The sequence below is a fragment of the Peromyscus eremicus genome, chromosome 23, assembly GCF_949786415.1.
Source record: "Peromyscus eremicus chromosome 23, PerEre_H2_v1, whole genome shotgun sequence".
Lineage (NCBI taxonomy): Eukaryota > Metazoa > Chordata > Mammalia > Rodentia > Cricetidae > Peromyscus > Peromyscus eremicus.
The window spans coordinates 43,119,136-43,263,314 of NC_081438.1; the positions used below are offsets into that span (position 1 = coordinate 43,119,136).

General features: G+C 42.6%; 1 protein-coding gene and 2 long non-coding RNA genes across 4 annotated transcripts; 2 read left to right on the forward strand and 1 right to left on the reverse strand.

Annotated features, from left to right (window-relative positions):
• Positions 1-8,911: 8,911 nt before the first annotated feature.
• On the forward strand, positions 8,912-18,340 carry LOC131898469 (uncharacterized). Its single transcript, XR_009375936.1, has 3 exons — positions 8,912-9,279; positions 9,530-9,673; positions 15,732-18,340. It is a non-coding gene; the product is annotated as an uncharacterized LOC131898469 (long non-coding RNA).
• An 8,805-nt stretch (positions 18,341-27,145) lies between these two features.
• On the forward strand, positions 27,146-59,504 carry Cers4 (ceramide synthase 4). Of its 2 annotated transcripts, none has more exons than XM_059249712.1 (11): positions 27,146-27,290; positions 49,379-49,552; positions 51,838-51,955; positions 53,428-53,546; positions 53,757-53,814; positions 54,656-54,706; positions 55,733-55,825; positions 56,053-56,181; positions 56,625-56,731; positions 58,793-58,949; positions 59,043-59,504. In XM_059249712.1, the coding sequence occupies exons 2-11, from the start codon at positions 49,380-49,382 to the stop codon at positions 59,217-59,219; spliced, it is 1,182 nt and encodes a 393-aa protein (XP_059105695.1). In that variant the 5' UTR covers positions 27,146-27,290; position 49,379; the 3' UTR covers positions 59,220-59,504. The 2 variants fall into 2 exon arrangements, with proteins under 2 accessions (XP_059105695.1, XP_059105696.1); XM_059249713.1 differs by lacking the exon at positions 27,146-27,290 and adding an exon at positions 36,426-36,543.
• Positions 59,505-77,623: 18,119 nt separating this feature from the next.
• Positions 77,624-97,183, reverse strand: LOC131898465 (uncharacterized). Its single transcript, XR_009375934.1, has 4 exons — positions 97,000-97,183; positions 92,211-92,288; positions 91,330-92,127; positions 77,624-77,744 (listed from the first exon to the last, which is right to left on the reverse strand). It is a non-coding gene; the product is annotated as an uncharacterized LOC131898465 (long non-coding RNA).
• Positions 97,184-144,179: the final 46,996 nt, after the last annotated feature.

Genomic DNA, 144,179 nt, shown 5'->3' on the forward strand with positions numbered 1-144,179 from the left:
TCCAGACTGGAGAGGCAGACAGGGCTAGTGACAGAGTGCTGTCTTTACTCCCCTCCTTTATTTTACACATGTCTAGGCACATGTGTGTGTGCTTGCACATGGACATCTATGGTTAACACCATGAATCAGCCTTCCAACATCAAGGCCAGGTCTGTCAATCAAATGCAGAGTGCTACAATAAGGATCATTCTCCTGGCTAGACTCACTGGCCAGCTTGCTCTGGGAGTCTCTTCTTCAGCTTCGGGGGAGTTACAAGTGGGTTTCCACTCTCACTCTGAGTTGACACAGGTTCTAGGCATCTGAACTCAGATCCTTATGCTTGTTCAGAAAGTTCCTTAACCGTTGAGCCATCTCCCCAGGCCCAGAGTCCTGACTTTAAAGAAAAGCTAGCTGAACAAGGGGCTGAGACAGAGAACAGGTGTAGAGGTGCAGAGAGACAGGTGAGCAGATTTACAAGGGAGAAGAGGTCTGTGTATCATGGTGTGTGTGTGTGTGTGTGTGTGTGTGTGTGTGTGTGTGTGTGTGTGTAGGGTGCATTTGGTGTCTTCCTCAGTCACTCTCTACCTTATTTTTTGAGACAAGTTCTCTCACTGAAGCTGGAGCTCATTAATTCAGCTAAGACTGAGTGGTTTAGCTGCCATGGAGATTACAGGCCTATGCCAAGGAGCCCAGATTTTTCATAGATTTGGGGAGATTGAACTCAGGGCTTCATTTTTGCACCATAAACATTTTACTGACTGGGCACCCTCAACATCATCTATCTATCTATCTATCTATCTGTCTGTCTGTCTGTCTGTCTGTCTGTCTGTCTATCTGAGACAGGGTCTCACTATGTGGTACAGGCCAGGCTTGAATCCATTATGTGGTCAAAGATGATCTTGAACTTTGGATCTGTTTCTACTTCCTGAGTGCTGGAAAGATAGTTATGCACTGCTCTGCCCAGCTTATGTGATGCTGCCGCTCAAACCTGGGATTTCATGACAGACAGCACTCTCACATTAGTCCCAACCTCATTGTATCTTCTGATACTTTTTGTCTGCAGCCCTGGGAATTTCATCTATTAGGTAAACAACTGCCTTTGAGCTCTGCCCACAGCCCTTTCGCCTTGCCATCTGGAGCATCCGCCAGGATTAGCTAATATCCAGAACCCATAACTAACAGGTTTACCCAGTAGTAAATCTTTCATGTATATACCAACCAGTACAAAGCTCACACTCAATAGCTGCCTCACACCTCTAGCTGATACTTCTCTGCTCTAGTTTCCTCAGGATCAGGTACCAGGCTAAGAGGAACAATTCTGATGACCTGGAATCCACTGAAAAGATCTGTTGACTTTGCCTTTTCTGTGAAAATTGCTATAAAGGCCCTTGGACTTCATTTGCCTTTGTTCTCTCTGTCTTTTGATTGTCCCCAGTTCCCTATGTGGCCCCGTATGAAGTCACATGCCTCCTGTTTCAGTGAACTGCTGTCATGGGGAAAACTGTAGCAGCATCTTGGTGGCTGTCCCCCAAAGGGCAGAATGTCCTTTTGTGGCTCAAACACCCTTCAAGCAGCTATTAAATTGCTTTCACTACATCAGAAACTTTTGAAGGCACCAGGGTGTTTTCCTATATACGTGCACTAACAAAGGGATGCTATCCTTAAGAGTAACAAGATTACTTTCATTGGGGTTTTGGACATTCTTCCCTTTTGTAGGCTTTTCAAGAGGATTGGGGGAAGAAGAAATACTCCAAAGAGAGAGCCAGTCCAGCATAATTTGGGCAAAGCCTTCATGACCCCCAAAGGCCTGATACCTCAAATACTGTTTGTGATGGTTAGCTTTAATTGTCAGTCTGACACATCTAGAATCACCTAGAAAAAGAGTCTGAAGGAGGGAGTGCCTATATTGGGATGGCTTGTGAGCATACTGTCTTGATTGTTAGTTAATGTGGGAAAGCACAGCCCACTGCAGGTGGCATCATCCCTTAGGCAAGAGTCCTAAACTGTGTAAGAATGAAGAAACTGAGGTGAGCACAAGCAAACAAATAAGTGAGCACACACACATTCTCTTTTCTTTCTGTGAGCACACACACATTCTCTTTTCTTTCTGTTTTTTTGTTTTTGTTTTTGTTTTGTTTTTTTTTTTTTTGCTCTTGACTGTGGGTGTAATGTGTCTTAAATTCCTATCTTGACTTCCCCACAACAAACTGTAACCTGGAATTAATAAGCTGAAATAAACCCCTTTCTTCTCTACATTGCTCTTTGTGAGGATATTTTATCACAGTAATTGACTTGAAACCAGGAAACCATTGGCATATAATTTTAAGGATTAAGTTTCCAACACATAACATTTGAAGATACTCATTCAAACCATAATCCCTTAGCTTATTCAAACAAAAACCCTTACACATTTTAAAACAGGAAATTTTCTAACAGATGGTTACCAGGCATAGTGATTATAATCTTAGCACTCAAGAGGCAGGAAGATTGCTACTTCCAGGTCAGCTTGTGATAAATACCTAGAGTTTGTTTCAAAAAAAAAAATCAAAAAGAGCGTGAGGATGTGGCTCAGGTAGTAAAGTGTTTGCCTTGTCTTGCAGAGTCCTATTTATAGCACCACACAAACCAGGCATGGTAGTACATGACTGTTATCCCAGAACTCGGGAGATAGAGGCAGGAGGATCAGCAGCTCAAGGCCACTCTCAGTTGCACAATGAGTTCAAGACCAGCCTATGATAAACTCTATCTCAAAACAAAACAAAACAATAACAACAACAACAAAAACATAAACAACAACAACAGCAAAAAAGACCCCATGGTGACATTTTGTGTATGCTCTAATAAATAAAGCTTGCCTGAAGATCAGAGGGCAAACCCAGTTACTAGTTAGCCATAGAGGTCAAGCAGTGGTGGCACACACCTTTCATCCCAACACTTGGGATCCCATGCCTTTGCTCCCAGTACTTGGGAGGTACATATGCCTTTCATCCCAGCATTAGGGCAGTTGAGACAGGAAGTGATATGGCTGGGTGGAGAGAAGAATATAAGGCAGGAGGAGACAGGAGCTCAGCTCCCTTTCAGGCTGAGGATTCAGTAGGGGTAAGAAGTCTTTCTAGTGGCTGGCTGCTTTGCTTCTCTGATTTTTCAGCATTTACCCTGATATCTGACTTCAGGTTTTTATTACTGAGACTGATTAGGATTCATGCTACAGACCCACTCAGTAAAAGGGAAATCATACTGGAAACCTGGCCAAATATCAGGCCTAATGAGCTTATGAATCTTGGAGGAGAAACTACAACCACCAATGCACTAAACCGGTATAGTCCTTAAATTTTTATTCTAAAAATTTGTCTTTCCACACACAGATAAGTGTAGTCCTGACACTTCATCAAGTAAACTTCTCCTTGCAATTGAGGGGGACCACTAAAGAAAACCACAACCAATCAAAATGTAGAGTTTTGGAGTCCAGTCCTAGTGAATACATTTATCAGACAACTCCCACACCTAAGGCTCAGGGAACATTGTGAAAAGGGGGTAAGAAAAAGTTTAAGAGCCAGAGCATCAAGAGGTTATATTTAGAAAAGTATAAGTATATTATGTATATATATATATACACACACATATGCATATAATAACAATTAGTAAAAAAAAAGATCATGAATTTGAAAGAGAGTGGGATGGGGCATATGGGAGGTTTGGAGGGAAGAAAGTGAAGGAAGAAATGTTGTAATTATGTTATAATCTCAAAAATAAAAGAAAGAAGCAGACCCTAGCAGCTGGCCATCAGATGAAAGACCTGCAGGCAGGCTGAATTGTAACTTCTGTCACCCACTGGACTCTGTCCCCACAAGACCTACTCTGCCACCCATCCTCACCTACCCCAGCATCCTCCCCTTGGCCAGCCATCCCCTGCAACATCAGCAGACCCTATAGGCACAAGCACCACCTACACCAGTTGGAAGAACAGATGGGTAAATGCCTGTGTAAGAATACATTCAACAACATAAAGGGCAATATGGCACCATCAAAACCCAGGGGTTCTATAACAGCAAGACCTGAACATCTCAATATAAATGAAGCAGAAAAAAGACCTTAAAAATAACTTTATGAAGAGTTATGGAGGCCCTTAAAGAGGAAATTAAAAGTTCTGTTAAAGAAATCAAGGAAAGACAAACAAAAAATTAGAAGAAATCAATAAATTCCTTAAAGAAAGCCAAGAAAAAACAAACAACAGGTGAAGGAAACAGTTCAAGACTTGGAAATTGAAATAGAGCCAAAAAGAAAACACAAACTGGGGGAATTCTGGAAATGGAAAACCTGGGTAAGTGAAAAGCAACTACAGATGCAAGCATCACCAACAGAACACAAGAATAGAAGAGAGAATCTCAGGCATTAAAGATAAGATGACATGATAGTATTCATAAGTGACCCCAAAAATTCTACCAGGTAACTCTTACAACTGATAAACACCTTCAGTAATGTGGCAGGATACAAGATTAACTCAAAAAAAAAATCAGTAACCCTCTTATATACAAATAATAAATGGGCCAAGAAAGAAATAAAAAAAATCACCCTTTACAATAATCACAAATAATATAAAATATCTTGGGGTAACTCTAACCAAACAAGTGAAAGACCTGTATGATAAGAACTTTAAATCTTTGAAGAAAGAAATCAAAGAAGATATCAGAAAATGGAATGATCTCCCATGCTCATTGATAGATAAGATTAACATAGTAAAAACAGCAATCTTACCAAAAGCAATCTAAAGATTCAATGCAATCCCCATCAAAATCCCAACACAGTTCTTCACAGATATGAAAAGAACAATACTCAACTTCATATGGAAAAACCAAAATCTCAGGATAGCTAAAATAATCCTGTACAATAAGGGAACTTCTGGAGGTATCACCATCCCTGACTTCAAGATCTACTATAGAGCTAGAGTAATAAAAACAGCTTGGTTCTGTCATAAAAACAGACAGGTGGATCAATGGAATGGAATCAACGACCCTGACATAAATCCACACACCTACGCACACCTGATTCTTGATAAAGAAGCCAAAATTATACAATGGAAAAAAGAAAGGATCTTCAACAAATGGTGCTGGCATAACTGTATGTCAACATGTAGAAGAATGCAAATAGATCCATATCTATCACCATGCACAAAATTCAAATCCAAGTAGATCAAAGACCTCAACATAAATCCAGTTACACTGAACCTGATAGAAGAGAAAGTGGGACTTGGACTCATTGGCATAGGAGACCACTTCCTGAATATAACACCAGTAGCACAGACACTGAGGGCAACGATTAATAAATGGGACCTCCTGAAACTGAAAAGCTTCTGCAAGGCAAAAGACACTGTCAATAAAACAAAATGGTAGCCTACAGAATTGGAAAAGATCTTCACCAACCCCACATCTGACAGAGGACTGATCTCCAAAATATATAAAGAACTCAAGAAATTAGACATCAAACTACCAAATAATCCAATTAAAAAATAGGATACATAGCTAAACAGAGAATTCTTAACAGAAGAAACTCAAATGGCTGAAAGACATTTAAGGAATTGCTCACCATCCTTAGTCATCAAGGAAATGCAAATCAAAACAACTGAGATACCAGAGCCAGGCGGATCTCTGTGAGTTCGAGGCCAGCCTGGTCTCCAAAGCGAGTTCCAGGAAAGGAGCAAAACTACACAGAGAAATTCTGTCCAAAAAACCCAAAAACAAACAAACAAACAAACAAACAAAAAAACAACTCAGATATCATCTTACACCTGTCAGTATGGTTAAGATAAAAAACACTGCTGACAGCTTATGATGGAGAGGATGTAGAGTAAGGGGAACATTCCTCTACTGCTGGTGGGAGTGCAAACTTGTACAGTCATTTTGGAAATCAATATGGTGGTTTGTCAGAAAAATGCAAATCAATCTACTTCAAGACCAAGCTATACCCATCTTGGGCATATACCCAATCATACCATAAGGATACTCTCTCAACTATGTTCACAGAAGCATTATTCATAATAGCCAGAACCTGGAAACAAACTAAATGCTCCTCAAATGGAGAATGAATAAGGAAAATGTGGTACATTTACACAATGGAGTATTACTCAGCTGTAAAAAACAATGACCTCAGGAAATTTGCAGGCAAATGGATGGAACTAGAAAAAAAATCATTCTGATTGAGGTAACCCAGACCCAGAAAGACAAACATGGTACATTCTCACTCATAGTTGATATTAGGAGTAAAGTACAGGCTAACCAATCAACAGTCCATAGCCCCAGAGAGGCTATATAACATGGAGGGTCCAAAGAAGGATGTATGGATTTTCCTGGGAAGGGGAAATAGAAGAGATCCCCTAGGTAAACTGGGGGCAGGGATAGGGGACATGGGGGAATCAGAACTTGAGGGAGTAGGGTTCGGTGGGCTGGGTGCAGGAGGTGGGTTGGGGGCAGGACAGAGTGGGAGAGAAAGGAAAGAGAAAACTTGATGGAGGGGCATTTCAGGGTTAGGGGGAAACCTGGTGCCAGGGTAACTCCCAGAAATCCACAATAATGACCCCACAAGAAGACTCCTAGCAATAGTGGAGAGGGTGCCTGAATTGACCATCTACTGTAATCAAATTGGTGACTACCCTAATTGTCATCAGAGAGCCTTTATCCAGTAACTAATGGAAGCAGATGTAGAGATCCACAGCCAAGCACTGGGCTGAGCTCCAGGAGTGCTCCTGAAGAAAGGGAGGAGGGATTGTAGGAGCTAGGGGGGTCAAGGTCATGATGGAGGAACCCACAGAGACAGTTGACCCGAACTCGTGGGAGCACATGGACTCTGGACCAACAGTTAGGGAGCCTGCATGGGACTGACCTAGGCCCTCTGCATGTGTGTGTGACAGTTGTGTAGCTGGGTCTACGGTGGTATTTTATTTGTACTGAAATGTGATTTTAATTGTATGTTAATAAATAAAGTTGCCCAGGGGTCAGAGCTATTAGAGCCATAGCAAGAGCATGGCGGTGGTAGCGCACGCCTTTAATCCCAGCACTTGGTAGGCAGAGCTAGGTAGATCTCTGTGTGTTCAGGGATACAGCCAGCATTGGAGACACATACCTTTAATCTCAATACCAACCATAGAAGACCTGGAAGTCTCTATAGACAGGCAGTGACGAGGCAGTCATGTCTTTGGGTTTACCACCAATGAGAAGGCAGAGCAGAAAGACTATATAAAGACAAACACACAGGAAGTAGGTCTCTTTCGGAGAGGTCTCTTGGCTGAAGAGGCTAGCTGCAGCAGGAGGGTAAGGCTCTTAGCTCTGATCTCTTGGCTTTCGTCTTTGCATTGGCTCTGTGTTTCTTATTTAATAAGATGTTTGGTTACATCTACATGAGTCTATTCATAAGACTCCTAGCAGTGGGATCAAGACCTGTCTCTGGCGCTTAGCTTGCTTTTGGGAACCTGTTCCCCATGCTGGATTATCTAGCCCAGCCTTGATGCAGGGGAGGAGCTTAGCTGTACCTCAGCTTGATGCGCCATGCTTTGTTCAAGCCCATGGGAGTCCTGCCCCTTTCTGAAAGGAGACAGAGTAGTAGATAGGGAGGGGGGTAGAAGGGAGTGGGGGGAGACAGAACAGGAGGAGAGAAGGGAGGGGAAACTGTGGTCAGTATGTAAAATAAATGAAAAATGTTAATTAAATAAAATAAAAATTTTTTAAAAAAGAAAGAAAAAGGAATGGAGGTAAGGAGTCAAGACAGAGAAACTTTGCCAGGTGGTGGTCATGATGACAATAACATGTATTACTGTTTTAGGTTTGCCCCTTAAATACTTGTATTAACAACAAAAAAGCACCCTACATTATATTGTGGGGAAAAAGAGGACAAAAACAAAAATCAAAAAGTTAAAAAAACAGGTGTACATGATTAACAATGCCAGACGAGTCAAGACGTCAAGGTGGCTAGAATTGGTCACTGACTGTAAAGACCCCCACTTTGGGTTTCACTTAAGATAAGAGCAGGCTCTGGGGACTCTACTCTGGGCACACAGCTGTGGTGACAAATCCACTAAGCATGGGATGTTCTCTCACAATGCTTCTTTTGTATTAATCACATAAGCACCCCTTGGTGACCCTGACACCCACCCTCTCTTAATGAATCCTCTAGTAGAGTTCTATGTCTGTGTTGTGTGGCTCCTTTCGTGTTAGGCTCTGAGGTTGGGTTTTAGACCTGCATTCCATGAGTGAGTTTTGTGGCTCAATTTTATGGTTGGGTTTTGTGCTGTGTTTTGTAGTTGAGTTCTGTGACTTGGTTTCATAGCTGCATTTCATGACTGGGTTCTGTATCTTGGTTCTATGGTGTGGTTTCATGTTGGCTTCTGCTACTGGGTTTTATGGCTGTGTTCTATAGTTGGGTTTGTGGCTTTGCTCTGAGGCTGAGTTTCATGGTAGAGTTTGTATCTTGATTCTGCAGCTGAGTTTTGTGTTGGATTCTGTGGCTGGAGCTTATGGCTGAGTTAGCTCTGTGGCTGGGTTTTGTGTTGGGGTCTATGCCTGGGGCTTGTGACTGGGTTTGTGGCTTGGCTCTGTGGCACTGGTTGTGCCTCATTGTGATCAGATGGCTGACTGAGGCTGCAGCTCACTGTACTTGTCCAGCACAGGAAGATCATATCTCATATTGGTAACCCATAAAAAGATGAAAGTTCAGAGTCCACTTTCTCCTTGAATGCATATCGCTTTCACACCATCATAAAGTTGAAGATAGTTTTGTGAAACCATTGTAAGCATGTAGTTAATCATTTAAGAATAAAATATGGATCCTTGCTTCACAGCATATCAGAAAAGTTTTGGGATTACATTTTTTTATGTATGACCAAAATTAAAAAAAAAAAAGAAAAAGAAAAGAAGCAACCAGCAAAATCTGACTAATAGAATGGAAAGAAAACAGGGCTGGAAGGGCACATTTTGTTTTTTCTCACATAACAGATGAGTCCAGTTATGATACAGAGGATGCATGAAGCCAGCTGTGACCTCCTACTGTCTTGTTGCCTTATCCTCCTTAGTATCTGGGGTTTGTCCTTAGGGTCTCAAGACAGCTGCTGCACTTCCACACAGCAAGAAAAGAGAATGTGTGATTTGGATGGTCTGGAGAGACGGCTCAGTGGTTAAGTGTATACACTGTTTCCGGGAGGACCTGGTTCTGTTGCCTCTGGATCCGATACTTGTACTCATGAGCACACACTTACAGACAAAGCCATATAACTTTCAGAATTTTAAAGGAAAGCGCAGAGATTAGCAGATGAAAGTAAGTATATTTGCCAGTTTTCATGGTTGTGATTAAATATTGGGAGAACTGCTCTGGAGTGGAGACTTACGTGGCTCGTGGTTTCAAATGGCCCGGTCTTGGGTTGTCTCCATGATTCTTCAAGTGAGATGTGGCTAAACATCATGGTGGGGGCATGTGTAGAGGTGGAGGCTGATCACATGGCAGGGAAGAGGAAGCAGATTGGGGAGGGAACCAGAGACCACATGTAACCTTCTGGCTGTGTTTCCAGGGACGTGCTTCCTCCAGCTTCACCTCAAGGGCTCTAGTTGGACCTGGTCTTCTGGACTGTTGGATAGGAGCAAAGTTTCTGCCATGAAAGGATACTCCAGCAGTCCTGTGGAGAGGCCTCCCATCAACAGCTGGTGCCAACTGGGTAAGCCAGGAAACGTGCTACCTTCAAAGTGAATCCTCCAGTCCTGACCAAGGATTCAGAGGCAGCATCCTGTGTGGCATCCGACTCCATTGATGAGTGACCTCCTTGCTAGGTCCTCTCACCCAAACTGGCCCTGAATTGTTTTAAAGATTTATTTTATTTTTGATTATGTGTATTGGGCTGGGAATATAATACAATGGTGGGGTATTTTCCTACCACAAGTTAGGGTGGGCACCAAAAAATTAAGTGTCTCTGTGTATGTTTATGTATGTGATTGTAGGTGCTCATGGAACCTAGAGTTGTGAGACCCTCCTAGACTTGGAGTTAGAGATGGTTGTGAGCTGTCTGGTGTAGGTGCTGAGACAAGAGCAGGATGAACTCCTAACTTAGAGTGAGTGTGTACAGGCCTAGGATATAGCTCATTAGAATAGCACTTGTTTAGTTTGTAGAAAGCCCTGGTTTGATTCTGATGCCTGACACCAAAGGCAGCCAGATCTCTATGAGTTCAAGGCCAGCTTGATCTACACAGAGTTTCAGAAAGCCAAAGCTACATAGTGAGACACTGTTTCAAAATAAACAAACAACCAAACACAGGACAACCAGATAAAATGAGCAACTCAATTGACTCAATACAACAGTGAAAAGAATTCAACCTTATGGTCACTCAAAGACGCTAATTGTTAACTAAAAAAGACAGCATTTATGTGTTTTAACAGCATCTGCTCATTACAGAATCCTGTTTCAGCTTGCTCTTCCCAGTGTACATTACAATGTTGTATTGAGTCATTGAGTTGCTCATTTTATCTGTTTGTCCTGTGTTTGGTTGTTTGTTTACTTGAAACAGTGTCTCACTATGTAGCTTTGAGCCAGCACTTAGCTCCATGTAGTAGGAATGGTAGCAGGCTTGCTTTTTTCAGGCCAGTCTTTCTACTTCTGAAACTCCAAACGGGAGAAATATGAGAAACAGACAAATATTTACAGATAATGAGCCTTGCTAGAGTGTTACTATTTTGCTGTCACATGTATCTAGTGAAAACAGGACAGTAGCAGACAGAATAGGTGATACGCCACCTAATATGATTTTAGATCTTTCAAAAGAGCTACGTAACTTTCCTTGTGGGAGTCCATTCTCTTCTTCCACATGGGGGTTCCAAAGATCAAACTCTGGTGGTCAGGCTTGGTGTGAGCACTTTAGCTTTCTGAGCCACCTGGATGGGCCATCTTTAGATCTTTTAAACAATATAGATAGTGTTTCGATGTAATAGTTTATTTAAAATTTATTTAATATTGTATTCTATTTATCTAGTAGACTGCAGGAAGAATCCTTATCCAGCCCACCCCCCTGAGATAGGGATTTTATGTAGCCCAAGCTGGCCTTCAATTCACAAGGTTGACCTTGAACTCTGGATCCCCTTGTGTCGATCTTCTGAGTGCTGGGGTTACAGGTGTGGATCACCATGCCTAGTTTACATGGTGTCAGGGATGGAACCAAAGGCTTCGTGTGTGCTAGGTAAGCACTTCACCAGCAGTTATATACTCAGCCTCCCTTTTCTCTTTTGAGAAAGGGTCTCACTGTAGCTCAGGCTACTCTCAAACCTAGTCCCCTATTCCCAAATGCTGTGACTACAAGCACCATGCACAGCAGGATTCCAGTTTTGTTTTTAGGCCTTTCTTGTGATTGAAAATCCTGCTAGGGTGCTGAGATGGCTCAGTTAATACAGTGCTTGCCAAGAAAACGTGAGGACCTGAGTTCAGATCCCTAGCATCCATGTCAAAGCCAGATGTTGTAGTGTGCGCATATAATCCCAGCGCTAGAAAGTCGGAGACAGGATCCTGAGGTCCAGGTGTTTCTTCTGTTTTGCTTCTCGTGTGTATGTGAACATGTTGGGGGGCACTTGAGTGAGTCCTTGAAAGGCAGGAAAAACCTCAAACAGGTGCTCCCTGATTGATTCTTAACAAACCTCCTTCTGCCTGCAGGGTCTTGACTCCTAGGGGTTGTCTTTGTCACTTACCTGAGAAGTTATTTGTTGTCCTAACAAAGTACCTGACAACACCACCTTAAGGAAGGTTTATTTTGGTTCACAGATTTGCTTTTGTTTGAACATGGCTCTTCTTACCTTCAGAACCTTGTCTCCTGTTCCCATCCAGTCCCCCCCCCCCCAACTCCCGTCTCCACCACATTATCTGCATACAGCACATCTCATCTCACCATGTGTCTTGTCCTTGTTCACTACGAACAAATACCCGCCAGTCTGCTCTGGATCTCCCTCTCTTTCTCCCTTCACTTCTTCCTGTCTCTTTCTTATCCCCATTTCCTCCCTTCCCATCTTCTCTTTCTCTTTTCTTCCTATATACCTATATGTGTACACAAGTGCAAATATGTGCACATCGTGTGAAGACCAGAGGACAACTTCAAATATTACTCAAGTGATGTCCACCTTAATTTTTAAAAAATTTTATTATTATTATTATTTTATTTATGTGCATTGGTGTTTTGTCTGCATGAGGATGTTGGATACCCTGGAACTGGAGTTACAAATAACTGTGAGCTGCCATGTGGGTGCTGGGAATTGAACCCGGGTCCTCTGGAAGAGCAGCCAGTGCTCTTAACCACTGAGCCATCTCTCCAGCCCCCTCTTTAAATTTTTTAAGGTTTATTATTTTTATTTTATGTGTGTGGACATTTTTCCTGCAGGTAAGTCTGTGCATCATATATGTGCAGTGATTGTAGGGGCCAGAAGAGGGAGTCAGATCCCTTGGAACTGGAATTATAAAAGGTTGTTAGGCACTATGAATGTGCTGGGAATCAAACCTGGATCCTTTGGAAGAGAGTCAATGCCTTTAACTGCTGAGTAATCTCTCCCACCTTGTTTTTTGAGACAGCATCTCTCACTGCTCCTGAACTGCTGATTTGGCTAGGCTGGCTAGCCAACAAGCTCCAGGGATCCATCTCTCTCTACCTTTCTTGTGCTGGCTTAAAAGCATATGCCATCATATGACTGGTTTGATGTGTGTGTGTGTGTGTGTGTGTGTGTGTGTGTGTGTGGTATATACTTGTTCATGTTCATGTGGGTGCATGCACACAGGCCAGAGATGTACTTCAGGTATCCTTTTCAATCACTATCCACATTATTTATTTACTTATTCTATTAATTTTTATTTTTAAAAGTTATAATATAATTATATCATTTCTTGCTTCATTTTCCTCATTCCAACCCCTCCCATGTACACTCTCGCTCTTTCTCAAATTTATGGCCTCTATTCATTTAGTGGTTGTTACACACACACACACACACACACACACACACACACACACACACACGTACAACTTACTCAGTCCATATAATGTTACCTTATGTACATGGTCTCTCACTGGATGAGCCTGGAGCTCATCCATTCAGCTAGGCTGGCTGACCAATGAGCGTCAGGGATCTGCCTGTTTCTAGATCCTCTTCACCCACCCACCTGGTGCTGTCATTACAGGTACACAACATTGCACCTAGCTTTACATGTGATTTCTGGGGATCCAAACTCAGATCTTCGTGATTGTGCCATAAGCATTTACCCATTGAGACATCTACCAAGCCCTTCACAGCTGGCATTTTTTATGTGAGTTCTTGACTGAACTCATATCCTTATGCTTGCAAGGCAAGCATTTTTACCCACTAAGACATTTCCCCATGCCCTGCCCTGGATTGTCTAAAGTAGACTCTACTGAGCTTTGGCTCGCTGGTCTTAGAAAAAAAAGGCCCCTTCTGATTAAAACATGCCCCAAAAACCCAGAACAGGGAACAAAAACATTGGCAGGAAGAAACAGTGAATTTCAAAAAATACAAGTTAGAACAATGAACCCATTCTCTGTTATAGTTAATGAGATGCAGTTATAATTGAAAGGATAATTCTCAAAATGAAAGGTATTAGCCAATTCACAATGCACACGCATGCACGCACTGTGCATGGGGAGACCAGAAGTCCATGTTGGGTGTCTTCATCAATTGCTCTCCACTTACTTTTAAAGACAGGGTTACTCCATGTTTACAGAGCTCCTCATGCCTCTCCCTCTGGGGTGCTGGGATGAAAGGCTTGCCCCACCACCCTAGTTTATACAATGTTACTTGTATGCAAATGTTTTTAGGGCTGACCATTTAATACTGGATAATCAGTTGGTGTGCTCTTCCCAAGGGCAGACTATTTCTCCTGTGCTCAGCATTCCTTAGCTGCTGTAGTTATTTGTGTAGGGTTGAGGCCTCTTGGGCTTCTGCAATGTTTGTGTCATCCTTGTTCAGCTCATGTGTATGCAGTCACGTTGGTGAAACTTTGTGGGTGTAACTCGAACATTACTAGGAAATATAATCTCACAGTAAACTCCCTGCTTGTCTGGCTTTTACAATGTTTCTGCAATGTTCCCTGAGCCTTTGATGTGGGAGTTGTATTGTAGATGTATTCAATGGGGCTGGGCTCCACAACTCTGCATTTTGATTGGTTATGGTTTTCTGTCTGTTTCAAAGAGAAGTTTCCTGGATAAAGGGTGAAGACTACACTTATCTATGAGTATAAAGATAATTTTTAGTAGTCCAGAATTATGTTGGTTTAGTAAAGTGGTATACTCTCCTCCATGGGCCATGACTTCCCTAGCTCTGGGTATTTGGCTAGGTTTCCAGTCCCAGACATGGACTCCCTCTTTTTGAGTGGGTCTTAAATCCAATTACGGAGCTGTTGGTTACTGCTAAGGTATTCTTCCCACTACTGCATTGTTAGGTTTTTTAAATTAAAATTTATTTTTGACAATTTCATAGTTATATACAATACATTCTTACCACATGCAGTTCCAGTCTCTTATCCCCTCCTCCACCCTTGTTGAGCTACTTTTCCTCTAAGGCCCCTTCCCACTTTGATATTTTTTTTCTTTTTGTTTTGTGACTCACTGAATTTAATCAGGGACCCACTTTTACATGAACACATCCAAGAGAGCAGAGTCCTCCTGGCACAAACGTCTTTTAAAGAGTCTCGTCTTTGATCTTTATTTGCTACTGATGGGTGTGTAAACTGATATGGCCATTATGGAATTCAATATTAGGGATACTACAGAAGCCAGGAATGGAACTAACCATATGATCCGGCTATACTATTCATGGGCGTGTACCCAAAGGACTTGATATCTTGACGCAGAGATATTTCACACCCATGTTCACTGCTGTTCTGTTCACGATACAGAATCATCTTAGGTGTCCATCAATAGGCGGACATGCACACAATAAAATTTTATTCAGCAACGGAGTTGCAATAATCCATCCATGAGGGCAGAGTCCTTCTGGAAATCATCTCTTAGAGTCCCTCTTCTCAATCCTGTCACAATGACAATTAGTATTGTACTGCGAGTCCAGTGTGGGGCACAACCTGTTGTTCCAGCTGTTCTCGGGAGCTCAAGACCAGCCTGGGCGTAGAGAAGACCCCATCTGAAAAAGGAAAAGAAAAAGAAGGGGGTGTAGAAGAGGAGGGGAGGGAAGGGAAGGAAGAGATGAGAAGTGAAGCCATGAGAAAAAGAAAATAAAAAATAAATTCAGCATGAATTTGGGAGGGGACTTGTGAGTCATAATAGATCCCTGCCTCAAACTTTACCACAATAACAATTCCTGAGGAACCAAAGTTTCACAGATGAAACATAGAATCATAAAAATGTCAAGGGTAATAAACTACAGTTGGATGTTTTCCTCACATAATAATTTGAAAGTGGGAAATACATTTCTAGAGGAATAAAAATGAAAGTCATGAAAAGTATAACTAAACTCAACTTCATAAAAACATAAATAGATTCATAAACAGAAACATCGTAAATGAAGTAAGGATACACAAATGGGGTGAGGGGCAGGAGCAATGTGACCCATATCATAGAATACAGGGTCAATTCTTTGGGCTGCAGAGACAGCTCAGTGGTCAACAGCTTAGACTGCTCTTGCAGAAGACTTGGGTTTGATTCTCAGCATCCACATCCAGAGACTCACATCTAATCTGTGACTCCAGCTCAAGGGCATCTAATACCTTCTTCTGGCCTTTGCAGGCACTATACTCATGAAGATGTCCTCTTGCTCCCAGAGACACAAGTAATTAAACAACAGCAACAAAACCTCCAAAACAACAACAACAGACCCAAACAAACAGGGCTGAAATGGTGGTTAAAAGCAATTGGCTGCTCTTCCAGAGGACCTGGGTTTGACTTCCATTCACAGCTATCTGTAACTCCAGTTCCAGGGAATCTGATGGCCTCCTCTAGCTTCTGAAAGCACCAGGTAGGTACATACATGGTATACAGACATACATACAAGCAAAACAAACAAAACACAAAACAAAACCCCCCTCAAAACCCATACACATAAAGTAATAAAATAATTTAAAAAGTAAGAAACAAATCTCTAATTTTACATTGAAAAAGAATCCCATTTCTTTTAATTTTTGTTGTTGTTGTTACTTTTTTTTTGAGACAGGGTTTCTCTATGTAGTTTTGGTGCCTGTCCTGGATCTCACTCTGTAGATCAGGCTGGCCTTGAACTCACAGAGGTCCACCTGGCTCTGCCTCCCAGTGCTGTGATTAAAGGCGTGCGCCACTGCCGCCCAACTATCTCATTTCTTAATATTAAAAAGAACTTTAGTTGAGGCGATAGCTCAGTAAACACCTTTCCATGCAAGCATAAGGGCTGAATGTGATCCCCAAAAGGATAGGTGTTGCTCTGTAACTCCAGAGTGGGGGAGAAGCAGAAACAGACAGATCTCCTGCTTGTGGGGCCAGCTAGTTTAACTTAACTGATGAGTACCAGGCCAGTGAGAGGATCTGTCTCAAAAAAGCAAGGCTGGGGACCAGTAAGATGGCAGAGCAGGTAAAGCGATTTGCTACTAAGCCTGACAACCTGTGCTTGATCCCTGGACTCAGCAGGGTGGGTGGAGAGAACTGATCCCTGCAAGTTGTCCTCTGGCCTCCAACTGCATGGCATAAGCACACGTGTACACAAATGAATTAAATAAACAAATAGTATAATAACAGTTAAATAAACACACACATACACACCAAGATTGGCAGCTCTTAAGGAATGACACACTCTGGCCCCTACCCAACATGCTTATACATGAATACACACATACAACTTGTGCTGAGGATGTAGGCAGGCAATTAACTAGCACAGCAGAGGCCTTGGGCTCTGAGCTCAGCATGGGGCTGGAAAGCTCCCTTGTGTGTGTGTGTGTGTGGGATGGGGTGGGTGATCCTTGCATAAATATGGAAAAAGATAAAAACCAAAAGACACAAAAAGCCTGGGGGGCGGGGAACGGAGATTACAGATTGGCTTTTTAAGCACAGAGGTGACAAAAGTATAAATTAGAACAAGTTAATAAAGCCTCTGATATTAGAGATGTTTGAGAATGGAGGTGACAGTGTGTGGGAAACCCTTGGCATGCTTGTCAGAGTCATGCCTCCTCAGGCCTCTGGTAACTTCACTTGTAAACATTTAATCCAAGAGACATCCTCACTGGTTTGGAAACTTCTATGATAGATTATCCATTTGCTGGCACTTGGGTTAGAAACAACGTTGGGTTCATTAAGTGCAGCTCCTCTCAAGTGTGATATTATGCAGCCGTGAGAAAGGACAAGCAAGGCAGGAGGCTAGGGAGATGGCTCACTTGGTAAAAAGCTTGCTTGAAAAAGTGAGGACCTGAGTTTGGTACCCAGAACCTATGTTTTCAAAGCCAAGCATGAGGATGCGTTTGTCATCCTAGCACTGTAATACTGGGGACTGGGAGACAGGCACAGCCCTGGGGCTTCTGGGCTAGTCAGCCTGGCTTAATGAGCAACTATATCTTAAAATAACAAAACCAAACCAAACCCCAATTAGATGGCACCTGAGGAAGCACAGCTGAAGTTGACCTCTGATTTCCACAAACATGCACACACTCACACACTCATGATCCCCCCTTTCCACACACATACAAGATGGCCAGGTGCAGTGGTATCTGCTTGCATCCCCAGTAGTAGGGAGTCTGATGCAGGAAGATAGTGAGTCCAAGGTCATCCTGGCCTCCATAGCAAGACTGTCTTAGACAAGCAAACCAAAGGAAGGTGGTAAGAAGTGCCAGCCTGTGACTATCATAAAAATCCTGGGAGCTGGGCATTTTCAATAGTTACCTTAATGGCTACAAGGAAGAAAGAGAGAAAGAAAGAGAAATAACAACAACAACAACAAACCAACCTAAAACACTTAGAAATGTTTACTTCCAAGACTCCAAGTGTCACTGGAAATTTAGGGGGTTCTGGTGGAGTCACCACACATTACTGGGGAAATTGAGGTTCTTTCTTGGGCTTCTAGTCTTGTTAATAAAAGAATTTGAAAAGGACTCAGAAGAAAGCTCAATGACAATTTTATTAAAGCTTAAAATAAAATGCAGATCTTGTTTTGCCATGTTTGGTTGATATCCCTGGAGGCCTGCTCTTTTCTGAAGGGAAACAGAGGAACATTGGATGAGGGATGGAATGCTGGCCAAGTCAAGGAAGAGCAAGAGAGAAACCAATGTCAGCATGGAGGTCAGCCACACTGCAGATAAGCACCTCATGTCAGGGAGGGGGTGCTACAGAAAGAGTAAAGCCCAAAGTTTTAGGGAAAGCCTGCTAAGAAAAAAGATATGAAGAAAACGTTTTTTAGTAATTCAGGAAAGCAGGCCAGCTCAGGAGGCTGCAGGACCAGCTGTGTAGGAGACAGCAGAGTGCAGGGTTCTGGGCTGGACAAGCACATCATCTCACTGAGGGGATAACTAGTCCTTCTGTCTCTTTCGTGGCGCTTAAGATGGATCTACCTTGTTTAGGGGTGTCCCTTAGCCAGGTGGCTGACCACCTGGAATGCTGGGTCTCCACCCAGGCCAGAGATTCTATTCTCTGGTCCAGAAGGAAATGGTTTTCCCTGGTGGGCCTTTAATACTATTCCAACACTGGGGAAGGCCTGTGTAGATCGCTCATTCAACAAAGTCCTTGTGCAAGCAAGACCTGAGTTTGAATCCCACAGTGGTGCTCATCTATAATTCCAGTGCTAGGAGTGGGGTTAAGGTCTTGGGGACTCTCTGACCAATCAGTGGGGTCCAGGTGTAGTGAGAAACTCAAGAAAGTGGAGAGCAATAGAGGAAGATGACCAATGTTAACATCCAGCATCCATATACTGATACACACACACACACACACACACACGCACACACATGCACACACATGCATACACATGCACACACACATACACACACAAACATATACACATATACACATGAACATACACATACATATACACACATATATACACACATACAAACATGTACACACATACATATACACATACACACATACAAACATATACACACATACACACACAGACATACATACAAACACATACAAACATATACACACATACACACACATACAAATGCACATGAGTTCCTATAAACAGTAAGCTAAAATAGGCTCAGGGTTCTGAAAGAGTGAAAAATAGAATTATCGTGTGTTAATAATTTTGATATGATAATAATTTGAATGATTCTCAAGAGCTCACTTGTTTCGTGAGGTAACGGCATAAGCCCAGTACAGCAGGAGATGTGTTATGAGGGTTCTCATGGGTTAGTAGCTTAATGCACTACTGGATAGGTGAAAATCTTAGAAGGGTCAGAGTCCCTCTCTCTCTCCCTCTCTCCTTTCCTCTGAACTCAGCTACAAAATGGGGATTTTTAAGGACCCTTGCTGTGGGACATGACCTGGCCATAGCCCTTCTGGTCTTGGGTTGTGACCCTACCTAACCACTGAAGCAGGTGTGGGTCCTGGGCTGGCGGGAGGCCTTGCCATTATGAACCGGTTATCCAGTCCTGTGGTGCCATGTGCCTGCTGCCTCTGGGAAAACTGGACAGGTTTTCCCAGGAAGGATGAAGAGAGGTGGATTCCTCAGCTTTTGCACTGGGGAATGAGTAGGCTGAGGCGCAGTGGGGAAGAGGCAAGAAGTAAGACATGGAAGCAGGTTACAGGATCGCTAAAGTGGGGGGAAGGCAAGATTCTAAACCACCTGCCACAGAGGCGGAGATCCGAGTCAAACGTCTATTCTCAGAGGTCCCCAGATGGTCAAACAAACACATACACGCACAGATGCACAGAAATACACACTGATGGGAACACACATACACAAAAATGCATACACAGATACATAGGTACACACCTACAAACACACACTCACAGAAACACACAGATACATAGAAACAGAGACAGAGACATATATAAACAGGAACAGAAATATATAGAAATACAGCAGACACACAAAAATAGAGATACAGAGAAACACACATACCAACTCAAACACACTTACAGAAATACACAGTCAGGCACACAGATAGGAACACACATACACATGCCCAGAGATAGACACATATGCACCCAGAAACATTGAGACACAACAGAGAAACACACAGTCACTTACCCAGTCCTGCAGACAGATGTCCCAGGGACAGACACACCCTCACAATCACACACAGCACGCAAGATCAGGTAGCATGCACACAACCAGGAGTTCATGCTCTTCTGGTGGTTCCCACCGCTGTCCCAACCTGCAGCAGCTTTCTGTGCACAAAGCCCTGTTCCAGGCTGCTTTGGTGCTGGGATGGATGGGGTTGGGAGTGGGCACTCTCTAGGGAAGCCAAAGATGTAGGAAAAGAGAACCAGGAAAGAGAAGACTGTTGGAGGAGGGGACAGGCAAGATGGATCTTTGACTGAAGTGGGTGAAAGGATTGAGAAAGGGAGGCAGAAGAACCTTCTAGGCAGAGGCAACAGTCAGGGCATAATCCTTTCGATCTCCATTCTTCCTGTGCCAACCCCTACTCAGGCCAAGTGGGGACAGTGGTCCATCCCCTCTATGTATCTGCAGCCCTGTACTTCAAGAACAGCATGGTTATTTTCCTTTTCAAAGATGGGAATATTGGGTCCAGAGAGGCTGTGTCAGCATTCAAAGTCACACAGCATAAAAGATAACCAGTTGATCTTCAACAGAAATCCCTCTCGGGACAGAGAACCTCCCAGTTCCAGTAGAGAATAGGATGCTTGGCAAAGGTCATGCCAGGGAGGACAGGTATGGGAAAAGCTGGGCAATCAGCCTTTAGGCCCACTGGCAGCTAAGCCGGGCTTTAGCCATACCCTTGTACTCCCATCCATACAGAGCAGGGCCCTAGAGAAAGGCAGAAAGAGTGGGTGATGGAGCACATCAAGGCCAGGGAAGGGCCTGATGCAAAGGGTTAATCCTGCAAGCACATCTTTGGCCAGAAGGCTCTAGTTTATAGGATTTTCCCAGTTGTTACCAGAACAGATTCTCAGAAAGCGGTGTGATGGTACATGTTTGCAATCTCAGCTTTTCCCAGACATGCATGTGGGTGGGGTAGGAGAATCACAAGTTGAAAATGATTTATTCTTTTATTATATTTATTTACTTATTATGTGTGCCATGATATGCATGTGTGTGTGTGGGGGGGTGTTAGAGGACAACTTGTATGAGTCCATTCTCTTTCTCTCATGCTGGTCCCAGCATTGAACTCAATTTGTTAGCTGGGCAGCAATCACCTTTATCCAATGAGACATCTCACTGGCCCTACTATTTTTTTTTAAAGATGTGGTCTCATGTAGTTTAGTCTGGTCTTGAACTCACTGTAGTGCCCAGATGATGATCTTGAACTCCTGATCTTCCTGATTCTACCTCCTCAGTGCCACTATGACAAGTGTAGGCCACTACAACTGTCCTGAAAATGAAATTTAAAGAAGATTCAGGTTCAGGCAGGAGTAGTGCCTGTCATTCTGGTGCTGGGGATGCTGTGAATGTGTTGCTCAGAGTGATTGATAAATAAAACGCTGATTGGCCAGTAGCCAGGCAGGAAGTATAGTGTAGGTGGATAAGGAGAGAGGAGAATTCTGGGAAGTGGAAGGCTGAGTGAGGAGATGCTGTCAGCTGCCACCATGAGGAGCAGGGTGTAAAGTACTGGTAAGCCACGAGCCACGTGGCAAGGTATAGATTTATAGAAATGGGCTAATTTAAGATATAAGAACTAGATAGCAAGAAGCCCGAGCCACATGGCCATACAGTTTATAAATAGTATAAGCATCTGTGTGTTTATTTGGGTCCGACAGCTGCAGGACTGGCGGGTGAGAGAGATTTGTCGTGACTGTGGGCCAGGCAGGATCAGGAGATAACCCCAGCAACATTCTGCACTTGGAAGGTGGAGGCAGAAGACTTCTGAGTTTGAGCCCAGCTTGGGCTAAATAGAGAAACTCTGTCTTGAGAAGAAAAAGAAAGAAAGAAAAAGAAAAAGGAAGAGAGAAAGAAAAGAAAATGACTAGGAGAGAGCAATGCTCTGGGTTCTATCCCTAGCAACACACACAAAAAACACACACACACACACTCACACATACACACACACACTCATATACACACACATAAACACTCACACATGTGCACACATACTCACACACTCACACACACGCACACTACCAGACATAGTGGTGCATACCTATAATCTCAGCACAGCCTAGACTACATAGCTCCCCTCCATCAACAACAAAAAAAAAAGGATAAAAAACAAGATGACTAAAGTAACATATGGGTGGGGAGATGGCTCAGTAGCAAGAGCACTTGATGTATAAAGTATGAGGACCTGAGTTCGGATCTTCAGACCCAATGTGCGATGCCCACCTGAAATTCCAGTTTTGGAAGGTGGACACAGGGGATCCCCAGAGCAAGCTAGCTAGCAAGACTAGCCACATTGGCCAACTCTGGGTTTGATTGACAGAATCTGACTCAATGAATAAGGTGGCAGAGGGATCAAAGGGATCCTCACATCCGCTTAGGGCTTCCACACGCACACACACATACATGCTCAGGCACTGACACACAGTACATGCCCACATGTGCAACAAAGATGTGCACACATATATACAGACAAAGATAGAAAAAGGAAACAATACAAATTCTTACCGTGCTGGAGGGCAGCTTACTCACCACACTCAAGTCCAAGTATGTAGAAGAAGACACCACAGTTGGGGCTCGGGGTCTGGTCTGGGTTCAGGCATCACTGGGATGCAGGTTCATGCCTGCAAGCAACATTGTGAGGACCTTGTGGTGACCCCAGGCCCCAGGTAGTTCAGAGTCATCTCCTTTCTCAAGGCCCTTCATTTCATCCCATGTGTAATCCTGTTTGTCATAGGAAGTAACATAATTAGGGGCTGAAGAGATGAATCTGGTAGTAAAAGCACTTGCTGTCAAGTCTGATGACCTGAGTTTTAATCCCTGGAACCCACATGGTGGAAGGAAGGTCACAACTGACTCTTGCAAACTACCTTCTGACACCTACATATAGGCTGCAGCACTTAAGTGCCCCCACAAATAAGTAAATATAAAAAAGAAATTGAAGTATCATAGTTACAGACTTCAGAGGTCAGAATAATGTCAAATTGTCCTGGCTAATTCTATGTCAACTTGACACAAGCTAGGGTCATCAGAGGAAGGAGTTTCCATTGAGGAAATGCCTCTGTGAGATGCAGCTATAAGGCATTTTCTTAATTAGTGACTGATGGGGGAGGGCTCAGCCCATTATGGATGGGGCCATCCCTGGGCGGATAGTCCTGGGTGCTATAAGAAAGCAGGTTGAGCAAGCCATGAGGAGCCAGCCAGTAAACAGCACCCCTCCATGGCCTCTCTATCAGCTCCTGCCCTATTTGAGTTCCTGTTGTGACTTCCTTCAATGACGAACTACAATGTGGAAGTGTGAGTCAAATAAACCCTTTCCTCCTCAACTTGCTTTTTGATCATGGTGTCTTATAGCAGCAATAGAAACCCTAACTACGACAGTGATAATTTTTGAATGTCTATTATTGTGTTTAGCCCAGACTTCATGGGTCCAGGGTCTAGTCTCCAGGCCTGGCTGCAATGAGCCCAGGGTCTAGAGAAGGTCAATATAGGTGCCTACTTCAGCTCCTTAGTTGGAGGCTCTAATGGTCAATCTCAATTACCAACTTGATGAGATCTAGACTCACCTGGGAGAGAGAGGCCTATGGTTATGCCTGAGTGTTTTCACTAGATTGAAGTGGGAAGACCTGTCCACTGTGGTGGCACTGCTCCCTGGCTGTGGATCCTGGAGTGTATAAAAAGAACAAGATGAGCCGGCAGCGGTGACACACACCTTTAATCCCAGCACTCGGGAGGCAGAGGTAGGCGGATCTCTGTGAGTTTGAGGCCAGCCTGGTCTACAGAGTGAGATCCAGGACAGGCACCAAAACTACACAGAGAAACCCTGTCTGGGAGGGAAGAGGGGGCGGCGGCGATGAGCTAAGCACCCTAGTTCATCATTGTCTGTTTCTTGATTGCACATAGACTGTGACCAGACGCCCCATCCTCCTGCCACTGTGACTTCCCCTCAATGTCAGACTGTATATCTTGGAACTATGAACCAAAATAAACCCTTCCTTCCTAAAGTGGTTTTGTCAAGAGTGTTTTATTGTAGCAACAGAAAAGTAATTAAGATAGAGGGGAAGAGGGGAACAGCTCAGAGTTGCTTTCTGTGTCCTGTGCTTATCAGCTTCCTTAATCAGATGAGCCTCACATGGATGGGAAGATCATAAAGGGTGTGAAATCTGTCTGTGAGTGTTGGGGTTGGGGGGCTGTAATGGGATGCAGCTCAGTGGGAGAGTGCTTTCCAAATGTGTAAGAAGCCCTGGGAAACACACACACACACACACACACACACACACACACACACACACCCCAAAACATCTCTTAAGGTGTCTCACACCTATAATTCCAGAGTTTAGGAATTAGTGGAGGCATGAGGATCAGAAAGTCAAGGTCATCCTCAGGTACACAGGGATTTTGAGGCCAGCTTGAGATATAAGAGATCCCGTCTCAAAAATAAAAATAACAAAGAGCTGAAAAACTAAAAACAACAATCAAAGAAAAGTCTGTAAGAAGAGAAAACATGGGAGCCTCAGTCTCCCAGGCTTGAGGCCCAGGGTTCACTAGGGTTCCCTTCCCTGATAATATACACTGTACTCACCACTTTAAAAATGTCCCATTTTCTCATGCGGGCCATGCCTTGGCTTCCCCTGTCCCCCTGTCTATATTGTTTCTAAATCGTTCGAGTGTACCATCTCCCTTCTATTGACCGCTCTTGGGTCAGGCCTTCCAGACTATCCACCATGTTGTCCACACCTCCACCGTGCTCCTCCCACGCAACCCAGGTCCAAAATGGGTTTCACCTTTACCCAGAGAGCCTTGGGAGACTTTTGTGGACTCTACATTGCTGTCCCCTGATACTACTTTTAATTACATTTAAATTTATTTATTTTGTGCTCACATGTATATGTGTGGATGTACATATGGAAGTAAAAAGAAAACTTGTGGGAGTTGGTTCTCTTATTCTACCAGGTAGGTCCTGGGGATTGAACTCAGGCTGTCAGGCTTGCTGGTAGACATCTTGCCAGCCTTGACGCTCCTTTTAGTCCTTCCATTTGCTCAGCTCCAAAAAGCCAGGAGCAGCCTCTTCCAAGGACACCTAACTGCTCTCAGGTTGGGGATCAGGTGCAAATGAAAGGCTGACACTCCATCCTTCTCCAGCAGTCCTGTTTTGGCTGTAACTTCCACTAAAAATTCTCCCTGGCCCATTCAAATCCTCCACTTCTCTGTGGACCTCTGGCTTAGATGCCCATGTCACCATCAACATAAGTGGCTCACATGTTCTGAGCACTTGAGAATAAATGCCTCATGCATCTTTCTTCTTCCACATAGGCAACACAAACTTCAGAGGGACAGGAAGAGAATAAAAGATAAATATCACCCCCCCCCCAACTTAGTGGTGCACACCTGTAATCCCAGCATGCAGGAGGCAGAGGTAGGAAGATTGCTGAGTTTGAGGCCAGGAGGGGCTAAACAGAAATACCTTGTCTCAAAAATTCAAGGAGAAAAAAAAAATACATGAATAGCGGGTGGTACACTCAGGGATGGGAACCCTCTGAGGAAGGAACCCAAAACTGGATTCCCAGTGACAGGTTGTCTTGACCAGGAAGATCTCAATTCCCTGTAGTGGGCCTTGGGTCTGCATGGGACCCACAGAAAACTGGCTTTTTACTTTATGTTTTTTGAGTGAGGGTTTCCTGTAGCTCAGATTTGCTTCCCTGGCTTCTTGAGTGTTGAGATCTGAGGTCTACATTATCACCCTTGGTTCGTGTAGTCCTGGGGATCACACCCAGGGATTGCTGTATGCTAGACAAGCAGTCTATCAACTGAGCTATGCCTCCAACCCCAGTCCTCACAGATAGGTTTGATGTCTTCATTTTACATTTTCTTTTTCAAAGATGACAAGCTGTTAGAAGCCTCTTCCCTTCTACTGGCAACTGTTTGCCCTAGAATTGTCTTTCCTTTGATTGTAGTAGGCAAGGAGAGGCCCAGTCTCCTTCTGCATTGCCCTGGGTCAACAGCTGTCACCCACACTGACCTGTACGTACCTCAGCTTCATCGCCTATGTCTTGCCTGAACCTTGCACCTCACAAAACTACAGCTGACATATTCATGTGATCCTCTTTCTCCCCCTCAATCCTGTGGTCAGTCCTTCAGTATGCCGAGGCCCCATGATCCTCTAGGTTGGTCTGACTGACTCCAACTACTCAAGTATTAGGGTGTTGAGCTCTGCAGAAGGATCCAAGCCCCTTTTGCAGAACCTAGCAGTGCATCTGTAAAACGGGGTGTAGGCAGAAGAGCAAGCTAGAGCAAGCTAGAGCATTTCAAAGAAGAGATCTAGGACTGGGAAGGAGGGACCAGAAGTGGACCCGATGAAGTAGTAGCCTGAGAGAGCGCCCAGCAGGCGCTGCTGGGTTAAAAGTTCAGAGATAATGTGCTGCAGAAACCAACAGCTTGGCTGGAGAAAGGCCAGGTGCTCAGAAGGGCCGGGGCTGGGGGCGGGGCCTGACAAAACCGGGCTGGGGCAGGGGGACCAGGCCTAGGAAGTGAGAGGTAAAGCCTGAAAGTGGGGATTGGAGCGAGGCGTGGCAGAACAGGGTAGAGGTCTGTCTGGAGTTGGGGGCGGGTCCTGGCGGCGTGGGGATGGGGACTGAGGGCGGGGCTTGGAAGCTCTGGGCAGCCGGTCATAGACTGGGGCGGAGCCTGGCTTCTCAAGGCAGGGTCGGCTGGAGGCGGGGTCTCATGGTGCAGGGCTAGGGGGCTGAGGGCGGGGTCTGGCGGCGGCCGAGGACTGTGGGGCGGGATCTAGGGAGGGGCCTGGTGGTGCGGGGGCGAGGCCTGGACGCGGGTTGGGCAGTTTAAGATTCAGGGGTCTTGGACTGAGCGGTTTGCGAGCACCCGGCCAGAGCGCACTGGGCCAGAGCTCACTGAAGCCACGCCCCTCCCCCGCCCAGACCACGCCCAAGCCCCCATCAAACTCCTCCCGGAGGTCCCCTCCCGCTTGATTTCCTCCCCCGTGGGTGGAGGCCCTGAGGAGAGCAGAGTCCCTCCGTCCAGCGCCGTCAGCCGCGTGTCTACTGCATCTTCGGGTTCGCTGATCTCCACCCCGCTTGGGCCTGCACCCCCAGGTAAGTGAGTGGCCCCTCTCCGGGGGGCGCCGCCCTCTAGATGCAACCCTCGAGACGATCTCCAGTCTCCCCTCCCGGGTCAAGACCAGGTAGGCTCGGCCCCAAGATGGGGTCGATGAGCTCCCCATCATTTCACCCACAAGGTACTTCTCTGGGTTTCCCAGCTGGTCGGGGCTCGGGCTGCCTTCCCCAGTGAGCTCTGGGTCCCCCGAGAACGAAGGTGAAGGCGGATGTGACTGGAAAACGTATGGGAGCGAATAGGGGCTATCGTGATCCCGTGACGCGGGGAATCCGGATGTATGAACGGGCACTGCGTCACAGGAGTGTCTGTCACCGGAGAATCGGTGCAGAGCGCCTGCTGGGTGCCACAGACTGGCGATGGCCACAGACACTTCAGGGCCCTGTCTCCGAGCCTCTTAGACCGGCCTCTGAGAAACAACGTCTTTAACAGGATCGCAACGTTTCAGCTGGTGCCAGGAGCGTGTAGAGCACACATCCAAATACTGGTGATAGGGGGTTAGAGTGTTGGGAGGGAGCCCAGGGTGTCTGAGGGAAAGGGCCAATCTGTCATGATGGCACCTGCTATAGAGAGCTTTCTGGGCCCAGGAAACAAAATCCTGGGGAAAGGCCCAGGTTGGCGTGTTTGCAGACCAGAAAAGAGGCTGATGGATCCGAAGTGTATACAAGGAAGAAAGGAGGTAGAGAGTGGTAGACAAGGGCGACAATGAGGAGCCCACAGTTTCATTCTCAGGACTGGGTACGAGGGATGCTTAAGCCAGCAAGTAACAGCTGTCTGATGGTGTCTTGAGAGGAGGATCCTGCAGCCAGTGTGTGGGGGAAGGTTGAAAAGACTCTCGGGCAGAGGCAGCTGGCTGGACCCCTGATGGAAGATGTGTAAAGTGATAAGAAGTTAGAAATTGTCTATTTACTCCCAGAAGAATTGTGTTCATGCATGTCTGGAAGTGGGGCACGAGGGAAGGCCTGTGTGGAGATGGACTTGGGCTCTGGGGGTATGGAAGGGTCTTTATTGTTTTTTCTTTAGGACTAGGTTGAATCTAGGGTCTCATGCTAGGGGAGCACTCCACCACTGAAACGCTTTGGTTGCTTCTTTCCTTTATGTATGTATGCTCACATGTGGTGTACATGTGTGTGCATGCATGTGTGTGTGTGAGCTCAAGTGTGTGGAGGCCAGAGGTTGAACGATAATGCCTTTCTCAATCACTCTCCACCTTGTTGTCTGAGACAGGGTCTGTTTTGGCAAGCCACCTGCCTCTCCCCCGCCCCGTGCACACTCCCCACCGAAGTTACAGGCACATATCACGGTGCCCAGTTTTTACTGGGTGCTGGCGATCTGAACACAGGTTCTCATGCTTGCACAGCACTTTACCACTGAGCAACCATCCACCCAGCCCTTATGTTTTATTTTGGGACAAGAGTCTCACTAATTCATTTATGTTGGCCTTGAACTCGTTCTGTAAGCCTGGCAGGCCTTGAACTTTCAGTCCTCCCACCTTGAAGAAGAGTGTGGAGGTAAGGGGAGGCTCTTAGGACCCAGCCTGGCTTGTAAAACCTATGAGCTGCCTGGGATATGGGGAGACAGGGATCCCTAAGACTGCAGTCTGAGCCCAGCCAGGGTCTTAACACCAGTGTGGCCTCCACTGGGGTGACCTGGACCAATTATTTGGATGAAGTTGCCTTGGACGCCCCCTAGCCTTACAGCTGGCCCCCTCCCAGCCATCGATGCTGTTTGGGTGGAGTTCCCAGAGTATCACTCAGCCTGCCTGGGGCCTTCCCTGAAGTTCAGCAAGGTTGAGGGAATATTGGGGATCTTCTCTGCCTCCCTTCTCACATTCCCAAAAGGGATTGTTTCCAGGAGTCAAGGAGAGAAGAGGCAATAGATATAAACTGGGAGCTTGTGGATGCAGGAAAGAGTTCTGAGTTACCATTTGCCCATTTGGGAAATGGGTCTGTAGTATCTTTCCCTGAGAGTGTTAATGAGTCCACAGCTGGGGATATGCCTGACAAATCTCAGTGCCCTTTACACTCCTGAGGGCCTGGAGGTGGCCTCCATGCTCCACTCGGAGATAAGCAGAATAATATCCACCTCTAAACCCAAGGCCATTGGCTGTGGGCGGGGGAAGCATTTAGTTGGCACGGTGCCTGGGAGCCAGTGAACATTTGGTGAAGGAGCCTCGGGCTTACTAAAGATGACCAGGAGCGTGAGTAAAGATCTCATCCTCCCACTCCTGGGGTGACACAAGAAATCATTGCAGTGGGGATGCTCCTCTGTGACTTGGGTGCCCCAGGTTGCCTCATTTTACTGTCTGGGCTTGCACCTACCTCCTGTTTGAGTGCTGCAACCCTCGGATTAGTGGGTTTACTTCATTTTTTCCCAGCTGTAAAATGGGAATGACACCATTCAAACACCCATATAGTTAAAGAACTGAGGACTATGCCTGGCTAGTAATCAGTGCCTGATGAAATGAGTCCGTTATATTGCAGAGTTCATGCCTCAGGGCAGAACTGAGTACAGTGACGTGGCTTGGCCCAGGGAGAATCAGAGAAGGTATCCTGGGTGGGTGACAGTGATTTAGCTAAAGATAGATAGCTGTGTTCATTGGGCAGAGAAACAGTATTCCAAACCAAAGGACCAGCATGTACAAGTCTCTAAGCACACTGCTAGGTGCTTGGAGGAGTAATTAGCAGAGATATGAAAGAACACTGAGATCCTTGGGGGCTGGAGAGATGGATCATTGGTAAGAGCACTTGTTCTTGCTTGCAGAGGACCTGAGCTCAGATCCCAGCATCTCCCATCAGGTGGCTGACCTAACTCTTAACTATGGGAATTTGATGCTCTCTTCTGCCCTCTTCAGGCACTGCAATCATGTTCTTGTGGTTCTCTCTCTGTCTCTGTCTCTCTTTCTCTCTGTCTCTCTCTGTCTCTGTCTCTCTGTCTCTCTGTCTGTCTGTCTGTCTGTCTGTCTCTCTCTCTCTCTCTCTCAATTTAAAAACAAACAAACAAAATCCTTGATGTCTATAGAATAGCAGGATGGCTAGGCCTCAACAGGGAATTTAGAGGCTATTCTGACCCCAGAGAACAAACTGCTGGGTGTGTATGGTGCTTATGAGTGCAGGAGCCAGGAGACCAGAATAGAGGTGACTAATCTGGTTCAGATGATGGGACTGTATCAAATGGAGGTTTGGGTGGGTGAGAATTCAGTGGATCTTGGATGGACTAGATGGGCTGGGGTAGCTATTGATGTGTGTGGCTGGCATGAGGGGATCAGGGTTACATTCAAGTCAGCATCTGTTTCTGGTACTTGCCTCTTGTCATACCTCCAATTCTGAGCTGGTGGAAGAATGACATATGGCAGGCTTTGGAGGAACAAGATGGGAGCTGGCTGGAAGACAGGGCAGGGAGTTGGTGGGGAGCCAAGAGCCAAGGAAGGCTGTCAAGCAATATGGTGAGCCATTAGGTAAAGGCCTTTTGCTGCTAAGCCTGATGACCTGAGGTTGATCTACAGAATTTACAGACAACTCTTGCAAGTTGTCCTCTGACCTTCATACTATGGCAATCATGTACCCATACCCACACACACTCCCACATGAATAAATAAAAATTAAAAAAAAAATACAAGGAAGGCTAGGTGGTGTCTGGAGACCCAGGTCAAGGCAGAACTCTTGCCTAGCATGTGTGAGGTCCTAGGTAACGTCCCCAGCATTACAAAATCAACATTTAAATTAAAAAATAAGTAAAAAAACTGACTTTGCATGCCCCACTTGGGTAATTCATGGACAGGAGTCTTCCTCCCATATGTACCTATCCTTCCCCTCCTTAGTCCTTTTACAGCATTTTTACTTTATTCATAGTGAGTCTCTCTCTCTCTCTCTCTTTCTCTCTCTCTCTCTCCCTCCCTCCCTCCCTCCCTCCCTCCCTCCCTCCCTTTGTCCCTCCCTCCCTCCCTCCCTTCGTCCCTCCCTCCCTCCCTCCCTTCGTCCCTTCCTCCCTCCCTCCCTTCGTCCCTCCCTTCCCTCCCCCCCCCCCTCTCTCTCTGTGTGTGTGTGTGTGTGTGTGTGTGTGTGTAACTTGTAGGAGTCAGTTTTTTCTTCTTCTACCATGTGGGTCCTAGGGACTGAATTGGGTCAAGTTTGGTGGCAAGTACCTTTACCTGAGAAGCAGTCCTCCTGCCTCCTTCAGACCTTCTCTAGGTCCTCTTTGGTCCCTTTTTAATAGCCATCTCAGACAGAGTGGCTGCTCCTATCAAAGGAACTAAAAGAAGCCTTTCTCCTCCTCAGTCTGGACTCTGTATCTTTCTTAGTGTGATGCTACCACCAGAGTGGCTAGCATTCAGCTCCTTTTGGGCTCCTGAAGCCATACTTTTGGTCCAAGGTTCCATGACTGTCTAAAAAGGGATTTTTCTCTGCCATCCACATCCTGGTGTCCCCATTTGCCCTGTTTTTGGCTTTAACTCCCTTCCATCACTGCTTGTGTGATTTGTATCCAATGCTGTATTGGATGGCATTGGGAAACCTGTGTTCTTGGGGGGAAGGGACAGGAAAAAGGATGAGGTCTAAAGGATGCGGAGGCAGCCATATAATCATGTGGATGAAGAGCATTCTAGGCAGAAGGACCAACAGGTGTAAAGGCCCTGAGGCCACCACAAGCTTGGTTTATGCTAGAGGCACAGCAAGGAGGTTGGTGTGGCTGAAACAGAGTGAGTGAGAAAGCGAGTACTAAAAGGATCAGACAAAGAGACTCAAGGTCCTCAAGGACCTGAAGACTAACACAGCAGACCCGTGGAAGGTCCTTACCCCAGAAAGGATGTGTGGTTGGAACTTTTTGCTTTGTAATTCTGTGTATGTGTTGATGAACCCTAAAAAGAGGAAGACAGGACTACGCCTTTTTCCCCCTACCAGGGCAAGACATCTTCTCTTTGTACATGATGAGGATACCCACAGGAACTTCCTAGAGGGGTCCAGATTTCCCTTTTGCCCAGGGGTAGGGAGAAGGAATTAGCCAGGGGAAGAACTCTGTTGGTATGGAGGTAGGGGTTGATAAAGGCCAGGCAATACATAGAGCAGGGTGGCAGGTTGCAGGAGCCTGAGATACAAAGATGCTGAGCCTGGAGGAGAAACCACAGAAGCCAGGCTTCTGAGGATGGAGCAGCTACCGGACAGTGGCTACTCTCCCTCCAGGTGGTGGAGATTAAATTTGTTCCCCCTCCCTGTACCTCATGTGGGCAAGAGCTGGTGAGCGGGTCTGGTCGCCTTCACCACCCCTACCGCAGACTGAGGCGTTCATCTGCCCTGGCTTCCCCAGTAGCTGGGGGGTTAAAAAAAACCCTGAGATCCAAAATTAATTAATTTTGAAGTAGAATCTCACTATGTAGCCCTGGCTGGCCTGTAACTCTCTATGTAGACCAGGCTGGCCTTTAATTCACAGAGATCTGCTTGCCTCAGTTTCCTTAATAGTGGCTTTAAAGGTGTGTGCCCACTATGAGTCTTTCCTGAGCTTGGAATCTGTGCTGGGTCATTGCCTGTCTAAATTGGTGGCAGGTACGTTTTGACCCTGGTTCTGCTATATAATTGTGGCAGGTGTAATGGGCTTACTTCTAGGGTAAGGCAGAGGGCCTGGACTTCTGGGAGATGACAGGGGACCCAGACAGTGATGGAAGCAAGAGATACAGGTCTCTGGCTGAGAGATGGGTGAGGACAGTTCTGCATAGATGGCTGACCCTTGCCTGCCCTCACTTCTAACCAGTATTCCCTCTGTTGTGGCCATGTCACCTTCTCTGTGTCTTGAATCCAGTGCGTGGCCCTGACTCAGGGTCTTTAGACTGGCTGTTGACTCTGGCTAGAACGACCTGTTTCTCCTCTTTGCCTCCTGCACTTAAAATGTTGCCTTCTCAAGGGGACTTTCCTGACCATTGTCTGTCTGTCTGTTTTTTTCTTTCTCCTTTCCTCTCTTTCCTTTCTTTTCTCTTTTCTTTGTGTGTGTGTGTCACTGTGAGCATACGTGGAGGGCAGAGGACAAGCTCAAGTGTCCTTCCTCAGGAGCCATCTACCTTTTTTGAGATAGGGCCTCTCACTGGGACCTGGTGCTTGCCAATTAGGCTAGGCTGGCTGGCCAGCAAGCCCCAGGGGTCCTTCTTTGCCTTTGCCTCCCATGTTCTGGGATCACAAGTGCACATCCCTGGTCTGGCTTTCTTTTTAAAAAGTGGTTTCTGGAGATGAAACTCAGGCTCTCCTGCTTGTGGCCTCCACTTTACTGACCGGGGTATCTCTTCTGACCTCGGCCTTTCAAATGCAGCCTCTGGGTTCCTCTGGATCCCTCTTCACGTTCCCCTCCCTGCCTTATTCTTCTCTCCACAGGACTAGTTTCTGCCTGATACAATGAAACAAACTGATTAACAAAATATTCTATGCATCTCTCCCCCACCCTTTTAAACTCATGAACTCCTGAGTTAGCAATACAGTTTGCTCAGTTCCTGTGGAGACTCCAGTATACAGACCCGTACCTGGTACATGGTAGGTACCAAAGCAATGATGCCAGTCATGTAGGTACTTCTGAATACACCTTAAGTAGAGATCAGGCTGGATGTTGAGATGAGGCTCAAGTTGGGTACAGGTTTGTAAAACAGGTAGGCTCACCTTCCGGTTCTGTTTTCTACTTCCTCCTTTATGATCTTGGCTGATTCTGTGCCTCAGTTTCATCAGCGATCTACAAGATGATAGAAGCAACCAGTCCTCAATGGACATCTCAGCTGTGACTTTCTGGAGACATAGGTAGAGGCCAGAAGGGTTTACTCAGAGGTCCCTGGACCTCACACTCAGAAGCAGAGCATTTTAAGATTTTTCTGTGTTTTCTTAAACACTTTTCTTAGACACTTGTTAGTCAGGGTTCTCTGGAGTGGCAGTTCACAACTTTCTTAATGCTCTGATCTTCAGTACAGTTCCTCATGTTGTCGTGACCCCCAACCATAAAAGTATTTCATTGCTGCTTCATAACTGATTTTGCTGCTGTTATGAATTGTAATGTAAATATCTGATATGGGAATCCCTGTGGAGGTTGTGACCCACATGTTGAGAACCGCTGCTCTAGAGGAACAGAACTGATAGAATGAGTCTATATTACAGAAGGGATTTGTTAGGTCCCTACACTGGGCGGTCCAGTAGTGGCTACCTACACTCTGGAGAGGGTGAGAACCCAGTAGCTGCTCAGTCCCAGAGGTTGGGTGCCTCACTTTGTCACTGAAGGCCTGAAGGATTCTTAGAGTCTTTAGACCGTAGTGGAAAGCCAAAGGATATAGGTTCTAGTGTTAGCATAGGATGGTGGCAGCAGTAGCAGGAATAAATCAGATGTACTCGCCAGCAGCCAGTGAAGACAAGCAGGCAAAAGAAGCCCTGTTTTCTTCTCGGATCTCTTTATATCTAAGCTGCCACTAGAAGATGCTGCTCACACTGGGGGAGGGTCCTTGTGCTTCAGTTAATTCTCTCAGGGGATACCTTCAGCTGATCCTAAGAGGCATATCTCTTAGCTGACTCCATAATCTGATCAAGTTGACAACCAAGATTAACCATCGTGGTAGGAATTGGATGTGTTTACTACTTTCTTAGATAGCCCTATCCTATGGGAAGAGACCCGTGTCTGGGCAAGTAGTTGCAAGGCAGAGTAATCCTGGCCCAGCAGAGACATTGTAGTCCCTGGAGATGATGAGTCCGTTGAGCCAGCGTGGGAATCCTGGAGGCTTCTTAGAAGCAGTTGCAGGCAAACTTCTCACATGCAAGGTCAGCTGGGCCTGGCATCAGATAGTGGGAATGGTAACTGAAGGACTCAGATGGAAGTAACAGCCCAGGCAAAGGCCTGGCATCATAGGACTGCACAAGGTGCTTTTTCTGAAGTTAATGGATCTTGGGAATCTGTGGGCCTAGGCTGAGGACCACAGAGTCAAGGAGATTAGTGGGGCTAGGTGGAGTGGTAGGAAGAGCTAGGCAACCGTGGAGACCTTAACTGACAGGCCAAAAGCCATAAGAAGCCCTCAGGTACTTGATCAGAAGGGATAGATAGGTTTGAGCTATGAGCTGCTATTGGACTGATGTAGGGGGGCCAGAGTCGGCCAGTGTCTTCCTTGCTGCCGCCATCAGTGAGTATCACATATGGACCATTAAGAGAATGAGAGATTTTCACTGGGAACCCACTTTTTGAGCTATATCTTTGGCAAGGATCCTCAGCCCACCTATCCAACCTAGAAGAAAGACATGTGCCCTGTGCCCACTGCTGTTGCTGTCTCCACAGGGTGTTCCCACAAAGTCTATGATATCTGGAGGGTCACCCACATATTGGCGTCCTTCATTGCAACTCTCCTCTCTGTTTCCTTCCCTCAATACAGGGTCAGAGGCAGCATAGATGCTTCTCTGTTTTTAGAACATGGGAAACCTGGGGCTGGAGAAATGGCTCACCCGTTAAGAGCAGAGGCTGCTCCTGTGGAGGATCTGCCTCCCAGCATCACTCAGTTGGTTCACAATCTCCTGGAACTCCAGCTCCAGGGAATTTGAAGCCTTCCTCTAGATTTTTCATCCACTTGCACTTATGTGTACATAGCTATGTATATATAATTAAAAATAAAATAAATCTTTAGTAAAAGCAGAACAAAAGGTAGCAACTGCCCCAGGCATGGTACAACAGGCGTTCTCTCCCAGGTACTTTGGAGCCAGAGGCAGGAGGATCACAAGCCCAAGGCTAGCGTAGGAAATTTAGTGAGACATTTTCTCAAAATAAGCAATAAAAGAGGTTGTGGATATAGCTCAGTGGTAGAGCTCCTGCCTAGCACCTCCTAATGAGGGGCTGGGGGCATGACTCAGTGCCAGGATGCTTATCTAGAATGAATGAGTTTATGGGTTCTAGTACCACACACACACACATATACGCACACACATATACACACACACATATATATACACACACACATACACACACACATACACACACACACACACACACACACACACACACACACAATCTAAAACCAAATCAAACCTAAATGATTACAACAGTAGCCGCCTGCCATCTCCTCTTGAACCAGCAGTGCCAGGATGGAACTTGATTTTGTTTTACTATGTTTGTTTTTATGGCCATGTTGCTCTCCATGCAGATGCTGGTTTGCTAAGGGAGGAAAGGAAAGCCTCTTTTGAAAATAAACAACAGTCATGTGTCCTTAATGACCTAGAGGCACCCTGGGACATTTGGCAGTAGGTGAGTCCATTTGTAATATGAATAGTAATTCCATGTGGCTTTTTGTTTTAATATAGAGACTTTAAGCAAGAGCGGTTGGGCTGGGGATATAGCTTAGTTGGCAGAGGGCTTGCCTCGCATACACAAAGCCCTGGGTTCCACTCCAGGCAGGGTGGTGCATGCCTCTGTCTCAGCACTCAGAATATGAGAGCAGGATGAGAAGTTCAAGATCACCTTTGGCTGTATAGGGAGGCCAGTCTGGGATAGAGGAGATTCTATCTCAGAACAAACAAACAAACAAAAAACAAAAACAACAACAAAACAACCCCCCCCATAACAGCAAAACTCTTAAACAAAACAAAATCAAACAAAACAAAACTCTTAAAAACTTATAAACTAGGTGTGTGGGTGCATGCCTTGGGAGGATGAGGCAGGGGGGTGGCAAGTTTGAACAAATGCACAAATACACACGCACACATGCACACGCATGTGCGCTTGGGGCTGGGGGAGACGGAGGAAGAGAATATGAGAATAGAGGACCTATGCAATGGCTCAGCAGTGGGTAAAAGTGCTTGCTGCTCATCCTGAAGCCCTGGGTTGGATCCCTGGGGCTCACATTGTAGAAGGAGAGAATGGACTCCTGAAGACTGTCCTTTGATCTCCACACACACTCCATGGCATGTATCCATGCATAAATGCACAATAAATAAATTATAAAGAATTGAGCAAATAAATAAATCATTAAAAAACTGAGATTAGAGTTCTGGGATGTTGCTACGTGGTAAGGTGCTTGCTTAGCACACAGCCCTTGTTCCATGCCTACACCCACCCCAGATATATACAGTATAGTAAACACATAAACGGGCAACACAGGCTCCCATTATTATTGTGTTAATTTGCTTTCTGTTAGGTGTGCTTTGCCTGAGACTATGAGAAATTCCAGTTTATGACTGGGTGGGTTTGTGGCACTCCTGTTCTTGAAGGTGGGGGTAGATGAGAGATTCTAGGCCCAGCAGCCATGAGTAGAAAAGAAAGCAAGTGTAGTGGTGGGATGACTTAGGGGACGTGTCTGGACAAGAAATGATGAGGTGATGTTGGACACATAGATTTGGTCTTGACAGAGAAATCTGGAAATTCATGGTGTGGATGCGCTGAATATAGCTTCTGAGTGGGTGAGAGTCCTCAGGGGAGGTGGCAGCAGATCAAAGACAAGCATGATTTGAGGATAAAGGAAAGAAAACAGCCTGGATTGGAGCTGGAGTAGCTGAGAGGAGGTGAATAAGAAGGCTGAGATTCTTGGAAGCAGGTACAGATAGATGCTCTGTTAAGGGCCATGAACCCTGGGCAAGGAATCTGCACTGGGATGGGCTTTAGTGGGAAAGTGTCACGGAAGTCGTTAGTGTAGGGCACAAACATGAAGAAGAGTATTTACTTTTCAGCAGGCCATGGTGGCACATATGTTATCACAGTGCTGGAGATGCTGAGGCAGGAGGATCTCAGCTTTGAGGCCAGTCTGAGCTAGAGAGACCCTCTCTCAAAACAAAGAAACAGGGTCATTGAGATGGCTCAGCAGATAAAGCAGTTTATTGCCAAGCCTGACAATTGAGTCTGATCCCCAGAGTCCACATGGTGGAAGGAGAGAATGGATTCTTCTCTGACCGCTACATAAATGCTGTGGCCCACTAGTGCCAATAAACAAACAAATTAGTAAAAACAAGCAAGCAACCAAACCAACCAAACAAACCTTTGTTTTTTTCTTATTTCTTCAAAAATTAATTTTGTTTGCCTACACACACACACACACACACACACACATAGACATGTAGAGCCCAGAGGTAAACACTGGGTATTTTCCTCAGATATTCTCCACCCCCCCCCCCTTTTTTTTTTAAGTGCGGCTCTCTCATTTACCTGGAGCTCTCCAATTCACCTAGATTGGTTCACCAGTGGGGTCTAGGGAGTCTCCTGTTCCCCTACACTAGGATACAGCACACATTGCCACACCTGGCTGTTATGTGAGTGCTATGTAGCAGAGGGTGACTTTGAACTTCTCGTCCTCCTGTGCTGTGGGATGTTCTGTATGCTGTGAATGTGTTGCTCCCTCTATTTCTTGGTTTCAGAACCACAGCCTGTTTCCTAGGAGAAGCTGGGTAACATGGACCTCACAGGCAGGCCCCCAGTAAGGATTTAAATGAGATGGACCAGGAAAGGGTAGGTCCTGGGTCAATGCTATCAAGAGTTCTTTTCTCTTCTCCCAGTCATGCATCTGTAAAGATCAAAGGACAACTCTTGCCTTCCATGACTGAGGCCGGGTGTCCCATTGTTGAATGAGTATGTCAGCTTCCACAGAACCTCCTGTCTTAATAAAGTAGTGCTGAAATTACAGACACCTACTCACACATTTGCTTTCTATGGGTATGGGGATCCAAACCCGAGGGCTATGTTATTGCACTAAGAGCTTTACCCATTGAGCAATCTCCCAGCCTTTTCATTTTATTTTATTTCATTTTTTGAGATAGGTTTTCATGTGATTGAGGCTGGTTTCTACATTTCTGATTCTCCTGCCTCTACCTCCCAAGTTCTGGATAATGAGGCACCACCTCAGCTGCCTTTATTTAGCCTGGGGATGGAACTTTGCCTTCCATGCTTGCGAGCGTGGTACCAACTGAGCCACATCCCCTTGGTCATTTTTCACTCTCATCCTCTGGTACTCTAATCCTATGTGAATGTGTGAGAGACCATTTTGACATTGTCCTAAAAGTTACTCAGGCTTTATACATTTTTAGTTTTAAAAATTTTTTTGTTTTACTGTGTCTGGGAGCAAGTATGCTGCAGCCTTCTCTCTAGCTGAACTTTTCAGAGTCAGTTTTCTCCTTCCATCATGTGGGTCCTAGGGGTTGAACTCAGGACATCAGACTTGGCAGCAAGCACCTTTACCTGCAGAGCTATCTTGATTGCCCTCTACGTTCTTACACAATGGTAAACTATGTAAAACATAAAATGGACCTCCCCTCTGCTTCCCTGCTCTCTCCATTTTCTCCTCCCCTCTCCTTCCCTCCTCTCCCTTTTTAGGAGACAGGGTCTTATTGTGTAGCTAATGCTAGCCTGTAACTCATGATTTTCCTGCTTCAGCCTCCTGAGTGCTGGATTATAAGTATATGAATCTTCATTTGGCTCCTTCAGGGCTCTGGTCATTCTAGAGCAGTCTTATCTAGTACCGTGTTGTGTGATGATAGAAACTTCTTATCAGCATTGGCAGGCATAGTGGCTGCTAGCCATATGTGGCAGTGGAATATGTATATATACATATATAGCTCTGTGTGTGTGTGTGTGTGTGTGTGTGTGTGTGCGCGCGCGCGCGCGCGTGCGCACGCGCATGCATGTGGAAGTCAGAGGTCAGCTTCAGGTGAATTCCTTTATTGCTTTGCACTTTTTTTTTTTTTTTGAGACAAAGTCTTTCAGTGAACATGGAGCTTACCAATTTGTCTAGTTTGGCCAGCTGGCTAACCCTGAGATATGCCCGTTTCTGATCCCCAGTGCTAGAATTACAGGTGCATGTTGTCATGCCCAGGTTTTATGTGGGTTCTGGGAAATGTGTGTGTGTGTATGTGTGTGTGTGTGTGTGTGTGTGTGTGTGTGTGTGTGTGTGTTATTGGGGATGAAACTTAGAACCTGGTGCATGGCAAGTATGATCTCTACAACTGAGCTAACCAAGCCCCCCGGGATGAACTGGTTTAACTTTAAATAGCCTCTTGCTTTTGGGAGGCTGAGGCAGAAAGACTGAGAGTTTGAGGCCATCGTGGCCTCCATAATAAATTTCAGACTAGCCAGGGTTACGTTGCAAGATTCTATCTCTAATTAATTTATTAATTAAATTTAAAAAGTTTCATAAGGACTAAGATTTCTAGGTACTATATTTCTTTCAAAAATAATAGTTATTATTATTAGTGATGCTGGGAATTGATTCCAGGGTTTCCTGTACACTAAGCAAGTGTTCACATTTAGCCATGCCCTAGCTCCTTACTAGTGGATTCCAGGCAGGTTCTCTACCACTGAACTCATTCTATAGTTCAGTCTCTCCTGGAACTTGCCATTCTCCTGCCTCAGCTTCCCTTATAGCTCTATTTCCTGGCATGCTGCATGTCACCCAACTCAGGTAGTGTTTTTATATTTTGCCTGGAACTTATCGTTAGCATCTGTGAGTTTGATGAGGCTGCCTCTGCCATTACCCAAAACTAAACTATGTTGGTGGTTTTCCATTACATAAATTAGAAATGGGGCCATCAGTGTCTCCCTGCATTTTGCTTTTGTTTTTTTAAAACTCTTTGATCCACCCACACCAGACAGCATAACTTATTCATCTCTCCTGTTATCTCTACCTAGCTTTGGGTAATTTTTGTTAATTGAAACACATAATTGTGTTGAACTACATGTAGAAGTTAGCCACCTTAACTATTTTAAACGAACAGTTTGGCATTCCTAATTTATTCGCATAGCCGTGCCCCAGTTTATAGAATGTTTTCGTCTTGCACAATTCAAACTATAATCATTAAACATTAACTCCCCAGTTCTCCCTCTTCCCTGCCAAGCTCTGGCAATCTCTAGTCCGTGTGTGTGTGTGTGTGTGTGTGTGTGTGTGTGTGTGTGCGCGCGCGCGCGCGCATGCAGGTCCATGGGCACATACATGCATGTGTAGGTCAGAAGTTGATGTCAGGCATCAGATTTCTTCCTCAATTGCTCTTCATCTAGTGTTTTGTTTTAACACAGGGTCTCACACTGAATCCAGAACTCACTGATTCAGCTAGTCTGGCCGGCCAGCAGGCCCTAGGGACCCTGCTGTTCTCTGCATCTCTCCAGAGCTGGGATGACAGGTGTATGTTGGCGTGCCTGGCTTTCTTATTTCGGCAGTGGGGACCCTTCAGGCCCTCATTGTTTTTTAATAATGTATTGATTCTTACTTTATGTGCATTGGTGTTTTGCCTGAATGTGTGTTGTGAAGGTGTCGGGTCTAGAGTCACGGACAGGTGTAAACTCAGGCCCTCAGTCCTGCACAGCAAACTCTTGTCCCACTGAGCCATGTCTCCAGGCCTTCTGTCCTTTCACTGCTCTAGGGACCTCCTGTCTTTGGAATCATGGCAGTATTTGTCTTGTCTTTTTTCACTCACTTTAATGCCTTCAAGGTTTATCCAAGCTGTATCTTTCTCCTCCTTCTCAACTTTCTTGTGGTATTTTATAGTATGGGACCCTAAGATTTCTGACCCCAAGTGCTGCACATCAAGATTGCTTCTGTTAGGAGAGAAGGAGGGGCTTCAAAGGGACACGAGAACATTTTGGGGGAGGAATGACTATGTTCTTTATCATGATTGAGGCAATGATGTCATGAGTTATGACATATATCAAAATACATTAGCTCATGCTGGGAGTGGTGGTGTGTGCCTGTAATCTCTCAACACGTGGAAGGTGGAGGCAAGAGAGGCAGGAGCTTAAGGGTAGTCACAGTTAGACAGTGGGTGTGAGGACATCTGGGCCATAAGGAGACTCTGTCTCACCCCCCCTCCTCCAAAAACATGTGTACATAACCACAAATCTTAAGCGTATAGTTATTGTGTTTTCCCTTTTCTTTTTGTTTTTTCAGGACAGTTTCTCTGTGTAGCCCTGGCTGTCCTGGCACTCATTCTGTAGACCAGGCTGGCCTCGAACTCACAGCATCTGTCTCTGCCTCCCGAGTGCTGGGATTAAAGGCATGTACCATTACCCAGCTTGTGTTTTTCTTTATTTCTTTCCTTTCCCATGCTCCCTCTCTTCCCTCTTTCTCCCTTGCCTTCTCCTTTCTCCTTCTACTCTTCCTCTTTGTCCCCTTCCCAGGGTGTCGCTTTGTAGCCTAGGCTTGCCTGAAACTTACCATCCTCTTGCCTTATTATTCCCAAGTACTGGGTGACAGGCCTGCCCCACCATATCCAGCTGTCCCCGAGTGACCCCACTCTCATATACCATGGTGCTGGGATCCCTGGAGAAATGCTGTTTGTCTAGGGACCCAGCCCCAGCCATGTTCATTCCAAGCCTCATGGAAGTGGTGGTGGTGTGGTGAGGTGGTAATGGTGGGTGGTTGGGGTGCTACCTTTTAAGTACGTGTGAGATAGTTAACTTAGAAGGCAGAAAGGGTTGTTTGGGGCTCTTGGTTTCCAAAGTCGAGTCCCTGGCTTGTGATGAGGCAGAGCAGACTGCTCATCTCATGGGGTCCATAGGAAAGGGAAGATGGAGGAAAGGGAGAGAGGAGGACAGAGGTGATGAGACAGGGAGAGAGAGTTATGGAGGAGAGAGGAGGAAATAGAGATGAGGAGAGAGGGAGGAGAAGAGGCAGAGAAGAAAGAGTAGGAGGAGGAAGGCGAAGGAGAGAGAGAAGAGAAGGAGGAAGGATGAGAGAGGGAGGAGGAAGGAGAGAGAGGGTGAGAGGAAAGGAGGAAGAAGAGAGTGTACAGGGAGGAGAGAAGGAAGGAAGGAGCGAGGAGAGATAGAGAAGAAAGAGGAGGAAGGAGGGAGGGAAGGGGAAGATACAGAGAAACAGAAAGATAGAGATAGGAATGGATAGATGGTAATAGATAGATGATAGATAGATGGATAGACAGACAGACAGACAGACAGACAGAGATAGCCCCTTCACCAGTGACCTGCTTCTTTGTTGCCACATCTAAGTTTCCACTGCCCCCAGCAGCCCATTGAGCTGTGAATCCATCAGAGAGTCAGTTTTCTTGTGAGTCCAGAGCACTCATGATCCAGTTACAGTCAACACCCTTCCTCACTGAACACTGATGCACCAGGGACCAAGCCCTCAACATATACAATTCTGGAGAATATTTATAATCTAAATGTTTGTGTCTGTGCGGCAAACATGTGCCACAGCGTCCATGTGGAGGTCAGAGGACAATTGAGGGAGTTAGTACTCTCTTTCCACCATGTGGTCTCAGCAGTTCAACTCAGGTCATCAGACTTAGTGGCAAGCCAGAGGGCTTGCTGAGCCATCTTGCCATCCTGGTTTTATTTTTATTGTTTTGAAGCAAAGTCTGATGTAGCATTGACTGTCCTCAAACTGTTTAGCCAAGGGTGGTCTTGAACTTCTGATCCTTCTGCCTCTGCCTCTCAAGGGCAGGGATTGCAGTTGTGCACCACCACTCTCATAAAGTGCTGGGGATGGAAACCAGGGCCTCATGCATTCTGGGTAATTGCTCTACCAACTGAGCCACAGCCTGGTTCTCTTTTTCTTTCTTTTCTTTTCAAAACAAGGACCAAGCTGCTGACCTGTAACTTGCATTCTTCCTGCCTCTGCTTTCTAAGGGCTGTGATGACAGATGTGTGCCACACCCAGCTCCTTGCATTAACCTTTAAAACAATTTTTGAAAGTGTGTGTGTGTGTGTGTGTGTGTGTGTGTGTGTCACTCAGATGACAACTTGCAGTAAGCAGTTCATTCTCTTCTCCTTGATGAGGTCATCAGGGTTGGCAACAAATGTCCCCACCCACTGATGTCCTGGGCCATGAGCAAAGTACGGTAAACTGGAAGCTCAGCAAGCTGCCTTGTTGGGAATTGAACTGGGAGGGGGATGAATAGGGTCCAACTGGTGAGAGCAGGAACATAGTAACTTTACAGGGGCTGAGACAAGGCAGAGCCTTAGACTTGAGGCCCTCCTTGGGATCTTTATGTGGTAACAGTATGCTGATCCTGGACTTTCTGAATGTCTGGTTGTTAGCACTCCCTGATTACCCTGGGAAAGCCAGGGCCATTTGGAAGGAACTGCTAGGATTCCAGTACAGCACTGGCCTTAGCAATCTACAGATACTCCCCTCACCGTGCTAGAGCCCCTGGTGTGTTAAGGTCTGGGCCTCAGGCTGTAGGAATCTGGTGACCCCAGGCAGGAGTGGTGCATCCAGTGAGTAAATGTGCTGGGGAGGTCTGGATTGATTTCCAAAATCTGATTTTCAGGAAGACAGAAACAAAATAAAGCAGTCCCTGCCCCTGTCACATTTGATGCTTGATGAGGGGTACTGTTGTAATAGGACTTGTGGTGACAACACTCTGTGCCTCAGTAAGCCAGGTTTGGCCGTATGTCTATTAGAACAGCCAAATTAATAGTGAAAATGAAAAGCAGATTTATTCAATGTGGCCACATTGAGAAGAGGGGCAAAGAGATTTAGTGATTCTCCCAAATCTATGTTTGGGGTCCTAAAGGGAGGTTAAGAATTAAGTTGAGACCAGAGTTATGCATGTCTAAGCAGTCCCCCCTCAAGGTGTGGTCCACCCAATGTTGTCAGGGCTCCAGTCTTCCCAGCAAGGTGGTCTGAGAAGTTTTCAGCACTGTGTGAAACCTCATTCTTGGAGGAAGTTCCTCTCTGCTGGCCCTGGCCTTAGGCGTTCTTCTCTCCCAGCCAGAGATTGACTCCTGGGGGAATTCCAGTTTCTTTTGCCCATTGTTTCAGTAGTCTGAGGGACACAAGTGTCTGTTTAGAGTGTGTTCATCTCTGTTAGGCTGGTTACACTGGGACTCTCAGAACAGTAAGGACCAGACTTAAATACACAGGCCCCTGGTAGGTGTGGCACAGTAGGGATTTTAGCTCCTTTCTCCCCTCCTCCTCTCCTCTCTCCTCAGCTTAGCTGGCCCCTCCTTTGGGCGCCTCAACACAAAGCCCTGGTCTCTCCCTCCTTGCATACAGGGTTATTTTTAGATAGTAAGAGGGATTATCAGCTGAGTTCCAGGTGGCAGGGGCCTGGCTGGGAGTAAGGCCAGCTAGGCTTCAAAGAGCAGGCAGGGTGGGGGTGGGGTGGGTGGGTGGTGGAACTCATGGGTAGGAGGGCCTTGAGGATAATAAAGGTCCAGACTGGGACTGGACATGCTGGCCCAGCCACCTACACTGACTCTCTGACCTCACTCACATTCACTTGCCTTGTGGGCTTCTCTGGCCCAACCCAGCTTGAGCATAGGAGCCAGACTTTAAGGGAAGGACCCGGGAGGCCAGGAGGGTTTCCAGGCAGAGTGAGCTTGCTGGGACCTGTAGCTAGAGTTTTCTTGCCTTGCCCACAGTCGGGACAAATCTCTGTCACCCGCCAGTCCCACAGCCGCTCAGACCCAACCAAGTAACTTATATTGGTTACAAACTGTATGGCTGTGGCAGGCTTCTTGCTAACTGTTCTTATAGCTTAAATTAATCCATTTTCATAAATCTATACCTTGCCATGTGGCTCGTGGCTTACCGGCATCTTCACATGCTGCTTATCATGGCGGCGGCAGCGGCGGCTGGCAGTGACTCCCTCCGCCTTCCTTTTCTCTCAATTCTCCTCTCTGTTAGTCCCACCTATACTTCCTGCCTGGCCACTGGCCAATCAGTCTTTTATTTATTGACCAATCAGAGCAATTTGACATACAGACCATCCCACAGCAGGGACCTGTCTAGGAATCATCTAGAATGCCTGTGGTGATGTATACCTTCTATCATAGCACTGGGGAGGCTGAGACAGGAGGATTTTGAATGCCAGGACATCCTGGGTTACATAGGGAGACCCTGAATTTAAAAACCAAGGCCTGAGGTGGGATTGGCTCAATTATGAGTGCTTGCCCAGTAAATGAGGGGCCATGGGTTCTGTCCCAGCACAGCAAAAATACTAGTAATATTTTTATACCAGATGTGGTGATATATGCCTATTGTCTTAGCATTTGAGAGGTGGAGGCCAGACTGGGCAAGATTATGTCTTTCAAAGCTAAGGGTTGGGGATGTGGCTGAGCAGTAGAGTATATCATCCTCTAGTGAGGAGCTGGAAGTGTATAGCTCAGCTGAAGAGAGTCTTTACCTAGAATCTACCAGGGGGGGCTGGGCCTGCCTAGGATCTTCCAATAAGAGGGTGGAGACATGGTTTGGCAGTAGAGCACAGACTTAGAATCCACCATTGTGGATCTGGGAGTGTGACTCAGAGTACCTTTCTAGAAATCCCTCAGTGAGGGACTAGGGTCATGGCTTAGTAGTAGAATGCTGGTTAGGGCTGGAGATGTGTCTTATTGGAGAGCATTTGCCTAGCCTGGTTAAGGATCTGGGTTGCACTCTCAGAACTGGGGTGGGGTGGGGAGGGGGTAGAGGGAGGGGACATGAAGAAAATCATCCAAGGCCTTGGTGATGACTCAGTGGGTAAGGTGCTTGAGTTCAAGTCCCCAGTACTCATGGAAATGCCTGTAATGCAATGCTGGGGATCAGAGACAGGATTATCCTGGGAGCTCACTGGCTAGCCAATTTAGTCAACTGACAAGCTGTAGGTTCAGTGAGAGACCCTGTCTCAAAAAATAAGGTGGAAAGCAAGTTAGGAAGATACCCACTGTCTCCAGGCTCCACATGTACATGCATGGTGCATGTACATGCCACCCACAGCACAAAGAATCCACCAGAAGCTGCCACATACCAGTGACCCCTCAGCCTTTCTCAGACTACCAATCTTCTCTCTGGTGGCCATTATTGACACTGTCACTCATGCTCACGCTGCTCTAGGCATCATTCCCAACCTCCTACTTGGAAGGGACTATTGTGGATCCCATTTACAGATGGGGAAACTGAGACACAGATTAAGTCATCTACTCCCAAGGTTACATAACTGGTAAATGACTGAGCCAGGAATTAAATCAATCAAGATGGAGTGTTTATGAAGTGAGGAGTCACCACCTCCTATGTCCACCTCCTCCATTCTAGCCCTCACCATAACCCGGTAAAGTAGGGATTTGCTGTATTCCCTTTTCAGATTGAACAAATGAGATGTGAGGAGATGGAGCTGAGTTTCAAAAGAAAATGTGAAAACTGAGGAACCCTAAAGCCCTTCGTCTTACTTCCTCAAGATTGGCTGCTTAGAATTCCCCAGCAAGGAGCTGGGGACATGGCTTAGCTGTGGAATTTAGAGTTTTGATACTGGAAAAGGCAATACCCAGATTCTCCCAGGAGCCTCCAGGACAGGCCAGCTGGTACATTGATTTGAGCCCAGTGAGACCCATTTGGAACTTGTAACCTACAGAACTATCAGAAAACCAGTTTGCAAGAATAGCCATAGGAAGCCAACCTAAGCATCATAAGTTTATTTGGCCTAATTTTGAATTTTATATTGATAGCATTTTGTGTAGATATTGTTTGTGAGTATGTGTGTGTGCATGTGCGCACGCGCGTGCGTATATGTGTGTGTGTGTGTGTGTGTGTGTGTGTGTGTGTGTGAAGTCCTTTTGCGTTTTGAGGAGGGAGGAGGAGGGTGCTGAGGATTAAACTTGAGCCGATAGTATTTTGTGTAGACACACCTGCCCTCAGTATTGATTTTGTTATTCTTTTCTTGTTTGTCATTGTGAAATTGATTTTTCCTTTTGAATTAGGGTCTTTCATTGCCTAGGCTGGCCTCAAACTCACTGTGCAGCCAAGAGTCTCCTGCCTCTCATATCTTGAGTACTGGGATTGCAGGAAAATGCCACATGCCCAGTTTTGTGAGGTGATTTATTTTTCTTCATGTGTTTGGTGTGCATAACTTTGTGTGCATGTTTACTTGTGTGTGAGAGTACACACACAAATGTGGGCATGTGCATATAGGGCCTTTGGGTTGATTTTATGTGCCTTTCTCAATTCCTTTCTACCTCACTTATCCATGCAAGGTCTTTTTTGGACCCAGGCTTGCTACTTCAGCCCTTCTGATTAGTCAGGCATGCTCTGGGAAGCTCCTGTCTTCAGCTCCCATGGGCAGGGGTTACAGATGAACTGCCATGTCCATCTGGCATTTATGTGGTTCATTCTAGTAAATTTTATCTTGAAAGAAAAGAAAAAACAACCCCCCCTCCCCCAACAAAAACCAAAACCACACCAGCAGATGTCAAACTTCAGTTAAGTGGTCTCGTCACTGTGACAAACATGCATCAAACAACTGAATGGGAAAGAGATTTATTCTGAGTTCCTGCTTGGGAAGTGTTGTTACATCATGGTGGGGAGGCTGTGGTGGAGCAGAGCAATTTGAGACATGGTGGCCAGGGAGTAGAATAGAGGAAGGGCTCAGGCAAGATGCAGCCCGAGGACATGCCCTGCCACCTCCAAAGGCTCTTCCTACTTTTTTCTGTATTCTAATATTGTGAACTCATCAAAGATGAACCATTGAATAGGTCAGAACTTCCAGGATCTAACTATGGAAATGCCTTCTTAGATAAACCAGAAGTATTGCTTACTGACTTTTAAAAGAATTATTTAGTTTTATGTGTGTCTTAGTGATTTTTCTTTGCTGTGATGAAACACCGTGACCAAGGCAACTTATAAAAGAAGGTATTTAATTGGGGCTTGGCAGGGAGTGTGGTGGCGGGCATGGTGCTGAGAGCTTACATCCTGACCTGCAGGCAGTAGGCAGAGGGACACTGGGTCTGGAGTTGGGACCTCAGTGACACACCTTCTCCCGAAGGCCACAGCTCCTAATTCTTCTTAAACAGTCCACCAATTAAGGACCAAGCATTCAATACGTGAGTCTGTGGAGGCATTCTTGTTCAAACCACCACAATGTGTGTGGTCTTTTGTCTACATGTATGTCTGTGCACCCCATGAGTGCAGTGCCTGTGGGAGCCAGAAGAGGGCATTTGTTCCTTGGAATTGGAGCAGCAGATGGTTGTGAGCTGCTGTGTGGGAGGTGGGAATTGAACCTGGATCCTCTGGAAGAGTGGCCAGTGCTCTAAACCACTGAACCATCTCTCCAGTATTCCCCCTCTTTTGACATTTCTTCAAGTAGAATGCTCTGTAGCTCTGGGTATTCAGCCTCTCCCATTTGTACACACTCTTCAAGTTGAGTTGATTTGTACTTACCTGATTGTGTATCCACAGCATGTTGTTGAGCTTGAATGAGTGGCTGTGGCAGGAGAGGTTCTGGTTACCACCCAACAACACATGGGCAGAGCTGGAGGACCGAGATGGCCTGGTGTTCGCCCACCCTCACCACATGCTTGCTGCCTTGCCAATGGCTCTGGTCTTGGTGGCTCTCCGCATCACCTTTGAGAGGTGAGTGTCATACTGTGACTGGTGTAGACCTGTATGTGTGTGTGTGTGTGTGTGTGTGTGTGTGTGTGTGTGTGTGTGTCTACCTTCTAGGGGTTTCCCATTTTCACATGCCCAATGACCCCTTGTTTTATACCTAAGCACCTTTTCTTTCTTTTTTTTTTAAAAAAAATTATTTTTATTTAAGTGTGTGTGTGTGTGTGTGTGTGTGTGTGTGTGTGTGTGTGTGTGTGTGTACCATGTACATGCAGGTGCCCACAGGCCAGAAAATGGTGTCAGATCCCCTGGAGGTGGAGTTACAGGTGGTTATAAGCTGTAACTTGGGTACTGGGATCCAAACTATAGTCCTGGAAATACAGCAAGTGCTCTTAACTCCTGAGCCATATCTCTAGCTCTGAACATCTTGTTTTCCTGCCGCCACTTCTTAAGTGTTGGATTACAGGCTTCTGCTACCACTCCCAACTTGTGCTATGCAGGAGATGGAACCCAGGGCTTTGTACATTCTAGGCAAGCATTCTGGCATCTGAGCCGCATCTCCAAACCTCTGCAATTCTTTTAAGGCTGTGTTCCAAGGCCGAGCCCGTGGTCCATCTCAGGAGAATCCCTTTTTAGGTCCTATCCCTGACCAGAAGTGCATCTTGGTTTGTGGTTCCCACCATCAAGGGGATTCTGAGCTCTCAGCCCACTGAACACAGGCAGGATGTGAGGGACCCAAGGAACATTCACTGAACTTTTATTTACCTCATAAACTAAAAACAACAACAACAACAACAACAAAAAACCCAAACTTGTATGTGTGCAGAAGTCAGAGGAGGACATTAGCTGGCCTCTATCAGTCTCTGTCGTCCAGTGATCCTCCTTTCTTCCCCTCCACCCCCATCCCCCAGAGAGGTGAGGTTATAGGCAGGCATGTGGCCACACCCAGGTTTTTGCATGGGTGCTGGGATTTGAACTCATGACCATGCTTGTGTGGTAAATATTCTTACTGAACTCTCTCCCCAGGTCCCTTATATATTTCTTTTGAAGGCTTCTATGCCATATACAGTTCTAAGATGTCTGCATGAAAATAGAGATGGGAGATGTCTTAGGGTTTCTATTGCTGTGGAGAAACACCATGATGATGGCAACTTTTAGAAAGAAAATCATTGAATTGGGGTGGCTCACATTTTCAGAGGTTTAGTCCATTGTCATCATGCAACATAGTGCCTTGCAGGCAGACATGGTGCTGGAGGAGTTGGGTATCCTACCTCTTGCAGGCAACAGGAAGTGAACTGAGACACCGAGTGTGACTTGAGCATATATGAGACCTCCAAGCCCACCTCCACAGTAAGACACTTCCTCCAACAAAGCCACACTTCCTAATAGTGCCACTCCCTTTGGGGGCCATTTTCTTTCAAATCAACGTAGGAGACTAGGGTGGTACTGTTCCCAAGTTCACCACTGGAGCCCAGATGGGTGTATTTTCACATTTAAGTGGTGATCTTAGGCTGGGCATGGTGGTATATGCCTGTAAACCCAGCATTTGGAAGGCTGAGACAGGAGGATTGCCAGTTTGTGGATAGCCTGGGCTGGATAGAGAGACTAACAAACAAGCAAGCAAGCAAGTAAGCAAGGAAACATGCTAACATTGCTAAAGTGAGCCTGGTAATAGCATGGACTCCTCCGTGTTCGGCAGAGGATAAGTATTAATAAAGACTGGTCTCCATCACAGTGGAATCTAATAGGAGCTCTTTACTAGATTGATCGGGGCCTCAGGTTTTCTTAAGAGAAGTTAAAGTGCTAGAACCCTGAAGATGGAGTTCAGTCTCCATCTGTGGTCTTGGGGCACCCTCTTGTGGGCAATGGGGGATTGATTAACCAGGTACCTTTGCTGAAGTAGGGATTGTAGGGTATCAGACTTCACAAGTAGCAGGCCATATCCCTCCCCTGAGGAGCCTCATGCAGGGAGACTAAGACTCAGATCACTAAGACACAGGACTTCCATTCTGGTTGAGGATGGGTAAAGGAAACTGGGTTCCTTGTGAGATGGCCTGAACATCCCTATCCAGAAGATGACGCTAACGTCTTTTCCTAGGTTTGGTCCAGGAATTGTGGCTGGAAGTAGTGGTAGAAAATTTCATGCCTGCATGGACATTTTGGCTCTGGGTTTCCAAACCCTCTGTTCAGATAGATTTGAACCATACTTGCTGGTGAGGCTTGCCTAAGCCTTAGGATCCCTCCCTTTCCTCCTGCTGGAGTAACATTTCTTTCATTTGAGTTCTACTGGGTTCTGTCTCCATTGCACTCAGATTTGTGGCCTTGCCGCTGAGCCGGTGGATGGGTATACGGGATCAAATCAGGAGGCAGATAAAGCCCAACCCAGTGCTGGAGAAATACTTCCTCAGGATGGGGCAGAGACCCGTGGAGGTGAGCCCCCCACATTCTCTTGACATCCACATGGTGGTGTCCCTGGAACCTGGGAATAGAAACTGTGTGTGGCCCTTATTGGAGGTGGGTCAGGGACCTCTGACTCACCCATAAGTACCCCTCTACCCTACATTTAACCTGAGTCCACAGTTTCCCTGGTACATGTGACCCTTTTGTCTACTGGTAATTCAAGGCCGCACCTCTCCCAGCTGTGCTGAGAGTAGTGGACCAGTCCCATCCTTCTCCGGTTCCTTGGGGTTTGAAACCACTTCCTCCCAGCATGAGTGTGCCCTTCTTAGTCTCCAGTTCTCTAGGTCTTGAATCCCCACCCCTCTTTTCTGCAGTGTGAGGTGACACCCCTCATCCCAGCCATGACAGGGCTGCCCCTTTCAGGCTTCCTGGGTTAAGAAGCCCCACCATTTCTGGTTCCCTGGGACCTGGGGAAGCCTTCCTTTAAAGGTCTCAAGGCTTGAACCTGTCCCTCTTATCCTTCCTGGGACATGAGGCCCTGCTCCTCCTGGTCTTCCAGGACTAAAGGCCCCATCCTGGCTGGGTAGAGAGTTGCTCTTTCTTTTATTTTGTGAGACGAGGTTTCTCTGGGTAATCCTGGCTGTCCTTGAACTTGCACTGTAGACCAGCTGGCCTCGAACTCACAGAGATCTGCCTGCCTCTGCCTCCCGAGTGCCCAGCTGGCAGGGTAGCTTCTATGGAGCAGAGAGCTAAATGCCTGCCTGGGGTGGTGGACTAGTCTGCTTTCTGTTGCTGTGCTAAACATCAAATGCAAGTCGGAGAAGAAAGGGTTCATTCCGGCTCACACTTTCAGGTAACAGGTCATCACAGAGGGAGGTGAGGACAGGAAGTTGAGGCAGAACATGAAGCAGAGGCCATGGAGGAACACTGCTTACTGGTTTGCTCTCTCTGGCTTGGGCTCAGCCAGATTTCTTAACACAGCTCTCCCATCAGTCAGTAATCAAGACAATTCCCCAAAGACATGGCCAGAAGCCCAGCTGATCTGGACAATGTTGAGGTGCCCTCTTCCCAGCTGACTCTTGGTGGTGTCAGTTTGACAATAAAAATTAACCAGGGGGTATATGAGACTCGACCCCCTCAAGGGGCTGCAGGAAAGCCTGCCTCTTGTCCTCATAAATGCTTTTCCTCTGTGCTGGGGATGAACCGAGGACTTTGTTAATACTAGGCAAGCACCATAGAGCTATATCCCCCATTCTCCAGCCTCATTCTTGATGCCAGGCTCCACCAGTGACCTGTGTATTCTACAAACAGGGCCAGTGTTCTGGAAGTCTCTCCACCTTCCCCTCCTCTCTTTCCTCTCAGTATAGTGGATATGGCTCTGTGGCAAAGATCTTGAGCTTCAGGCGAGGAGGGAATCTAAGTGGGAGCCATGCATCTGGGGACAAGGGTAGGAGACCAGCACTAGGCCTGTGTAACCCTTCTCTCTCATTCTCTCTCCTCAGACCCAGATGGTCCTCCTGGCTGCCCAGTGCGGTCTCACACTGCGACAGACTCAGCGCTGGTTCAGGAGACGTCGGAACCAGGATCGGCCTCGCTTGTCCAAGAAATTCTGTGAAGCCAGGTAATTGTGGGGTGCAGGGGAGGTAAAGTCTGTTTGATTGATAAGGCCCCACTCTTCCTAGCCTGCCTGGGTGATGAGGCTTCACCCCTCGTAGCCTCCTTGTTACTTGAGGTCCTTCCCTTCCCAGACTCCCTGGCAGGTGAAGCTCCTCCTCTGGGGCCTGCACACTGCTCTTGGCAGCAGCCTCACTAGCTTCCTCCCTCTCTGCAGCTGGAGGTTTGTCTTCTACCTGTGTTCCTTCGTGGGTGGCATCTCTATCCTCTACCATGTGAGTAAACCTGAGGGTCACCTGTCCCACAAAGACCTACTGTGCACCAGGAGCTGGCCAAATGCAGTGACTGAATCTGCTAGGGAGGAGTGGGAGGCAGAGCTGGAACACGGGAGGAGAGAGCAGGAATGAGCTGTGGTGGAGAGAACATGCTGTCCCACTTTGTTCTGTTGCTGTGATGAGTATCCTGACAAAAGCAGCTTGAGGGAGAAAGAATTTATTTTAGCTCATGGTTCCAGGTTACAGTCCATCATAGCAGGGAAAGAATTTATTTTAGCCCATGGTTCCAGGTTACAGTCCATCATAGCAGGGAAAGGATTTATTTTAGCTCGTGGTTCCAGGTTACAGTCTGTCATAGCAAGGAAGTAGCTCGAGGGAGTGGGTTACTGTTTCCATAATCAGAAACAGACAGCAAGGAATGCGTGCATGTTAGTGTTCAGCTCACTCTCTTTTTCATCCAGTCCAAGGCCCACTTCATGAAATAGTGCTGCCCACAGTTAACCAAAATTAGAATAATCTCTCATGTAGGTATGTGCACAGACCAACCTAGTCTAGACAATCCCTCATTGAGACCACTTTCTCAGGTGATTCTCAATTGTGTCAAGTTGAAAGTTAAAACCAACCATCAGACTTAACACTAAGGAGTTGTGGGCAGAAGGATGGAGAATTCGAGGGCAATGCGAGCTACATAGTGAGACCCTTGCTTGAAAACTATAAAAGCAAGGCAGAGTGGAATCAGTATGTAGAAGACTGTGGGAGCCCTGGTAGTGGGGGGTTCAGATCCAGGGTAGGAATCTGGTTTTTGCCTTTGGAGAGCTTCAGATCCTTTGTTCCTTCATAGGAGCCATGGTTGTGGACAGTGGCATTGTGCTGGGAAAATTATCCATACCAGGTGAGTGGCAAGTGGACGGTGGAGAAACTCAGTCCTTATGGTCACAGGCAAAAGAGGCCCACTGCCTGCCTGTTTGATGAGGCCTGCCCCATTACTTGCCTGTATGATGAGGCCTTTCCCCCCACTACCTGCCTGTATATGAGGCCCTGCCCTTCTTTTTTTTTTTTTTTCTTTTTTTTTTTTTTTTGGTTTTTCGAGACAGGGTTTCTCTGTGTAGCTTTGCGCCTTTCCTGGAACTCACTTGGTAGACCAGGCTGGCCTTGAACTCACAGAGATCCACCTGGCTCTGCCTCCCGAGTGCTGGGATTAAAGGCGTGCGCCACCACCGCCCGGCCAGGCCCTGCCCTTCTTAGCTGCGTGAGTGATAAGGCTTCCCTCTTCTTCCTGTCTGAGTGGTAATGTCTGGCCTTTCACAGCCTGCCTGGGTACTGAGGGCCCATTCTTTCTAGTATTTTTGATACTTGTCCCACCTATACCTTCCTGCTTGGCTACTGGCCAGTCAGCACTTTATTTATCAATCAATCATCCACAGCAAGACCCCAACTCTCACAACCTCCCTGGGATGTGAGACCTTATTACTCTTCTTCAGTGTCCCAGGCAGATAAGATGAATCCTTTTTAACTTTCCAGGGACGTGACCCCCTCCCCACCCAACTCCTTTGGCTATGATGCCTAGTCTCTTCTGGTCTTCTGGGACTTGAAGCTTTGCCACAACTTTCTGGGCCATGAAGGCCCACCTCTTGGGGCCTCTCTGGGCTATGAGATTCCATTCTTCTCTGCACTTTGGGTGTGAGGACACTCCACTCCCAACTCTGTTTTTGATTCTTCTGTAGAGGGAGGAAAATAAGACCAGGAGCTGCTCCAGACCACTATTCTGGATGACCTCCAGGGATGGGGAGTGCATGTTTTGCTCACTTACTGGTATTCAAGTGTACAGGTTTTGGGCAACCTGGGAGACGCTCCATCAAGTCCCTTCCAGGCAGGAGCCTCCACACTTCATAGCTAATCTCTCCTTACCTTGCTGTAGACCCTGAATGTGGCCCTGTACTGGTGGTACCTCATGGAACTGGGCTTCTACATTTCACTGCTAATCACTTTGCCCTTTGACATCAAACGCAAGGTGAGTTATGAGCCACAGCTGGGTGTGTGGAAATGCCTCCTAATCTCTGGGGAAGGGGCTGAAGTGGGATGAATTGGCCTCAACATTGCACCTTGAGGCGCCCTTGATTCCTGGCAGAAAGTATGGGGTCCAGAGGCCTTACGGATATCCTGAAAAGGCTTGCTTTCAGGCATGTGGCCCTCCAGCCACAGAGGCTTGTCCCAGTGGTGACCCACTGTCTTCGGCAGGACTTCAAGGAGCAGGTGGTGCACCACTTTGTGACCGTGGGGCTGATAGCCTTCTCCTACAGCTCCAACTTGTTGCGCATTGGCTCTGTGGTACTGCTGCTGCATGATTGCTGCGACTACCTGCTGGAGGTGAGTTCACCTCCACACTTGTCCTGCCAGCCCTGCTATTCTCTTGGCCATGGAGAGGACGCCCTGCCCCCTCAACCTCTCTGGGAGGTGAAAACACGCCCCTCCCTCTTTAGTTTCCCAGCAACATAAGGCCTGTTCCCTCTTGGTCTGTCTGGGACAGGAAATCCCCATTCCTGTCTGACTCATTTGGATATGAGGCCCCGGCCCTCCTAGCCTTTCAGGGACTAGAGGCACCATGCCCCAGTTTTCCTGGAGATGAAATATTCTGTCTCTGTCTTGTCTCTGCCATTCTCATATTCTTTGCCCTTCCTAGGTAGTTCTGGAGATACGGCCTTACCTCAGTTTACTTGACCTCACCTTATAGCTTCTTGTCCCCAAGTTGAGGCTCTCCACTTTCCATGGGTCTTGGTCCTAAGCCTGTTTCTCTTTGCTGCTCTCCGCAGGCTTGTAAGATGTTCAACTACACCCGCTCTCGGCGAGTGTGCAACGCTCTCTTCATCATCTTCTCCTTAGTCTTCTTCTACACTCGCCTCATATTCTTCCCCACTCAGTGAGTCCTGAGGGCCAGGGAGATGGGAGGGTGTGTCCTACCTCAGGGAACTGGAGGTGTTGGCTGAAATTGTTCCAAGAGGCAGGAAATGGTGTGCCTGGCCCAGAGCACAGCATATGCAAAGGCCCAGAGATAAGAGAAACAGAAACTGAGTGCAGCACTAATGCAATGCACTCCCAGAACAGGAAGAGAGAGGAGGAGGCTGTCTGAGTGCCTGGTCACTAAAATAGTCTAGTAAATATTCTTTGATATTTGTTAAGCCTCTGGAATTTGTTGGGATGAAGAAATATTAGAGAGCAATGCAGATGCCTGCCCTTCTGAAGCTAAGTGATGTGGGTGAAAAAAAGGATAGACAGGCAAACCAACAGACCACAAGGCACAAGGAATGACAGCACTGAAGAGAAAATAAAGCTAAGGAGTCTGCAGGAAGCAGGTTTGTAGGTAGTTGGCCATGGCTGAGCCTTCTTCAGGGATGTTTCACTGATAGCTGTTGTATATAGAGAATGAATGGGGCTCAAGAACCATAGTGACCATAGAGGAAGATGGTCCAGGTGACGGGAACAGCATATGCAAAGGCTCCGAGGCTAGAGTGTGTTCCAGTGTTGGAAGAACAGAAATGAGCTCATGTGGTTGGAACAGAGAGGATAAGGTGAATGCAGGTAGGTGACCAGGGCAAGTAATGAAGGACCCTATGGGATGTTATCTGAAGGGAGTTGGGAGCCAAGGAGGGCTGAGGGCAGATGGTGGGAAGCTGGGGCAGATGAACCAGAGCAGGTGAGAGAGATACCATCAGGGCTAGGAAAAACTACAGGAGACACCACAGGCTCAGCTGCTCCATGCTGGTTTTGAGGGGCCTATTCTCCTTCGTAGACATAGGGGAGGCAGATGGCATGTCAGGCTGGGCTTTCTGGAAGGGTGACAGTATAAATGTAGGAGTTGCCAGCTTGTGTTAGGCATTTGCAGCAGGAGGCTGAGTGCCATCTGGGTGTGGATATAAGCCAGTTTCCAGAGCTCTTCGATGTTTGTTGGAGACTGACAGAGAAGTTACAAGAGGTGAAGACTGGAGTTGTAGCCAAGTTCAGTGGTAAAGAGCTTGCTGGTGCCTGTGAGGTGCAGGGTTGGGGAGGAGAGGGAGAATGAAGGAAGAGGAGAGGGAATCGGAGGGAAGAGAGAGAAAGAAGGGGAAAAGAAAGAAAGTAAAGGGAGAAGACGGAGGAAAAGATGGAATAAAAGGTGAAAATGAAAGGAGGAAAGGAAGAAGAAAAAAGAAAAGATGGAAGGAAAGAATAAAGAAGGAAGTGGAAGTTGGTGAAGAAGATGGAGTTGGAGGAGGAGTGTGGAGGAGGAAGAGGAAGGAGGGAGGTGAGTGTGGATTAGGGAGAAGAGGGAAGAAGATGATAAATGTGGAGGAATGAGGAAGGCGAGGAGGAGGAAGGGAGATGAGTGTGGAGGAAGAGGAGGCAGAAGAGGCAGTAGGGGGGAGGAGGGATAGGCATTTGGACTACTAGAAGGCACAAGAGCCTCAAGGGGAAAAGAAATGAAGTAGCCAGGGGCAAAGATTGATAAAGGATGTGTGGTCAGATTTTTCTTTCTTAACAATGAAATGACAGGGTTGGTTTTGATGGTAACGGATGTGTGTAGGAAATAAGAGCTGTGGCCTTGCAAAGAGGTGGTATGGCCAGAGCTGGGTCAGTTGGCAAGAGGGTAGAGATGCAGGAACAGTGGGTTCAGGAACATTGTCTTTGGCAGACAGTGGCTCTGTTAGATGAGTAGGTAGGTCTCAGGTTGATGTAAAGAGTTACTGTATATCTAAGGAGAAATGAGTAATCATAAAGGTTCACCTAGGAGGGCCAGTAGGACACTTGATACTTCCTTGGAGTTTGTGGTGCAGAAAGGCCAGTCGGCAAACTTGTATGTTCCACTGATAGTATAAGCAGGTAAAGAGAGATACCGTCTCAGGAGTGGGTACTAGGGAGGTTCGGGAGCACAGACAGTCCATGCAAGTTCCTAGAATGGGGACCTGTACTGATTGGTGAAACTCCTTCCTGCTTCCTGCTTTAGGGTCATCTACTCTACTCTGTTTGACTCCATCAAGAGCTCAGGCCCCTTCTTTGGGTACTACTACTTTAATGTGCTCCTGGTGATGCTGCAGATTCTTCATGTGTACTGGTTCTACCTTATCCTGCGAATGATCTGCAGTTTCCTGATGAAGGGTCAGGTACGGAGTCCTGACAGGGTCAGCTCCCATTGCCCCTCCTTGGCCCAGTGATCCTTGCTCAGTTCTGAGCTCTGGCATCATCTCTTTTCACAGATGGGAAAGGACATCCGTAGTGATGTGGAAGAATCAGACTCCAGCGATGACGAGGCAGTTCCTGAAGGTCCCCAGCTGAAGAATGGGAAGGCTCGAGGGTCGGGACCAGCCATCGCCAATGGCCCTCGGAGCCGGGCAGCTGGGCGCCTGGCCAATGGGCATACCCAAGCCACATAACAACCTAGGACTGACATTGTGGGGTTTTCTCCAGCATTGTGGATATCTGGATGCTGGGCTGGTGACCCTGGGAGACAGGGAGGCCCTCCCCGAGGTAGGAAGAGGACTGATGATCTGTTTCCAGCACTTCCCTCCTGTCTCTTCTCCCTTTATCCCTTTGAGCAACTGGACAGAGCCTGGGGGAGCAGTGGACTCTGCATCTGGCCAGAGCCACCTTCAGGCTGTAGCCTGGGGGCTGTGAAGAACCTCGGCTTTAAGGACCAATAAAATTTCAACAGAGATGAATTCTCTGCCTGAGAATTTTGGTTCCCTTCACAGCTTCTCCTCTCCATTACTCTGTTGACAGGATTCCTCACTGCCACATCAAGCTTTATGTCCATTCCCACCCACATAGCATCATGGCATGAAGATACTCCCTGCCCCTCAGTCTACACCTTCACCATGTTCTCCACAGTAGCCCTCCAGGACAGTATTAGCTGATAGGCTCTGGCTTACAGGAAAGAAGGTATTAAGCTTAGCTGCTGCTCCTCTGTCTGAGGTTACACAGCATTCTTGGTCCAAGTCAGAAGGTAGTAGCAGAGACCTAAGCATGTCCTTGTAGTCCCTTGCTTAAAGTAACCTGCAGTCCCACCCTGGGGTCTTTATACTCTTGGGACAGTGGAGACCCAAGGGTTGATGTGAGGTCACTGTCTTCAGAAGTGCTATAGAAAAACATTTTCCTCCAAGATGGAGGCTGGATGACCAGTGTCATTTAACTTAGCAATCAAAGCCACAGGATCCATGTATGGTGAGACCATGCCATTTGTGGGAGGATGCAAGAGGGACTGAATGTCATGGAAGAGAGAGAAGCAGAGACAGTGGGGAGAAGCAGGCCACCTTGGGGGACATCCAAAAATAAATGCTCTGGGGACAAAGAGCAGAGCCTGGCATGGCAGCACATGACTGTCATCTAACACCAGAAAGGAAGAAGCCAGTAAGCTGGAAAAACACACAAGCCTGGGATACAAAGCAGGACCCAGTCTCAAAGCAAGCAATGGGAAGGGGTGTCAAGGAACAGGTACCTAGAATAGAAAACTGGACAAAAATCTGAGATAGAAACAGCTAAGAAATAGATGGAAAAATGGGGGAAGAATGAGGGCCAGTTATAGGTGCAGAACGGGATGGTGAGATGAGATGTGGATTTTATCTTCTTGGGATATATGGGAGAAAGGAAGAGAAATATGGCTTCTGTTGAGAGAATAACAATTCAAGGGGAACAAAAGTTAAGTAACACAGGCAGAGACTGCAAAGACTTGTGAAAGAGTCAGGAAGACAAGGCAACAGAAGGAAAGGAAAGGAAAAGAAAGGAAAAGGAAGTGGGGGTGGAGGAGATGAAAAGAAGAATAAGGAAAAAAAGGAGAAAGAGAAAAATGTTGTAAATAGTGCATGGATGAGTAACCTGGAAAAGAATAGGAAGGGGCATTTGAGAAGGAAGGAAGAGGGATATTGATGAGAGAACATGAGGGATGGAAACGGGTATGGCCACTAGCCTGAAATAGGTTTGATGTTGTGAGTCCTTCTGTCCTGCCAGCCAGTCCCAAATTATGACACAGAGACTTCTAATTAATTATGAAAGCTCAGCTGGTAGTTTAGGCTTGTTTTTAACTAGTTCATATAACTTAAGTTAACCATATCTTTAATCTACATTCTTTTACATGGCTTGGTTACCTTTACTTTGTAAAGCCCATGCTGCTTGTTATCTGTCCCTGGCATCTCCTCACGACTCCACTCTTCCTCTTCCCAGCATTCTCTCTGCCCTGAAAATCCTGCCTACCTATTGGCCATTCAGCTTTTTATTAAACTAATCAGAGTGACACATATTCACAGTGTACAAAAACATTATTCCACAACATTTCCTCCTTTTTATCTAAATAAAAAGGAAAGATTTTAACTCTAACATAGTAAAACTATATACAGTAAGAACAATTATCAGGTATTGTTTAAATAGAAAGGAAAGGTATTAACTTTGACAAATGAAACTAGATACAATAAGAACAGTTATCAAGTAAGAATTACATCCACAATGTCCAGTCCATTTGTATTTGGCAAATTTAGAGAAAACATTCCTCTCTTGATGAGTCTAAAGTTTAGTACTAATTTATCTTCTATCATAACTAAGAAAAACTATAATTATCTAGTCTTCAATTCCATCAAAGACCCCAGAAGGATATAATGTTACTGAGTAAACAGGAAGTGTAGTGCAAGACACTTCCAAACCTATAGAAATGACAGGCATCTGTCACACAAGTTTCCTCTGTAATACTGGGGTATCTGTCTTTGCCCTACAGACCTAGACTATCTGGCAGACTTTTCTATGAAGCATGAATTTTGAAGGTCTGTCCTGCCTTATCTTGGCAAAGTTCAACAGTCCTTTTCCTTTGTATCCTGCTTGTCCAGTTTGTACAGCATACTGTCAGCAGTCAAGGCAAAAACAGTTTCTTTGCCCAGTGGCTAACCTTGCCACAATGAAAGCAAACTCTATAAGGAGTTTCCTCAATGCCCATTATCTTTTCTGAAGTAAATTGGTGCTGCCAGGAGCAGACATGTCTCATTGTCATGAAAAGCCTCAGGTTATTAAACATCTTAAATGCCATATTCTGTAGGTCTTTGGAGTGTTTGAAGACCATCTAGCTAAATGTATCAGTTTAATCTTGTAAACATACCTAATATGACTAAAAGTTTGATTATCATAGACGACTAACTACTAACCTGCATTCCTTAATTATACATTACATTTGTAAATTAGCTGCATAAGCACAATACCTCAAACAAGAGTAGAAACATAATTCAGTATAACAAAAATAACCTTAAATTTGTATCAATATATAAAAATCCATACTAATATAAAGTATTTGAGACAGTGGTTGTTCAAAAGTAGACTCAATAATCCACCCTTTTATCCTATCATTTCTATACTATATCTCCCTTTTTTCCTTCAGAAAAAGATCCCCAAATCTAATCTCCTTTATTTAGCTTTCCCCCTGACCATGACCAGTAACAATTTGTAACCAGTCCCCCTAAACAATGACAAACATTCATAACTCAACAAATGACCAAAAACCATCCACCTCACCTCTTGGGAATGTGGGCATTGTCTTCTCCAGACTGCCTCTGTATACCACTAGCACTGATCCTATCTGAAAAACTGTGGCCACCAGGAAGGCATGTTTGACTCTGTGTTCCAAACTCTTTTTTTTAAGCTTTTTCAGGTCTTATGTGGATATACATGGCCCCAAACTGGGTGCTGTATGTTGCAAGTCTTTCTCTGTCCCACCAGTCAGCTCCCAAATTATGACACAGAGATTTCTTATTAACTATGAAAGCTAGTAGCTTAGGCTTGTTTCTAACTAGTTCTTATAACTTAAATTAACCCATATCTTTTAATCTACATTCTTCTATGTGGCTCAGTTACCTTTACTTTGTGAAGCCCATGCTGCTAGCTCTGAATCCCTGGCATCTCGTTGCAACTCCTCCCTTCCTCTTCCCAGCATTCTCTTTGCCCTGAAAATCTTGCCTAGCTATTGGCTGTTTAGCTTTTTATTAAACTAATCAGAGTGACACATATTCACAGTGTACAAAAAGATTATTCCACAACAGTTTGAGGCCAGCCTGGAAGCAGAACCAACCTAGAAAAGCAACAATAACAAAAGCACAGAGTGGACATGCATAGAGGTGCATGGACACAATAGAATTTCATGTCTCTGTAAATAACAAATCATGATAGTTGTAGGAAAATGGATGCAACTGGAAATCATGTTTGATGAAATGAGCCATACTCAGACAAATACTGAATGTTTTCTTTTGTGCAAAACTTAGATTTTAAATGATAAATATTTGTGTACATGTGTGTGTTTTAATTTATATGTTTAGAGGTCATAAAATATAAGGGACCATAAGAGAGGAGGAAGCAATCTTAAGAGAGATCAAGAATGTAATACATGTGACATGGAAACAGAAGGGGAAAGAGAACCAATCAGAAGGGGACAACAAGGGGGAGGGGCACAGGAAAAGTAACGAGTGAGTGAATGAGAACAAAGTATAATTACTCATGTGTATGAAGAATCCACAATAAAACCCATTGCTTTTTATGTAAATGTAAAAAAGCAAAAAAATAGGACCAATAAACTTAAAGTACACACTGATTTACTAATAACCTTAGTACAGAGTAATGCTGGATTCTTTAATTTTTTTTGGTTTTACAAGACAGGGTTTCTCTGTGTAGCTTTGCTCTTTTCCTGGAACTCAGGATGTAGCTCAGGCTGGCCTCAAACTCACAGAGATCCACCTGCCTCTGACTCCCAAGTGCTGGGATTAAAGGCGTGCACCACCGCTGCCAGGCCGTAATGCTGGATTCTTAAAATGGGATTAGTAGTTGTGATGGTTAACTTCCATTGTCAGCATGATGAGGTATGTAGTCAACTTGGAGATGGGCCTCTAGGCATACTTGTAAGGGAGTATTTTGATTAGATTAATTGAAGTGAGAAGACCTTCCCACTATGGGTGGCATCATTCTGTGCTAAGAAGAATGTGTATAGCCAAATATGAAGGTTAATATTGATTGGATGGAATATTCTGTAGGTATATGCTAAGTCCATCTGATCTATTGTATAGTTTAACTCTGGTGCATCTTGGTTGACTTTTATTTTGGATGACCCATCTATATGAGAGTTTGGTATTGAATTCATCTTCTAATATCATATTTGGACCTATTTTTCCATTTAATGTTTATTTTATGAAGTTGGAGCCCCAACATTTGGTGTGTTTGGTTTTAAAGCTCTTGGTAGAATGTTTTCCATCTTTTGATTTTATTGGCGAGGTGTGTTTCTCGGAGACAGTATAGAGTTGGATCTAGTTTTTTTCTTAAATATATGAATAGATTTTATTTTCATTTTATAAGAATTATTTAGAGGTTGAAGTTTCCTAGAACATTGAGAGGCAGGTACAGAGGTTTCATTGTTCCCTTTCCCTGTCATGTGTAAGCTTCTCCCACTGTCAACATCCTCAATCACAGTGGTGTATTTGTTACAGTCCACACTGACACATACTCATCCAAAGTCCACACTGCACATTAGTGTTCATAAAACACCTTGTTGCCAGTAGAAATCAGTCACATCAGGTTGTTTTTTGTAATGCAGATCTGGTCAAATCACCTAGGTGGCCACCAAAACCTGGCCCCTCCACTGACTGGTTCTTGGAGACTCCTTTCACATCTCCCAAGAAGACAGTCAATGCTATCAATGAAACCTCCTTTTCCTTCCTCCTTCTTTTTTTTTTTATTTAATACAGGATTTTATCTGTAGCCCAGGCTATGCTTAAACTTGCCCTCCCAACAGCCTCTCAAATGCTGCAATTACATGTGTGTACCATCACATCAAACTTGGATTCATATTTTGTGTTTACATTTGGTGGGTTTTGACAAATGTGTAATGACTTATGTTCACCACTGAAGTACCATAGAGAGTCATTCACAGCACCTAGTCCTCCTTGCTCTTCTGAGTTACCTCTTCCTCCTTTCCAACCCCTGTCAAGCAGTGACCTTCCTCCATTCTCCATGGTGTTCCTTTTCAGATTTTAATCCAGTTAACCAGTCTGCATCTCTTTGTTAGTGAGTTGAGTCCATTGCATGTAGATTTTTATTGAGAAATATCTATTAATTTCTGTTATTTTTGTCGGTTGGATTATTGTTTGTTCTTTATGCTGTCCCACATTAGTATCTGGTCTATTTTGTTGAATATAATGGACTCCTTCCAGATTTCCTTTGTTCAGCTAGTCTGCCCATGAAATCTTCTTTCTTCTGCTTTAGTGATTGAAATTTCTTCTGTTGCTCATAGTATTCCTTTAGTGTCCACTTCAGTGCTGGCTTGGTGGTCAGGAACTCCCTCAGTTGTGTTTATCTTGAAATGTCCTTATTTCTTTTCAAATTTAGAAGATCACTTCGATGGCATAGTAGTCTAGACTGGAAATTATCTGCTTTTGAGACTTGCAATATATCATTTCCTGACTTCCTGGCTTTGAGGGTTGCTGATGTTACTCTGATGGTTTGTTTTTGTAGGTGAGTTGGTGTTTTTCCATTACAGCATTTAAATTGTTTCTTTGCTTTGTGTTTTTGACATCTTGACTATAATATGCCATGGAGAGGATCTTCTTTGGTCATATTTGGGGGTTCTGAATGTCTTTTGTGTTTGAATGTCTGAATGTCTTCTAGGCTGTAATGTTTTTGAATGGATGTCCTGCACCTCTGGTGTTTACTTCACTCCTTCTAGGCCTGTGGGTTCTTGTCTTTGGTCTTTCACAGACATTGTGGTCATGCTCATTTATCTTTAGCTTATTGGTGTCTGCATGTATTATTTATCCACCCTTCTCCATCTGGTAGTCTTCTTCTACTTCCTTAGTCCATTCTTCATGCTTCCCACTGTGCTTTTTATTTGATTTATTTTTTTCAGTTTGTCCCTCCTCATCACAGTCTCATTGCTTAGGTTTTCTCTCATGTTGCTGATTTTTTCATCTGTCTTATTAATGACTTTATCTATAGATATTGATGATATGTATTGAATTAATCTGCCTGCGAGTATCCTCTTTCAGGCCATTGATAATATTTTGTATTGATGATATGTATTGAATTAACCTGCCTGTGAGTATCCTCTTTCAGGTCATTGATAATTTTTTTGCAAGAAAACTTCTAAAGTGTTCATTTGATAGTTTCAGAATGTTGAGTTCATCAGTTGAGTTATGCTCTTTCAGGGAAATTATGCTGACTTCCTTTTTTATCTTTCTAGTATTTTGTATTGTCTTCACATCTGCTACTTTGTATGTCTGTCCTGGATTTTGGAGAGGTGGTGATGGTGGTGAATTTCAGCAGCAGCTTAGACCATAGGGAAAGTAAGTGCCATGCGTTTACTGATCTCTTTGCCAGTCTCTAAAACCTCAGAAATCTGATGCTACACTCCATCTTTTTTCCTTTGTGATTTTTGTTACATGTTTAGTGGGATTTATACCATGGTAGAAAACAGTGTAGACGTTACTAAGGAAATTGAAAGTAGAACTACCATTCAATCCAACCATACCACTCTTGGGTATATAGACACAGAAGACATCTACAGAAACATTTGCACATCCATGATTATTGCTGTACTTACATGGTGGCTAAGAAAAGAAAGCATGCCGATACCCATCAACAGGAATAGATAAAGGAAATGTGGAGCATATTCACAGTGGCATTTGTTCAGCTTTAAAAAATAAAGTCATGACATTTAAAAGGAAAATTTTGGAACTGGAAATAGTTAAATTGAGTGGCTTAAGACATAGTCATAAGTATAACTACTACAGGGGGCTGGCATTCTTTCTCTCTCTCTCCTCAACCCAAAAGTAGAAAGTAGCCAAGAGGGGGAAGTGAGGGAGGTGGGAAAGGGCTAGGGGTAAAGAAACACATAGATGAATATAGAAATGAGAATTGTTTCAAGATAAAGAAGAAGCAGGAGGAGGTAGATAGAAGGGATGGGGTATCAGTTTGTAAGGGGGATGAATAGAAACAAAATGTATGTATGAAAATGTAATAATGAAATCTACTTCATGTGCTTACTTGAAATTAATAAAAAAAATTACTAAGCCTTGTACCTGTAATGTATTTTGTCCCTGAGACCCTGAATAGAGTTCCTTTCTGGTCTTAACAAAATGATGTAGCACTTAGGGGCAAAGATACAGCCTAGAAGCCCTGCACTGGATGCCAAAATGGAGAAGACCTCCACAGCCACCATGACCTTCCCCTTGGTGCCGTGGTAGACAGGGAGGAAGGTGATCCAGACACTGCAGAACACCAGTATGCTGAATGTCAGGAACTTGGCTTCATTGAATGTGTCAGGCAAGTTCCTGGTCAGGAAAGCCACAGTGAAGCTTCCCAAGGCCAGAGCCCCCAGATATCCCAGCACACAGTAGAAAGCAGTGACTGAACCCTTGTTGCACATTATGATAATGTGTTCATGTTCAGAGTGTGCATCTGTGTCAATGAAGGGGGGCGATTTCCCCAGCCAGATCCCACACAAGGTAATTTGGATCAAGGTGCAAATGGGAACAATGAAGTTAGGTGCCCGTGTTACCAACATCCACCTGATTCTTCTTCCTGGAGCAGTGACCTTGTAGGCCAGAACCACAGTAATAGTTTTGGCCAAGACAGTGGAAACAGCCACAGTGGACAACACTCCAAATGTGGTCTGCTGTAGGGTGCAAGTAGCCGTGTTGGGGTGGCCAATGAAGAGAAAAGAGCAGAGAAAACAGAAGTTAAGGGTGATGAGCAGGATGTAGCCAAGAGTGCGGTTATTTGCCTTCACAATGGGAGTGCCCTGCTGCTTCAGAAAGATCCCAAGAACTAGTGCTGACAGTGCAGAGAAGTACAAAGCCATGCATGACAGACCTCTCCCCATGGGATCGTCATAATCCAGGAAGGTCGTGGATTTGGGGAGGCAATGTTTTCACTCTCTGTTGGCATATTGATGATCTAGACATTTCACACACTGATCCATATCTGGTGAAAACATGTATATTTGTTATTTCATGTTCATTATTTTTCTTTTGTTCACTTCACCTATTTATTTGAGTAGGTTAGCCTAATAGCCCTTCTTTGTTACTTCGGGCATCAGATGAAAGAATGCTCTGTGGGGAATAATGTGACTACTGCCCATTGCCTCCATGGTGACATGGACAAAGCTATAGTTTCTCCTCCTAATTCAATTATGTGTTGTTCTGAAGATTGTGGTATCATTATTTTCCCCCTTCCCAGAAACTTATATACTTACTTACACTATACAGCTTCAATTTGGTTGCAATATTGCCTCCATATGAAATATTTCCTGGGCTGGGGAGAGCTGATTCAGTGTATGTGCTGCCTAAGCATGATGACTTGAGTTTGGATTCTCAGGACCCACATAAAAGCTGGGTGCAGCAGCACAAGCGTCTGTAATCTCAGTGAACCCCTACAGCAAGGTGAGAGACAGAGACAATACTTCCCCAGAGCTCATGGGGCATCTAGCCTGGCTAATGCATCTGTGAAGAGACTCTCAAGTAAAGTGGTAGGGTGATGACTGACTCTCCAATACCATCTGTGCACTGTGGCAAATGCACACCCACTCGCACGGACACACGCACACACACACACACATACACTTTTGATTTTGAAAAATAAATTTAGTGAGGTAAGAAGGGGCTTCTCAAGTTCTTTTCGTGTAATGATATTCTCAGATATGGGGTTCAAATGTAGCTTCACAGTGAACTGACTTCTTTGGTTGCTTTTCTTCTGTTTGAGGAGTTTTAATATGTAAGTATTGCATTCTGAAAGCTTGCCACATGGTGGTACATATCTGTAGTCCTTGCACTTGGGAGGTGGAGTCAGGAGGAACAGGAGTACAAGGCCAGACTCAGCTACTTGGCAAGTTAAGGGACAGCCTGGGCTTTCTGAGTCCTTCTCTGAAAAAACAAACAAACAAAAAACAAACAAAACAAAAACAAAAAACAAAAACAAAAAACTCAAAAACAACAAAAAACAAAAGGGAATGTTTAAAGGTGTTAACATAAAAACTGTGGGAAAGAATTCACTTCATTTACAGACACTGGATTTTTTTAAAGGTTAATTTTTATTAAGGAAGATTTAAAACTTTAATTATGTGTATGTGTGTGGGTTTGTACACATGACTGCAGGTGGCCTCAGATCCCCTGGAATTGGGGTTACAGATGGTTGTGAGCCACCAGATGTGGGTGATGAGGACTGAACTCAGGTCTGCAACAGCTGCAGATGTTCTTAACTGCTGAGCTATTGCTCTAGCCCCTATGCAGTGGGCTCTTAATAATTTAAATTTATTGTTGGGGAAGTTGTTAGTTTTTATTTCCTTTCTGCTTGTCAATCCACCTAGAATTTCAAATATGTGAATGTGAAATTATTTATACCACATTTCATATTGTTAAAATTTTAGTGACTTCATTTCTAGTATTAATATCTTTTCAGTTTTTCTCCTGATGGTTATCAAATCTTTAAACGGTTTATAAAATTTAGTTTAAAATTTTATTTTATTTTTAAATTGTCTTGGTGTTTTGCTGGATGTATATTTATGCACCATGTGTACGCAGTGTCCACAAAGGTCAGAAGAGGGTGTCAGATCCTCCTGGAACTAGAGTTAAAAATTGTTGTGAGACTCCACATAGGTGCTGGGAATTGAACCTGGGTCCTTTAGAAGAGCAGCCAGTGCTCTTCACCACTGATTCGTCATTCCAGCCCCCAAATTTAGTTTTTAGTATTCTCATTTTTTATTATCTTGTTTTCTTGTAATTTTCTGAAGATATTCTCTTGGTAATAATCTCTTCCCCTTTACTTTTGTTGTATTTGATTTTCCATTATTTTTTTCTAGTTTTAGTTGAAATTTTCATTTGTAGAACTTCAGCTTTTCTTTTTTAAACACAACAAAAACACATATGCCACGTGGACATACTATTTAGCTTTATAGATTTCTTTCTGAAGGTAATTTTATCTGCATTCTACCATATGTGAGCAGTGATATTTTCAATCCTGGAGTCTTCGTAATGTGTGTTTTGTCTCTCTTTTTAATTGTGTGTGTGTGTGTGTGTGTGTGTGTGTGTGTGCGCACATGCATGTTTGTGGGTGTAGAGGTGCATATGTGTGCATGGATGTGTATGTATGCTTGTGTGTGTACATGTGACAGTCAGAGGTCAACCTCAGGTGCATTCCTCATGAATAATTTATCTTGTTTTATAATATATTGTCTCTGGAGGCTTGCTGATTAGGCTAGGCTGGCTGGCCAGGGAGTGCCAGGGATTTGCCTGTTTCTGCCTGGCCAGTGCTCTAATTACAGGCCATCACCACATGTGGCTTTTTATGTGATTGTTTAGAATCTACTTAAGTCCTCATGTTTACAGGCAAGTACTTTACTCACTGAGCCATCTCCCTAACCCCATTCTCTCTTCTTTAGCCTATGGCTTGTTGAAAAGGTATTAGATTTACAAGGATTCAACCAACCCCAACATAGACCACTGAATAAAATGTTAGGGAAGGGGTTTATCATCTCTCCCTCCACTCTGGGTTAAAAACCAAAGATAAAAGACAACTCTAGAACAACCACAGCAAAACGAAATTTTGGATGGGATGTCTGTATCACACCCCCTCCTCCCAAAGCTTAGGGAACATCTTGGAAGAGGAGGTAGAAAGACTGTAAGAGCAGAAGGGTGAGGAGGAGTATTGCAAGACTGTCTTCTGGACAAGACATGGCAGTGGCACCCATGAACTCCCAGCAGTGTGGTTGCCTGCACAAGACATGCATAAGATCAAGGCAGCTAACATTCTAGTATGGAGACAGGAGGGCTTTATTAGCTCCCACCCCTAGCTGAGGCTACTGGCAGTTGATGGCTTTTGGGGGGAGGAAAATCAGTTTCTTTCGGGGATGTAGTCCATGGCAGGTCAACCATGTGCTAGTGGATGTATATTTGGGCAGCACTAATTGGACTCAGTGGATTATAAAAACAAACACAAGCCAACAAAAGATGAAGAAGACATGAAGTTGAAAGGAGGATTTGGGGGGAACCCATGTGTGGTGGCATTGTGTTCCCCAAAATATTGTGCACTCTAATAAACTTATCTGGGGTCAGAGAACAGAACAGCCACAATATTAAACATAGAGGTTAGGCAGTGGTAGCACACGCCTTTAATCCTATCACTTGGGAGGCAATGATCCATCCAGATCTCTGTGAGTTTAAAGCCACACTGGAAGCAGCCAGGCATGGTGACTCACACCTTTAATCCCAGGAAGTGAGCCTTTAATCCCAGGAAGTGATGGCAGAAAGCAGAAAGGTATAAGGTGTGAAAACCAGGAACTGGCTGGTTAAGCTTTTAGGCTTTTGAGCAGCATAGTTCAGCTGAGATTCATTCTGGATGAGGACTCAGAGGTATCCAGTATGAGGAAACAGGATCAGCTGAGGAACTGGCAAGGTGAGGTGGCTGTGGCTTGTTCTGTCTCTCTGATCTTCTAGCATTCACCCCAATAACTAGCACCGGGTTTGATTTTATTGATAAGAACTTTTAAGATTCCTGCTACATCCATGTATAAAATCACTAGAGAACAAATTTAGAAAGGTTTTTGGATGGCTGGTCCTAGAAGCAGACTCTTGGAAGTGATTCTGATGTTCTGTTTGGAACAGGCGTTGAGATAGGACATGGTGCCAGCTGTGTCGAGTGACTTATTAAACTGGGACAAAGAGGGAGCAGATCAGAGACAAAATCTACTGTAGGGGCTGGAAAAAATAGCTTGTCAGTAAAAATGAGTGTTATGTAACTCAATTCCCAGCACCCATGTAACATTCCAAATGCAACTCCAAGCACCTGTAATCCCAGAACTGATTTGGCAGAGACAGGAGGGTCTCTGGGGCTTGGTAGCTAGCTAGTCTAGCCAAATTGGCAACCTTCAGGTTCAGTGAGAGATGTCTCAAAAAAAAAGGAGGTGAAGAGTGATTGAGGAAGACACCCAACATAGACCTCTAGCTTCTATACAGATTTGTACATTCACCTACACATGTACACACATGTGCACACACATGAATACACATACACACCACCACTACCATCACCAGCAGCACCACCACCATTGTGTTTGGGAAAGTAAAAAACTTGGCTGTCCTCTGTCTCTAGAGTCTATCTCATGTGCTAAGGAAGCAGGAGCCTACAGAACATCTACAGAAGCTGACCTGAACTCTAGTTCAGTGTACATCACCATACTCAGGTAAAAGCTGATGGGTGTCAGTGGGGATGCATTCTTAGCCTTGACAAAGCATCCAATGGCAGAGTCTGGCAATACTGTCTAGTGGGGAAAAGCACTTGCCCTGTGAGCCTGACAACTTGAGTTTGATTCCTAGGACCTGCAAAATGTGAAAGGGGATTGATCTCCCTAAGTTGTCTTCTGATTTCCACATGCATGCCATGTGTGTTGTGCTGGTTTGAATAAGAATGGCCCTCAAAGGCCACACATATTTGGATACTTAGACTTCAGGGAGTGGCACTACTTGGGAAGGATTAGGAGGTTTGGCCTTGTTGGAGGAAGTGTGTCACTGGGAGTAGGAGTTTAAGTTTCAAAAGCCCAAGCTAGGCCAAGTGGCTCTCTTCGTGCTGCCTGCACATCCAGATATATAACTCTCAGCTACTCTTCTAGCACCATTTCTGCCTGAGTGCCACCCTGCTTCCCACGACAATGATAATGGACTAAACCTCTGAACCTGTAAGCAAGCCCCAATTAAATGCTTTCTTTTATAAGAGTTGCTGTGGTTATGGTGTTGCTTTACATCATTAGAACAATGATCAAGACAGAAGTTGATATGAGGATTGGGGTGTTGCTGTGACAGGACTGACTATGATGTTTGTTGGAGGAATGTGGAAGACTTTCAAACTTTGAACTAGAAAAGTGGTTGGATGATTTAAATGGGGCTTAATGGGCCATCCTAATAGGAGCATGGAAGACAGTGGTGCTGCGAGCAATGTAGATTTGATAGCCTGTCTCAAGAGGTTTCAGAGGAGAAGAATATTAGTAAATAGCCTAGAGACTGTTGTTCTTGTAGTATTTTGGAGAAGAATGTGGCTGCTTTCTGCTCTTGTCCAAAAAATCTGCCTGATGCTAAATTGAAGAGTTTTGGATTAATGATACTGGCAGAGGAGATTTTAAAACAGCTAGTATTGACTGTGTTACATGGTTCTTAAGCAGATCTATAATGAAAAGGACCAAGCTGAACAAGGAAAAATACAAAATGTACAGTTTGAGGAGAAAAGGAGCACCAGGAAATGTAATGGAGTGAAGTCTAGTGCTCAAGGAGATTATGGTGGTTTCAATAAAAATGTCCCCCCACATAGGTACCTAGGGAGTGGCACTATTAGGAGATGTGGCCTTACTGGAGTAGATATGGCTTGGTTGGAGGAAGTGTGTCACTAGGGTGTAGGCTTTGAGATTTCAAAAGCCCAAGCCAGTTCCAGAGGCTCTCTTCCTGCTGCCTCCAGATTCAGATGTAGAGCTCTCAGCTACTCTGCCAGCACCATGTCTGCCTGTGTGCTACCATGTTTCCTGCCATGACCATGATAATAATGGAGTAAACCTCTGAAAATGTAAGCAGGCTCCAACTAAAATGATTCCTTTATAAGAGTTGCTGTGATCATGATGTCCCTTCAGAATAGTAGAACAGTGACTAAGACTTTTGTACCCTTTATAACACACACAATATGAGAAAATACATTTTATTTTTATTATTTACTTTTTTCCTTTAGCTTTATGTATTTTACATGTATGGGTGTTTTGCCTGTACCATGTATGTACCTGGTGTCTTCAGAGGGCATCAGATCCCCTGGAACTAGAATTATGTATGGTTGCAGAAACTGCCTTATTAAATTAATCAGGTTTCCAAAGACAATCATCATGTTTCTTTCATTATTGCAGCCTAGGTTTTACACACACACACACACACACACACAGGACTACTTGGAAAGGAGAAGACCTACTAGAAGGAAGAAGCAGGACAAGAGAAGATATCAATCCTAATATAGTCAAATTACATGTTATATGTGAACAAATATTCATAACACCCATTGTATTATACACCAAATATACACTAATGAAATACTTTCTTTTGAAACAGTCTCTTCTGTTCACTGTGTTGCTGAGGATGACCTTGGACTTCTGATCCTCTTCCCTTCTTTTCCCAAGTCTTGGAATTATGGGTTTGTATCACCAAATACAGCATATACTGTGCTGGAGATGAAACCCAGGCAAGCACTCTACCAATTGAGCTAAATCCCCAGCTCCACTAATCAAAGACTTCTAGGAAGTACATTAGAGAGCCTTCAAGATGGCTCACTAGGCAAAGGTGCTTGCCACCAAGCCCACACAACCTTAGTTTAATTCCCAGGAAGGTGATTATATAATCTTTTAGGTAAATTTTAAAAAGTTTCCCATCATAGGCTGGGCATAGTGGCATATGTCTTTAATCCTGGCACTTATAAGGCAGAGACAGGTGGATCTTTGTGAAGTTAAGGGCAGCCTGACCTACCTAGTGAGTTGCAGGACAGCCAGGACTACATAGAGAGACCCTGTCTCTAAAAAAGAGTTTCCATTATAGATGTGATTGATTTTAGCATGCCACCATTCATATTCATACATTTGAGTATTTTAAGGTATTAGTAATGCAAAATATTAAAGAAATTAGTTATACTGACAGTACAATATGTATTAATGAAACTGAATCAGTTCCCACTTGGTTTCTGCTAACTTTCTATATCACACCCCAGTATCCATTCCTTTGTGGGGTTTTTTTTTTTGAGGTACAGTAAACCTTTTAAAACTTTCCTTTAATTATTTTTGAAATCAGATTCCTTTTGATGCCTAGGATGGCCTTGAACTTACAATAATCCTCCTCTCACAGCCTCCTGGGTAATTGGCTTATTTGCTTACACCATGATGCCTCTAAAAATAAAAAAAAATCTTGATATTTCTTTTTTTGAAGAATTTTTTAAATATTTTAAAATATATGTAAGGAGTTTATGTTTGCATATAGGCATATGTGTGTGAGTGCAGGTACCCACGAAGGCCAGTGGCATTGGATCCCATGGAACTGGACTTTTATAGGCAGTTGTGAACCACCTGATGTGAGTGCTAGGAACTGAATTTGGGTCCTCTGAAAGGGCAAGCAAGTGTTCTTAACTCTAAAGCAATCTCTCCAGCCCTCATTTAAAAATACTTATTTAATGTTTTTACATTTTATATTTCAATATAATTATATTACTTATCCCCTTCCTTTCTTCCCTCTAGTCCCTCCCATGTTCCTGCTCCTAACTCCCCCACATGTCCCCAGACTCTCTAATTGATAGCCTCTTCCCAACATCAATGACACACACATATATGCGTACATTTACATATACACACACACATGGATACGTATACAAATACAGCCTGTCAAGTCCATTTTTCATGTTGGTGTACCTGTTTTCAGAGCTGACCATTTTGTATTGGACAGGCAATCAGGGAGCTCATCCCCAGGAAGAGGCTAATTCTCCCTTTCAGCCTTGCCACCAGTTCTTTGTTTATGGTGGGACCCTGTGGGATGACTCAGCCCTAACAGGCTTGAGGGCCAGCTGGCCCCAACCAGTAATAAGATACTTTCTGAGAGCCAACCTGGGTCTGTCTAAGGGCCTTAGCAACAGCAGCTGAGACATGATCTGGAGATGACCTGGACCAATGAGAGGCAGCCATGTCACACCAGCAGATGCATATTCATCAGACCTTCTGCTGGGGCAGGGGTGGAGGGTATATAAGGCTTGCCGCTTCCTGAATAAACTGAGCTTGTTGTTTCAACACTCTCCCAGAGTCTGTGTCATTGACTCTGTACCTACTTGGCCCCTCCCCCAAAGGGAACAACAGCACAGGACCCTGCTAAAGGACCCCATGATAATTTACCCTTCTGAGTTAGTATGTCTATTGATATTACCATTGCCCAATGGCTTGTTTCAAAGACGTGTCTCACCATGTCGCCCTTGCTAGTTTTGAACTCTTGGGCTGAAACCATCCTTCTCCCTTTGCCTCCTGGTTCCCTGAGTCTACATCAGGTTCCAGTATGCATCACTTGAATTTCAATACTAAATTAGGAATTGAATTGGGAATATGCCATACTTTGCCATTTCTACTTATCTTCACTATACTAGATTCCCTGAGTCATTAATCTGGTAATTTCCATAATGTTTATCAACTACAAGAATTCAGTAGTTGATGAGTGTCCTTTATTTCATTCTTAAAGGTGTAAAGAACTTCAGGAAAGAGGGAATATAGTGGAAAAGAATAAGAGAGTACTCCCATATTTTTCCACAAGCTTGAACTAAAACAACATTGACTGGCTATTTGTTAACAGGGATAGCTACAGGTAAGCACTAGGATTCAACAAGAAAGCTCCAGCCTTGTGCAACTTAGAGATTTTTACATAGTGAAATGGTCATAAAAAGAGCACCTAGCACCAATATTATGACAATATTGATGCAGGAATGGGTTATGGGGGAGAGAAGACATAGATGGTAGATACATAAATAGATAGATGATCAATAGATAAATAGATAGATGATAGATAGATAGATAGATAGATAGATAGATAGATAGATAGATGATAGCATGAGTGAGAACAAGACTGAGAGTGAGAGCACTAGCTCTATTGGAGTAGAAACTAACCCCCTTCAGACTAGTCTCAAAAGACAAGACACCTGAGATCTGTTAATCAGGGTCATTTAGAGGAAGAGACCTCTGTGTTACTCAGCAGATTCTCAATGTACACTAGTAGGAGCTGGCTGAGAAAGGTCTTATTGTCTGAGCTTCTCAGAAACATCTGCCTTTTCTTATTTCTAGAATGGTCAGTGGGTGGTCGGTCATGTGACAATCTTGGTTCTGGGGCACACCTCTGACATAAACCTGCTAAGAGTTCTGTACTGTGGGGAATTCAGACTTACAGAATAGGGTAAAAAGTGCTTCCCTTGAAAATGGGTGAAACTTCTCTGAGTGTGGGGGAGTATAGGACTGCCTATGTTTTAAGTTATGAGCCAAGTGTGAGGGTTCTAGGAATGAGGTTGTCAGATCATGTTTGTTCTTCCCTCTCCCAGCACAGATCTTTGAAGATCTGTCACCCCTTGCCCAATTCAGAGGTATTTGGAGACATACTTCCTAGGGGAACATTTGCCCTGACTCCAGGGTGATAAAAAATTTGGAAATAATCTTGTCTGGCTCATTTCAAACTCCCCACCAGCTCCTTCCAGTATGTAAAGGACCATAGAGGAATTTCAACTACTTTCAGATTCAAGACACTTTAGCTAGTCACCTTTTGTGCATCCAAACCTGAAAGAGACAATGTGTGAATGTGAGTGTGAAATGGCCTAGCCATTCCATGTGTGTTGCACACCACCTCAGAAGACACAGAGAGGAGCACTGATAGGCTACAGTCCTCTAAGCCCTGTGATAACATTCAAAAAACACTCGTGCAAAGGAAATTTATTTGCTATTAAAATTACTTTTGAATCAGTTCTTATTATGTAGCCTTGGCTATCCTGATACTTGTTGTGTAGAACAGGCTGGTTGTAAACTCACAGAGATCGGCCTGCCTCTCCCTCCTGAGTGTGGAAGATGTGCATCACTACACTTTGCTTAATATTTTTCTTATTAATAAACACCTTGGGCTAGGGAGATGGTTCAGTGTGTAAAGTGTTTGCAGTGTAAATGTGAGAATCTGAGTTCAGATGCCCAGAATCCTCATAAAAAAGGACTGTTTAATTAGAAGTAGAGAATTTCTCCACAAAACATGCACTGTCTCATTGGAAATCTCATTCTCTGGGCATAGAGTGCAGTTAAAACAACAAGCCACATTTCCTTCTGGGAGGGATTTTCTGAATCCAGGAATACAACTTTCACTGCATACAGACTGTGGGGGAGTCTGAGGAAAATCAGATGTGAGCAAGTTGTAATTCAGAATTTTGCTTACTACTATAGTAAACACCTTGTTCATAGAACTGGATCATTAATGAATGTAGCTTGTATTTATTTATTTATTTGTTTGTTTGTTTGTTTGTTTATCTGGTTTTTTGAGACAGAGTTTCTCTGTGTAGCTTTGCGCCTTTCCTGGATCTCACTCTGTAGCCCAGGCTGGCTTCGAACTCACAGAGATCCTCTTGCCTCTGCCTCTGGAGTGCTGGGATTAAAGGCGTGCACCACTACCACCCGGCGTGAACATAGTTTTTGTACCCATAAATAATCAACTGATTGGATGTTGCTATAGCTTGGACATCACATGCCCCCTTAGTGGTGATGACTTTCCACCTGTGGTGCTACTGGGACAAGGTGAAGCCTTTAAGTGAAGAGATCTTGGCGTTCGAGAAATGGCTCAGCATTAATAGCATGGACTTCTCTTGCAGAGGTCCTGAATTTGGTTCCCAGAACCCACATTACATGGCTCAAAACTGCCTGTAACTCCAGCTTCAGGAGATGCATCAGCCTCTTTTGGCCTCCACAGGCACCTGCACTCAACATGCAGGTAAGATAGTTCCTTCCCCCACATGCATATAAATAATGAAAAATAGAAACAAAACCTTTTTAAAAGGTGAGGAAGTTAGTGATTGGAAGCTTGCCATTGGAAGGTGTATTGGGACAATGGACTAATCCTTCCTCTAGTTTTGCCACCTGGCTGCCATGACTTGAGTGGCTTCTATTGCCACAAACCACACCACAGTGACTTATCACAGACTCAAAAGTAGCAGCTAAATGGGTCTCAGAAGCCATCAAACTCAACCTAAAGATACCTCAGTAATGAAAACCCACAACAGATGGTGTACATATTTTGATATGAAATGTGTGAACATTGAGATGCATATTTGTAAATGAAAATTCTAGTTACATATAGTACATAAGAAAGTTCTCTTCCTTAAATCAGAAGTATAAAATTTAAAAAGCATATTCATGGTTCAAGGGATTGCTAGGTATGATGATGGATTAAAAGCTACCTCTGCAAGATTCAGTGAAAGACAAGAGTCACAGTAAAAACCAGAGTCTACTTTGAGCAGAGAAAGAATTGAAGGAAAAATAAACAAGCCTATATGGAACTTTTCCTATATGGAATTTTTGTTTCCAAAGGAACAGCCAAGCTAGCACTGTTTCACCATCTTGCTTACACCAGGTCAAGGACAAAAGTCGCAGCCAATGAGGCGTTGTTGGACATGGACACTAGAAAAACATGCCAACCCAGGGTACAGAGATGCAAGCAGTGGGTGGATTGATGCCTGGAGCAAAACTGGGTGATCAGATGGAAGCTGAAATGAAGCAGAGGAGCTTGGAGCTGAGATTCTCCCTGGCATACTGGAGACAATTGCTTGAGCAGAAAACACCCCTGTCCCTGCCTTAGTGAACTACTGCAAACTATTTCTCTACTATCACTCCTGTCCCTAAACCATGCATTACGCTTCTCAGTCATACTTTACTCCCTCTTTTCTCATTTTCTCAATGCTGTCCTCCTTTTACTCTTTAAGTAATTATGGACAACGTTAGCTCTAAAAACTCATGAAGTTTATTTTCTTCAATCAGTACTCTAGTGATGCTGTCTCTGAACCATGTTAGGGAAACAAGGAGAATACACAAGTGTCTTCTACTGCAAGTTAACGTCAATATTTCTGTCAAGTCACTCACTGTATTTGTTATTGTAATTGACTTTCCCCCCTCATAAAGATGTTAGGACATCTTATACTCAAGGAGTGGCATAATTAATATTGTGGAAATGGCCATTCTACCAAAAACTATTTACAGATTCAAAGCAATACCAATTAAAATCCCTATTTCATTCTCTACAGAAATAGGACTATTCTAAATTTTATATGGGTCCACAAAAATAACATACAATATTTTATATATTTATATTATTTTAATACACCAATTATATTTTAAAAATTTATATAGAAAACTTAAAATTTCAGTATACCAAAAAAATCACAAAAACTGTCAGGCAAAATAAAAATAAAGAAAAAAAATAATATAATATAAAAACATTAAAACCTTTTTCTTACAAAATATTTTGATCATGCATCTTTCTTCCTTAAATTCCTCTCAAGTCTCTCCCAACTCCCCTTTAATCCCAGCACTTGAGATCTCATGCCTTTGCTTGGGAAGCACATATGCCTTTAATTCCAGGAAGTAATATGGCAGGGTAGAGAAAGGTATATAAGGTATGAGGAAACAGGAAATCACTCTCTTTAGACTGAGGATTTCATCAAGGTAAGAACTAGTGGCTGGCTGTTCTGCTTCTCTGATCTTTCAGCTTTCACCCTGATATCTGGCTCTGATTTTTTTTATTTTAAGACCATCTAAGATTCAAACAACATCTGGCATCCAACACCATGCCCTTTCTTTCTCTCTGCTTAAAAAACAAGCAATCAAAAATGAAAACAAAACAAAACAACAACAACAAAAAAACTCCAAGAAACACACACGCATAAAGCAAAAGACCAATAAGACAAAAAGTGCCCAAACAAAGAAGTATAATATAAAAGTTCTACAAAAATAACACTGAGTTTCTCGACTATGGAGCCTGCTCTGAAGTGAGACTTCATTGGAAGAAATTACTATTTTCTTTGCAAGAGGGTGTCCATTGCAGATAGCATTTGGTTAGGGGATCCCGAGCAAGATTTGTTTTATTATGTGTAGTTCATAGTGTTACAATTATACCTAACTCACCTCTGTAATTCCTGTGGCCCATTCTATCATGTCCTCAGATAAAGATAATTGTTGACAAAGTGGACCATATGGGGAAAACTTTCCAACTTTCACCTTAAGTCCAAGACCTTCTGGAAAGTTCCAGTAGTTGAGAATGTCATACTCTGCGTTCAATTTCATTTTCTCATCCAAATTCACTAGTTCTCCAGCAGGATTAGTAAACTGCATGTCCTTCAGAAAAGGGTGCAGCTAAAAAAGATGCAATATCTTATGAAGTTGGTACAGAGTGAAGACAAATAACCAAAGAGTCGGGCAAGTCTTGTGGTGATAGATTGTGTACCCTAATAAACTTGCCTGAGTGTCAGAGGACAGAGTCAGCCACTAGATTAGACATAGAGGTCAGGCAGTGGTGGCACACACCTTTAATGCTATCACTCAGGAGACAGAGATCCATCTGGATCTCTGTGAGTTCAAGGCCACACTGGGCTACATGAGATTGATCCAGTATAGGAAACAGAGACAGGTAGTGGTGGCACATGCCTTTAATCCCAGCACTTGAGATCTCATGCCTTTGTTTGGGAAGCACACATGCCTTTAATCCCAGGAAGTAATAAGGCAAGGCAGAGAAAAGTATATAAAGTGTGAGGAAACAGGAACTCACTCTCTTTAGTCTGAGGATTTCGTTAACAACTAGTGGCTGGCTGTTCTGCTTTTCTGATCTTTCTGTGGTCTGGGCACTGAGAACCACCGGGTATCCTTCTGAAACAGTTCTGCTTGCCACACACAAGCACTGAAACAAGTTCTGGTCCCATATGCCGCCTCTCCATACAGCCTCTGCTCCACCCAAGCACTGGGACAGACTTTGAGCCTCGGCTCAGCTTACTGACCCTGAGCTGCTTTGGTGCTGCACCTCCTCCACCTGCTGGTCAAATATCGTCACTACATCTGAATACCTTCTCAGGACTCTGCCATCCGATCATCGGCTCCACCTGCTGGTCAAACATCATCACTGCATCTACAACAATTCTGATGATTGGAACTATGGTAAGCCACTTTAAAACTTTTAAACGGTAAACCAAACAAATAAATAAACAAACAAATAAATAAGAAATGAACAAATAAACAAACAAGACCTATATGACAAGAACTTTAAGTCTTTGAAGAAAGAAATTGAAGAAGATATCAGAAAATGGAAAAAATCTCCCATGTTCTTGGATAGGTAGGATCAACATAGTAAAAAGGGGGCCAGGCGGTGGTGGCACATGCCTTTAATCCCAGCACTCAGGAGGCAGAGGCAGGCAGATCTCTGTGAGTTAGAGGCCAGCCTGAGCTACAGAGTGAGTTCCAGGAAAGACGCAAAGCTACACAGAGAAACCCTGTCTCAAAACAAAACAAACAACCAAAACCAAAACAAAACAAAACAAAAAACAAAACATAGTAAAAAGGGCAATTTTACAAAAGCAATCTACAGATTCAATGCAATACCCTTCAAAATCCCAACATAGTTCTTCACAGATATGGAAAGAACAATACTCAACTTCATATGGAAAAAAAAAAACCAACAAAAAACAGGATAGCCAAAACAATCCTATACAATAAAGGAATTTCCGGAGGCATCACCATCCCTGACTTCAAACTCTACTATAGAGCTACAGTAATAAAAACAGCTTGGTACTGGCATAAAAACCGACATGAGGACCAATGGAATGGAATTGAAGACCCTGACATTAATCCACACACCTATGAACACCTGATTTTTGACAAAGAAGCCAAAATTATACAATGGAAAAAAGAAAGCATCTTCAACAAATGGTGTTGGCATATCTGGATATCTACATGTAGAAGAATGCAAATAGATCCATATCTGTCACCATACACAAAATTCAAGTCAAAGTGGATCAAAGACCTCAACATAAATGTAGTTACACTGAACCTGATAGAAGAGAAAGTAGGAAGTAGTCTTGAACACGTTGCCACAGGAGAACACTTCCTAAATAGAACACCAGTAGCATCGACACTGAGAGCAACAATTAACAAATGGGACCTCCTGAAACGAAGAAGCTTCTGTAAGGTGAAGGACACTGTCAGTAAGACAAGAGGTAGCCTTCAGAATGGGAAAAGATCTTCACCAATCCCACATCTGACAGACAGCTGATCTCCAAAATATATAAAGAACTCAAGAAACTAGATATCAAAATATCAAATAGTCTAATTAAAAATGGGCTACAGAGCTAAACAGAGAATTCTCAACAGAAGAATCTTAGATGGCCAAAAGACATTTAAGGAGATGTTCAACATCCCTAGCCATCAGGGAAATACAAATCAAAACGACTCTGAGATACCATCTTACACCTGTCAGAATGGGTATGATCAAAAACACCAATGACAGCTTATGTTGTAGAGGATGTGGAGCAAGGGGAACACTCATCTACTGCTCGTCAGAATGCAATCTTTTACAGCCACTCTGGAAATCAGTATGGCAGTATCTCAGAAAATTTGGAATCAACCTACCTCAAGACCCAGCAATACCACTATTGGGCATATACTCAAAAGATGCTCAACGACACCACAAAGACATTTGCTTAACTGTTCATAGCAACACTATTTGTAATAGTCAGAACCTGGAAACAACCTAGATGCCCTTCAACTAAAGAATGGATAAGGAAAATGTGGTACATTTATACAATGGAGTGTTATGCAGCGGTAAAAAAATGTCATCATGAAATTTGTTGGCAAATGGATGGAACTAGAAAAAATCATCCTGAGTGAGGTAACCCAGACCCAGAAAGACAAATATGGTACGTATTCACTCATAAGTGAATATTAGATGCAAAGCAGAGGATAATCAGGCTACAATCCACAACCCCAGAGAAGCTAGGTAAAGAGGAGGACACTAAGAGAAACACACATGGATTGCCTCAGGGAGGGGAAAGGGTTAAGCTCTCTGGGTAAACTGGGATTAGGGAATAGAGAGGAGGGGATGGGAGGTGGGAACATGAGGGCTTGAGATGGTCGAGTTGGGTGAGGGACAGGGAGGGAGAGCAATGAAAGAGATATCTTGACAGAAAGTACCATTAAGGGGATGGGGAGAAATCTGCAGATAGGAAAACCCCCAGAAACTCACAAGATTGTCCCCAGCTAAAACTGATAGCAATGGTGGAGCTGGTGCTTGAACTAGCCTTCCCCTGCACTGAGAGTGGTGTCTACCCTAATTATTATCATAGAACTCACATCCAGGGACTGATAGAAGCAGATGCAGAGACCCACAGCCTAGCACTGGCCAAGATTCTGGAGTTCAGTTAAAGAGAGGGAGGAGGGATTACAGGAGCAAGGGGAGGTCAGGATCATGATGGGGAAAACCACAGAGATAGCTGACCCAAACTAGTGGGAGCTCCTGGACTCTGGACTGACAGCTGGGGAGCCTGCATGGGACTGAACTGGGCCCTCTGAATTTGGGTGAAAGTTGTATGGCTTGATGTGTTTGTGGGTCCCCTGGCAATGGGACCAGGACTTATCTCTGCTACAAGAACTGGCTTTTTAGAGCCCATTCCCTGTGGTGCGATGCCTTACTTAGCCTTGATGCAGGGGGAAGGGGCTAGGACTGGCCCCCAACTTGGTATGCCAGCCTGTGTTGACTACCCAAGGGAAGCCTTACCCTCTATGAGGAGGGGATGGAGGTGGGAGAGGGGGAGGTAGGGAAGAGCAGGAGAAGAGGAGGGAGGGAGAACAGAAAAGGAAAGAAAAATATTTTAAAATAAAAAAATTATAAAAAATAAAATAACATATAAAAAAACTTTTAAACTATAAACCAGACTATTAAATAAATAATAAAGTAAAAAAATAAGGGGAAAGGACAATCTTAAAACCTTTCCCAGGTCAATGATTGGGAATACCACAATACAGGGAATTAGGACTGCTACTATGGATGGAATGGTAGAAAACTAACTGAGGAGATAAACAACTTAGCTGGGATTGATAAAATTTTGATCATAATTGTTATCAGTCTGGCAATTCATATTAATCCTTAAAAATGGTTTAATAACTGTGCCAAATATGAGAAATATACTGAAAAGACACAGGCCTTAGAAAATGCTACTACTGATGATATGCAAGCCTTACAAATAGTTACTAAGGAGAATAATATAGTTTTGACTAACAAGATGAAGGCTTTAGAAATATTTATGATGAAGAGAACAAAAAGGTGACTGATAATATGCAAACCTTAGAAAAACTTACTAGTCAAAAGCCTTGGGAAGGGCTACTACTGATAATGTGCAAGCCTTACAAATGGTAACTAAGGAGAATAATACAATCTTGACTGACAAGATAAAAAGCTTTAGAAATACTTACTGATGAAGAGATTGAAAAGGTGACTGATACTATCAAAACTTAGAAAAGTTTACTATTCAAAATATACAAGCCTTAGAAAAGGCCACTACTGATAAATTACTAGCCTTAGAAAAATATATTAAAACAGATAATAAAAGCATTCAGATACAGACAGAAGAATTCAGAGGAGAACCAACCTGACCATAATCTTACAGAATTCAAGAGGAGTGGTCCAAGGTTATTAAAAAAACAATCTTGATTTATCAAGTTACCATTCAAGAAAGACCACCAGATGACAGGTATCCCCAGGTCCATACAGAAGTTAAATGGGATCCTATAGAAATGTTATATTTAAAGAGATTTAAGGAAGCAATAGTTTCCTATGGCATGCATTCATCTTACATGAGGCAGATGTTGAATACAAGGTCCACTCGGAACAAAACTATTCCAAAAGACGGGAAAGATTTAAAGTCAGCAGTATTGGAATATGGTTCTTAGTTAGAGTGGAACAGTTGGTTGAGAAAGGAAGCTAAGGCCCTCAAACATCAAGATAGGGTTAGAGGTTATCAGATTTCTCAAGATCAAATCCTTGATGAGAGCTATTATGCTGATATTGATAGTCACACTACATTTGATGATCACACCTTGTCCCTATGATACAGCAGCCTTAAATGCCTGGAACAAGATTCAAGAATTAGGAAAGAGGATTGAGCCATTTACTAAAGTTATATAAGGCCCAAAATAAGCCTTCACTAAATTTTTGCAAAGGTCGACTTCAGCTGTGAATAGAGTGATATCAGATCCAAAAGTCAGACAAATATTAATTGCATCTTTGGCATTTGAAGATGCTAATTCACAATGCAGAAGGTTAATTTGGCCTTTAAAGGCAAGATCTGCACTCATAGAGCAATGGATCCAACACACAGTCAATACTGAGTCTCATAACCATGATAATACTTGGATAGGAGAGGTGATTTCCAATGACTTAAGGAAAAATCAAAATGTCAAATGTTTTAATTGTGGCAAACAAGTTGATTTAAAAAGAAATTTTAGTAGACAGGGCATTCCTAGAAATAATGTTTCTTCTAGATGTAGCTAGAGTTTTCCTGCCTGGTTCACAGTCAGGACAAATCTCTGTTCTCTCAATTCTCCTCTCTGTTAGTCCCGCCTATACTTCCTGCCTGGCCACTGGCCAATCAGTGATTTATTGACCAATCAGCAACACATTTGACATACAGATCATCCCACAGCATCTAGAGATAATAACTCACACAGAAGGCCCCAACCTTCTGGAGTATGCAGAAGATGCAGCAAAGGCTGCATCATTCATTGGACCAATGAATGCTGGTCAAAAAGAGAGAGGCAAGGCAACCCTTTACCATTGGGAAACACTTTGGGGGGCCCCTGGCAGGCCACCATGTCCAATTTGGTTCAATCATTTCCTGTCACCATGGGGGAAACTCTTCCCAAGGGCAATTAAAAGATCTAATGCCTATTGTGAAAATTCATACTGCTCTGGATGATAGACCATCTTTAGAAAATAAAACAAAAATTTCAGGAGAAACCATAAAGCAAATACTTTGACAAACTTCTATAAATGATCAAAGACCAAAGCTAAAAATATGAGTAAATGACAATGTAATTGAAGGTTTTGTAGACACAGAGGCAGATGTAATGATAATTGCACAAGAATCTTGGACCAAATTGGCCTCTTCAGGAGGTGAATGTTCGATTTTTAGGGATTGGAACTTTATCTCAAAACAGGAAATGGGTTGAATGTATAGGTCCAGAAGGACAGAGAGGAGAATTGAAGCCATATGTGGCTAATATGGCAAGGAATTTACAGGGATGTGATTTGTTACTGCAATGGAATACCCAGACTAACATTCCTCCAACTTCAGAATTAACCCATAAATTAACATATATTTTTGGGAAAAATATTAAAAGGCATTATAAGTAACAATTACTGACGATTCAGATTGTACAAAAACAGGGCACAACAGCTGTTGATCTTTCAGAGGTACCAATAGCTTTTAAAATGGTTAACTGACAAACCTATCCGGGTGGAACAATGCCTTTGACATCAGAAAAATTACAGGCCTTAGAACAGCTGGTACAGAAGCATCTAAAAGCTTGATATATTGAGGAATCAAACATTTCTTAAAATTCTTCTGTATTTGTTATGAAAAAGAAATCTGGAAAATGGAGATTAGTAACAGATTTAAGAGCCATAAATAAAGTAATTCAGCCAATGGACTCTTTACAGCCTGGAATTTTCCTGCCTTCTCTATTGCCTAAAGGATGGTCTATTATGGTTATTGATTTAAAAGACAGTTTCTTCATTATACCTTTACAAGAAAAAGAACAGAGAAAAATTTTACTTCACAGTGTCTACTTAAAATAATTCTCAGCCTGTTAAGAGATATCAATGGAAAGTTCTCCTACAAAGGACATTAAACAGTCCCACCCTGTGCTGATATTTTGTTTAACAGTCATTGGAAATGATTTGTGTACAATTCCTTTAATCTATAATTTACCATTATATGGAAGATATCATATTTGCTGATTCAAACATAGATACTTTAGAAAGAATGTTTGAAGAAGTAAAGAAAATTTTTCCTTTTTTGAGGATTACAAATTGATCCTGAAAAAATACAAAGAGATTCCATTCATTACCTAGGATATAAAATAGATTTACAAAGAATTCAACCCCAAAAGGTACAAATCAGGAGAGATCAATTGTGGACTAGTAATGAATTTCAGAAATTGCTAGGAGACATTAACTGGCTATGGCCCACAATTGAATTAACAACTCAAGAACTGAGTAATTTATTTTAAACTTTATAAGATGACAAGGACTTAAATAGTCTCAGATGAAGCTGAGAGAGAACTGGCTTTGGTATGAAAGAAATTACAGAATGCACATGTGGATTGTTTGGATCCAGAACTTGCTTGCATTCTGGTTATTTTACCTTCTATGCATTCCCCTACAAGGATTTTAATGCAGAGAGAAGGTAATATCTTAGAATGGACATATTTAATACACAGAGTTAAGAATTCAAGACATATGAAGAAAAGGTTTTTGAATTGTTTCTAAAAGGAAAATTGAGACTTCATCAATTAGCAGGAATAGACCCAGGAGAAATTGTAGTACCTTTTAATAATGGTGAAATTTCCTCTTTATGAACATAAAATGAACATTGGCAAAGAGCTTGCAGTAATCTTTTGGAAGAGATTAACAACAAATATTCCAAAAGAAAGAAAATGCACTTTATAAAGAGTACTAACTAGATCCTTCCTCACATTGTATGGGGAACACCAATTCCTGGAGCCCCTACATTTTATAGTCATGCAAACAAATCACAAAAGGTAGGTTATACAGACTGCTGGCAATGGTCGAGAGACAGTCCGAACTGACCTACTCTGGTGATGGGATGGCCAAACACCCTAATTGTCGTGCTAGAAACCTCATCCAACTACTGATGGATCTGGATGCAGAGATCCATGACTAGGCCCCAGGTGGATCTCTGGGAGTCCAATTAGCGAGAATGAGGAGGGTTTATATGAGAGAGAATTGTTGAGATCAAGGTCGGATAAAGCACAGAGACAAATAGCCAAACAAACGGAAACACATGAAATATGAACCAATGGCTGAGGGGTCACCAACTGGATCAGGCCCTCTGAGTGGGTGAGACAGTTGATTGGCCTGATCTGTTTGGGAGGCATCCAGGCAGTGGGACCGGGTCCTGTGCTCATTGCATGAGTTGGCTGTTTGAAACCTGGGGCCTATGCAGGGTCCCTTGGCTCGGCATGGGAGGAGGGGACTGGACCTACCTGGACTGAGTCCACCAGGTTGATCTCAGTCTGTGGGGAAGGCTTTGCCCTGGAGGAGATTGGAATGGGGGGCGGGCTGGGGGGAAGGTGAGGGGGGCGGGAGGGGGGAGAACAAGGGAATCTGTGGCTGATATGTAGAACTGAATTGTATTGCAAAATAAAAATTTAAAAAAAAAAAGGTAGGTTATAAATCAGGACATTTTAATAAAGTGGCTCAAATCCCTTATCATTGTTCAAAAGTCAGAATTATATGCTATTCTCATGATATTTTTCGATTTCTTAGAACCTCTTAATATAGTTACTGACTCTCAATATGCAGAAAGAGTTGTATTACATATTGAAACTGCTGAATTTTTTCTAGGTGATAAAGAATTGACTTTGTTCATTTACAAAAAAAATCAGAAATAAAAACTATCCCTTATATATAAAACACATATTAGATCCCATACAGGTCTACTAAGCCCTATAGCACAATGTAATGAGGAAATTGGTCAACTATTGGTAGGAAATTTGCTAGAAGCCTCAAAATTTCATTAAAAAACACTATGTCAATAGCAAGGGTTTGAAAAAAGATTTTTCTATTACTTGGCAACAAGCCAAGGAAATTGTAAGAAACTATCCTACTTGTTCCTTGTATAACCAAACTCTAGTACCTTCAAGAAGTAACCCAAAGGTTACTCAAAGAAATGAAATTTCACAAATGGATGTGTTTCATTTTGCAGCATTGGAAAATTAAAATATGTACACCATACCATAGATACATATTCAGGATTTCAACAGGCTACTGCTATGGGTTCTGAAAAGCTGATTTTATAATTATACATCTATTAGAAGTTATGGCCATCATGGAAATACCTGTGCAAATTAAGACTGACAATGCTTCAGGATATGCCTCTAGTAAAATAAAACCGTTTTTGCATATTACAATATAAAGCACATTATAGGTGTACCACACAATCCAACAGTACAAGCAGTTACAAAAAGATCTAATCACACTTTAAAAGAAATGCTTAATGAACAGAAAGGGGTAATAAAGACCCCCAGAGATAAATTACATAATGCTTTACTAACTTTAAATTTTCTAAATGCTAATGAGCAAGGAACAACAGCTGAGGAAAGACATTGGACAGTAGAAAAACTACTGAATTCAATCATCCTGTATACTTTAAAGATATATTGAGCTCTGAATGGAAACCAGGAAATGTGTCATTTGGGAACATTGTGTACATTGAGGAAGGGGTTTTGCTTTTGTTTCTGAAGGAGAAAAAAGCTGTGGATACCATCAAAATTAATAAAGATTTGATTTGAACAGGAGAGACCTCTTGATGAGGAGAGGTGATTGTTCATCAACTGATGTGGCGATTCAATCTGTCAAAAAGAAAAACTCACCTAATTAAGGTCAGAGCAGGGTTCTGTTTTTGTCTTTCTAGGAAAATAAAAACATCCATTTTGAGTAATTGTGGTGGTATTGTGTTCCCCACAATATTGTGTACCCTAATAAACTTATCTGGGGTCAGAGAACAGAAAAGCCACTAAATACTTAGGATAGGCAGTGGTAGCACACACCTTTAATCCTAGCATTCCAGAGGCAGAAATCCATGTGTTCAAGGATACAGCCAAGCATGTTGACTCACACCTTTAATCTCAGAAATCAAGCCTTTAATCCCAGGGAGTGATAGTAGAAGGCAGAAAGATATATAAGGCATGAGGACCAGGAACTAGAAGCATTTGGCTGGTTAAGCATTTGGCTGGTTAAGCTTTTGGCTGGTTAAGCTTTTGGCTTTCAAGCAGCAGTTCAGCTGAGAGCCATTGGGATGAGGACACAGAAGCTTCCAGTCTGAGGAAACAAGACCAGCTGAGAAGTTGGCCAGGTGAGGTTAGCTGTGGCTTGTTCTGTCTCTCTAATTTTCCAGTGTTCACACCAATACCTGGCTCAGGTTTGATTTTATTAATAAGAACTTTTAAGATTCCTGCTACAAGGAATTCAAAGACATTTGGACAAATAAGCATCTAAAAAAGAGGGTAGAGCTATCAACAAAATTACCAAGAAAAAGAATAATCTGGCCTAACGGTATAATGTACTTTCAAAAGGGTAAAGTTTTATAAACCTTTCAAAATGTTTGTTTTTGCAGGTTTCTGCAGTCATGTTAAACAGGTGGTCTTTATGCAGTCCCAACTCAATTAAAAACTAAAGCTGGCTTTGTAAGTGGAGTGTGGCATTCTCCTTCTCTAAACCCAAGCATGTTGTTAAAAAAAATTCAGAGTCTCTGTCTCATATCAGAAGAGCCAGATGTCTGGTATGGGACAGAAGAAAACCAAAATCTAGGGACAAAATCTAGGGATTTATTGTCACAAATCATATACCCCTCAAATTTATTTTGACTCTTTAAAACTTTTAAGGTATAAATACTATCTCAAAATTTAAAATTTCTGTTTTGATACTAATGATATCATAAAGCATCACCCTTGGATCTAGGCCTCCTCAGAAAAAGACACCCCTTGGTAGCTGTGAACTCAGAGGAGGATAATACCTTACTCTTGGGGAGCTCATGTCATATAAAGCTCCAAAGAGAAATGCCTATGTTCCTCTTGAAAATGCTGTTACAATTGGTAAATTGTAATTGAAAAGTAAGAAGACAAAGTGAATTTCATCTACTTACTTTCTCTCTTCTGTGGTTTCTCTGGGCTGAACTGATCTATGAATAGTTGCTCCTACTGCTGTGTATCTGCGCTGGTCAATATTTTTTTACTTCTCTATCCTCTGGTATTAGACAAATTAGTATGGCTGCACCTTCAGATGTCACACTTCTTGATGGTGCCTTCTATCTTTCTGTTCTGAGGATGGGTGTTGACACCAGATAGTGATTCTTTTTTTAAGAGGCCATTTTCTGATTGTAACATTGGCAAGGGTCCTGCCAAGGCCCTCTTTTGCAGTGCCCTGGGTATTACTGTGGAGGCTTCTAACAGGATGTCCCACAAGTGTGTTCTTCGACAGAGTGCTCGCAGATTTCGTGTTGACAAACTTGGTGGAGCAGTCCCACTTGAGGCTCTTATGCTGATGGCATTTACTGACACAGACTGAGACTTTTCAGCTTTAGACACAGTAGCGGGAAGTTTCTTGCTTGTTGCAAGACTCTCACTGTTGACATTTGGAAGCTTTCTAAATGAATTAATCTTAGACTGAACAGCCTGGCCATGATAACAGCCAAGCACTCCTTTTTCAGGCATATTAGCATCCTGTTGGCGCTTTTCTGCAGTTGATTGCATCTTTTTACTGTCTTTAAGGTGACATGCCTGGTCTGATGTCATAGTCTGTCCTTGGAAATCATCTCTAGTTGATTATAATTGCACAGCTTGAATATTATCCTTCAAGTTGTGTATTTCTGAATTGGTTACATCACCAGCTTTTGATGGAATGAAGTTTTTTCAATTGTGTTTCCAATATGTTCTTCATCAGCCTATAAGAGTTAAGAGGATTCAGTGTTTCAGAATTCATTTCTTCATAACGAATGCAGAAAAGGTCCGAGTGCTAAACACATACCTTACCATTTCTGTTTTGAGTTTCAGAACTCTCTTCCCTTCTTGAACCTGATCTTTAGATGTCATCACTTCCTGATCTCTATTAATTAAAAAATTAATTAGTTCTGTTTGAAGGAGATTTATTTTAGGAAAGGAGAGGGAGCTTTTTGTACAAACTAAGCAAATGCTCTACCACTGAGCTACAGTCAAGGTCCCACATTTTAAAATTTTAATTTGAGTCAAGAAGTGAAATAAGATTTGTGTAGTTAATGGAGTAGACAAGATTCTTTTAAACTCTTAGCTCAATTTTTTTAGCTATAGACCTGTACAGTATCTGATGATCCCTTAGCAAATGATACCAAATACATGCAATATCAAGATAAGAAATTAAATATTGTCAATTAGACATTCCAGTAATTCTAAGACAGATCCACAAATTCAGAGAGTATTGTTGATGGACTAGACATCGTTAATGTAATCTTGACTGTGTATATTGAATATATTTACTAGATACAATTTTTCTTGTATTATATAAGCTTTTTTAAATTTTAGACAAAAAGAGAGGAAATGTGGTATTGTATTCCCCCAATTATTGTGCATGCTAATAAACTTATCTGGGGTCAGAGACAGAGCAGCCACAATATTAAATATAAAGGATAGGCAGTGGTAGCACACGCCTTTAATCCTAGCATTCCAGAGGCAGAAATCCATGTGTTCAAGGATACAGACAAGCATGGTGACTCATCATGCCTTTAATCCCAGAAAGCGAGCCTTTAATCCCAGGGAGTGGTGGTAGAAAGCAGAAAGGTATATAAGGCGTGAGGACCAGAAACTAGAAGCATTTTGGCTGGTTAAGCATTCAGGCTTTCGAGCAGCAGTCCAACTGAGAGCCATTGGGATGAGGACACAGAAGCTTCCAGTCTGAGGAAACAAGACCAGTTGAGAAGTTGGCCAGGTGAGGTTAGCTGTGGCTTGTTCTGTCTCTCTGATCAACCCAATACCTGGCTCAGGTTTGATTTTATTAACAAGAACTTTTAAGATTCCTGCTACAGAGTATGCTAAAATGTGGGGACCATGTTATCTGGTAGAACTGACAAAATCTGGTATTTTAGAGCTAATGAAACTCCTAACAACTGCAGAAGAAGATTATCACCCTCCAACTCTGCTTTTCTATTGGATAAAGTCCACCTAGGCAGAGGGCCACCTGCTGTTCTCCAAGTCACAGATTCAAATATTAGTCACACCTAAAAGACTTTCTTCTTGTATTTTGTTAGTTTTTGTTTTTTTGAGACAGAGTTTCTGTGTAGCCCTGGCTGTCCTAGAGCTCACTCTGGAGACCAGACTGGCACCCCTACTCAGAGTTGAGACAGCCCTCTGCCTTTGAGTCTTGGGATTAAAGACATGTGCCACCAAACCTGTCCTTAAAAGATTCTTTTACTGCAACATCTAGGCTACTGTTTGACCAAACAACTGGGCATTGTAGCCCAAAAGACACATGAAATTACCCATCACAGCTGCAGTGGTATCAATCTATGATCTGTACTTTGAGACAGAAGGAATTCAAGTTTGAGGCCAGTTTGTTTAGAATGCGGATTTTCAAAACCAAACACTGACTTCAGTATAGCTCCTAAGTCAGTATCTCGGTACATATACAATACACTTTTCTCTAAAACTGTTTTCTCTTGGACCTGCAAGATGGCTCAGCAGATGCAGCTGCTTGTCACCAAGCCTGACTACCTCAGTTTCATTCACAGAGTACACATGCCTAAAGGTTACTGTGGTCTGCATATGTGTACCAGATCTTGCATGCACCTGCACAAGTGGGTAAGCAAGTGAATATACACAGAAAATAAATATTTAAAGGAATTGTAATTGTTGCCCTTGAAGAGTTTGAACAGATATAGAAAATGATGATCTAGTGCATCATCCACATAAAGTAGCCTCAGGTACTAATCAAGGTGTGCTGAAAGTGCTAACACACACCAGATTTTTTGAAGACTCGATACCAAAAGAGAAGGTTAAGTGCCATAGTGCCTTTTCTTTTGTGGTGCTTCAGTGGCGACATTCTCCTCCTGGAACATGTCCAGGCCTCTTAGTGCTTTTAAATATCACATTAAAGTAATAATATCTGGAATCGTAACTGTATTGCTGTTATAATTCATTTTGTTTAACATGAAAATGGTTAGGAGGAAAGTAAAAATTACAAATGTGGCACATGTTATGTTCTTAGTGGACAACTCTAATGTATTCTGAGAACTGAATTAAACTTGACCTTTCCTGGATATCTGGTTTTCTTGTTTGTGTTGAAACATTTATTTTTTTTGTATTAACAGATATTCCTTGAGTTTTTGTTTTCTTTGTTCTAAAGAGTAAGGAGTAACAAATTCAACTCTAGTTAAAACATCAAATATGGTTGAATAAAATGTTATTTTACTTGGAAAATTATTTTGATAAAGTACTGTCTATAATGATTAAGTAATTCAAATAGAATTAGTGTTATAAAGGGTTTGCTAATGGATTTTTTTTCATGAGACACTGAATCACACAAAGTAGAATTTAGCTAAGCCAGCACTGCCTCCAGAAATACTCCCCAGGGAAGTGAGGCTAACCAGGCAGGTTAGAGGTAAGACTGAAGATGCTAGGATGTAAATGTTTATTCACTAGAATTGACCAGCCTTTTGGCTCTAGTCACATAACAAAGGACATTTCCTCTAACAGGCTGCTCAGGTGGGTAGAGTAGGGTCACAACCACCAAGTCCTGGTCTGCCATAAAAGTCCTCTGTGCTCTTATCAGTAAAAACATAATTCTTGCTAGGTGGGCAAGATGACGCTATGTAGCAGCTATTTGAAAAGAACAACACTGATGTGCTTAAGAAAGAATTCTGGCAATTATCTTTGCTATATCAATCTCTCATCTGCCCAAGTGGCCACTGATTAGACTTGGTGAAGAACTAAGTCTTATTAAGCTGGGGACCATATGCCATGCATCTGTCTCCCATCCCCATGGCTAGATATATGCCTCAGCCCCTACTGCAGCCCCACTGGCCCTGTAAGGCATGAGCAAGTACAGCCATGTTGGTTTGGAATTGTCAGCTCATATCTGATGTGATGCAAGGAAGTCCTGCGGTCCCTAGTGCTTTTCACCTCCCAGTTCTAATAACCAGTGTTCACGACAAAAAACAACTGAATGTCTCAGACCTGGGTACATGGATGGAAAGTTTCCCTCCCTGGTATTTACATCAGATATCCATGAAACCTACAGAAATCCACTGAGAATGAAGCGCAGCAACATCCTACCCTGATACGTCATTAAAGATTCTTTGCTTCCTTTTGGCATTCTTTGCCACTCAGAATGAACTTAAGGAGGTTCCTGCACAGCAGCTGTAGCCTTGATCATTCCTGGCTCTCTGCCAAACTAATCATCAGAAATACTTCACTTTGGATCTGCTCTTTAGGAACCCAGAGAAGCAGCAAAAGCCCATTGCTTCAGATGATCACAGCTTCCGAACCCCATTACTAGAAGGTCCAGTTCTAGCCTGACCACCTCCTTAGAAAACCAGGGTGTTCTCTGCCAATCAATGTGCTCAGTCTTGCCAACATGTTGGTTTGTGAACCCTATAAGCACTTAATGGATGCCACAAGGGCAGTTGGCATTGCCACAACACTGGTGATTTCACAGAAGATGCCAAGGGCTTTCCAGGATACAATAGAATTTCCAGAGAAGGGACTGTTAGGGTCACTGCCAAAGGCCATCATCTGATAAAAAGCTCTCCCCCAATTCACCAAAAGCCAAGCTACCCTTTCCAGGAGCCTTCCCTGAGACACAGGGAAAGGTCTTCAGCACCTCCTCCTTCCAATCCAGAGATCACTCTGATTCATTAGAATCTAATTCATTCTAATTCACTAGTTGATCATGTGTGGAGAGCAAGACTCACATGCCAAAGACTGCCCAGGAATGGCTCTTCCCTTAAGATTGCTTACCAAGAAGATGAGAAATAAAGGACGCTATGAAATTAGCTCAAGATAATGAAGAAGGAAGACAAGTTCCATGAGGTGAACAAGAACATCAGAAGATCCACGGGGCTGTTAAAATGTATGGGGGTGGGGGGAGATTGTGTATGTCCTATCAGAACAATGATAAGTCACATAGGTAATGATGAAAATTTTCCCATAAGGTTCAGCAGAAAACATTCCAGCCATTTTGTTAGCAAAGGTGTTATCAACTACTGATAGGTACGACTGAAAATACCTAAGGACTGGGCATCCCCAGGTGAGCCCTCAGTCACCAAGAACAAATACAGGAAGAGTGATGTCCCAGTCCTGCACTCAAGGTAGAGGAAAGAGGACTGGCTAGTGAGAGGCAGGAACTCTGAAACCTTAGGGTTCACTGACATGCAGCAATACTTGGTGGCTCCTGCCCTGCTAGTGGTTGTTATTTAAAATGTGAGAACCTCAAGCTTTGGCCAGGGGACTTTACTCTCCCTGTTATTGATGACACACACCAAAAGAAATCCAGTGTGGGTGAAGTGCAGGGCTGGAAATGAAACCTCTTTAGTCCCTCTGTCCTTCCTTCCCACTCAGAGTGAAAGCAGAGGGCCCTCAACAGAGCAGCTGCAGCCTTGACCATCCCTGGCTCTCTGCCAAACTAACTGTCAGAAATCCTTAACTCTGGGTCTGCTCTTGAAGAACTCAGAGGACCAGGATAGGCCCATTGCTTCTCAGAAATTCTCCCCTCCTTAGCCCCACTCCTGAAAGGATCAGCTGAAGCCTGCCTCCTTCAGGAAGCTCCCCATCCCTTGCCCAGGACTCACTGCACTTTCCCCAGAACCATTTATTTCTTGATGTGTGACATGGAGACTGAAGGCCATCATCCTTCTGCCTTCCTCTGATCTCTCTGTGCTCACCATCCTGTCTCCCAAGAATCCTGTTCAGTCTAGTCAGCATGTCTGTAGGTGAAACACGAGACACTGAACGAATGTCCCAAGAATGTTGCTGTTGCCACAACACTGGTGACATCACAGTGAATGCCAGGGCTCTCCAGGAAACAAAATGTCCATGTGCTGATGTCACATGGTGTAGTTGTTACATCCCTGCTACAGACTTCACCCAAAAGTGACTTGAAACCAAGGTGCCATTTCCAAGATCCTCTGTGGTCACAATGGAAGCCTTTAGGTAGATTCTCCTTCCAAAGCCAGAAATCTAGCCCTCTGCTTCATTAGAAACTTTATCTAAGTGAAGTTGAAAGCTCACTTTCCATGCACTGTCCAAGGTTGGCTTTTGCCCTCCTTAAGATCCATAATCAGTAAGATGAGAAATAAATGAAGCTTAGAAATCAGGTCAGATAATGGGCAGTAGTAGGGAAGAGAACTCTGAAGTGAACAATCACCCAGGGAAGATCCTCAGACTTTTAGAGATTGGTGCGTTAAAAAAAAAGTCACACAGGCAGTTATGAAGATTTCCCCCAGAGTGTCAATAGAGCTCACACAAGCTATGAGGTTGTTAGTAAAGATATGACTAGTGCTGGACAGGTCTGGTTGGAGCCACTGAGCAAACAATTTCTAGAAAGAATATGATGACCCAAACCTTGAATCAATAGACTTGAGTATTGAGAGCCACTGGTAGCGAAAATCCATGAGAGTATACAGCAGTGACAACTAGTGTTCACAAGGTCAACCTATAAGAACTAAGGGTTCTGTTAGAGGAAACCATCATGCAAGGCGTTATGGAGTTACTGCCTTTTGAATGAACTGGCTGTCTCTTGTTGTAAACTTCTTGTGCAGCTGTGATTCTCCCCATTTACCATGCATCACCATGTTACATGTACATGTAATCTCAAGATTGCATCTTAATCTTGGGCACAACTTTCCCTGTACATTTGGGGTAGTTGGATAACTGTCCCCAGCTGCATTTATTTTTCATTAACATATATCTGGCCAGGGCCATTCTCCAGACAGAAGTATTTCAGCAAAGATACCTTTTTCAAGGACAAAACTGCACATAGATAAACACAAGCTCATCTCACCCACAGATAGAGAAAAGAACCACTACCAATTAAATCCCTTACCTTCACCCCAGCTTATTTACACAAGACACTAACTTAAGAGATTTACTGCTCACATTCCTAGGATGATGTTTTAGCCATTTGCTAGTTACTGAGTTAAGGCAGTTACTTCCCACTGACCCAAGGAGATTGCCTACAAGACCAGGCAGGTGATAGGTGCCAAGATTCTTTCTTGTGCAAATTAAGTTTTTATTCCTCCTCAGACAAGTACTATTCCTAGATTTTCTTCTCAGCAATTACTCTGAGTGAAAGTGCTTTTACTAACTAGATACTACATGCTCTGACATAGGTTGCTTAGCCACCTAGCTAGCATATGTCCCCCTCCCTATCAGAAAGCAGCTGCAGCCAGGACAAGTGGGAAAAGCAGCGCCAAAAACAGTTTACTTTCTTGTGACTTGTTGACCCCTAACATTCTACCTAGCCATTTCTAGATTATAGTTTGAGCACATAAATGCCCTAATTGATCTTAGCCTTTAGTTGACCCTACCAGAGAACTCCCCTTTAGTCACTCCCCTTTTGGATTGTAATTGGAAGCTGACAATTAATTGCTTTATGTGTGGATCATTATCACCTCTTTCTGGGACCCTGAAAACTTCAAGCCTCAAATTGGTTTGCCAAAGAATTACTGCATATGTATATATACTGGTTCTCGGAGAGCACTAGAGAGAATTGATTGAGAAAAACAAAGATGAGGACAGAGATGGAAAGAACCAGGTAGAATGATGAGAGAACAGCAGAAGGGACTGAGAGCAGGAGGGACTGAGAGGAGCTAAGTAAGAGAACAGAAAAGAAACTCTGTAGATAGAACTGACTTAGAAGAATAAAGTGAATGGACTAAAGAACTCAGTGTGCTTAGATTCATTGAATATCCCTCCAACTAGAATCCTCAACTGGTTGTTAGACTCTTCCATGGACCCTGGGAGTAAACAATGTAGGCTGGACCTATTATTGTTTGTGTTACTTGGGTGAAGAAGTCAGAATTTTTCTTTCAGCATCTGTAGCCCTTTGAATCTGAACCATTCTAGGACGTCTGGTTCCCAGAAATAGCCCTCAAATTTAGTTCAGTTCCAATTGTCTCTCAGTGGTCCCACTTTTTACTTTAGGCTGATATGTGAGGTGAGATGGGACAAATATTGGTCATTGAGGCAGCCCTGGCATTCTAGTCCCCCAAGAATCTTTTTAAATAAACATTCCAGATTTTGTGTAGAACTCTAGAAAGGAACAAGGAATTGTGGATATAGCATATGATACAAAGGTTGTGACAAAACAGGTTGAGTTCTCGCATGGTGATACGGATTATTGTAATGGAGAGGCAAGAGTCTCTGGGTCAGGAATATGCAACAGGCTAGATACTCTGAAGATAAAATTTAGACTACTTTTTTTTTCAGAGCTGAGGACCAAGCCCAAGGCTTTGTGCTTGCTAGACAAGCACTCTACCACTGAGCTAAATTCCCATTGCCTGACTTTTAAGAACATACTTTAGAGAAAAATCAGAGGGAAATGCAAGATTTAAGACTACCAATGTCTGATGCCATCTCATAGACTTTCCTAGAATGTGTTGGACTGATCGTGTTTGTCTTTGGGGGATGTTATTTTTATAAAGACAACAGACTTAGTGGGGGGGGGGGGTTCCTAGCATTGAGCTCACCAGCACAAGGACACCCTAATCAATGATTAGTCTGGAATTCTTTAAGGAAGGAGGAGATGCAGCAAGTTGATGAAATGAAATGCGCAAGTGCCTGCAGTTTAAAGGTCAGGATGAGGTGGGTCACTCCAGAATGTTAACCGAGAAAAGTCAGAATAAGGAAAATGAAATATGGGAGGAACTCTGACAATATTTGAGAAGTCTTTATTTGTTAATGCTTTGATGATTGTCATTACACATCATCCTGGGAGTTTGAAAAATAATAAAATGGGATCCTTCTTTGAGAAAAATGTTCACATTTGATATAATATTTGTATATTAAGTTCAAGTCCCTAAAATCTTGTAAGAAAAAAAAAACAACATCGTGGACCATGTTTCTGAAAAAAGAAATAGAAAAGAATTACTAAAGCAAATCGGAAGTATATTAAACATATATATGTACTCATATATGCATATACATGGAAATTTATGAGAAACAAAATCAGTAAAACAATCCAGACAGGAGTCCAATAGAGTCTGAATATTGATAGGTACAATTACCTTGATGCCTACACTATCCACTTAATTCTAAATTCAGGCAGTCAGCAAGGACAACGCTGTTCTGACGAGGATGCCCTTAGAGCTCTCTTTCTACCCTTATTCATCGGGCTGTAGATGGCAGCATTCAGCTCTGGAGTGAACACACTGTTTACATCACTGAATCTACTGTAATTCTCTATGTTAATAATGCGTAAGAGAAGAACTGAGGTAAACTGAAAGTTATGTCCCAAATATCAGGCAGACCAGTTTTCAATTACCAAATGCAATCATGGTTATCTGAATATCAAGAATATGAATATAGCATCAGTTCAGTTTTCAATGATCTTTTGTCATATTCAGCTTCTGGCTGTGCATTTTAGAAATTATGTAGATAGAAGAAATTACCTGAAGCATTCTCAAGTATAAAAAACAACAATCAGATTCATGATACAGTACTGCCTTGATTCATTTAATTATAATTCATGTGGGAATAGAATCAGTCAAATTAAGAACATTAACATTTTCTTTAGAATTCTTGTCAACACTTAATTATATTTTATGTCATATTTGATATTTCTGATGTGCTTGTAGCATATTATGAAGCCTGGAATAAAACAGGATCTTCTGGGTGTGACAGGACTACTGCACTCGTGAACTCCAAGGTCAAGCTGTCAACATTCTAGTATAGAAGAGAAAGGGGCTCACTGGCCCAAACCCCTAACTGAGAAGCTGGTGGCAGTTGATGGCTTTGGAGGAGGAAGAGTCATTTTACTTTAGGGGGCTGATGCCAGGTAGTTTGAGCAAACTTAGCGATGGCTCTAACACATGAACATATGGGCATGCAGTGTTGCCCTAGGTAGATGATTTAAAACAAAACAATGGGCATGGACTTAGTAGTGTTGGAATTAAGAGAGTGGGTCAGGAACCATCTAGGAGAAATGAAGGGGAATATGATCAAAATACACTGTATGCATGGATGAAATTCTCAAAGAATTTTAAAACTGCATTATTTAAAAGTTCGCAGTTCCATAGCATTAAAAATCTGATACAAACTTTTATCTTTTGAAAGAAAAGTGTGAGAAAGTCATTGTCACTGCAATTCAGATTTTTGACATTGGACTAGAAGATTTTTTCTGCAGACTCAGATGATGGGCCTGGCTCAGTTCATTCTTTTTTTTTTTTTTTTTTTTTTTTTTAATTTGTTTATTGTGTACACAATGTTCTGCCTGCATGTATCCCTGCAGGCCAGAAGAGGGCACCAGATCTCATTACAGATGGTTGTGAGCCACCATGTTGTTGCTGGGATTTGAACTCAGGACCTCTAGAAGAGCAGTTAGTGCTCTTAACCTCTGAGCCATCTCTCCAGTCCCTCAGTTCATTCTCTTATGCTTTTAACTATCTTCTTTTTTTCTTCCTTAGGAAGAATTACATAAAGCCTTGTAATTCTTATTGAGCAGTTCTACAAATGTTTACATCATCTTCAGAAAAAGGTAATTCTAAGTGGCGTTTCATTTTCTTTCTTTTGGTGAATAAATATTTAACTGTGAAATACCCTGGAATTTGAGTGAAACATGAACAATTGGGAAGTCCTATGTGTTGGTTTTTAGTGGTGCTCTTACCCTGAGGAACAGTCACAATACATGACAGAATCCACTAACAAGAGTTTTATTAAGATGAGGAGAAAAGAATTGGCCTGTAGCCAATTTGAATGCACCAACTATGCTGAGAAACATTAGATGACTGTCCAGGCTGCCAGCTGTCTCAGTCTACTCTCGCAAGATTCCCGAAAGTTGCTTGCATCCATCTACCATTTCTCAGGTACCATTATATTCCTTCTCAGGTCTTTGATGGGATTGAAGACTAGCAGTTATAGTTACAACTTAGTAGATAGAACATATTAAGTATTAGATTCAGGTTCTTTAGGATAGGACACCTTTTGGAATGATCTTTGTAACATGCCATTTACCTATGCTCTATACTTCTCTGGATTTTAATATATGTTTCTTGCTTGATATTGTTTGCATTGATTGTAGTTCCATCTTATCTAGGTCATTATCCCTCATTATTCCTGGACAATATTTGATAACCATTCCTTTGTATATAGTCTTGTATTAGGTTAGAACTTTCTTATTTAGACAAAAAGGGGGAGATGTAGTGGGTAGCCATTCCAGCTTTGTTCTGGAAGTTCCAATCCCCATTGAGACTTCGGCAACTGTCACTCCTACAAGGCGGGGCCAAGGGAGGCGCCTGGGGACCCGAGATCGGGATCGGCAAACGCTCTCTTGGTTCCAGGACGCTGGATGGTGGAGGTGGACAGAGGAGAGCTCCAGAGAACACCGCTGGACTGTGATACACCTTCCCCAGACCCCGCGACCTACCTATCCCTTAATTTGTAAGTTACGCCATTAAATAAATCTCCTTTTAACTACGTGGAGTGGCCTAAATAATTTCACCAATAATGTGATCAGGACTGCTGAAAGGACACATGTGTGAAGGGGGCAGGGGAACATGGGGGCAAGCTTTTAAAGGCCAAGCCACCCCTACACACACAGGCCCACATGGCTACTCCACGCATGGGCATAGATCATGTGGTTGCGCCACGTGCTTTACACAACTACGCAGCCATGGGGTCATGGGTCGCTCAGGATGTATGACCTGGAAATGATTAGGCAGAAATGACTAAGTGTCCCACTGGGCATGCATGACCATGGGGGCATGGTAGGAATTTCTATCATCCCAGACTCTTTGGTTTTATAAAAAATGGCAGATGAGTGAGTATGGAGCATCTTTCAAAAACTGCTTCCAGCTGACTTGGTGGGAGTACATTGGCTCTTGGGGGGAATAGGGAAAGGAGTTTCTGAAGTCCTGAGGATTGAGGATGGTGTAGGATATGAAAATGCCAAGGAATGTTAAGAACCTTAGCTAGTGTCTGGGAAATCTGAGAGGTGAACTCCAGACCATTGTCAGACTGAAGGGAAGCAGGAATCCCAAACCAAGGAATAATTTCTCGAAGAAGGTCTGCAACTGTCTGAGCCCGCTTATTAGAAACCCAGTATGCCTCCACCCAATTTGAAAATGAGTCCACCATCACAAGAAGATATTTAATTTTCCTGATGGTGGGCATATAGGTAAAATCAAGCTGCCAGTCAGTTCCTGGAAGGGTACCTCTAGTCTGGTGGGTGGGAAAAGGCTGACTTCTGTACTTGGTATTGGGATCTGTTTTTTGGCAGATCTCACAAGAGGCAGTAATAGTTCTTAAGAACTGTAAGTCCTCAGCGGTGGGCTGCAGGTGGGCTTTTACAAATTGAGACAGAGCAAGATTATTAGGGTGAAATGTAGCTTGAGTTTTCCTGCCTGGCCCATAGTCAGGACAAATCTCTCTCACCTGCCAGTCCCACAGCTGCTCAGACCCAACTAAGTAAACACAGAGACTTATATTGCTTACAAACTGTATGGCCATGGCAGGCTTCTTGCTAACTGTACTTACAGCTTAAATTAATCCATTTCTATAAATCTATACCTTGCCATGTGGCTTGTGGCTTACTGGCATCTTCACATGCTGTTTGTCATCGCGGCGGCTGGCAGTGTCTCTGACTCAGCCTTCCACTTCCCAGCTTTATTCTCCTCCTTGTCCCGCCTATACTTCCTGCCTGGCTGCTGGCTAATCAGTGTTTTATTTACCCACCAATCAGAACAACACATTTGCCATACAGAACATCCCACAGCACTTCCCCCTCCCTTTTTTTTTCCAAAAAGGAAGGTTTTAACCTTAACAAAGTAAAATTACATATAATTTGGGAATTTGGGCGTAGCTTCTCTTACTACTTTGAGAGAGATTTGTCCTGACTGTGGGCCAGGCAGGAAAACTCTAGCTACATCTGACCACAAGAAATACATCTCAAACTGCAGATGTGGGAGGTGGCTAGAAATTCAAGCGTGCAATAGGGACTGACCGTAGCCAGTGAAGACCATGGTCGGGGATTCCCCTGGTTTCAAGAATTCCAGAGGGATGCCGGACGCTCAATGGTCATTCCCACAGATCCAGGAGACTGTTTATGCTGGCTGAAAAGTGTTGTGTGCAGGATCCTGCAGCCAGGCAAATGGACAGTGGACTGTCGCAGATGGAGCAGACTCCTCAGTTTACAGGTTTACAGGTTTAGAGTGCCAGGAATGGCCCATTGGGCCACAGCACCAGATGTTGGCTTTTAGAGGCACTCTTACCCTGCGAGGAAAAATCACGAAACATGACAGAATCCACTAACAAGAGTTTTATTAAGATGAGGAGAAAAGGATAGATGTGATCAGGCCTGCTGAAAAGACACGTGTGTGAAGGGGGCGGGGGAACGTGGGGGACAGCTTTTAAAGGCCAAGCTGCACCTGCGCACACAGGCCCACATAGGCTACTCCACGCGTGCACATAGATCACACGGTTGCTCCACACGCTTTATGCAACCATACAGCCATGGGGGTCATGGGTCATGCAGGAAGTATGACCTGGAAATGACTAGGCAGAAATGACTAAGTGTCCCGCTGGGCATGCGCAATGGTGTGGGCATGGTGGGAATTTCTATCACTGTGACTCAGGTTTTTTTTGTTTTTGTTTGGTTTTTTGGTTTTTTGAGACAAGGTTTCTTTGTGTAATTTTGGAGCCTAACCTGGAACTCACTCTGTAGACCAGGCTGGCCTCAAATCAATTACTTAATTTTAATAAGAATTTATTGTTGTTTCTTTATTCCCTGTGGGCTCTGTAATTATTTTGGAAACTTAGTAGGGTTTCTATTGCTGTGAAGAGACACCATAACCACAGCAACTCTTATAAAGGAAAACCTTTAATTAGCTGTGGCTTACAGTTTCAGAGGTTTAGTCCATTGTCATCATGGCAGGACATGGAGGCATGCAGGCAGACATGGTGCTGGAGAAAGAGCTGGGAGTGGAGAAGGAGCTACATCTGGATCCCACAGGCAACAAAAGTGCTCTGAAACACCAGGAGTGGCTTTAGCATAAGAAGCCTCAAAGCCCTCCCCTACAGTGACATAAAACCTCCAACAAGGCCACACTTACTCCAACAAAGCTGCCCCTCCTAATAATGCCACTCCATATGAGCTTATGAGGGCCTGTTCCATTCAAATTACCACTCCACCAAGGTATCCTTAGAAGGCAGAATAAAACTGTTAGTTAGTTGGCTCTAATAGATGTTTTTGAAGAGGAGAGTACTTTTATTTTAAAAAGGAGAGCATTATCATTTTGTTGACAAATACGAGTTTTGGAAGAAAAGTAGTAAGTGCAGGAGGAAAAATATTTTTGCCTTCTACCCATCTTTGGTCCCTTGTTGGAGACTCCTAACAAAACAGAGATTAAGAGGAGAAAAGCACAAAGACTTACCTAGTATAAACTTTTACAACACCAGAGCCTTCCTAAGGAAGGGCAGCCCTCAACAAGTGCTGAGACCTGAGATTTTATACTGGAGTTGATGGCAAGTGGAATGTTATAGAGTGTGTGGCAAAATAAAACCACTATGAGCCAAGCAGGTGAATGGCAAATAGTGAGGGCTAATGTCCCCTGTGTGTGCCTTCATCAGTCTTTAGCTATGAGGCTGCTCCTTTCTTCCATGGAGGGACATGTGGTGCTTCTGACCTGCTTCAGGAAATGGTTAGGAAGGTCTTTCTAGGTTTTATGAGCAGCTTCAGGGGAAGAGCAGAGTCCTTCCTCACATTCATTCTTCTGCTCAAAATACTTCCTATGACTAGTCACCATGCTTTGAGATAACATATTCTGAGCACCATCAAATATGAAATTTAAATATTTAAAATGACAGAATAAACAAATATTGTTTAAAATAATGGAGAAATCATCTTTGCTAGGAGATAAAGTTTTTACCATAGCCAAAAGAGAATCTGACTCTTAACTTTGGGGATATAAAACTCTCAATCCTGCTCTCATAAAAAGTGTGAATTTCTACTTTGTTTTAAAGGATCTATCATTTAAATTTTTCAGATCCAACTGTTAGTTTGGTAGAGCCATTGATCTTGGGCCAGTGGTTCAGATCATCTGTGCCTATGAGAAGAAGATAGCACTGTGGTGTGAGGCTAGTGGTTGTATTCATGTCATCAAAATTTTGGCAGTTTAACTTAGATGGAAAATCACTCCAAGGAAAGGCTCAAAATCATGCTGTAAATAGAGAGGAGGGAACTAATGTGAGAAAAATGGCAAATTTTCACATCCTTTTCCTCCTAGTTCATTTGTCTTCTGTTTCTGGAAAAAATAAAAGTGGTGTTGTCTTATTGGGTAGGACAGTTTCCCAATGCTTACATCACTCCTATCAAGCTTGGTAGGCACACCTGTAAACCCAGAACTAAGAAGCAAGGGAGGACGTATCTTGAGTTGATGGAACCCTTGCCTGTCCCTCATTACTCCATTTTCTCAGCACAAGAGATGATTATATACACATGCGCATTGGTCAATTCCAAGACATGCTAAGCATGTGTCAGTTAATGGCATCAGCTAAAAGAGATGTTTTCATCACAGTACTTCTACTACTTAGTAAGGAAGTAGCATTCCCTCTTTATAATGCAATTTGTGTTCCCTATAACCTCATGTGTCTAATTTTGAAGTTTTCTATCTGGGATCATCCACCTGATGAGTACTGTGATGATGATTCTCTTTATTGGAAGGTAATGTACAGGATTCTAAAAGAGAGAGTAAATCATGGTTCTAGGAAGGTTCAGATGGCCAAGGACCCATTTGCTCTAACAGACCAAAATCATAGGTAGACAAGAAGAAGTTTTCAAATGCTGTTCTTTGGCAACATTTGCTGTTTTACCTGTTGGGGAGTATCAGTAGGAACAGTAACTAGGCAAGGACAATGACAAGTGGTTCCTTCTAGTGTTATATTTATCATGAGACCTAATGGATCAGGAACCTTATAGAATTTATCACACACATGTGCCCATACTCAGTGTTTCTGATTTCATCCTGGGCTCTGAGACTCTTGTTCTAGGAGACTTGATCATGCACTTGAACTCTCATGATATCCAGGGCTTCTAGGTCCTCTTCTCTGGCTGCTCATAGACTTCTTTTTCTTTAGTCTTACCTCTGTTTTTGGTCATTTCTTTCCATTTCTGATGGCCACCACATTCTTCTGCCTTTGCTGTTCTTGAAGGATTCAAGAGTTTCTGCAGCTGAGACCCTCTCTGAACCTGTTACTGCCATTTGGATTAATACCCAGAATACTATCCTCAGTCATTTTATTTGTGGTGTTTGCTTGGGGCATTCAGTACACCAGGAACAAACTAGGCCTTCTGGAAGTATTTCATATGTGGGGAACTGAGTGTTTGTTTTCCAAACACTGCACAGGAATGTCTCACTCCTTCATTAAAATCCCCCTTTTCATCATATTGAGAAATGAACTACTACTGGGAAATGGCATCATTTGAATGGGAAAGAGGGAAGATCACCTACCTCAAATACAGGAACATGGAAGCACACCCAGGAAGATCCTGCAGGGCTGGTTACAATGTTGGAATTGGGCTAGGGATATACTCAGAGAAGCCAAATGCCTAGTTGTTGAAAACTGCCCCAAAGGTGCCTCATCAGATAGGCAATATACTCATGAGTATGCTGTAATGAACTGCTGGCAGAGGTAACTTGAACAGTGGAGCCACCAAGAGAAAAATCCCTCAGATTGAGTGTGGTGCCCTCCATTCTGCACTTAAGAGACCAAAAGAAGATAGATTGCATGCCTCTGTGAGTTACACATTGAGACTAAGTGTTGAAAAAAGAAAAGGCATCCAGGTGTTAGTGGTGCATGCCTTTAATTCCAGCATGTGGGAGGCAGAGGCAGGTGGATCTCTGTGAGTTTGAGGTTAGCTTGGTCTACAAAGCAAGTTCCAGAACAGCCATAGCTGTTACACAGAGAAACCCTGTTTCAAAAAACCAAGAAGAAAAAGAAAAAGAAAAGAAAAGGCAAAGGGGGAAAAGACAATAGCTGTGGACATGGCTCAGTTGGCAGAATGATTCCTACCATGTAGGAAGCTCGGGGTTCAATCACCACCCACACTGGGCAAGTTCCCACTTCTTTAGTCCACACAAGAGGGACAGGAGAGTTCAGAGTTTGTTCAGTCAGGATATTTCTTCCTAATCAGACAGCAGTTTCTATGCCTATGGAGGGAGGAGGTTTAGCTGCATCCCCTGGCACACTGTGACTTATCATTAATTACTCGATGTCTCACAAAGGCAAGTTCATATTGTTGAGTTCCTGTCTCTATCAATGAACAAGGAAGGGTGTGGGGCTTCCCATTTCACCAGATACTGACAGTCCAGAGTTCCAGCCCAAGCTTTTGCTCCTTGTCTTGATTTTTAATTCACTTCCTAAGTATTTAAGGCTCTGCTATTTCAGTATTAGAGGGACTTCAGGTTCTCAGCAGCAGCCATGCTCACGGAGTCCACACAGAAGTGTGTCTGTGAGAAACATGACCTCCTGGACATCACTGCTTCTTGAGTGTACTGAACAGACTGCCTGATAGTGCTGAACACAATCAAAGCAGAAGAATATAAAATATACTTCTATTCCACCTGGTAAGATAGAAAATCAAATCTGAACTTAGGTTAATGTACAGGAATCCCTGGGATACTTGTGGAAATGAGGGATTGCTTCCCTGTCATTCTGAGAGTCTGAACTGGGAACTGGAATCCATGTAACAGGTCATATGAAAATAGAAGCATTAACTAGGTTAAGTCCTTAGTACTGAAATTTTTTCCTATGAATATACTTTCTCCTCCATCTATTAAAAACACATAGAAAGTCATGCCATACATGATGGTTCATGCCTTAAATTCCAGGACTCAGGAGGCATAGGCAGGTAGATCTCTGTGAGTTCAACATCAGCTTAGTTTGCATAGTGAATTTTAGGAAAGTTTTGGCTATAGAGTGAGATCCTGTCTCAAAAGACAAAACAAAAACAATAAAACAAGTTACCCAAAAAGGTGGGGCATGGTGATATCAGCACACTTGTAATCCCAACACAATGGATGCAGAGACATTTGGATATCTGTAGGCTAGCACAGGCTACATGATGAGATTCAGAACAGCCAGGACTACATACAGAGACACCATCTCAAATGTCATCAACAGCAAGAATGTTACCAGAAACTGAATAACACATGAACCTGTACATGAGAAGGATCTAATATCCAGGACATTAAAAAAACTCTCTTCATTTTCATTTTCTGTGTATGGGTGTTTTGCCTGAATGTATGTCTCTGCAGCACATCATTGCACTGTCCAAAGAGGTTGGAAGAGGGCAAAATATCTTCTGGAACTGGAGTTACAGAGGGCTATTGCTGTGGGGATAATGCTCTTGTACACTGATTTAATAAAACCCTGATTGGCCAGTAGCCAAGGAGGATGTATATGTGAGGTGAGCAGACTAGGAAAATGCTGGGAAGAGGAAGGGCAGAGTCAGGAGTCACCAGCCTACACAGAGGAAGCAAGATAACAAGGCAGAACTGAGAAAAGATAGCAAGCCACATGGCTAAACATAGATAAGAATTATGGGTTAATTTAAGTGTAAGAGCTAGTCAGGAATAAGCCTGAGCTAGTGGCTGAGCAGTTATAATTAATATAAGCTTCTGAATGATTATTTTATAAGCAGCTGCAGGACTGAAGGGCTGAGCGGGGCCAGAGGAAGCCTTCTAGCTACAGGCTGTAAACTACCTTTGGTTGGTGAGTGGACTACAATCTGGGTACTATGCAAGAGCAATCATACAATGAAAATTTTATTAATGTATCTGAGTAGTGTACAAAAAAACCCCCACAAGTATATATATAATTAAAACAAAAAAAATCACAAGGCCTACTGGTTGACCTCATCCCTTTAAGATTAAAAAAAAAATAGAAAGAAAAATAGCCAATCATTCCACTTCACTTCCTAACTTAAAAAAAGAAAGAAAGAAAAGAAAAGGCCAACTTGTCAACCTCCTTCTTAATCTTAAAAAAAAAAAATCATACAGACAACTGGTCGACCTGAATTATTTTATATATATATATATTAAAGGCCAACCAGGACATCTGGTTGACCCGCGGCAACCACATAAGACCATATAAGATTTATTCAATTTATATTTTATGGCAAGGTACATTACTTTGATTGCTCACACAATACACTAATGAAAGTGTTATTATTCCCCATATCAAAAGTGAGAAAACTGCATTGAGCTACAATCATGAAAGCATAATTCTAGCACAAGGCTTTTCTATTATGAGCTCTGTGGCTCAGAGAATTATAAACTCTTTCAGTTTCAGTAACTACACCTATAATATAGAGACCATAATTAACCTAATAACCTTTCACAGTTGTTTGTGGATGGCAGTTAGATAAAATGTAAAGTCTATATGAAATGAAAGGTGCCTCAGAGATAAAGACTTTTGTTTTATTCTGTTTATTTTGTTTTATTCATAAAGTGGTGTTAATCAACTCAAAACGAACAGCAGCAATGTGGTTCTGAGATCAGCTCCTGGAGTTACATGAGAGTTTCTATTTTTTGTTTGTTCGGGTTTTTTTTTTTTCGAGACAGGGTTTCTCCATTGTAGTTTTGGTGCCTGTCCTGGATCTTGCTTGGTAGACCAGGCTGGCCTTGAACTCACAGAGATCCGTGTGCCTCTGCCTCCTGAGTGCTGGGATTAAAGCTATAAAGAGCATTGAAATCATAAATGTAGCAGGCAGCTGGATGGGAATTAAAAAAACCATATTGAGTAGAAAAACTCAAACTCAGAAAAGGCAAACATTGAATGTTCCCTTTCACCTGATGCTCTGACTCAAAATCTTCTTTTATAATTATATATCCAGGGGTTACCACTGCAGATACCAAGAAAATAAAGAAAGGAAGATGGCCGAGTTGAGGAAGTTTGGTGTGTGGAAGCATATAAAGTGTATATCAGTGTGAAAATGATCCAATCAGGGAAATAATTCTATAAACTTCACTCTACTGGCTGGTTTAATTGTGTCTCTTGGGTTTGATTATCTTGGATCTTCATTTTCAATAAATTCTAGTTTTTATATATCCTTTTGATTTCTTCCTTCATTCAATTTTGTTTGAATTATGTTCTGTTTAGCTTCCATAAACTTGAGTGTTCTGTTGATATGATAAATGTAATTTCAGTATTTCTGTATTTTTTGACATTTGCTTTGTCATAATTCTAGTTTGGAGAATGCCCATGTGCTACTGAGAAAATCATGTATTCTTTAATGTTTTTTTGGAATGTTAAGTACATATCTGTCAAATCCATTTGGTTAGAATTTAAAAAATCCATGTCATAAAAAAATCATAACTGTTAATAGTAAATATACAGAAATAAGAAAGTATATGCAAAATTTCAAGAAAGACAATCAAAATGCCTTACAAAAGGAGTCTCATCTAAATAGGAGAAAAAATTTCAATGAAAATTGTGAATACCAGAAGGGATTAGAGTGATGTTCTACAAGTTGCAAAAGAGAATAGATACCCCCCAACTACTATACCTTGAAAAAAAATTACCATTTATACTCAAGAGAGAAAGAAAATTTTCTACCTAAAAATAAATTGAAGGAATTGATGAGTACTAAACTTCAGAGGATACAGGAAAGTATACTTAGGCCAGAAGTGAAGATGAAGCATGTAGAGGAAAGAACAAGGACATCATTTAAGAACATGGAATACAAAAAGTGTTATAGAGCAAGTGATAAGAATTAACAAACTCTTGAATTATAACTAAAAGTATGGATGTTCTTAACTGCCTAAGGGAGAGGTATAGACTAATAGAATGGGTAAGAAAAGCAGGTCCATGTTTTATTGCCTCTGTGAAACAGATTTGACTACCAATGAGAGACGTAACCTAAGGGCAACAAGATAGAAAAAGATTTTCCTTACACATGTAACTAAAAAATAAGAAAGCACAGCTTTCTTATTTCTGAGAGCCAGCCTGGGTCTGCCTGATGGTCTTAGCAACAGCAGCTGAAACATGATCTGGAGATGACCTGGACGAATGAGAGGCAGCCATGTCACACCAGAAATTGCATATTCATCAGACCTTGCCCCAGGGTGGGGTGAAGGGTATATAATGCTTGACCTCTTCCTGAATAAACTGAGCTTGTTGTTTTGACATTCTCCTGGAGTCTGTGTGGTTTGACTCTGCGCCTACTTGGCCCCCCGCCCCCAAAGGGAACAACAGCAAGGACCCTGCTACACACTCCTAACAATTCTTCGAAACTCCACAGCTCTTTGTAGATGCCTGATTGACTTTGCCTTAGAGAGACTTCAGTGCAAGTCTCAGGATCTCATTCTAACCTGGATGTCATCTAAAGTCACCACCATTCAGAGCTCTGAACTGAAAGTTTTGCAGGCCTCAGGGAAGCATATGATCCCATCAGACAAGTCAGACTTCACGCCTTCAAGTTTTTTTCTCTTTTGTTACAGGAGGCATAAACTCAAGCAAGCGTACACCTGGCGTGTGAGCTTCTGGGCTCCAATTACTGCCTATTTATCACATTGGAGATAAAGTCACTCTTGTGGCTTTGATTAAATGGTCAACCATCTTTTAAAGATTTTATTGTCAGTCTTTCTCCTGATCATTCTTTGTACTTTTCCCTCATTTTGTGGAGATTTGGGCTCAGAAAATTCTTTAAGCACCATGTCTAAGTTACTTTTTGATGTTATGATGTTATGATGTTTCTATCTTATGTTTCTTTTTGGGTCATCAGAGCTGAGGTAAAGATGGACTTAGATCAGGCATTAATACTTTACTGCTATTAGTAACATGTTCATGGGGCTGAATACAAGGCTCAGGACTTAGAATACAGGCTGCTCATCTACAGGGTATGACTTTGATTCCCAGGACCCAAGCACCCACAAAACATCTCACCACTGTCTGTACCCAGAGTCAGAGGGGATCAGACACCATCTTCTGGTACCTTATATCTGGCATGCACTTGATATACTCACTGGCAAAACCTACACACTTAAATTAAATTTCATTCTTTTTTAAGATAACAGGCACATGAAGAAAATCCTTTTTTACAATATGGAGTCACATACACATCTGCCTTTTCACCATTTGCATATCTGGTTTGCTAAGAGGCCAGAGGAATTCACCTGATCTCCAGGACCTGAAAATGCAGGTAATTCTGACCAATCTGATGTAGGTTCTAGGAATTAAACTTGAGTACCCCAGTGGATCAGTACTACCTGGAGCCAGCTCTCCAGGTCCCAAATATGTCATTAGAATGCTGAAGATGAAAATGTCCCACTGCTCCTTCTATCTCATATCACTTGAAGGCAAGGAAAGTCCTCTCTAGATGGTTCTCAAAGAATTCAATATATTTCTATACCTCTGTGAATGGACTCTCTCTATTGGTTATTTTCATTGTTAACACAGTTCTCTTAATGTGAATAAAGATAACAAAAGCTTTTGTTGAAACCAGTCAGAGTCCAGCCAGATTGTATTAGAAAAAGTTCCATAATTTAAAATATGCTTTTTCTTTTTGGAATTTTTTGAGACAGATATGTCCACAGAATGGTGGCCACCCTAGAGTTCACCATGGAAACCAAGCTGACCTGAAACTCACAGAGATTGGCCCAACACATTCTCCCAAGTGCTGGGATTACAACCATAGACCTCTAAGTGCAGCTGAGGTATGTGTTTTTAAATGACCTATCATTGAATCAGAGAATGAAAAGATCTAATAAGATTTTAAAAGAGGCTATCTGTTTTGATGAACAGTAATATTTCTTGAAATTCTATAACTTAAATCAGCAAATCATTTCATATGTTCTAAATAATTGGGTTATTTTATGCTTTTTAAATTTCATTCATTTAAAAATGTTTGAACTGTGTTTGTGTGTATACACCTGTGCCATGATGTGTATGTAGCAGTTAAAGGACAACTTACAGGCGTCTATTATCTTCTTCTCCTATGTGAGTTCTAGTGATGAAACCTGGCTGTACATGACTTCAATGGCCCTTATTCAGGCTTACAAATTACTTATGTATGTGCTGATGTAGGAATGTGCATATGCCACTGCCCAAGTATAGAAATAAGAGAAAAACTTATAGAAGTAATATGGGTCACCAGAGATAGAACTCAGGTCATCAGGTTAGCAGCTACCGACTTTAATGAATGAGGCAATTCTCTGGCATTCAATTGTGGTTCTGAGAAAGTGTTATAAACAAACGTTTAGTCCTCAGAATAAACAAATTAAAAAATTTATGGTCACATAAATATTTTTATATGCAAAGAGGATTTATTATTCAAATTGTCTTGTTTTTCTCTATCCTTGCATGAAGTTTACAACCTGAAAAGAAGAAAATAGTTTACTGTTGTAATATTTCTACTAATCTTATTTGAACACCAATGATATGGTTCAGTGGAAATGATCCATAGCTGGAAACTTGATCTTGATGACCATATTAAGAGGACAAAAATTAGAAACCACAAAGCTGTCTTCTGGTGCCCACATATCTGCCATAGACCTACAAACCCATAATCACATTATACACACAACATAAATGTTTATTACAAAATATATATTAGTGCCATTACACTACAACTCTGGATAATTCCCTTAGAAGGCAGTACTTCAAGATGACATGCTTAATTAATGGGGACAGGAAGAAGTATGGAAAATCAATATATATATGAATTTGTGCAAATATATATATATAAATTCCTAAATACAAATCCCTAAAGGTCTTATAATTTAAAAAAACCAGAGCCAGATATTAGGGCAAATGCTGAGATATCAGAGAGACAAAAGAATAAGCCATAGCTAATTCTCACCTCACCAATTCCACAAATCCTCTGACTGAATGTCTCTGAGTCCTCAGCCAAAAGGAGTCCAGTCAAAAAGGGCTTCAGCTGAAAAAGCAAGGGCTTAGTTCCTGTCTCCTCAAGCTTTATATACCTTTCTACACCCAGCCATATTACTTCCTTCTTAGTGCAGGAATTAAAGGCATGTGATTCCCAAGTACTGGCATTAAAGGTGTATGCCACCACTGCCTAGATCTGTTTCTTTTCTAGACTGAATCAATCTCATGTAGTCCAGGGTGGCTTTGCACTCACAGAGATCCAGAAGGATTGCTGCCTCTCAAAAGCAAGGATTAAATGTGTGTGGTACCACTGCCTGACTTCTATGTTTAATATAGTGGCTTGTTCTGCTCTCTGATCTTCAGGAAAATTTTATTAGGGTACAAAAAAATAAACCACACACACAGTGTATCTGTAGAACATCAAGATATAGTATGAAATACACAATTGATGGCAGATTATCCTACTTTATTACAAATTTACCAGATAAATGAAAATACTGCTTTGAATATACATATGAGGTATTTAATGTTTCTTATATTCTCTTATATTAAGCATTTTAACATTAGCATTGTTAAATTGTGTTGACAAAACAGTACATGTTGGTAATACATCATCAACCCTTGGACTTGTTCTCAGGAGGCGGACATATGAGTATCATGAGTTCAAATGTATTCCTGAATCATTACTGACATCCAAGCCAAGCTGAATAACAAACAACAAAAAATCTCAAGGGAATTTGTGAAAATATGAAAAACAAAGCCAAGAACACCAGCCATTTCACAGATACCCTTACTTGAAAAGTATGATCACACACTGCCTGATATTTAAGAAAACAATGGATGACTTAGATGATGGGGATACCATTCTATACATTACAGCAGAAAAGTACCTATCACTAAGTTTTTCTGTTGTATGAGTTTGTCCCTATTTCCTGACTTCAAAATAATACAAATAGGCTTTACAATATTTACAGTACTAGAGACATGGCTTGGCAGTTAAGAAATGTTCACTCCCAGGACCTAGGTTCAATTTCTGACAACTTCCTGTAATTTCTGCTACAAGAAGATCCAAGGGTCTAATGTTCACAGGAATGAGCATGCATATTCACATAACCACACAAACATACACTGATATCATATAGAATTAGAATAATTCTTTAAACAAACAATCTTTCATTCATGAAAGATTTTCTCTTGTAAGCATTCATTCCTGTAACACAGGTGTTGAGGCATCTAATGGCTTAGAGTTTTTCCTTCACCATGAATTCATTCACATAAAAAAAAGCAAGCACTTAGTCATGAAGTCTGAGAAATCAATCCTTCTAAGTTGGTGGTTTTATTTGGGAATATTTAGGAGATGCTGCCCTGCTAGAAGAAATATGTCACTGGAGATAGGCTTAGAGAATTTGACCATTTCCAGTTCCCACTCTCTGCTTCATGCTAAAGGTTAAGGATGTGACTCCTTAGCATCCTGCTTTAGCTGTCATGTCTGACACTTGTTGCCATGTCACTTTCATGGTGACCTTGTATCCCTCTGGAAACAAGGGCCAAATTAAACTCATTTATAAGTTGACTTAGACATTACATCCCAACAATGGAAAAGGAACTAATACAAATCCATAAAGTTTTACACCTGAATTAGTTATTTTGTGTAATTGAAGAGAAGTAGAAAATCTAAAAGGGTTACATTATCGTTTAAATTCATAGTGCAAGTGTTAAAGCTCTGGAGGGAAAGGTACCCTGACTGTTGGAATCAGGCTATACCTACAGCTATGAAAGGAAGATATGCTGGATACCTACAGCTCTAAAGAGAATGGTAACCTGATGGTTGGAAGTCAGGCTATACCTACTGCCATGAAGGGAAGATACCTGGATACCAACAGCTGTGAGGAGAAAGGTACCCTGACTGTTGGGAAGTTAGGATATACCTGAAGCTGTGTTCCAGTGGGGAATGGTCTCCCCACAGGATGTAGTAATCCCACTCCTCTCCAAGAGAGGCATTACATCTATGCTCCGTTCCACTCTGCTAAGAGAGTTTCCTAGCAGAGATGTCCATTGCTGCTCTTCTCCACTCCTATAAGGGAGTTTCTCAGCAGAGTTGTCAATTTCTTATCTGCTCTGCTCTACTAGGAAGTTTCCCAGCAGATATCTCAATTTCATCTCAGCTCCAACCCTAATTATTACTTCTCTGCTTCACTCAAGTAAGGGGAAAACTACTGCAGAAATGTAGCAGTCCCCTGTGAAAAATTGTTACTTCAGCTCTGCTCCTTTAAAGGAGTTTGCCAACAGAAGTGTCTGCTGCTTCTCTGCTCCAATCCAGTAGTGAGTTTCTGATCTGCTTCAATGAAAAGTCTTCACCCAAAACTCATTCAAGAGATTTATTTGGGAGGGAAGAATCCAGGAGTGGCTGCCTCTGCCAGGGTAGAGAAAGGCAGTTACCAACTGAACAGGGACAGTGCTTGAACAAGCTCAAAGATTGGCTGGATTTCATGCTTAGAGACTGGCTGGTTTCAAGCTCAGGGACTGGGTGGTTTTGTACTTAGTTGGTCAAGGGTAGAACGTGTTTCTTTGGCTCTGATTTCAGAGCCAAAGTGTGTTGCTTTCACTGGCAGCTTTTAAACTTTGGGGTCTTTTTTTCAGGTTCAGTGTGTTTATTTCACTAGCTCTGGATTCAGGGACAAAGTGTGTTTGACTCTGGTTTCAGAATCAGGGTGTGCTTTTTTGCTCTGATTTCAGGGGCAAAGGGTGTGTCTTTCAATCTCTCTGGTTTCATGGTCAGGGTATGTTTCTTTGCCTGGCCATTTTATCCTACACATAGGGCTTCATAAATTCATAAATTCATTTTTTTCCATGAGTTTTCTGGTGTAAACAATATAAAAATGGACATCATAATGCTTGAACAGATTGTTGACACTGCCAAATATTGTTCTACAAAATACATACTTTTGTGTAACTGATTGTGTATTGGCTAAAGATCTTACAAAATAATGTATAATAAGAAGCCCTCAGTATCTGTTTCAGATAGTAAAAGACTACTGTAATATGGACAGGCTTTAACAGATTGATTGCGCACAAAAAGTTATGCTCTTGTATGAAATGCAAAACTTTACCACACTGACTATATTTATGGGGTTTCTCTGCAACATGATTTTTTCACATGATTTTGAAGATAACTCTGCCAAGCAAAGGCTTTACCACACTGATTACATTCATAGGGTTTCTCTCCAGTATGTGTTCTTTTATGCTTTTGAAGATAACTGTGCCATGCAAAGGCTTTACCACACTGATTACATTCATAGGGTTTCTCTCCAGTATGTGTTCTTTTATGCCTCCGGAAACCTTTGGGACATGCAAAGGCTTTACCACACTGATCACATTCATAGGGTTTCTCTCCTGTATGTGTTCTTTTATGCTTTTGAAGATAACTGTGCCATGCAAAGGCTTTACCGCACTGATTACATTCATAGGGTTTCTCTCCAGTATGTGTTCTTTTATGCTTTATAAGCTTACTGTGCCATGTAAAGGCTTTACCACATTGATTACATTCATAGGCTTTCTCTCCAGTATGAGTTTTATTGTGTATTAGAAGATGACCTTGTTGTGCAAAGTCTTTACCACATTGACTGCATTCATAGGGTTTCTCTCCAGTATGTGTTCTTTTATGCATTTGAAGACTTTTGTGATGTGCAAAGGCTTTACCACACTGATTACACTCATAGGGTTTCTCTCCTGTATGTGTTCTTTTATGTATTTGAAGATTGCCATGCCATGCAAAGGCTTTACCACACTGATTACATTCATAGGGTTTCTCTCCAGTATGTGTTATTTTATGCCTTTGAAGGTGACTGTCACATCCAAAGCCTTTACCACACTGATTACATTCATAGGGTTTCTCTCTAGTATGTGTTCTTTTATGCTTTTGAAGATAACTATGCCATGCAAAGGTTTTACCACACTGATTACATTCATAGGGTTTCTCTCCAGTGTGTGTTATTTTATGCCTTTGAAGGTGACTGTCACATCCAAAGCCTTTACCACACTGATTACATTCATAGGGTTTCTCTCCAGTATGTGTTCTTTTATGCTTTTGAAGATAACTATGCCATGCAAAGGTTTTACCACACTGATTACATTCATAGGGTTTCTCTCCAGTGTGTGTTATTTTATGCCTTTGAAGATGACTGTCACATCCAAAGCCTTTACCACATTGATTACATTCATAGGGTTTCTCTCCAGTATGTGTTCTTTTATGCTTTTGAAGATAGTTGTGACAATCAAAGGCTTTACCACACTGATTACATTCATAGGGTTTCTCTTCAGTGTGTGTTCTTCTGTGTATTTGAAGACTTCTGTGATATGCAAAGGCTTTTCCATGTTGATTACATTCATAGGGTTTCTCTCTTGTATGTGCTCTTTCATGCATTTGAAGAGTACTGGAATATGCAAAGGCAAATACCCATTGAGTATTTACTGAAGTTTTCTTTCCAATTTGACTTCTTTCATGCCTGCAGGGATAATGGCACATGAAAAGGGATTAGAACATTCAATATATTGTTGAATCTTTATATCTGTATGAATTAATTTTACAATTTTGTCAAATTGTAATGAGGAATTAGATCTTAATGTTCTATCACTGTGTTTACACTTATGTTGTTCCCCTTCATTAAGGGTTGTTTTGCATATGTGAAGATACCTATGATTCTTTATTACATGGTTCTGATTTACAGAATCCTTTTTCTACATGGGATTATTCACATATTTGAAGAGAATGGGAAAAAATCAGAGCTTTAACACCCTTATTGCATTCACAAATTTTCCTGTATTGTGAGTTGTACTACATTTTTCTAAAGTAACTACAACAAACAGAAGTTCTTACACAGTTGTAGAACTTAGGAATTTTTGGCAGTGTGAGTTTGTTGATGTATTGACAATGAAACAGGAAAATTGATTACTTGTATACATGAATCAAATTCAACAAGTATACAATTTGGGGACTGCCACATATCTTCTAATTGTTCTAAGAGAGGAATGTTATATTTTTCCATATCCCTATGCTCATATGACTTCTATCCATAGTGTATATGGATATACACTAGTAAAGGAAGAATAACCAATAAAAGGTTTCTACATTGAATTCACAGTTGGACTTTCTGTCCTCATAGATTTGTGGTATGGGGATTAAGGCTTCTCCACAACAACTGCTCCATGACTCTTGACTCTTACTACCCCCTCACTAAACAGCACAGTCACAACAATATATGAGTTGCACTAGCTTTACTATGGACTATTTGTTCATTAGAAAGTCTTGAAGATATACTTATCACCTCTTCACTGTATTAACCTTTTGTAATATGAGTAGTATGAAACTAAATGGATTGGCCATTCTACAGCATAGTTCTCATGGTGCTATGATTCAAACTGTAATATCTGTTAAGGCATTGTTTCCTTGATTTATTTCTTAAAATAATGCTTTGCAAATACAATTCACCTACCTGAAATTGAGATATATGGTTTTGTGAGAATTTAGTAATTATTGATACACTTTAAGCTGTGCTTATTTACACTGCTGCTTTTGTTTAAAACTCCAGGACACATTACAATTTCTTTGGTGGCACATTTGTATCAACTTTCACATGAAAATTACCTTTTATGTCTCCTAGAACTTTGACAATATTCTTCAATATTATGGTCTTCCCAACTGTATCCTAAAATATAGTACCATAAAATGTATGTTATATTATTGAAAACTGCGCAAAATTTTAGTTACTATCTTCAGTGAACCTTAGAAGCCAGCCTAGTTTTTTTCACCTCATTCTTGTTCTTTCTTAATAAATTATAAAAGAGCATCAATAACCAAGGAACAGTTGTCCTCTTATTTTAAAACACAAAGAAAAATTCAGTCTTACCTATACTAGTGAGGTTCCTGTAGGTCTCTAGCATCACATCTTTGTAGAGATTCTTCTGGGAAGGATCCAGCAATGTCCACTCCTCCCAAGTGAAGTTGACATGCACATCACCATAGGTCACTGCATTCTAAAATATTCCATATATATGTACGACAGAAATCATGATACTGACAACATTATAAGTGTATACTTCTTTGACAACATAGTCATATAATTCTGGTGCTCCCTACTCTTATTCCATGACATAGACATTATAATGTAATCACCAAGTCACTTTATAAGGAAACTGAATATGAGAGTCACCTCTGTCATTTCTGCACCCTTTGAATGGGATATGACCTTGCAGGTGAAATGCCTATTAACAAACATAGAAAGACAAGTAAACAGATCAACAGCACAGAGTATACATGAGAAAAGTTGTATGAACAATTACTAACTAAAAAAAGAAAAGAAAAGAAAAATAAGATGGACAAATTGGGTGTATTGGCTTATGCCTTTAATCCCAGCATTCAGAAGGCAGAGGTAGGTATGTCTGCCTCTGAGTTGAATGCCAGCCTAGTCTATGCAATTAGGTCCAGGACACCAAGGAGTACATATTAAGACCCTATCTCCCATGCAAAAATCCATCAAACAAATAAAATGATAGAAAGAACTCAGAGGTTTAAACTGAAGTTCCTCCAAAGACTTATGCATTTACACCAGTTCTTTATTCATCTTCCAGAAACCTGAAGTGCCCCAATTTAAATGGTAACATCAATAATATTTTACTAAAAGGCCCTGTGTGTTTAAACAGTTACAAAAGGACAGATGAAAGCATTAGCAATATAAATGTTGATCATAAATGATCAACACAGGGCAGGAGAGATGGCTGAGTAGTAAAGAGCTCTTGTTGGCTTTGCATTTAGGTAGGCTCAATTGCCAGTACTTACATGGGGATCACAACTATTCTTTATTCCAAGTTCAGGATTTCTGAGAACAGCTTTTGATCACTGCGAGGACCAGGTACCCATGTGGTGTACATCAATGAATACAGGTAAAATATTCATATTCATTTAAAATTTCAAAACAAACAAAATAGGCAGGAAGAAGGTCACCTGCAATCCAGTGCCTCAGAAGGCTCAGACACTATTAATGTCATGAATACATGCTATCCTGGGAAACAGAATGATAATCTGCCAAATTTTAAAATTCAAAATATGGGTGAAGCTAAGTACAACAGCATATGCTTGACATATGCTATATTGTCAAAAACCTATATTCCAGGCCCATCACCCAATAATATAAAAACAAAAAAAAGCCAGGAATGTTGGCCCACCATTAATCCCAGGACTTGGGAACCAGAGTTAAGGGAATCTCTGAGTTCAAGGCCAACCTAGTATACTTTCAGGACAGCCAAGGCTACACAGACAAACCTTGTCTTCAAAATCAAAGAAGCAAAATATTTAAAACAGCAGGCTAACAAACTACTTTAGCACTGAAAAGCAATTGCTTCTACTGTATCTTATGTGATTTAGAGATAGAGTCTATAATGGTGGTGAATGCATGACAGCACAAGAAGGAAGCTGAATGATTAGTTTCAAATACAACACAGTAGACACAAAGAACAGGAAATGGGTTGAGGCTATAGAGACTCCTATCACACCCTGAATGAGGAATTTCATCCAGAAAGGCTCCCCCTACTACAAACAATAAAAAGAAAGTCACCAATGAAAAGACACATGTTCAAATACATCATCCTATCAGGGAGGTTTATCAATCAACTACATTCTAACCCAGGTCACTATAGGCTCATGGTCATTTATGAAGAAAATACATTTATTCAATCACTTCAAAGATCCTCATAGTCTACAACAGACCTTACAGTGCTCAAGTGTCCAAAGTCTCTTGTGACACTCGGGACAATATCTTGACAGTAATATCTTGTAAAATCAGAAAACAAGTTACAAGTCTGTAGGTCACTAAAAGTTAAAACCATCACTTTTTTCCTCTACCACCAGTTTCCTGACAGTGTGGGGGAAGAGTACTGATAGCTAGTCAATCTGCATCACAGCTTGAAACGCCTGGTAAGAGGAAAGCCCTTTTTGATCTAAGAGGTTCTCTGGTGCTGTGGGATATTCTGTATGCTGTGAATGTGTTGCTCTAATTGGTTGATAAACAAAACATTGATTGGCTAGTATCGAGGCAGGAAGTATAGGTGGGATAAACAAACAAGGAGAATTCCGGGAAGTGGAAGGCTGAGTCAGAAGATGTCAGCCTGTCATCCAGGAAGCAGCATGTAATGGCACACATGTAAAGCCATGGAATATGTGGGGACATACAGATTAACAGAAGTGGGCTGAGTTTAAGTGTAAGAGCCACTCAGTGGTAGGCCTGAGCTAATGGCTGAGCAGTTTTAATTAATATAAGTTTCTGAGTGATTATTTTATAAGTGGCTGCAGAGTCTGCAGGGCTGGGCAGGACCACAGAAAACTTCACTTACACTTGTCCTCTCTCCATCCCTCCACAAATTCTTCCCTTACAATTTCTTCCATGTTAAGCATGTGTAAATATGTATGCACAAATATATAAATGAAACCTACTAAGTCCATATGTGTTGGTTGTGTGTATATGGTCAGGGCTGAACATATTGTATTGGATATGCAATTAGGGAGCTCATCCTTGCCTGAGGCTAATTCTCCTACCTACAGGAGAATTCCACTCTTTAAAGAGCAACAAGCATCTGACCCCAAAGTGAATTAGGCTGCCTTGGACAGAGAACATCATCAAGAATAGAAAATATTATCAAGAATAGTAAACTTGGGGTGGTAAATACCTCAGCTAACAATTGCTGGTGCCATGGCCATAAAGTTCTGGAGCTAGAGTGAAGACTCTGAACACTTTCCTGAACCAATCACAGTCTCCCTTAGTTCTGTGGTCCTCTCACCATACTCCATTGACAATTCTCCTCTTGGATGATTTTGAAATTCTTAAATTCCTACATCCACTTTCTAAGTACTATGTTTACAGGCCTGTGCCACCATGCCTGACTTAGGTGGCTTCAACTTCATTTAGTGAGGCATTAGATTGGCAGGATGAGTAACATAAGGAGTTACAATCAACTATATTCAAAGACCATTTATCTCTGTGAGCCTGGCTTTTACCATCTGCTGAATAAGAACAGAACTCTTCCCAGGTCCTTTGATGAGTTATAAAAGACTCAATGATAAGGAAACATAATATTGCTCATAGTTGTAAGATAGTGGACTTTAAGGCAGGAAGGCTGCATTGGATGGGAGCCTTCTTCTGTTACTGGAGTTGGAACCAGATCCTGTGCACTGGCTACCCTACCACCTAGGCTCAACCACTCATCCTCTGTAAGCCAATTAAATGAACCAAGTTGCCGGGCGGTGGTGGCGCACGCCTTTAATCCCAGCACTCGGGAGGCAGAGCCAGGCGGATCTCTGTGAGTTCAAGGCCAGCCTGGTCTCCAAAGCGAGTTCCAGGAAAGGCGCAAAGCTATACAGAGAAACCCTGTCTCGAAAAACCACAAAAAAAAAAATGAACCAAGTTATCCAGTGAGTGACATGCCACCTATAGTGCAGTCACTCTGGAGGCACTGGAGACAGATCTCTCTGATGTCCTAAAACAGCCTAGTCTATAGTGGGTGTTCCAGGCCAGGTAGGGAGTCATAATAATAATATTCTTTAAAAAAATAAGAAAAGAAAAAAGAAATGAATAGAAAACAAAAAAAAAAAAGCAAAATTACTAATGAAAATTTAAAACATGGTATTTTTCAGTTTGACTAATTTGGAACAATGATGAAAATATAAAGTAAATACTCCATCCTAGGGGTCCTAACAGGTTTAGACAGGAAGAAAATATATGCAAAACTAAGTAATCTAATGAAGGAATATACTCAATTTTCACATCTCTATCCTCGCACATTCTCAGATCCTGTCTCTCCTGTAAGGCGGTCAGATAAAGAATGTTTCCTCAGCAGAGACATTCTCACTTGGAGTACTCAGTCTTTTCTCACAGGGAAATTTCATAGGGTCCACTGTTTCACTAGTTGTTATCAAAAGGAGAGATCTAAATGTTTCTTTAGAATATCCTTATTCCTACCAGGAAGGCAGGTTACAGGGATTGACAGGGTGGGGACTGAGGAACTTTAAGGTCTAAGTTGAGACTACAAAGTGAGGGCCCACAGGGAATTGTCACTGACAGCTACATGTAGTTGTCAAAAAACAGGAAAGAGTGGGAGACCTGCAGGGCAGTGATTCACCACAGCTGAGAGGATACAGAGAACACAATTAGGTGACAGCTTGTCCTCAGGTACACCCCAAGCATTGCTTTCTGGTCATGTGATCCTGGGTTTTCACAACCAAAAATCCCTCCCTAACAATTCTTTCATACTCTACAGATCTTTGCAAATGCCTGATTGTCCTAGCCTTAGAATGACTTGTGGATCTCCTGACAACCTGGATGTCATCTGGAGTCACCACAATCCTGGGCCCCAACTGAAAGTTTTACAGGCATCAAGGAAGCAGAATATGATCCCATTCAGACAAGTCAGTCTTAATTCTTGTGAGATCCTCTTCTCTCCTTTCAAGAGGTATAAACTCCAACATGGGTGCACCCCACATATGCCCTTGTGGGTTTGCATTGCTGCTCATTTATGACACTGGAGATAAACTCAGTCTTGTGGCTTTGGTCAATCAGTCAAAAACTTTTTAAGACTTGTATTGTCAGTTACACTCCTGATCATTTATTTTAACTCTTCCCACATTTTGTGGAGATTGGGCTTGAAAATTTCTTTAAGAACCATGTCTAAGTTAGTTTTGGATGCTGTCAATCTTGTATTTCTTTTGAGTGATCAGGACTGACGTAAAGATGAAATCAGAATCATCCATTCACACATTACTGCTTTAATGACATGTTCATGGCCATGTTCAACACCTGAGTGTAGCTAGAGTTTTCCTGCCTGGCCCACAGTCAGGACAAATCTCTCTCACCTGCCAGTCCCATAGCCGCTCATACCCGACTAAGTAAGCACAGAGACTTATATTGGTTACAAACTGTATGGCCGTGGCAGGCTTCTTGCTAACTGTTCTTACAGTTTAAATTAATCCATTTCCATAAATCTATACCTTGCCTCGTGGCTTACCGGCATCTTCACATGCTGCTTGTCCTGGTGGCAGCTGGCAGTGTCTCTGACTCAGCCTTCCACTTCCCTCCTTATTCTCCTCCTTGTCCCACCTATACTTCCTCCTGCCTGACTACTGGCCAATCAGTGTTTTGTTTACCAACCAATCAGAGCATCACATTTGCCTTATAGAACATCCCACAGCACCTGAGAGCACTGGCTGCTCATTCACAGGGCCTGACTTGGATTCCCAGCACAAAGAAAACAGCTCACAACTGTCTCTAACTGCAGGCACTGGGGAACAGACTCTCTCTTAAGACCTCCACTGGGACTTGGCAACCTCTTGATGTGCACACCGGCGAAACTTATACATCTACACTAAACTTCATTCCTTTTGAAAATAACACCTATGTGAAGAAATTTTTTTTAAAATATGGAATCACATATATATCTGTTTTTTATCATTTGTAGATCTGGTACCCTAGCAGGCCCAGAGAATGCATCATATCTCCTGGACCTAGAAATACAGGTAGTTCTGAGCTATCTGATGTGGGTGCTAGGAACCAAACTTGGGTATCCAATAGGAGCATGACTATTCTCCAGCTCCCAAATATGACATTAAAATGTAGGTGAAGCTGCCAGATTACTCCTTCTGTCTCCTATCACTTGAAGGTGATGAAAGTCTCCTCTAGATGGTTGTCAAAGGATTCAATGGCTTTCTATCCCTCTGTGAATGCACTTTCTACTTTGCTTCTTATTTTAATTATTAACACAATTCTCTTGATATGAGTACAGATATCAAAAGATAACAACCTAACTTGTTAAAAACAGTCAGTGTCCAGTCAGATTACATAGGAAAAGTCCCATAATTTGAGATATGCCATTTTTTTATTTTTTCATTTTTTTAGAATTTTTGAGATAGGATACTTCTATATAGCCAAGGCTGTCCTGGAAATCACTATTTGAACCAATCTGACCCCAAACCTTAAACTCAGAGAGACTGGCCTGCCACTGTATTGCAAGAGCTGGGGTTACAGGTATGCACCTCTAATCCCAGCTGAGATATGTTTTTTTTAATGATCTATCTTTAAAACAGAGAATTAAAGGATGAAATAAGATTTTTAAAAAACCATCAATGTTCTGATGAACAGTAATGCCTCTAGAAATTCTGTAATAATAATGTAAACTGGCAGGTCATTTCATATATTCTCAATAACTGGGTCATTTACTTTGCCAATTTTATCCATTTAAAAATGTTTGAACTATGTTTATGTGTATGTACCTGTGCCATCACATATATGTGGCAGTGACAGGACAACTTAAAGGTGTCTATTATCTGCTTCTCCTATGTGAATTCTAAAGATGAAACCCAGGGAGTCATCTGACCTCAATGGCACTTATTTGTATTTAAAAATTATGTATGCATGTGCCTGTAGCTAGAGTTTTCCTGCCTGGCCCACAGTCAGGACAAATCTCTGTCACCCGCCAGTCCCACAGCCACTCAGACCCAACCAAGTAAACACAGAGACTTATATTGCTTACAAACTGTATGGCCGTGGCAGGCTTCTTGCTAACTGTTCTTACAGCTTAAATTAATCCATTTTCATAAATCTATACCTTGCCACATGGCTCATGGCTTACCGGCATCTTCACATGCTGCTTGTCCTGGTGGCGGCTGGCAGTGTCTCTGACTCAGCCTTCCACTTCCCAGCTTTATTCTCCTCCTTGTCCCGTCTATACTTCCTGCCTGGCCACTGGCCAATCAGTGATTTATTTATTGACCAATCAGCAACACACCTGACATACAGACCATCCCACAGCATGTGCCAGTGTGGGTGTGTGCATATGCCACAGCCTGAGTGTAGAAACAAATGAAAAATTTGTAGGAGGAATTTGAGTTTTCCAGAGATTTAACTCAGATCTTTAGGCCTAGCAGCATCCAACTTTACCCACTAAAACAATTATACGGCAATAGACTATGGTTCTGAGAAAGTGTTAGGAACTTTCTCAGTGTTTAAGATTAAGTGTTTAATCCGCAGAATCAACTAACACAATCCGAACAAAAGGAAAAAGAAAACAAGAGATAGCAGTACATCATTTCCATTTGCAAATAGGATCTATTATTCAAATTGTCCTGTTTTGCTCTATCATTAGATGACATTATATTTACAACCTGAAGAGAAGATAAATAAAGGGTATATGGCACTGGTTTGGTCAGTGGCGGAAGAGTCACAAGCCGAAGAGTCATGAGCAGTAGAGTCATGAGCCATGGTTACCAGAGTTAGAATGGGCTTTATTAGAGAGAAGAAAGGATAGGAGAGAGAGAGAGAGGTCCTGTTAGGCAGGGCCACAACATTTTACCCAGATCTATTTTGGTTGAACTACTGTAACTATAGCAATTTGGTTTTATGATAAGGTCAGTCCTTTATCCAGATTCTTGATTGCCCTTGTCTGTGGACCGCAAGAAATGGTCAATCAGGACATTTATGGAGCATCTAAAATTGATGACCTAATTCCACATTGCTAATCTCAACTACTGTTGAAGTAGGAAGGCTCTCAACCACCATCCTGACTCTCCCTTTCTGCACTGTGACACTACCAGCTTCAAAGTTGTTCTATGAACTCAATTGTTGCACAGATCCCTCTTCATCTATAAGTCCCCACTAAAAACCAGAGAGATTGGAGGTCATTCATTACCTGGTTTAGTTTTCCTTTTCACTGACCAGTCAAGGCCAAGATGGAAGGTTTTGTGGGACTGTCTACCCAGCACTGGACAGCAGACACAGGATTAGGTGTTCAAAGCAATTCTCAGTTACATAGCATGAGGCAAGCTTCAATTACATAGCATGAGGCAATTCTCAATTACATAGCATGAGACAGTGATATTACAAGCTCATAGTCTCCCATGCCAGGATGGCAAAGCCTCCCAGTCCCCAGGGAATCCACATTCTACAAAGCTCAAAGGGCAAGTGTAGCTAGAGTTCTCCTGCCTGGCCCACAGTCAGGACAAATCTCTCTCACCTGCCAATCCCATAGCTGCTCAGACCCAACCAAGTAAACACAGAGACTTATATTGGTTACAAACTGTATGGCCGTGGCAGGCTTCTTGCTAACTGTTCTTACAGTTTAAATTAATCCATTTCCATTAATCTGTACCTTGCCACATGGCTCGTGGCTTACCAGTATCTTCACATGCTGTTTGTCATCATGGTGGCTGTCAGTGTCTCTGACTCAGCCTTCCACTTCCCAGCTTTATTCTCCTCCTTGTCCTGCCTATACTTCCTGCCTAGCCACTGGCAAATCAGTGATTTATTTATTGACCAATCAGCAACACACTTGACATACAGACCATCCCACAGCAGGCAAGGGCCACTACCCGGGTCAACACAGGGACAAACAGAACCTCAGTCAAGTTCATGGTCCATCCCAGACCAAACAGCTCTAACAGCTCAGCCAACCTGATCTTCCTAGTCTGGGGACAGTGGCCCCCACACTCACCATGGCATGGCATTTGGTCTTCCTTACAGCTCCCTACAGAAGAACAAGAGGAGAATCCTGGAAAGAATTTGTAAACTGCCTCTTATTGGTAATCCTGATTGCTAAGCTTTCCCAAAGTCCCCATTAGCTAGGACCACTCAGCTGGGCTTTAGGACATTAGCAGTTACCCTACTGGATGAACAGAGATCAAACAACTCAGAGAGCAAAAACCCTCCCAGGTTGGTCCTTCCACACTATGGCAGGCTGGACAAGACCCTAATCTGAGAAATTTGTCATTTAGTAAAATCTTCCACTCTCCCAGAACATTTCCTGTTCCTCCTCCAAGGCACAGGGTCCTATGTGTGCACACTCCATTACACACTCAATGTCCAGTGTAGCCAGTCCTGTATTTCACAGCTGGGAGGTCCTGCAACCAAACATAGGTCACAATCAAACCATACCTGTTGTTAAACAAAAAGAGGCCATGGATTAAAACACAAGGATCTATGGAAGGGGTTGGAGGCAGGAAATAACACAGTGGAAATAATGTAATTATAATCCCAAATAATTCTGTTAAAAAATATTGAAACAGGCTTCATGGCCATGTGCTCCAGAAACTAGGGATTTGTATTAGATCACACTGAGTACTACCCAAATCATTTCTCTCTGGGTATATATCTTAAACCTGGAAAACACAGTCATATTAGGCAGGGCCACACCATTTTATCCAGTTCTACTACTTAGTTTGAACTGGTGTAATTATAGTCATTTGGTTCCATGAAAATTCAATTCTTTATCCAGGTTCTAGATAGCCTAGTCTGTGGGCTCAAGAAATGGCTGGTCAGAATGTTTATTGATCATCTAAAATGGATTACCTAACTACTCATTGCTAATGTCAAATACAGTCACAGCAGGAAAGCTTTCATGATCTTCCTTGCTCGTCCCTTTCTCTGCTGTGACTACACCTGCTTTACAGTTGGCCAGTGAACTCAATTCATACACAGGTCCCACTTCATTTGTAAATTCACAATAAAATCTAGAGAAGTTGGAGGATACTCATTCACTGGTCTATTTTTGCCTTCCCACAGATCAGTCAAGGCTCAGCCTGGAAGGAGTTTCAGGACTGTCTTTCCAGCACTGGGCAGCAGAGGCAAGATTAGGTGTTCAATGCAATTCTCTATTATATAGTGAGGCAAGCCTGAGCTACAAGAGACACTGATCTAAACCTGGGGTTCTCAACCTACCTAGTGCTGTGACCCTTTAATATAGTTCCTCATGATGTGGTGACCCCCCCAACTATAAAATTATTTTCACTGTTAGTTTATAACTATATTTTTGCTACTGTTAGGGATTATAGTATAAATATATGGTCTGTGTTTTCTGATGGTCTTTGGCCAGTTGTCCTGTGATAGGGTCATTTGATCTCCCCAAGGTAGCCATGATCCCCAATGTTGAGAACCACTGCTCTAAACTGATATAAATAAATAAATGAATGAATAAATAAATAAATAGCATTAAGAAAAAATGGAATGAAATTCTGACACTGGGAAACATTGATAAATAGTAAAAAAAATTACAGTAATGCATTTAAAGAAAATGAATTTTAAAAATGATACCAATAATTGATGTTTTATAATGATAAAAATAATTGGAAGGATACTTAGGTATACTGATGATGAAATGGAGTAGGTAATACCCTGGTAGAGAGAATACCATTAATAAGAGACTGTATGACTTTGTTCCATGTAAAGTGTTAGCCACTGAGTGTTGTAAGCTAACACATGCAATTACAGCCAGTGGCCTGTGTCTCAAACCTCTGAGTGAACTGTGTCAGCCAGGATTGCACATGTTTACATAGGAGAGTTCTCTACTTGGGAACTGAATACTTTGCAGTTCAAGCTATCTTCCCAAAACTGTATACCCACCAATTCTTTCTGTCTTCATTCACATGGAAAGGATTAATACATGCAGGAAAACTACAGAGAAAGTCACTCACCATGCCCCGTCAGTCCTTCTTTGTAACAGAAACCCCTGCAGCTCACTGCCTTCAACCTCAGTCTGTGATCAAGCTATTGTCTAGTCTTGTTTCCTCCTGCAGTGTACAGAGTACACTGTTCCTCCTCTTTTGGTCTGCAAGGAGAAGCCATGCTCCACACACAAATCCTTTCCCTGTTCTGCAATGGACAGTTCACTACGTGACTCAATCTGGCAATTTTAGAACTCTGTGGTGCTGCAGATGTATAATCTAAGATTTAGGGTGGTCAGTCAGGAAGATAACAAGGGCAATGCCCTGTGTGGCTACAGACAAGGTTCAAGTCCATCTCAATCAACATAGAAGATCTTGACTCAAAACTGCTTTTCAAAAAGACTGGAGATGTCCCTGTTCTAGAATTAACATACCTTTATGGCACACCAGGACTTAATGTTGGTTGTGACCCTGTAATGGTCCCTTGAGTAGCATTTAGAGGCTGTTCTTTTTTTTTTTTTTTTTTTTTTTTTTTGGATGGATGGGACTTCCTGCTGGTTGTATATCAGGGTTGTCTCCTTGGTTATGGGAATGCGGCTGGTTAATCATGGAGAACAAACAATTACACCTTATCATACTAATTTCTAACTGGCATGGTTAGCATACTACTTATCTTTGGGGTATTCGTGATGCAGCCCTCCCTTACCTAAATTCTACTTTGTGAATTAATGTCTCCTAACAACTGGTACTACCTTGTACCATCAATTCTATTACCATCAACTCTACTTTCCTACATCACAGTTTAGCGGTGGAGTGCCACTTTACACAGGAGATACTGTTTATGAGCTCCACAAAACGGATCCTAAACCTAATGTAATAAGTTCAAAGTACAGTACTTCTGGAAGATACGGAAAACATGGGACCACAACTCTCTGAATTCGGCAAATCTTTGTTCCATAGCAACAACATAAACACTAAGGGCACCGGCATTTCACAGTGATGTCAACAACAAGATTATTTCAAAATACAGTCCCACTCCCAATGCTCTGCACAGATGCAGCCTGCAGAGTGAAGTTACACAGAGGCTGCCAGCAAGCCCAGGAATTGCAAATACCATGCAGGACCAAGCAAAACAACACTGGAGCACGCAGGACCAGCAGGACCATGCTGGACCATGCAAAACCAGGCAAAAACATACTGAACTCTGCGTCCGCCCACTGGCTCCCACCCAGCCAGGGGAAGACCCACCACACTGGCTTCCACAGCTCAACTGGCTGCTCCTCTCAGTCTGGGGACAAGCTCCTAACTCACCATATCGTGGTTTTCCAGCTCTCCCATGCTCTCTGCTCGGCTCAAGCAGCACTTGCAGCAGAGCATACAAAACCACTGGCGCCAGCTTCTTTTCAAAGCCAAGCCTGAAGCTGGTGACTGGAAGGACCTTGCACAATTTCTGACTGGCAGGTCGCCTGGAGGGCCTGATTGGCTAGTGAGACCTGAGTGACAAGAGCACCTCCCATATGGTTACACTGTGCTTAAAGATACAGCACAAAGATTCCTGACTCAGCCTTCCACCCCAGACCCAGACCTTTTCTGAACCAGCAGAGAGATGCATTTCAACAGCACCTGCCCCTGGCTCTAACAGCAGACCCTGCTCTCTTCCTGCTCTCCATAGGTGCTTCCCCTTCATCCTCCCGGACACAATGTGGCTGGCTAGCTTGAACAGCCTACTATACTATGTGTGGTGGAGTGATTCCCCATCACACAAGTGTAAGGGTACCCAGAATATTAACAACTAAAGAGATTTAAGCACACAAAAGGAGATGTTTGTTAGGTAGCTCCACACTGAGGTCAGGTGAATTGAATGCACTTTTTACCTGCTTGTCACAGGGACTTCAAACAACCAGGAAAGAAAAGCAGGAACTAGATCAGAAACAAAATAATAGGTCTTTCTCTCATTAGAGAGCTGGATAATGACTCCATTGCTTAAGGGGTTTTATTCCTGAAATTCAGAGCAGAGTGTTTGCAAATTAAATAATAATAAAGAGTACTCTTCATGGAAAGTTGAATACTTAGAGACTAATGGAGCTAGGAAGAATGCTGTTATGAGCACCATTGTTAGCCAGCACATCTTCCTCAGTGGACAGGTGCAAAAAAACACAAGTGTATTATTCAAGGTTCTCTACATGAACAGGACTTGTAGAATGAATCTCTCTGTGTATGTAGAAAGTTGATTTAATAGACTGTCTTATAAGCTGTGGTCCAGGTAGTCCAACAATGGCTGCCTACCAATGGAAATTTGAAGAGTCCAGTAGTTGTTCAGTTCATGAGGCTGGATGTCTCAGCTGGTCTTCAGTATACACCAAAATACCAAGGAAGTAGGCTCTAATGCTAGTAAAGGAATGAACTTGGTAGCCAGTGCTAGGGCAAGGAGGCAAAGAGAGAGAGAGAGAAAGAGAGCTTTCTCCTTCAATATACTTTATATATGTTGGCTGCTACCAGAGGTGCAATCCAGATTAAAGGTGGATCTTAAACTTCCCTTGATTTTTTTTTTGGGAGGGGTGTTTTTGAGACAGAGTTTATCTGTGTAGCCCTGAACTCATTCTGTAGACCAGGTCAGACTCAAGTTCAGGAAAATCCAACTGTTTCTGCCTCCTGAGTGCTTGGGTTAAAGGTGTACACAGCCACCAAGCAGCTGAAGGTGAATTTCACCTCAAATGATCAAGATTAAGAATAGGTTTTTAATTTCTAAACATTAAAAAAAAAATCCCTCACAGGTATACCAAACTCTTTGGGTTTTAGTTAATTCTAGAGGTAGTCAGTTTGATTAATAAGAGTAGCCATCACAACAGCCAAGAAAGAAGAAATGAGAAAAATTTCTTTCCTGCAGGAGGCAAGGAAAGCATGCTTTTCCTAAACAAAAAAAGTATGTGGATTTTACTTAGGAAGTCCGGACATGTTCATGTAGAATTCTCCCTATTCTTAAACAGGTGAGTAAACAAATCCACTTCAGAGCATGATCACAATGTAAAAGCAGAGACATTTAGGAGTATTCTTACTGCAATGTCATGCAGAAATATATATATATATATATATATATATATATATATATATATATAAATTATAAAAATGATGGAAAGAAACGCCTCTGACATGTTCATCTTATACCACAAGGTCTTAGCTGAAAATCAATAAATGACACAGTGAAAAAAATATTGCTTTGGAGCCTATGCAACCTGTCATTCTTGATGTTCGATCTAAAAGATAACTGTACCAATGCCATTCTCACAGATAGAAAAGATAGAGAACACAAATACAGAGAACTTCAAGGAAAAGTTACTTAACAGCACTGTTTGCTCTGCTCTTAAATAAATGGTTATGATGAACTCTATTAACCTCAGAATGAAGCTGCTTTTGCCTCCAAGCAGGCCAGCTCAGTGGAAGGCCACTGCTCCTGCACGCAAGAAATTGTATGGGTGACCCAGGTTCCATTTTTAGAATCCACATGGTAGTTAACCATGTGCTGTAACTCCCATCCCAGGCATCTCCTGCCTTCTTCTGGCCTCTGTAAGTACTGTGCACTGACATGTGCATGGAAAACACCCAGATAATTTCATTTTTTAAAAGTCAGAAAAAGCGAAGAATGGAATTTTCCACAGTGATGTCACAGCCCTGAGACAGACAGCAGCCAGGGCTAGTTAAGATGACTTCCCTAGCTGGGAGGTGGTGGCACGCCTTTAATCCCAGCACTCGGGAGGCAGAGGCAGGAGGATCTCTGTGAGTTTGAGGCCAGCCTGGTCTACAAAGCGAGTTTCAGGAAAGGCGCAAAGCTACACAGAGAAACCCTGTCTCGAAAAAACCAAAAAAAAAAAAAAAAAGATGACTTCCCTATCAAGATGTCAGCAATTATTTTATAAAGCTACAAAAAAAAAAAAACCAGACTCAGCAGGTTGTCTTCATCTATTTCAGCATACTCATTCATACATAACTTACAGGGGAAAAGTGGGAAGGGAAGTATTTGAGAGGGGATGGAGTGCAGATAAAATAGGGTAATGTGGTATAATATCTTTTAAATAAAATATATAAAATAAATGTTAAATAAAGGGGGACTAGAGAGATGGCTCCACAATGAATAGCCATGGGTATTGTGACAGAGGACCCAGGTTCTATTCTTAGAGCCCACATGGTAGCTAACTATTTGCTGTAACTCCAGTCCCAGGCATCTCCTGCCTCCTTCTTCTGGCCTCTATAGATACTGTGCACAGACACATGCAGGCAAAACATTCACATAACTAAAATTAAAAACAGGTTAAAAAAAGAAAAGAATAGAATTTTCTTCAGTGATGTCACATGCCTGAGAGAGACAGCAGCCAGGGATAGTTAAAAGGAACTCCTTTTTGTTGTGCTTTCAAGAAGCTGTGGCCTTTTTCTGAGACAGCCTTCATAGAGGCAAATTGAGTCTTGTTTTGAGCTCAAAATACCTCAGCAGAGCCATCCAAAGAAGAGCAGTGACCACATTGTTGATGGGTGGCTTTTCCTTGATGTTTTCTCTATTTGTGTTCACTGTTTTTTGTTGTTGTTGTTGTTGTTGTTGGGTTTTTTTTTGTGAGAATTGTGGCATGGATACATCTATCTTTTAGGTGAAACATTAAGTTTGACAGGTATCCTAGGCTCCAAGGCAATATAGTTTCACAGTGCCATTTCCTTGATTTTAGGTAAGACTTTGTGATCACAAGATGAACATGCCAGAGGCATTTCTTTCTGTCATTATCATAATTTATATCAGCTTTGGGGTAAGAATGTCTCTTGACTAATACTGCTGTGTTTTGTTGTTTTTCACCTGTCCAATGAAGAAATTCTGCTAGTTAACAATAGTGTTCATAGATGCATTCTTCTTTACACCAAAGCTCTCTAAGTATTCAACTTATTGTGAAAACTTCACTTCTTATTATTATTAATTGCCAAGCGATTGAAATGAATTTTAGAAGAAAACTCCTGTTGGGTCCAGGGTCATGCAATAATGGGGGACAGATCACCAAAGTCTATTAAATCAGAAGCAAACTTTATTTCAGAAAAATAAAAATTAAAAATTAAATTTAAAATAAAACACCACTGGGCACAAAAGCTTATCAGCTGGAATTCTGGGGCTGTGGCAATGGAGGCGGGTACTGAAGAAGTCACATAGAAATAACCATTAAAAGTTAACTTTGGTCCAGGCAATTGTTGGCTATAAGGGGCAAGGGGGTTAAAAGTTAATCCTAGTTGTTGACAGAGAAGCTGGCTGTAAAGCATACAGCCATTGTGAAGTGTTAACCTTTAGAGCTGATGATTGTCAATTTTTATCTCTTAAGCTTATAATTTTATAGTTGTATATTCCTGGACCCTTCGGGTACATCCATAGAAGGCAGGTTGCCAAATTGGAGAGGCCTAGTTTCTCCTGTAGCTTTTAGGCATTCAGGGCTTTACATTTAACCTTTACATATAAAATACATTTATAGTTAATTTCATGAATGTAAAAAAAAAATCTCATGTATTGGGTAGTACTCCATTACTAAGCTGTGATAAAGAAGAGGAGAATTGGTGATATAGAGGATTTACCAAGCTTAGGAAATAATAAGGCTCACAAAGTACAATTTAGTTGAGCAAAAGCTCCCTCTAAAACACCCCAAAGATAAGTAGTATGTTAACCAGGACTGTTAGAGATTAGGATGCTACAAGGTAGATTTATTCACCAGGATTGTCTCGACATTTGGCTCCAAACCATTACAAAGAGATACTCTTGATTTACAACCAGCTACTAGACCCATCCCTATATCAAACAGCAGTCCTCAAACAAGCTGCTCAAGGAGGCTTGAAACTGCTACAGGGTCACAACCAACCTTAAGGCATGGTGTGTCATAAAGTTCCAGTTTTCTTCTTGGGAAAAGAATCATTTTGAGAGATGGGCAATATGATACCATATCACAACTATTTAGAAAGTAAAATATTGTTGTTGTAAGGACTGACCTGATCAGACAAGGTTTTCACTTAGGCCCTCATGCATGGAGGAGGAATATTCTTGGGAGAGCAAGTACAGGCTGGCTAGGCTTTGGGAGCTTTCCCTAAGGGCCTGAAGTATTAATGATACAACAGAGCCATTCTCTAAAGCCAGGAATGTGCTTGGGTGAGCTGGTAATGATCTGGAACTAGGGCCTTTCGGATGGGTTGAAGGCTTCAACAGATCTGCATTGGAGAGTTCCCTAACTGGAAATTCAATATTCTTTCACTCAAGTTAACAATCACAAACTGTACCCCACCTATCTGGTTGGTGTCCATTCATGTGACATTGATTAAAAGATGCTGGGAAATCATAAATTCACTCCTCCTCCCACAATCAGGACCTTTTTCATAATGGTGACTTCAGCAGTTGGTTGCCTGCCCTGTTCCACACACACACACACACACCCACACACACCCACACACCCACACACACACCGCAATGTACAACATAAACTATTCCTCCTAGTCTGATCTGAAGGCAGAAACCTAGCTCCACATGCAAATCCTTTTCCTGTGACTGCATTGGAGAGTTGACTATATGACTCAAATGGATAATTTTTAAACTCTGAAGTGGTACAGTCATTTAAGAATGTTGAAGGTGTGTAATACAGAGGACAGCAAGGTCATTTCCCTGGAGAGCAACAGGCTGAAATCAAGGCCACCTGAGTCAACATAGGAGAGCTTATCTCAGAAACATTTTTCTAAAATGCTGAAAATATAGCTATTCTAAAATTAATATGCATTCCAAGAAAGAAGTTACTCCACACATTTACAACATTAATAAAGAATCAGTTTACTGGTACTGTTGTGCCCAAGTCACAAGACCCCCAAGCAAGACCACCACAGAGCCAATATCCAATGCAAGCACACAGAGGTTTTTAATAACAAAACAAGCTAGCTTGGTCTTCGTCCAACATCTGACACAGTGGATGGAGACTGGCCCTGAGAACTCACTTTAAGGTGTTTATATAGGAAAAGTTTACATGCAGAATGTTACATATCTCGGGTCTAGGGATGAGGTAAGCATAAGGTTACTAATTGCTAACAGGAGTCAGGGTATCTATAGAGACATAAATTTCTATTCCCTATGTCCTGCTTTTGTGGACACATTCAGATTTATTGTTGCAGTCCTACACTCTCTCAAGTTCAACTTCTGGTCAGTTGAGCCCATTACTCTTCATATCTTGTTTTGCCAAGTCTAGGATACACAGATTTATTGTCCCAGCCTTAAAAGTTCAAATTCTGGTCACTTCTAAAACTGCTGGTCAGCAAATACCTTTGGAGGAGGAGAGGGGAAAGCATCTCTCAAAATGGCTATTGATTTTTCCCTTTCAATACCATGCATGGCTAACACTCAAAGAGAAGACAGCCTAGACAGATTTTGCATTCCACATATGTTGTCATTCTTAACTTTCTTTTAGGTTCATGCTCATAGTTACACTTTGAACAATTTAAATATGGAGAGGAGACTACAAGTCTAGCCACTTAGGCAGATGGGAGACTTAAACAGCAAGGATATTCTCATAATCATTTAAGTACACCAGTGACCTGATACAACAGGTCATTCTTCAGTGACAGGGGCCTGAGGTGAAGGTGCCAGGGGATGAGAAAGATAGGAAAAGTAGAAAGCAGAAAAGCCAAAAGGTCATTTGGAGATGTCTTGGACAAGCTATATCGCACACCAAGTAAGCATCTTAAGAAGAATAGCATCTTGTACAGGGGGAGGGGGTAGAGGACGGAAGGAAATCGATGACTTCTATGAAGTTAGCAGAAACTGTTATACAATGGGACAAATTCAGGAGAAGGTTAATCAAACAATGCTGCAGAAGGGGATCACAGGGCATCTCAAGAACATTACTGACTAAGCCAGAGTAGCCTTGGGACTGATAATCATATCCCTGTGTGGTAGGAAGAATTGGGTTCTCAGGAGCTGAACCAACCCATGCAAAATCAGCTTCTAGGTTCATTTATAGATCAGCAGAAACCTCCAGATAGGGGTGGACTCTCAAGAGGGCTACTGATTATTTTCCCTTCAGGTTCAGGAATATAGAAATATAAAATTATGGGCTGGAGAGATGGCTCAGCGGTTAAGAGCACTGGCTCTTCTTCCAGAGGTTATGAGTTCAATTCCCAGCAACCACATGGTGGCTCACAACCATCTGTAATGAGATCTGGCGCCCTCTTCTGGCATACATAATAAAAAAAAAAGAAATATAAAATTATAAGCTTAATAATTGAAAACTGACAATCCTCAGCTCTAAAGGTTAACTCCTAACAATGGCTGTCTGCTTTACAGCCATCTCCTCTGGCAACAGCCAGGGGTTAACTTGTCCCTCACAGCCAACAACTGCCTGGACCAAAGTTAACTTTTAATAGCTGTTTCTACGTGACTTCTAGCATGCATCCCATGCCGGATGTTTGTATGGGACTCCTAGCATGCAGCCCCTACCTGACACTATAAAAGAGGGCCAGTACCCAGCTCCATGGCCAAAGCACCAGAATTCCAACATTGGCTGTGGTCTCAGTTAGCTGATAAGATTTTGTGCCCAATAGTGTTTTGTTGTTGTTGTTGGTTTTTTTGTTTTGTTTTGTTTTTTGTTTTTCCTGGAATAAGGTTTGCTTCTGGTTTAACAGACTTTGGTGGTCTGTTCCCCATTATTGTGAGACCCCACACCCAACATTGGTGCCAAAACCTGTAATCTCTCGAAATACTGGTTCTGGAGGGGCACCCCAAGTCTCTGGCAAACATATTCTACTGGTTTTGGCTGATCAGTAAGTTGCTGGTTCTGGTATCTGGTGTCTGGACAGACTGGAGGAGCTCAATAAGAGTAGGTGGATGCACCAATGACCTCTGAGCTGGAGGAGGTGGAGGATACTCAACCCCTCTTTTGACCTTTGGGTTGCTTATCTGCTGCCCTTTGGGGCTGTTTTGGGACTGGTTGGGATGCCGAGGTCCCTGTGTGCAGCACTCTTCTCTCCGAATGTGTGTCTATTCTGTTTGTTGTGTTACTTGTCAGTCTCTTTGTGATGACTGTCAGTAAACTAATGTTTACCCTGGGCCAAGGTCCTCCAGCCTCAGGCCCCTTTCAGGTTTTGTTTTCTCATTTCCAGGATTTCAGGAATGTAAAGTTAGTTTTTTGGAACCTTTGCTGCCCTTTGCCACTTCAGGAGTCCTGGCTTCCCAAGGCAGTGGAGCTCTCCAGTCTCTGGAGCAGCCTGCAGTGAAGGAGAGGACTGCCCCTCCCCCTGCAGATACTGGAGCCTCTGGCCAGAGCCCAGCACTGAACCCCAGGCAAGTGGCTCGGGAAATGTGGCCTACAGAAGACCCACTCCCCGACCCTGCTCGTGGGGGCCCACGTCCTTCTGACCGAGGCCCAGCCTGTGGACGATGTGAGGCCAGTAGAGGCACCTGGTATGCTGGCCTGGGTCTTCCTGGAGTTAGGTTGCTTGGGAATGCAAATACCGGGATATGGTCACAAGTACCATAAGGGAAAGTTAGGAAGAACTTCAGAGAGAGTTCAAGAGAGTGTAAAATTGTTAGGAGGTAAACAGGTGGGGTTGGTGGGGGACGGGGAGGGTGGTCCCCTGCCGCACTGTGACAGAGCACTGCAACTGGCTTCTAGAGGGCAGATCTACCCACTGAGCTGTACCATCCCTCCCCAAGTGTTACAACCACCACCACCACCACCACCACCACCACCGCACCAGGGGTGGCCAAATCCTAGGTCCTCAGGAACTGCTCCATCAGGAAAGCAGGAACGGCCTTCCACTCCTCCCCCACCTAAAAATTCAGCTGCGGAAAGTAAGAAAGTTTTGTCTGGTTTGAATGCATGAAGGTGGCAACTAAATGCTTATTTCTGAATGTACAAGTCGAGTATGTTCAATATGTACTGGCTGCAGCCCTTATTTACTGCCCAAACTTAAAATTTACTTCTGGATGCTCTGGTCATTGTGCCTGAGATAATAAAGGTCAATAATAATATTAATAATGATATTTTAAATTTATACTATAAGCTCATATCTCAAGATTTATAAGTTGCTTATGAGATATGGTTTAAATCTGTATAATTTATAACAAAATTTGTCTTTCAGTTTATGTCAAAGGGCTTATATTTAAGGTTCCATACATGGGTGTGCGTGTGTGTGTGTGTGTGTGTGTGTGTGTGTGTGTGTGTGTGTGTATGGTACACCTCCTGTTTAAGATATATATATATATACACATATATATATATACATATATGGCTTAAACTTAAATGTTTCTCTCTAAACATATATAAATATGAGCTGGATTTAATTATGCATATATACGCTTATAATTTAGATCCAATTATTATTATTTAAAAAAAACTACTGCTAGTTTCAGATGCTTCACCTTGGTACAATGTTGATACAAATTTACAATTATTCTTAATTTTTTTTTGGTTATTCGAGACAGGGTTTCTCTGGGTAGTTTTACCACTTGTCCTAGATGGATCTCGCTCTGTAGACAGGCTGGCCTTGAACTCACAGATATCAGCCTGGCTCTGCTTCCTGAGTGCTGGGATTAAAGGTATGTGCTACCACCACCCGGCTAGAATTATTCTTGTTGTGGTATACTCATGTATTTTTATTCTTGTTTAAGATATTGTAACCGTACAATATATTCTAGACTACTGAGGGAAACAGCAAGAAAGATTTTGGTAAAAATTTCTATATTGTCTGGGAACAAATAAATAAAAAAATAAAAAAAGAAGCCAGAGGGGATATAAACTGTGTTGGTTAGGGTTTCTCATATCTACAAATACTGAATTTAAAATTTGAATGTACTACATTAATTCTGGTTGATTTTCTTCATTTTAAAAATAGCTAATAATTCTTCACTGCAAAATGTTTATGTTAAACATCCATATATACATATATAGGTATATGGACACATATAAAATTTGGATTTAACCCTATATGTATGAGTATAACTTGGATCCAACTGTGCATATATGTACAAGTAATTGTTGTGTAGAAGAACATGTTTTAAACAGAAGCTATCTTTCACTAAGGTTAATCTATTCAGATTAACAAAAGGTAATTTAGGGATTTACACCTGAGTACTTGTGTCTTTGCCAAGTGTTCAACAGAAAGCTTCTAGAGAATGTAAATAGAGGGCTATATGTGTTTAATAAATAAGATATTTGATAAATATTAAAGCTACACCTCAATGCTTTTATACACAAGAATGTACCTTGCTCTGGCAGCTAAACTTTGTAATTTAAGAGTCATCCAGATGGCCTGGCGGTGGTGGCGCACGCCTTTAATCCCAGCACTCGGGAGGCAGAGCCAGGCGGATCTCTGTGAGTTCGAGGCCAGCCTGGTCTCCAAAGCGAGTTCCAGGAAAGGCGCAAAGCTACACAGAGAAACCCTGTCTCGAAAAACCAAAAAAAAAAAAAAAAAGAGTCATCCAGATGATAAGACGATAATGGTTTTAAAAACATAAAGGATCGCCGGGCGGTGGTGGCTCACACCTTTAATCCCAGCACTCGGGACGCAGAGGCAGGCGGTACTCTGTGAGTTCAAGGCCAGCCTGGGCTACAGAGTGAGTTCCAGGACAGGTTCCAAAGCTACACAAAGAAACTCTGTCTCGAAAAAAACAAAAAAACAAAAAAAAACAAAACAAAGGATCATAAAAAACAACTAAAGATTACAAATGTATGAAAGGGCTAGAGTTCCAAAGAGAGTCCAGTTGCAATGATGTATCTTAACAGTTTTAGAAATGCTAGGCCCAAAGAAATGATCTAAGCTCTAAATAAAAGAAAGTACTTTATTTTTTGATATTGCAAAAAGACCTCTGAGAGATCTTAAGCCTTTTATGAACAGTTTTCAAAATATTTAAATTTATAAGACTATGGGACATTTTCAGTTTATAAAATGCTCTATATTGTTAGTATTTGGACTTAAAATAAAAGGCTAGGGTTGGGGATTTAGATCAGTGATAGAGTGCTTGCCTAGCAAGCTCAAGGCCCTGGGTTCGATCCTCAGCTCCAAAATAAATAAATAAATAAATAAATAAATAAAATAAAATAAAAGGCTAAAAATTAGAGTTTCAACCATAAGCACCAAATACTAACCAGAAATTGGAATGTTCATTTCTTAAGTTTGTTTGTAACCCTTTATTGCTTCCTTGAGCAGCTTGTTTGGGGCCTGCTGTTTGATATAGGGATGGGCCTAGTGGCTAGTTGTAAATCAAGAGTGTCTCTTTGTAATGGTTTGAAGCCAAATATCTGGACAATCCTGTTGAATAAATATATATTGTAACATCCTACTCTCTAACAGTCCTGGTTAATGAAAGGGAAAAACCAGTAGCCCTCTTGAGAGATGCTCCCTCCCCTGCTCTCGTTTAAAGATATTTGCTGACCAGCAGTTTTAGAACTGACCAGAAATTGAACTCAT

What these genes read in the sequence shown, in the direction of transcription:
- Cers4 (XM_059249712.1), top strand. Translation starts at nt 49,380, where the DNA reads ATGTTGTTGAGCTTGAATGAGTGGCTGTGGCAGGAGAGGTTCTGGTTA. An exon ending in TGGGGCAGAGACCCGTGGAG is followed by an intron (nt 51,956 to 53,427) that starts GTGAGCCCCCCA and finishes CTCTCTCCTCAG; the next exon opens with ACCCAGATGGTCCTCCTGGC. An exon ending in AAGAAATTCTGTGAAGCCAG is followed by an intron (nt 53,547 to 53,756) that starts GTAATTGTGGGG and finishes CCCTCTCTGCAG; the next exon opens with CTGGAGGTTTGTCTTCTACC.